The 141193-nt window shown below is 32.2% G+C and overlaps 17 protein-coding genes and 1 non-coding gene across 27 annotated transcripts in view; 9 read left to right on the top strand and 9 right to left on the bottom strand.

Moving 5' to 3' along the window:
• LOC118047448 (polyubiquitin) overlaps positions 1-446 on the bottom strand; it is a 2112-nt gene extending 1666 nt beyond the window's left edge. The window contains exon 1 of the mRNA XM_035056744.2: positions 287-446. The gene's annotated coding sequence lies outside the window, so the exon portion shown is untranslated. The remainder of the gene's footprint in view (positions 1-286) is intronic.
• Positions 447-7807: 7361 nt separating this feature from the next.
• Positions 7808-9429, top strand: LOC118047449 (gibberellin 2-beta-dioxygenase 8-like). The gene is made up of 3 exons (XM_035056745.2): positions 7808-8415; positions 8501-8822; positions 9049-9429. Exons 1-3 carry the CDS (start codon positions 7970-7972, stop codon positions 9280-9282), a joined length of 1002 nt encoding a protein of 333 aa, XP_034912636.1. The 5' UTR covers positions 7808-7969; the 3' UTR covers positions 9283-9429.
• Positions 9430-11882: 2453 nt separating this feature from the next.
• Positions 11883-15268, top strand: LOC118047480 (gibberellin 2-beta-dioxygenase 8-like). Its single transcript, XM_035056788.1, has 3 exons — positions 11883-12322; positions 14640-14964; positions 15038-15268. Exons 1-3 carry the CDS (start codon positions 11883-11885, stop codon positions 15266-15268), a joined length of 996 nt encoding a protein of 331 aa, XP_034912679.1.
• Positions 15269-18774: 3506 nt separating this feature from the next.
• On the top strand, positions 18775-19670 carry LOC118047450 (protein NDR1). The gene has a single exon (XM_035056746.2). It carries the CDS (start codon positions 18882-18884, stop codon positions 19506-19508), a length of 627 nt encoding a protein of 208 aa, XP_034912637.1. The 5' UTR covers positions 18775-18881; the 3' UTR covers positions 19509-19670.
• A 9841-nt stretch (positions 19671-29511) lies between these two features.
• LOC140956189 (uncharacterized) lies at positions 29512-31790 on the top strand. The gene is made up of 3 exons (XM_073412801.1): positions 29512-30182; positions 30364-30896; positions 31011-31790. Exons 1-3 carry the CDS (start codon positions 29588-29590, stop codon positions 31614-31616), a joined length of 1734 nt encoding a protein of 577 aa, XP_073268902.1. The 5' UTR covers positions 29512-29587; the 3' UTR covers positions 31617-31790.
• A 3272-nt stretch (positions 31791-35062) lies between these two features.
• LOC118047481 (uncharacterized) lies at positions 35063-37266 on the top strand. Its single transcript, XM_035056789.2, has 3 exons — positions 35063-35813; positions 35995-36527; positions 36642-37266. The coding sequence occupies exons 1-3, from the start codon at positions 35219-35221 to the stop codon at positions 37260-37262; spliced, it is 1749 nt and encodes a 582-aa protein (XP_034912680.2). The 5' UTR covers positions 35063-35218; the 3' UTR covers positions 37263-37266.
• Positions 37267-38307: 1041 nt separating this feature from the next.
• LOC118047453 (pentatricopeptide repeat-containing protein At4g21880, mitochondrial) lies at positions 38308-50631 on the top strand. Of its 6 annotated transcripts, XR_004687324.2 has the most exons (13): positions 38308-38669; positions 38763-38825; positions 39280-39906; positions 41762-41941; positions 42426-42490; positions 43496-43603; positions 43818-43931; positions 44354-44449; positions 44608-44706; positions 45537-45656; positions 46287-46707; positions 49897-50150; positions 50252-50631. XR_004687324.2 is itself a non-coding variant. In XM_035056749.2 (11 exons), the coding sequence occupies exons 1-11, from the start codon at positions 38426-38428 to the stop codon at positions 46299-46301; spliced, it is 1731 nt and encodes a 576-aa protein (XP_034912640.1). In that variant the 5' UTR covers positions 38308-38425; the 3' UTR covers positions 46302-46898. The 6 variants fall into 6 exon arrangements, 5 of the variants coding, with proteins under 5 accessions (XP_034912640.1, XP_034912641.1, XP_034912644.1 ...); XM_035056749.2 differs by lacking the exons at positions 49897-50150; positions 50252-50631 and having other exon boundaries at positions 46287-46898; XM_035056750.2 differs by lacking the exons at positions 38763-38825; positions 49897-50150; positions 50252-50631 and having other exon boundaries at positions 46287-46898.
• On the bottom strand, positions 47886-48682 carry LOC118047454 (protein CHLORORESPIRATORY REDUCTION 41, chloroplastic). The gene has a single exon (XM_035056755.2). It carries the CDS (start codon positions 48611-48613, stop codon positions 47936-47938), a length of 678 nt encoding a protein of 225 aa, XP_034912646.1. The 5' UTR covers positions 48614-48682; the 3' UTR covers positions 47886-47935.
• A 146-nt stretch (positions 50632-50777) lies between the features above and the next one.
• LOC118047452 (uncharacterized) lies at positions 50778-60010 on the bottom strand. Of its 3 annotated transcripts, XM_035056747.2 has the most exons (20): positions 59639-60010; positions 59360-59448; positions 59105-59214; positions 58955-59009; positions 58014-58102; positions 57662-57728; positions 57516-57578; positions 57137-57307; positions 56897-56990; positions 56733-56812; positions 56550-56625; positions 56163-56206; positions 55399-55466; positions 54563-54648; positions 54317-54474; positions 52900-54235; positions 52518-52789; positions 51775-51972; positions 51533-51689; positions 50778-51247 (listed from the first exon to the last, which is right to left on the bottom strand). In XM_035056747.2, the coding sequence occupies exons 1-20, from the start codon at positions 59748-59750 to the stop codon at positions 50946-50948; spliced, it is 3627 nt and encodes a 1208-aa protein (XP_034912638.1). In that variant the 5' UTR covers positions 59751-60010; the 3' UTR covers positions 50778-50945. The 3 variants fall into 3 exon arrangements, with proteins under 3 accessions (XP_034912638.1, XP_073268735.1, XP_034912639.1); XM_073412634.1 differs by lacking the exons at positions 59105-59214; positions 59360-59448; positions 59639-60010 and having other exon boundaries at positions 58014-58164; positions 58955-58981; XM_035056748.2 differs by lacking the exons at positions 58014-58102; positions 58955-59009; positions 59105-59214; positions 59360-59448; positions 59639-60010 and having other exon boundaries at positions 57137-57242; positions 57662-57720.
• A 10177-nt stretch (positions 60011-70187) lies between these two features.
• LOC118047455 (autophagy-related protein 18f) lies at positions 70188-76556 on the top strand. Its single transcript, XM_035056756.2, has 8 exons — positions 70188-71034; positions 72289-72732; positions 72818-73249; positions 73638-73865; positions 73970-74800; positions 74875-75041; positions 75840-76205; positions 76337-76556. Exons 1-7 carry the CDS (start codon positions 70807-70809, stop codon positions 76201-76203), a joined length of 2694 nt encoding a protein of 897 aa, XP_034912647.1. The 5' UTR covers positions 70188-70806; the 3' UTR covers positions 76204-76205; positions 76337-76556.
• Positions 76557-84305: 7749 nt separating this feature from the next.
• Positions 84306-89311, top strand: LOC118047456 (probable galacturonosyltransferase 12). Its single transcript, XM_035056757.2, has 7 exons — positions 84306-84952; positions 85144-86207; positions 87305-87360; positions 87453-87608; positions 87694-88284; positions 88363-88665; positions 88759-89311. The coding sequence occupies exons 2-7, from the start codon at positions 85997-85999 to the stop codon at positions 89041-89043; spliced, it is 1602 nt and encodes a 533-aa protein (XP_034912648.1). The 5' UTR covers positions 84306-84952; positions 85144-85996; the 3' UTR covers positions 89044-89311.
• Positions 89312-91495: 2184 nt separating this feature from the next.
• On the bottom strand, positions 91496-92740 carry LOC118047457 (uncharacterized). The gene has a single exon (XM_035056758.2). It carries the CDS (start codon positions 92625-92627, stop codon positions 91587-91589), a length of 1041 nt encoding a protein of 346 aa, XP_034912649.1. The 5' UTR covers positions 92628-92740; the 3' UTR covers positions 91496-91586.
• Positions 92741-94412: 1672 nt separating this feature from the next.
• LOC118047458 (transcription factor ILR3) lies at positions 94413-97673 on the bottom strand. The gene is made up of 5 exons (XM_035056759.2): positions 97276-97673; positions 96205-96267; positions 95371-95448; positions 95117-95279; positions 94413-94959 (listed from the first exon to the last, which is right to left on the bottom strand). The coding sequence occupies exons 1-5, from the start codon at positions 97458-97460 to the stop codon at positions 94693-94695; spliced, it is 756 nt and encodes a 251-aa protein (XP_034912650.1). The 5' UTR covers positions 97461-97673; the 3' UTR covers positions 94413-94692.
• Positions 97674-99656: 1983 nt separating this feature from the next.
• Positions 99657-100885, bottom strand: LOC140956089 (eukaryotic translation initiation factor 5B-like). Its single transcript, XM_073412275.1, has 5 exons — positions 100478-100885; positions 100285-100392; positions 100131-100195; positions 99943-100011; positions 99657-99711 (listed from the first exon to the last, which is right to left on the bottom strand). The coding sequence occupies exons 1-5, from the start codon at positions 100883-100885 to the stop codon at positions 99657-99659; spliced, it is 705 nt and encodes a 234-aa protein (XP_073268376.1).
• Positions 100886-112449: 11564 nt separating this feature from the next.
• LOC118047484 (photosynthetic NDH subunit of lumenal location 3, chloroplastic) lies at positions 112450-113126 on the top strand. The gene is made up of 3 exons (XM_035056791.2): positions 112450-112492; positions 112579-112859; positions 112980-113126. Exons 1-3 carry the CDS (start codon positions 112450-112452, stop codon positions 113124-113126), a joined length of 471 nt encoding a protein of 156 aa, XP_034912682.1.
• A 147-nt stretch (positions 113127-113273) lies between these two features.
• LOC118047459 (kinesin-like protein KIN-14N) lies at positions 113274-120143 on the bottom strand. 3 transcript variants are annotated; one of them, XM_073412355.1, is made up of 18 exons: positions 119990-120105; positions 119840-119910; positions 119457-119707; positions 119212-119356; positions 119011-119120; positions 118806-118925; positions 118512-118715; positions 116742-116918; positions 116593-116667; positions 116338-116484; positions 116122-116260; positions 115893-116002; positions 115264-115425; positions 114987-115192; positions 114544-114625; positions 114349-114453; positions 114155-114259; positions 113274-113645 (listed from the first exon to the last, which is right to left on the bottom strand). In XM_073412355.1, the coding sequence occupies exons 3-18, from the start codon at positions 119646-119648 to the stop codon at positions 113466-113468; spliced, it is 2259 nt and encodes a 752-aa protein (XP_073268456.1). In that variant the 5' UTR covers positions 119649-119707; positions 119840-119910; positions 119990-120105; the 3' UTR covers positions 113274-113465. The 3 variants fall into 3 exon arrangements, with proteins under 3 accessions (XP_073268456.1, XP_034912653.1, XP_034912652.1); XM_035056762.2 differs by lacking the exon at positions 119840-119910 and having other exon boundaries at positions 119990-120143; XM_035056761.2 differs by lacking the exon at positions 119840-119910 and having other exon boundaries at positions 119964-120127.
• A 14199-nt stretch (positions 120144-134342) lies between these two features.
• Positions 134343-134415, bottom strand: TRNAA-AGC (transfer RNA alanine (anticodon AGC)). The gene has a single exon. It is a non-coding gene; the product is annotated as a tRNA-Ala (tRNA).
• A 323-nt stretch (positions 134416-134738) lies between these two features.
• On the bottom strand, positions 134739-136652 carry LOC118047460 (21.7 kDa class VI heat shock protein). The gene is made up of 2 exons (XM_035056764.2): positions 136293-136652; positions 134739-135935 (listed from the first exon to the last, which is right to left on the bottom strand). Exons 1-2 carry the CDS (start codon positions 136597-136599, stop codon positions 135634-135636), a joined length of 609 nt encoding a protein of 202 aa, XP_034912655.1. The 5' UTR covers positions 136600-136652; the 3' UTR covers positions 134739-135633.
• Positions 136653-141193: the final 4541 nt, after the last annotated feature.

Genomic DNA, 141193 nt, shown 5'->3' with positions numbered 1-141193 from the left:
GTTATCCATAGAGCACTAACAGATCTTAGCAGAAAAAATCAATTGATCAAAATTTGAAAAAAAAAGAAAGAAAAGGGCCCTCAATTACCCCCATCAAACGAGATCTAAACAATAGAATCAGTAACAACGTCGTAAAATCCAGATAAAAATAAAATAAAACAGATTAATGTCATCAATAAACGATTATCAAGGACTGATCCATAAAACACTAACAGATCTTATAAGAGTTATTTATTAAAAAATAAAATTTTTAAAAAAACTAGAAAATCGGACACGAGAGGCATACCTTGAAAGAGAGCTGTTTAGAGATTTTGATAGAGAAGAAATAATCACAACTGTGAGGAGAAGAGAGCTGGAGCGTCTCAATATATCACAGAAATTTGATGGTGAAATTACGGGAATACCCGGTTGCAGGATCCAATTATGAAACGCCACGTCTTAGGATGATCCTTCCGGAAGACTTCTTGTTGTTTTTCCTTTTATCTGTGGCGTCTAGTGGAGGCGGAAATTGCTAGGAAACCGAGAGTGAGAGCAAAGGACCACGCTCTTCGAGTACGCGTGTGTTATGCGGTATTTGAACTTTCCTGTTTGTTTGTAAGGAAAAAAAAAACGTTTCTGCTGGATTTACGTCATTATATTGCTATGAAAAAATAATTTAATTTTTAATTTAAAAAATTAATTAGGCACTAGAACCTTATTTTGTTTTTATCTACTGTTAAATTTAAATATTTTTTTTATTTAAAGTATTTTTATTACTAGTTGATCTCTGGTTATCAAACTAAATAAAATTACAAATATTTATTAATTTGTATAATTTTGAGGTTTAATTTAAATATTTAGTTAAAATTATTTAATTTAAACAAGAGTAAATAAATAAAATAAAAATATATATGTATATATATAAAGTCAAAATAAAATATTTTCCACGCTTAAAATATGAAATTCCCTTAACAATTGGTTGTATTTTATCAGTATTAAATTTGAAAATGACATCAAAGTAAAAAAAAAAAAATAAAAATAAAGAGAGAAGTTGTTGTTGGGATTTATGAATAATAATTGAATATATAAAAAAAAAATTTCTCAAGGGAAAATATTTTTTCAATGCATTTACATTTTTACATGGTAGAAATTTATCCAACAACAAAATAAAAAAAAAAAAAAAAGTGTTTGCATATAAAAACCAAAATTAAGTAATTGAGGCAGTGTAGTCCACGCACATTGAATGATTAGTTTATATCTTTCTTATTTGGAGTGTTGCGGAGTTCGAAGGGAAAGGAGCGAGTAAACGGTGGGTAGGCCGTCTGCTTACGCCTATAATATGGATCACACAACTGGCAAAAGGGGTTTGGTTTTGGTGGACACCTCCGTCACCATCCATTTATGATAAAATAAAAAACAAAATAAATTAAAGAATTATAAAAAAATAATATTTTTTTATATTAAAGAAAAGCTAAAAGAGGTGAGATTCGGCCATCCGCGATAGATTTAAATTACTAGTAATTTGTTTTAAATCTTTTGATATGTTTGGTTTAACTAGATGAATTTTGCATACAAATGAAGAGTAAGAAACCCTCAGTTTGTTAGTTTTGTAAACTTAACAAAGTATAAAATAATTTATAGATAAATTACAAATAGATTGTTGATGTTATTAAAGAATTGTATATATTTTTACGTTTTAAAAACGTTTTAGAAAAAATTTAAATTTTTTTTTTTTTTTATTTACTTTAAATTAATATTTTTTTGGTGTTTTCAAATTATTTTTATGTGTTGATATAAAAAATAATTAACATTATTTTAATATATTTCCAAGTAAAAAACACTTTGAAAAACAACTATAACCACATTTCTACATATAATATTTCAAACAAAATGTTATGCATATGTACTGACTTTTTGAAGCATTTAGATGACATGAAAGATGTAAAAGTATATTTGTCATTGATATCTTATTATTATTTATCACGTGGTGTAAGTAAATAGATTGAATGCATTTAACCTCTTAAAAATCCAACATCATTATCTTAATTAGTTTTACTATTAATTAAGGTCTACAAACATAGAAAAATAGGCTGATAAATATCTTTTAAAAAAAATCTAAACTTTAGAATGATTGAAAAAAAAAAACCAAGTAAAAAATATTGAAAAATAACAGAGAAAGAGCATAAAAGCCATTGCTTGATGTACTGAACACTTCCATTAATCTCTTTTTACAATTATTTTTGAAATTAAAATTGATGTAAAAATAATTATTATAATTAATTCTCATTGTATTGCTTGAATTACCCACCACAGACAAAGATTTTGACAAATTTTTTGTTGCCTTAAAATAAAATGTTTTCCCATTGAAAATAAATTGTTTAGATAAAGAATGGTTACACAATTTAATCTTGGGTTGGCAAATAATAATTCTTTTGGACTAACAAATTATTTTATCCAGCCTAAACTTCGGGGCCAAGCTTAGCAAGTCTTTGTGACTAAAGCCCACAACTTATCACTTAGCCTTGCGCATATTCTCTCTCAAGATTTTGATGCATGAACTAAATTTTAAATCTTTAATTTTTTATTATATAAGCTACAATAAAATCTTATAATTTTTTAATGTGAGATTGTGTGTTTTGAATTTGTAAAAACATGTGAACTAAGAGATTTGTAATATAATTTTTTCAATTATAATCGATTTTAAACATTTTAATGCTCCAAGTTAAAGAATTTTTATTGAAGAGTAATTTTTTAAAAAATTTGCCACCTAATTCCTTTAAAAATCAAGATGTTATCCAAGATATCAATAAGGAAGAATATCAAATAGCTTCGATTGAACAACGATTTCAAAATTAAAATATTCCTAAAAAATCAAAGAAATATATATATATATATATATATATATATATATATCAAATACAATTTTTTGACAGATGAATGAATGAATTATTCAATAGAAACTACTTACAAACATTACACGTGAATTTTCAAGTAGAAAGCGTGTTTGGTGAGAGGGAAAGTGAGAGTAAAAAAGAAGCTTGGATATCAATCTTGTTGCCGATACGTAAGAGGCACGTGATGGAGCGAGCAAAGGTTTCTAAGACTACCTAATTAGAAGAATATAGATTAAATTAAAAGAATAAAAAAATGGGATTAAATTGAAGTTTGCCAGATCCAAAATTAAAAAACTCTAATTTATAGGGTTTAAGATATATGACGTCATTAAGCTATAACGCACCTTCTTCTTCAGCAATTTTGGCTGATCGAGTAAACACTTTCAGGTAAGTAATGTGATGTTGCTAATCATCTTGGAGGTTGTAACCACCACTATTCAACTGAGAAACACTCCCTCTACAACCCCATTTCCATGAATTCAAACATTTACACCTCATTTTCTCTAATGATCTCACCAACATCTTGTCTACGATTAATCGCCCTCACGTTTTCAGATTCTATGTTGATCGGGTTGACACTTTCAAATAAATAAATGTGTAACTATCGATATCTAAATTAAGAAAGATTGGATCCAACATAAAGGTATGCACCCCTCTACCATGATCAAGTTGTCTCAAGAAACGTTGACGTCGGTGTTACTTAGACAAAGCTAAAAAAATAACCAACCCAGTCAGCCTTAATTGAGACACCCATTTGCATAAAACCACCAAACTCTTTCACGTGTTCACACTTAAAAACTTCAAGATAGTTCTTATCAAGGGTTTAAAACTTTTCTTTCAAGATCAAAAGGCTAGAAACACTTTATTTTGGCCTTCAAGTTTGTTACAAAACCACCTAAATCCAAAATCATTGATCTTGTGGTGAAACCAACCTAGTTTTAGTTTGTTAAAATCCTAACAAATTCATCTAGAAATTTTAAATCCGCTTATAAAAAAAAGAGATAATCAAAGAAGTGGAAAAAAAAAGGAGAAAAACAAAAAGGAAAGAAATTTTGGTGAAAGTTTAAGCAATCCTCTCAAGTTTGTGATTTCAATGATTTAGTTTGTTTTTGTTAGGTCTAGAGAGAAGGAAAAAAAAAAAGGCAGCATTAGAAATCCATTCTAATTGGAAAATTCAAGCTTAGAAGGTATATCCTTGCAAACCTTGAAATAGAGTCCATGAGGTCTGCTGGATTGATTTTTGTTATTTAAATGCAATGTGTTGAATGTGATAACATGTTGATGATTGCTTTAACACATTATGTTTGCATATGAGTTTGATTTGAAATTTTCCAAATATGTTAGCAAGGTTTATCTTCTTTTGTTCTTATATGTTAATTTTTAGGTTTTTGAGTTTTTTTTTGTTCATGTTAAAGGTTTAGGAAGACATTTTAAATCCAAATTGCATAAATATGTAGGCTGATTTAGGTTGACAATTTTGAAGCTTGGAATTTTTTGCATATTTATTATAATTTGTTGTTTTTATTACTTCTTTTTTATTCAAGTATGTTTGGTTATGATAATTTGGGTTGCCAAGGTCAAAAGAGTCTTGTTTGGAGGTTTAAAATGTGTTTTTTAGGTTTAATAACATGATGAGTTTTCTAGGCAAATTTGGGTTCATGTTCTTCGTGTTCATCCAATGAACGTTGTCTTAGATACTAGTTTTAAGTCTCGTTTTATTTCAATTCTGGTTTTTGTAAGTTTGTATATTATTGTTAGTAAGTAATCTAAGGTTTTAGGATTAATAACATGTTTTTGTAGATTTTAATTTTAGGGTTTTGGTTTTGAATTAAAACCTATTTTTGATAAAATTGTGCTATTTGAGGAATAATTGAAGTAAACTGACATTCTATTCTTGATCTATACTTGATTGCAATCAAAACCTTGCTTTTTATTACTTGAAATCTGATTTGCTTAGATGTTTATGTTGCTGGATTTGAGTTTGAGTGTTGTTCATACTTTTCCATGTTTGATCCATCTTTCTTGCAAAATTTTTAGTTTTTATGTTTTTACTTATATTGAATTTGTTTTGAGTTTGGGTCTTTATTTCGGTTTGTTTCTAGGTTAACTTGGTCGGGTCAACCCATTTGGGTCAAAACTAGGTCAATTAATAGGCCCTGTTTGAATTGCTATTTTTTTTTTTTTTGTTAAGGTTTCTTTGGTTTAAGGATGTGTTCGACAAACACCCTTTAGGTTTGTTTTGGGTAGTTTTTATTTCAAGAAAAAATGGGTTTTTTTTGCCAAACATGACCTTACTAAAAAATATATAATAGAAAATATCTTTTTGCATGTTGCATACGATCAAGTCTATTAAAAAAAAAATGATGCTTCTATTTAAAATATAGATATATAAAAATACATGTTTTGTTTTAGCATTTTTTTTTTACAGAATATATATTAGCATGCATATCAAATCTAATAATCAATTGATTGGATCCATGAGAACTTGACCAATATTTCAATAACCCCTATAAATTTTAATACATCGAATTAATGGTCAATATTCTGGTATAAATATTGGATCTACAAAAAGGTTGGTATTTAAATGTCAGAGGTTGACTAGAAAATTCTCATAATTATTTTAAATATTCACCAATTTTAATTGAAAATATTTTTTATTGCAATATAGGAATTGGAGAAAAACCTTTCTATAAGAATTCATTTGAGCACACGAGTTCACAATAAATTTCAAAACACCAGATTTATTCACACGAATGAATCTTTATCCTAAACCATAGACAGACTATCGGTTAAAAACCCATCAAAACCTTTAAACCATATTTAGACTACACAATGCAATTTACATCAAGTAGGGAGCGACATGGGTGCTAATACTTTTCCTAGTCACAATTAGTCATTTACCTTTAAAATCTCTAATAAGACCAACATACCAAGATTTTCTAATGATAAAAAACCAAACAACTAAATAGTGATTTCTTGACTTATCAACACCGTGCATCCATGTGTGACATTGTTTCTTAGGCTTCCTTGCCTAACAAATCTATTGTACATATATAGTAGTTGGAGTATGCTAAAGTGAATTAGATCAATATCTAAAATTCTATTCAAAAGTAAATAAGGAGAGACATATTAACTAATACTCTAAAAGGTGTGGGGAAAGTACTGTAGTTTTCCCCATGCCACAAGCTCTTTTTTTCTTTTTTTTCTATTTGTTTTTTTTTGTTTTGTTGTCTTTTTTTTTTTTTTTTGCTTTTTTCCCCTACATTTTTTTTTTTCATTTCCCCTTTTTTTTTAGGTTTTACATGGTTTTTTTCCCCCCAAGATTGTCTTCTTCTTCTTTTTTTATTCTTTTTTGTTTTTGTGTCTTTTTTTTAAATTATATTTGTTGATTTTTTTAATATTAAACTGGTTGAAAATTTAGTTCTGTAGTTTTTTTTTCTTTAAAACATTATGGATTACTACAATGTTTTTTACATGAGTTTTTTTTTTAATTTTTTTTTTATGAATTTTTTTTCTTTTTTTTTTCAAAATGATCTTTGTCGATTTTGCTTCGTAGTTTTTTCTTTAAAACACTGTGGATTGTTACAATGTTTCCATACATGGTTTTTATTTTGCTACCATGTTTCCCCACATGTTTTTTTTTTCAAAATTATCTTTGTTAATTTTTTTTTGAAATATTAAGCTGGTTGAGAATTCAGCTTTAACTTTCCCCATATGTTTTTTTTTCTATTTTTTTCCATTTTTTTGCTCTTTTTTTTCTCCAAAATTGTCTTCTTCTTTTGTTTTTCATTTTTTTTTGTTTTTTTTTTTCAAAATTTTTTTTGTTGATTTTTTTTTTAATATGGAGCTGGTTGAAAAATTTAGCTTTGTAGTTTTTTTAAAAAAAACATTGTGGATTGCTATAGTGTTTCCTTACATGGTTTTTTTTTCCTTTTTTATGATTTGTTTTTTGTTTTTTTTTTCAAAATTATTTTTGTCGATTTTTTTTTTTTATATTGAGCAGGTTGAGAATTTAGCTTCTTAGTTTTTTCCTTTAAAACACTGTAGATTGCTACAATGTTTCCCCACATAATTTTTTTTTGTTATGATTTTTTTCAAAATTATCTTTATCGATTTTATATTTTTAATATTAAGCTGGTTAAGAATTACAACTATAGATTTTCTCATAAAACACCATAATTTGCTACAGTATTTCCCTGCATGGTTTTTTTTCTTTCAATTTTTTTTGTTATAATTTTTTTCAAAATTTTCTTTGTTCATTTTATTTTTTAAATTTAAATCTGGTTAAGAATTTAGCTTTATAGTTTTTTCCTTGAAAATATTGTGTATTATAACAGTTTTTCTTCATATAATTTTTTTTTTCACAAGCCCATGACAATGTCCAAGTATGCTACAAGCCTGTGAATATCGCGCGACATATGACATCTAGTGGATTACTAAAATAGATAGGATTGGGTTGACATCTCTTATATTTAATCATATCTATAATCAGTATAGCGTAGTTGGAGTATGGTAAGATGAATCTCGTGCATAATCAATGTCTATAATTCTATTTGAAAGTAAATAAGGAAAGACGTAAGGAATATTGAAGAAGATAGGATTGGATTGACATCTCTTATGTCTAGTCTATCTGAAATAGTTTCCTTTCTTTTCCGAAACGATTTTTTTGTCCAAAATAGGTGTAGTATGTCGGTCTGTTTATTTTTTTATTTTAAATTAATATTTTTATATCATTTTGATGTCTTTATAACAAAAATAATTATTTTTAAAAAAACGAAAAATATATATTATTTTAATATATTTTTAAATAAAAAATATATTAAAAAGTAACTGTAACCAGGGAACCGTTATAGAACAGATGAATCGAGACGCAGAAGTGTCCGGTCACACAAAATGCCACAGCGGGTGCATGTAAGCGGCTCCCACCCACCCAAGGAAATACGCGCTTGCATGACATTACCAAGTTTGTATTAGACTGCACTCCCAAGTTTCCTTGCTTTATATAAACTGAAGAATTACTCATTTTACTTTCAAAATCTGAGAAACATCACATTCTTTCCTTCACCGTCGTTCGCCCCTCTCCCCTTAATAACACCATGGATCCTCCGTTTGAAGAGAAATACAAATCCCTCTTAACCAATGGTACTCTACTATCAAAAGACAAGGATGATGTTATAATGAGCGATTACGAGGAGCATGAGCTGCCTATCATAGATCTTCACCGTTTGACTCTCTCCTCCTCGGAGAGAGAGCACTGTGTAAAAGAGATAAGGCAGGCTGCGCGTGAATGGGGCTTCTTTCAAGTGGTGAATCATGGGATTCCTCAGGAGATTTTGGAGCGCATTCAACTCGAGCAAAGGAAGCTTTTCCATCATCCATTCAGCAAAAAGGCTGAAGAAAACATTTTGAATTTGTCTGAAAATAATGGTTACAGATGGGGTAACCATACAGCCACTTGTTTGGGGCAGATATCATGGTCAGAAGCCTTCCACATACCTCTCACAGATATTTCAAAAATCGGTGGTGAATACAAGAGTCTCAGGTGCTGTTAAATTTGGTTATACATGTATTGTTTTTTATTGAACTTGTTTCTAATCTTTCCACCATTGCTCCATCTTAATTTACAGAGAGAGCATTGAAGCTTACGCAGCAACTGCTGAGAAATTGGCTAAAGAGATGACAGAGATTCTAGCTGAGAATCTGGATGTTTCCTCCACTTACTTTCAAGAGAATTGTCTGCCGGAAACTAATTATCTTCGAATGAACAGATATCCTCCATGTCCATTCTATTCTGAGGTGTTTGGCATACTGCCGCATACCGATAGCTGTTTCGTCAATGTATTAATTCAAGACCAGATTGGAGGATTGCAACTTTGGGTAAATGGAGAATGGATTAGCGTTAAACCTCATCCGGAAGCTCTACTAATTAATCTCGGTGACTTGTTTCAGGTATGTTCCTATGAGCTTGTGAAGATTGTTATTAGAGTCTAAATTATTTTTAGGCATGTTCCGATAGCTGCAAGACTTTTAAATCCTCTTTTATATATAATCCAAACTACACCATGGAATTTAAAATTATTTATAAATTTCCAATATTTTTGTACATAAGTATTAAAAATTGAACTTTTAATATCCGTTCCATAATTAATTCATGCTTGTGTTTGATGAAATGCAGGCACTGAGCAATGATGTTTACAAAAGCATAAGGCATCGGGTAGTTCTTGCCTCCAAACAAGTCGAAAGGCTTTCTCTGGCATATTTATATTGCCCCAGAAATGATGCTGTCATAGAGAGTGGAAAGAAGCCATCAATTTATAGAAAGTTCACATTCGAAGAGTTGATGAAGCAAAACTCAAGGGATATTGAAGAAACAGGCCACAAACTCGGGATCTCAAGGTTTCTCATGTGAATATGAGCATATTAGTGCTGCTAAAAATATTTATCTGTCATGAAACAAGAATTAGTGAATAAAGGTGGGAATGAGTCGTCTTATGAACAACTGTAACTTGATTGAACATTTCAATTTCTATAATATATGAATAAAAATATTTCGCAAGCTCTTTTTTTTTTTTTTTTTTTCTGATAGGGAAACATTCTGATCTGAAATAGTAAATTGTGGAACACCAAGTATGTTTGTTTCTCAATTGGAGCAGGAAGTGGAGTTTCTAGACCTCTTACGAACATGGACCTTAGTGATATTCGACCTTACAAGCATTTCTTAATTTTCCCAATCCAGCTAGTTTGCCTACACCTAGTGTGCACGATGGATTTAAATGGCTAGTTATTTGTTTTGAGTCTTTTTGAAATGTTTAGCTAACTATATGTAATTTGCATAAAAAATAAAAACTAAAGAACCATGATTTAGTTAGTTATGTAAACTTAACAAAGTACAAAACAATCTAAAGATAAATTACTCGTGGTTGGTTGATGTTATTAGAGAGCTATAGCCTTGTAAACAAAGCATGTATGAAATATTTGTACACGAAAACCTCAAACAAAATGTTAAGTACACTCGTTAAATAACTTAGATTGTATGAAAGATGGAGATCACCTTACTATCAAGTAATATATCCTTTGTTTTTAATGTTTTATTCCTCATTACTTGCAAAATTTCAATAGCACAACATTGATTTGTTGTACTACTAATCAAGGTTACAAACTCTTAAAAATAGAATAAAAAATCTATCTACAAAAAACTTGAATTTAAGTTGTAGAATCATATATTGAAGAAAAACTAAAAAACGAACACAATGTTTAGCGAGGATAAAAACTAGCATTTCAAGCCGTAAAGTTATAACTTTAACGATGTAGATGAATAAAGAACATCTTTGATATCTTATAAAATGTTTAATTAATAATAAAAACACTAACTATTTATATAGAAGTCCTAAAAAACTGACTTAACTAAAGAATCCAAAGTTAAGCAGGAAAATTAATTAAATATGAAATTAACTAAGAAAATAACTAAAATGAGGAAAAAGCAATTCTTAAATCTTATTTAAGAAATCCAAAAGCACCTGGCCAAACAAAAGAATACCAAGTGCACTTATGTTTTGTATGCTAAGCCCAAGAGCTTGAAATTGCTTTTTTTTCTTAGGAGTGGACCAATTTAGGGTTGTTTCTAGTTGAAAGATTAATTTATTAAGGTTTTTAGGGTAATTTTTAAATGTTTTGTGTCAAAATGGAATAAATAAAAAAAGAATTTTAAACTAAAAAACATCCTAGCTTGATTTTCCAACCACCCCTAGATATTTAATCATATTAATATTTAATGTTAAAGAGTTTTTATTAAAAAATAATTTCCAATAAGATTTTTACCTTAAAAGTGAGTGGATCATGCTTTTAATTTATCATTAACAATATTTTTAAAACAAATTTTCTAACATGGTTATCTTAATCTAAAATCATATCTAAAATCAGTTATTTATCATATAAAAGTGAGATAGGATTAGATTGACATCTCTTATATCATATCTAAAATTAGTACATAGTAGTTGGAGTATGGTACATTGAATTTGATGCATAATCAATAACTATAATTCTTAATTATATATGGATAAATAAGGAAAGAAGTATGGAATATTGAAGAAGATAGGATTGGATTGAATTCTATTATGTTTGATCATATCTGAAATAGTTTCCTTTCTTTCAACAGGAATTTTCTTCCAAAATAAATATAAATAGAAAATAGAAAAAATTAAAGGATAAGGAAAATTTACTATTCGTATAGAAAGAATTTTATTATTCATTGCGATAATATAATTATTATTTTTCCCTTCCTACAAAATATCAATAGCCTTGATGCAGGGGTATTTAAGCCATATTGCACCACTCATTAATTATTAAAGGATTGATTGAGGATATATATATATTTTTTTAAGATTTTTAAACAAAACAAAATAATTCAATTATTCTCCAAATAAAAAATTTTAAAACTGACAAACAAGTATATCTTTATTTTTTCACTTTTTAAACACAGTAAAATAATAATTTTATCCTGAACAAAAATAAATAACACAGGTGTCTAGAAGCCTTTTTTATTCTTTTTACACAGACTAAACATTCATTGAATGGAAAAAGATGCTATCACATGGAAGGAAGGTACTTAATTTTTAAAAATATATTGATATTTCATATTAAAATACTAATATTAATCATTGCTTTTTACCAAAAATATGAGTGGACTTGACGTTTATAATTTAACTTAAAAATATATATTATTTTAATATATTTTTAAATAAAAATATATTTAAAAATTAACCGTTACCAATACTGGAGAACCGTTACAGAACAGATGAATCGAGACGCAGAAGTGTCCGGCATGTAAGCGGCTCCCACCCTCCCAAGGAAATACGCGTTTTGCATGACATTACCAAGTTTGTATTAGACTGCACTCCCAAGTTTCCTTGCTTTATATAAACTGAAGAATTACTCATTTTACTTTCAAAATCTGAGAAACATCACATTCTTTCCTTCACCGTCGTTCGCCCCTCTCCCCTTCATAACACCATGGATCCTCCGTTTGAAGAGAAATACAAATCCCTCTTAACCAATGATGCTACTCTACTTTCAAAAGACAAGGATGATGTTATAATGAGTGATTACGAGGAGCATGAGCTCCCTATCATAGATCTTCACCGTTTGACTCTCTCCTCCTCGGAGAGAGAGCAGTGTGTAAAAGAGATGAGGCAGGCTGCTTGTGAATGGGGCTTCTTTCAGGTCGTGAATCATGGGATTCCTCAGGAGATTTTGGAGCGCATTCAGCTCGAGCAGAGGAAGCTTTTCCGTCGTCCATTCAGCGAAAAGGCTGAAGAAAACATCCTGAATCTGTCTTGTTACACATGGGGTAACCCTTCAGCCACTTGCTTGAGGCAGCTCCCATGGTTTGAAGTCTTCCACATACCTCTCACAGATATTTCAAAAATCAGTGGTGAATACAAGAGTCTCAGGTACTGTTCAAATTTCCTACTATAGCTAAATTATGCAGCAAATGCAAGGTGAAATTAAACTTTAGGTTACCTGGATAAGTTCGCAAATGCAAGGTGTCTCTAATGGTTTGTTAACTACCTTAGCTTAGGTGATTATTTGGTGAAAATAAAAACCAACTATAAACTCCCAAAATAATTTATATTTGATAATATCTTTTTAAAATATTAATATGATGGTATATTAAATGTCATTTTAAAAAAATATTAGGATTGTGACATGTTGAATTAGCATGGATTAACTTATCTACAACTCAAGTCATAAGATCACGATAACCTGAAAAAACAAGTCAAAATAAATTATAAAGATTAATTCTTGATCATCTTAATATATTGAAAGATAAAATATAAAAAAAAACTAAAACGAAACTATTTGATTTAACTTGGATTAACATGTCAAACCCGCAACTTGAGTAATGAGATCAGGAAAAACTCATAAAAAGCAATTAAAAAAAATTATGAAGCCTAATTTCCAAGTAACTTAGATAAAAAAAATCTATTAGAAAAAAAATAAAAAAATAATTTGAGTCAACTGGAGTTAATCTATTAAACCTACGATTTAGGTTATGAGATCGGAATAAATTAATACAAAGAAAATAAAAAAAAATTATGAATCCCAACTTCAAATAGATTTAATGTTAAAAATTAAAATTGAGAAAAAAATTAAATCAATAAAACCAGTATATAATCCAATATAAAAAAAATACAAATCACAATTCTTAAAACAACCTACTATTAAAGAATAAAATTAAAAATAATATCTAGAAAAAAGAAGATTGTGTTCTTTAAAGGTTATATTGAAAAAACAAAGAAAAAAAAACATTCATATGCAAATTTAGTTGACAAATAGTGTTTTTTTTTTTCAAATTCAAAACTTTTCATAAGAAAATATAAAAAAACTAAAAAAAATATAGTGTATGCATATAATTTGATTTACTTTATTCACATAGAAAGGTTATAATATCACATGATGACCAAATTAATTTTATAATAAAGGAGGGAGTAACACATTACTTACATGGAAGAGATTCTTTAATCTTAAAGAAAATATCGAGAAATCATTGTGGCCGGCACACAAAGTTTTTAATATATATATATAAAACTCTCTTTTCTTATATAAGCATTTCATTTATGTATTTCCTTTTTTCAAACCCATTGTTGGCTTGGATAATTTTGGATTGTTGGAGGTGGCTCCATGAAATAGAAAATCAGGGTACAAAGTTTTGTGCTCCAAAAACTCAAATTTTAACATTTTCATGAAATAAAGCATCCTATCAATCTCTATAATCCAATTTCCAACCATAAAATAAATTTAAATAGGTCTAAAATCTCAAAATCAAATCTAATAAAAAACACTTTGAGCTTTAATCTATTTTGGTGTCACTAAAAGTAAAAACCACTTTTATATAATATCTCTTTTAAAAAAGAATTTATAGAGACCAAAATTAAAATTATTGATGGTTAGAATTTGGTCATCCAAAACTCTCTCTCAAATCCAAATTAGATAAATTTTTATGACTAAAATGTAAAATTAAAAACTGCAAGGATCAATGTGTAGAATATATCATGTCATTTGAACTATACAAATGGAGAAGTTTTTTCTTTTTTGTCAAATCCTTATTCTTTCAATTTTTTTCACTTGAACCTATAATTATATTTGGTAATATCAGTCAATCTTTAATGCAATGTTGAAATACTTTTTTGTCACATAAATTTCATTGGTGAAAAAATAACAATAACAAATCTATAAATCTATGGGTAAGTAGTTATTATAAATTAAGAGAAAATACAACACATAAAACTATGACAACATAACCTGAAGAAACTAAAATAAAAAGAAATAAAATTTAGTAAATAAAGTGAAAATAAAAAGAAAACAAAACCCAACACATAAAACTAAAATATAAAGAAATAAAGTTTAGTAAAAAAAAAACACTTTTGGGATTTAAAAGGAAAAATAGTATGAACATAATGTAAGAATGAACAGTATTACTGCAGTAAAAAGGCCATCCTATTTTAATTTATAGTTAATCACCATACATTTCATTTTAATAATTTTTATTTTGATATTCAAAAAAGTTATTCCCGAGAGCCTGTACATTTCTACCTGGCTATATTCAATTCTTCATTTCAAGGCAAGCTTATGTATGTTAATATGGAGAGCCTCCTACTGCAAATAGTCATTGCAACCTAATTGTAAACATATATTTGGGTATACAAGCATTGTTTTTTATTGAACTTGTTTCTAATCTTTCCACCATTGCTCCATCTTCGTTTCCAGAGAGAGCATTGAAGCTTATACAGCAACTGCTGAGAAATTGGCTAAAGACCTGTCAGAAATTCTAGCTGAGATTAATCTGGGTGTTTCCTCCACTTTCTTTCAAGAGAATTGTCAGCCAGAAACTAGTTATCTTCGAATGAACAGATACCCTCCATGCCCATTCTCTTCTGAGGTGTTGGGCGCGCTGCCCCATACCGATAGCTGTTTCGTCAATGTATTACATCAAGATCAGATTGGAGGATTGCAGCTATGGATGAATGGAAAATGGATTAGCGTTAAACCTAATCCAGAAGCTCTAATAATTAATATCGGTGACTTATTTCAGGTATGTTCCGATGAACTTGTGATCGTTGTTAGCGATCATTACAATTTACTTGCATATCTAATGATCGATGCAGGTAGCGAGCAACGATGTTTACAAAAGCATAAGGCATCGGGTGCTTGCCTCCAAACAAGCTGAAAGGTTTTCCTTGGCATATTTATATTGCCCCAGAAAAGATGCTGTCATAGAGAGTGGAATGAAGCCATCAATGTACCGGAAGTTCACATTCGGAGAGTTGACGGAGCAGAATGCAAGGGATGTTAGGGAAACCGGCAACAAAGGCGGGATCCCAAGGTTTCTCATGTGATTGAGCATATTGTGCTGGAACGTTTCATCGATCAGGACTGAATAAAACTTTGTTATTAGTGTATTAATCTCACATGGAATAATAAAGTTAATGTTTGTTTTTCGATTATCAAATTTCAATAAGTATATTTGGTTATTTAAATTGTAATTTAATTGAACATTTCAGCTTCTATAATATATGAATTCAAATATTTCACAGAGTATAAAAATAAAGACCAAAGAAGCCTCATTATGTTAGTTTTGTAAACTTAACAGAGTATAAAATAATTTAAAGATTAATTACAAATTAGTGGTTGATGTTTTTAAAGAATTGTATACAGAATATCTCAAATAGAATGCTATGTACAGTTATTTTTTTGAAGCATTTGGATTGGCTAAATGATGTTTTTCTCGAGGATTATATCATTTGTTTTTAAAGTATTTCTGTTCATCTTTTGGTGTAAACGAATTGAATGCTTCTTGTCTTTCTTGTATCGTTTTAGTTTGTAGTTATTGGTTTCAGAGCTAGATGGTTTCTAATAATTTTTATTGTATATATTGAAACACTTTGATCAGAGGTTGCAGAGGATATATATCAACCCAATAATTTTTTTTAATTTGTTGTTGTGTGTTTTTATTAGATCATTTATTTAAATTTAAATAAATATTATATTTATCTCAGTTCTAATAAAGATAATATTTATTTATTTATTTTTAAATTCAAAAATGAAAATAATTTTTTTTTAAATTAATAAAATTATATCTGTCATTTTTTTAAGAAGTTGCAGATATTATATACCACTCGAAAGTTATAAATATTATATGTAACTCTAAAAACTATGTTATTTTTTTTTATTAAATTTTTAATTGTGCTATTTCCCCTACAATACCGGTAAAAAAACAACTCTCTGTCAGCTTGTTTGTAATGCTTTGGTTTTAGAACATTGTCGGCTTGGCAAGTGACGCCAAGCCCCGGCTCGGCTTGGCATAAGGCCGTTTCAGATTCCCTGGGACGTTAGGTCTGCTGAATTATATTATGGACTGATTTTTGTCCAAATCCAGAGAATGTTAACTATGGTAAAAGGAAGCAGCTTTGAAATCCAAGAACAACATGGGCTTCTTGATGGGCTCATAGCTTCATTATTGGATTTTCATCTAAGAGTTTGCTAGTCCAATAAACTTCAACCGGCCAAAAATCTTATGTGATAGAGGAACGTGGATCCTAATATCCCATCAAGAATCAATAGCCTGGGTGATGGGCTTAAGGGCCCATTAGTAAAATGGCATATAAACAGAACAGGAGAAGCTTTAAGCATTATCAACATAACGGTAGCTTAAACCCCCTCAAATGGTCCCTAAGATATTTCATGATATTCAATTTGATCATTCATTACAAAGTTCTTTTCAAATAGGGTCAATATTTCATATATATATATATATGCGCATGCACTTCAAATGAATCCTCACTTTCATGATATTATTATTATTATTATTTTTTTTTTTTATCATTGTTGTAGTAGTTTGTTCATTGTTCTAGATTGTGTTTATTAGTTGCGAACATAGAAATTTAATTTATAGCTTTACAACCTAAATGTTGCATCACTCTAACCTTAATCAAGTGAAAGATTATAGGGTTAATTTTAATTATTTAATTTAATAATTTATTAAATTGCAAATTTTATTAATAATAGCATCATTATTGAAAACAAACAAAAAAAAATATAATAACATTATATAATAACAATAATATTTTAAAATCATCATGTTAGTGATGGTATAAGAAAAGTAAAATGGAAAAGAATGGTGATGGGACTATTAATAGAAGAGTGTTGGTATAATGGTTGGAGTAATATATTAGAAAAAGTATTATTACCGTTACCACTAATAATAATAATAATGACATTTATAATTATCTAGTAAGTGGTTTGGTGGTAAAAATTTAGGATAAAGAGATTTGTTTTTCCTGTGGTTTCTGGTTCGAGCCATATAGTTGCTAATATTGATGATCACTAAAGGTTTATATGATCGTTAACTTTAAAACTAGTGTAATTAGTCAAGGTACACGCAAGCTGATCCGAACACCTATATTAATATAAAAAAATGATATTTATAATGATTGAAATGATGATCGTGATATAAATAATTTATATATATTGAATAAAAATAATATATTTAAATAAAATATCGTTCACATGTGTTATTTTTATTCCCACATCCTTTGGTTAAAATGAAACTATATTTAATGTTAATTCAATTCTTTGTTATCAAACAACACTTGAAAAAAAGAAGAAGTTAGAAATCTAGCTTAAAATAGAATATACAAGGAAAAAGGTGGCATCACTAAATCTCTCTCTCTCTCTCTCTCTCTCTCTCTCTCTCACACACACACACACACTTACTTCATTATTAATCTCTGAAAAACTATACAACTTGAGCATTCAGAAGGCTTCATCGATGGCTCACCTCCAATCTAACTTTGTGGGTCAAGATACAAGTCTAATCTTATCTTAAGCTCTCGTTCATAACCAACAAGACACGTGGATTGCACATCATTTTGAAGATATTGATCCATTTTGAAAAATAATGGTCAAATACTATGATTTTCTTGATATGTATTGGATACCATATAAAATCCACTTTAGCTGTCCAATAATATCAAGTTTACTCTAAGAAATTTATAAAATCATGGAAGAACATTCCTAAACTATTGATAACTCACTTCTTAGGACATTAATAAATATTTTAATCATTATAAAGTATAATGGTTATCGTATAACATATTATTGAAATAATAAATATTAGTGGAAGATTTAAATCATTGGTAATGAACATGGATGAAAATTTTCCCGTCTAGTTTATAATCAACTCATTATCTCTTCAATATGGTTATTTCTAAATAAATAATGATATTACGAAGAATAAATAGAATCAAGAAACTCATTCTATTTATTTTATAAGTAATAAGAAGTATGGAAATAGTAAACATAAACCACCGGTGATAAATAATTTTTCCATCCAAGTTTGCAATAAAAAGTGTAAAATTAATGGGTGTATTTACGTGGAAAATATAGATGATTTTAAAAGTATTGTCTGAGATGTAAGGCATAGTTAGAAAAAAAAGAAGAAAAAGTAAACCAATTATTTTTATATATTTTGAATCAAATTTAAATTATATTTCTTATAATTCTTGATGGATTGATTGATATTCTAACTTTTTAAATTTATGTATATTGGCATTAAAATATTTTTTAAAAAAAAATATTATAAAAAATAACAGGTAACTGAGATTTATCACTGGTGAGGAGCAGGAACAATCTACTCACCAGCAGTGTACGTACTCCCCCCACTGCCTTACAACATCATTGGTCTAAATAGTTAAACACCTCCATTTCTCTCACCAACCTTAGATCCTATTGGCCAGAATTTATAACCAAAACAACTGCATGTACATTAGCACATCTCTAAACAAACAAAGAAAGCAATAACGTGCATTTTGTCCCCACTCTTGTCCTTTATGAAAGGAGAGATAAACAAAGACCATTACTTCAATTAGTCTCTCCCCAAAACCTATCTCTCTCCCTTCTTGTTCTCCTCCATCATAGCCCTTTTACGGTTCACCGGGAAACCACCCCATCATGTCGGATTCCGGTGGTGGTTGCTGTAAGTGCTGTTTTAACTTCATATTCACTTTAGGGCTAACAGCTCTTTTTATGTGGCTCAGCTTGCGTACTTCATCACCCGATTGTCTACTTAGCAAATTTTACCTTCCTCTTGACCAAACCTCAAACTCTTCAAACCCTACATCCCTTGAGTTTGAACTTAGACTTAAAAACACCAACAAAGACAAGGGTGTGTACTATGATCCAATAAATGTCACATTTTACACTCCAAATAAGTCCCACGTCATTGGGAATTTCACTATAACAAAGTTTTATCAGGGGCATAAAAAGAATGCTAGAAAGAATGGTACCATACCAATTATTGACCAGGATGTGGTTTCCCGGGCAGCTCCTCCGGCAAATGGGTCGACGGCGCCTTTCCGGGTGGATTTGGTTACTTCAGTGAGGTACAAGATTCTTATGTTCAAGACTAAGAGGCATACGATAAGGGTGGGGGCTAATGTGGACGTCAATGGTACCCTTTTTAAAGTCAACCACAAAGACATAAAGCTCAAGTCTAATGCAGATAAGATTAGGAGCTATTGTGGGCAAATGGGATTTTTTTTTGCTAACCTTTTGGTTTTAGGTTTGCTTATTTTTTGATGAATATAGATGGCATTGTTTCTTGTAGTATGTCTGAATTTTGGAATGTTTGATTTTAGTATCTTTTTTTTCTGGAAAATTCTTGCTCTTTTTACTAACAGATTGTATCTGAAGTTTATACATGGAATTTACGATATATATATATTTTCTTCTTTTAGAGAATTGAAATTGCTTTGACCATTCTGTGATGGATTTGCTGTTGATGTGTAGAGGTTCAATTAATTTATTGAAGTATTCAAATTTCTTTTCTGGTATGGAAATATTACTGGTTTGTTCTGCTGCCGGATGCAAAGGAGAGCCAATAAATGGCACCACCAGTTTTCTTCCATAACGGTCATTTTTTTTATGAGTTGATTGACTGAGTGTATGCTTTAACTCGTGGACTGAAGTCCCCTTCAAATTGAATGTTAAGGTGATGATTGCATGAGAGGGATTTTTCACAGATTAGAATGAAGAAGATCTGCAATTTGCTAAGCTCTATTTAAGACAATTTGGTTTGCTTTCCCCGAAGACAAGTTTTTTAGACAACCTGCTGCTTGTTGGGAAGAACATCGGCTACCCAGAAATGGTGGCTGCTTCTATTTCTGAACAGAGCATTTCCTTTCTATTCTGGAAATGTTGAGCTCAAGTCACCTTTTAGCTTCACCAAAACCAGTGTTATTACTGCCTTTTCACCAAACTGTTGGATGCTCAATTTCGGCAAAGCTTTGGCAGCCCCATTATCAGTATTCTCGTCCACTAAAATTCATTTCATTTGGAGAAATTGTCACCTGACTGAGTCCTAGTTGTGGGAGTTCTGAGAGAGGGTTACTCTGAGTAGTAATGGAGTTTTGCCCTCATTTTCTTGCTCTTTTAAGGCAATGAAATGGTAATTTTGGAAAGAGACAGGAGCTGTGTTTCTTGCATTAGATTCCCCTTGCTTCATTAGAGCTAAGATGTGGAAATTATTACTTTGTTTTTTCAACGAAAGATGCTAGCTTTTGGACAAAATGGTGATGACAAGGAGAAAAGGTCTTAACAAGCAATTAGCCAGGAATTTATGAAGATGTTTGGCAACAGAAAGCGCTATCGAAAGTAAAAGCACGAAAATTCTGTGCATGGCTCTCCGACTGGTAAAACATGAGAGCAATGAACATTTCAACAACTGGATTGCTTTTTTATTTTAAAAGTTATTTTTAAAAAAATTATTTTTGTATTTTTTATTTGTTTTAAATTAATATTTTTTTAATATAATATTTTTAGTATTCTCAGATTATTTTAATATATTAATATAAAAAATAAAATTTAAAAACTAAAAAAAATATTTTTTTAATTTTTTTTAAAACAAAAATAATTTTAAAAATATCTATTAATACAATCTTAAACTCTCTTTATTTTCTAATGATTACAGTGAACCTTGCGAAATGTTACCTATATTTATTAGCAAGAACAGGACACTGAGACGACAGTGTTTGTGTTTAACTAGATGTCATGCCAGTGAGATGCCGTAGGTTTATGCCCGTGAGATGCTATAGGCTTGTAGCGTGTTTATACGTTATAGTGAGTTTATGAAAAAAAAAAAAAAAAAAATATTGTGAGAAATTATTGTAATACACAATATTTTCAAAAAAAAAATTATAAAGTTAAAATTTTAATCAGATTAATATTTAAAAAGTAAAACAAACAAATAAAATTCTGGAAAAAAATCATAACAAAAAAAATCATGCAGGGAAGTATTGTAGCTCTACAGTGTTTCATGAGGAAATCTACTGCTGTAATTCTCAACCAGCTCAATATTAAAAATAATAAAATCAATAAAGATAATTTTTTTAAAAAATCATAATAAAAAAAATATAATGTGAAGGAACACTATAGTAGTCCACAATGTTTTAAAGAAAAAAACTACGAATACAGAACACGAAAAAAAAAAACAATTTTGGAAAAAAAAAGCAAAAAACAAAAAGAAAAAAAACATGTGGTGAAAGTTAAAGCTGAATTTTTAACCAGCTCAATATTTTAAAAAAAATCGACAAAGATAATTCTGAAAAAAAACATGTGGGGAAACACTATAGCAAAAAAAAACCACGTGGAGAAATATTGTAACAATTCACAGTATTTTAAAGAAAAAAACTACAAAGCAAAATCGACAAAGATCATTTAAAAAAAAATTATAAAAAAAAGAAAAAAAAGCGATGTAGAGACACATTGTAGTAATCCATAATGTTTTAAAGAAAAAAAACTACAGATTTAAATTTTTAACCAGTTTAATATTTAAAAAAAATGACAAAAATAATTAAAAAAAATACAAAAAAAGAAAAGAAAAAGAAGACAATCTTGAAAAAAAAAACATCCAAAAAAACAAAAAAATAATTGTGAAAAAAAAAAAACATAGCATGGAAAGCTACAATAGTTTCCCACACCTTTTAGAGTTATTGATAATAAAGAAGTGTTTTTGTTCTAAAAAGGCCACACGTCATAGAATAGTAAACTTGTACAACTGGTTTTTCAAAGTGTTTGAAAATTAAACTTGTGTTACTGAATTTCAAAGTATTTGAAAGTTATGAAGTGATTGTTTTTAAAATATTTTTTATTTATAAATATATTAAAATAAAAATAATTGATTTGAAATAAAAAAAATAAAAATTTTCAATTTTTTTAAATATTTTTAAAACACAAAAATAAATAGGATTTAATCTAGAATTTGCTTTTGATTATTACAAGAAATTTTATTAATTTAAATAAAAAGAGGATGGCCTGATGGATAGGGGTATGCTTCTTAATGAAAATAATAAGGTTTCATAATTATAAGAAATCTTGAGGCAGATTATATGATAATATTCATGTTTTTTAATTAAAAATATTTTTTATAAAAAATTTTTACATTGACATATTAAAATTATAAAAAGAATACTTAAAAAAAATCAACTTAATATTTTTTTTTAAAAAAAAAATTTAAAAATAAATTAAACCGGATTACAAAACACATCCGGATTGCTTTAGTTATTGTGCTAACAAACATGGCTTAAAAAAAATGATGGAAGATGCGAAAACAAAAGGGAAAAAAGAAAAAAGAAAAAAGAAAAAAGGATTTATGGACATTGTCACGTGACTGAGCTTCGTTCTGATAGGTGAAAAGACGATTTTGATCGATCGATTGATTGATTGAAGAAAGCAGGAAAACAGGACGATGTTTCCATGGATTAAAGATCGACAGAGGAAGACACCTACCATTTTCCTTGCAATTTCACCAGAAATCATAATCCTTTTCCTTGTAGTGCCACGCGCTTGCGTTCAGGAATCGCGATGCACGAAATTTCTGAGTCCGTGCCGTTGATTTTGGTGAAAACTTTTTAAGTATAAAGCTTGTCATGACTTTATTACCCTACTGTCCTAATGGAGTAGCTAATGTAGCTTCACTGTTCACTTCTTTTCCTTTTCAATTCAGCCAGACTTTTTAAACCAGTCAGCCGACTCGTCTCGAGTCATAGTTCTTGTCCGGATTACCGGATTCTAATCGGATTATTTTTTTTATAAATCAAAATAATATTATTTTAATTAAAAAAATAGTCAATGCAACTGAATTTTTAAATTCTTTTATTTTTTTTAAACACATCCCAGTTCCAGCCCTAGATTAGCCAAGTCCCGGGTCGACCTGTCAGATAAGATTGGATTTTAAAACTATAAACCCTTTTTATTTATTTATTCCCCTCTTTATTTTTTTTATAGTCAATTTTATAATAATACTTTCTTTTTAATAATCATTCCAAATATCTTTCAGCATATTAAGTTGATTGTAACAATAGCTTTTACATAACTTAGAAAATGTTTGGAACACGGTTGGAATACCATTCCTATAAAATTTTAATTTTTTTTGCTAAAATTTAATACAGTTTGTATGTTTTGGATCGTTTTAATGTGTTTATATCAAAAATAATTTTTTAAAAATAAAAAAATATTATTAACATGTATTTCGGCACGAAAAGTTATTTAAAAAGTAATCGCTATCACATTGTTAAATATACTCTTAATTTTAAACTTAAACAAGGTAAGAAGTTGGGTTGCGAGTTTTTTTTGGTTACTTTTATTTATTTTTTATTCTCATTTTCTCCTCAAAATTTATTTATCTGTCAGCTGTGTTGCTTTTAGATAGACTAAGTCAAATACATCACGTTAAAGCAACTCTCTTGAGATTTAGATTTAAACCTATACTATGACAGGAATTTAGTGAAGATAATTTTTTTTTGTCAATTTCATCAAAAAATTATTTTTAATTTCATTCTTATATTATTTTTATGGATTGGATAAATTTTTTTGAACCGGTTAAGTTGAATTTAATATAAAGTTAGGCAAAAAAATAATAATTAGATCAATAGATTTTTAAAATTAATTTGCTGGAAAGAGTTTAACAACACTCGAATATAATTCTTGTCGTTGGATTCAACTCACAAAGTAGAGCGAGTCCGTAAACTATTACATGCAGGAGTTTCTTGGCATTGCAGCTCATTCTTTGTTCAAGGGGAAATGATTCATATATTTAATCAATCCCTAAAATAGGTCAGCTTTATTTGAAATATACGACGATCTCTAACTATGTTTTTTTGTTTTTAATTAATCCCTAAAATATATACAAGATAAAATACAGAACAAATACAAGATCTATTTAAATTTGTATAGAAAACTTACAAAAATCTGAAAATCGTTCCTCTGCATAATAATTTGGACTAGTAATCTTGTAAGAAAATATTTGCCAATGTAATTTTAGAGGAATTTTGATGGGAACAGAGAAGACAACGTATTCCAACTTCGACTCTCAAACGTAAAACCAAGTTATTTATAGAAGTAGATGGATTAGTCACCCTTCAAATTCTCTGTGAAAAAGATAATAATAAATTACAACAGAATCTATTCTGCTTCAATGATAAGAGGAGCTTCCGCTTTGTAGTTCTGTCAGAGAATAGGAAGCTCCACCGCGACCTAATGCTATGAGTTCTTTGTGTGAGCCTTGTTCTACGACCTTTCCATTCTTGATAACCGCAACATGTTCTGCCAACCATCATCTTCTTCAACTAAGCTCTCTGACACACTGTCAAGTGCACTGGTTGCCTCATCCAACAGCAGGATTGATGGATCCTTCAGTATCGCACGAGCAAGTGCTATCCTTCGTTTTTGACCTCCTGATAGCTGAACTCCTCTTTCTCCACAGTAGGTATCATACCCATCTTTCATTCCACTGCAAAAACGCAGAAATCAAATCAAACACAAGAGATCTATAGCTATCGTTTGCAGCTTCTCAAGAAAAACCAGGTAAAGGATTTTTGTCCTGTAAACCATTACATTCACTCATATGAATATATCTGAGTATATTTGATTAAATATTTCTTATACCTGATGAATTAATGTGCATTGGCAACAACTGCAGCCTTTTGTATCTCAGATTCTCTTGCATCCTCTTTGCCACAGGCAATATTTTCGCGGATAGTGCCAGCAAACAGTGTTGGTTCTTGACTGACTAGTGCAATATGAGATCTCAGTATTCTCAAATTGAAGCTCTTTATGTCCTGTCTGTTGATAAAAACTGCTTGTTTCATGGGATCGTAAAACCTCTCGAAAAGTCCAAAGATGGTAGCTTTTCCAGAACTACTTGGCCCCGCCAGGGCCATTGTCTTCTCTGCATCAATTTTGAGGTTCAAGCCTTTGAAGATCATTTGATCTGTTCTTGTTGGATATGCAAAGAAGACATTGTTGAGCTCAACTTAGCCATTTAACCTTTTCTTGATGTCCAGTGTACCCCACAAGTTACTTGGGTCAATCTCGCTTTTCCTATCTAGGATTGCGAACACTGATCCAATGTCATTCCCTCCTTTTGATAAATCATTGGTCATACTTCCAGCTTCTGCAATGACATAAGCAGTATAAAAAACGCTTGGAAAAGTTTCTCTTGGATATTAACTCTTCCATCAAAAGCCTCTCACCATGCTAGAAAGCTAGTGCGGTAGAAGCTGTGTTAAGAAATTGTGAGCTAAACAGGCTAAAATCTTTGAATTAACGAAATGAATGTGGACTTTCCGGAGCCCCTGCCTCCTACAAGACCACCTGTCTTACTAGCTGGAATCCTGAGATTCAACCCTTGCAAGATAGGGGTGTCAGGTCTTGATGGATAGCTAGAATGTATGTCCTGAAAATCAATTTCTCCTCTTACATATGATAAAGCCTTCCCCTTCTTATCTTCCGAGTCTATACTAGGAGTTCGATCAATCGTTTGAAAAATACGAGTAGAAGCACCCATTGCCTCTGTGATAGAAGTTAGATGTGGGAGAGCACCTAAAACACTAGTGCAATTGCAGAATAAAAACTATGATCCCTTGAACTCAAACTAGATCAGGTAGTATGCTGCAAAGCAATATTCAAAAATTGGGATAGAAACTGGTAGTTTTTTTTGGAAATTTATAGCTCTAATTCTTGCAAAAATACCAAAGGATTTCGTGATAGCATAACAAAACTGATGCTTTTATTATTGACCAAACAAATGTGTGAAAACACCGAGGGAATAAGAGAGAAGTGTTGAAGATCCTACAAACTAGAAAGTTGTCACAAACAGAATCCTATATCCATGTAAGACAGCTAAGTACATTAATTTGAATATACAATCTGATATGAATAAGTCGAGAACTGATTCTCTTTAATATGCACCCTCAAGATACAGAGAGAGGGAGAGAGAGAGGTCCAATCTTGTACTTGAGGAAAACATTGGCGGAAGAGGCTTTGTAAGTGCATCAAGTAAATCTTTAGAAGAAAAATGAGCCATACGAAGAGCATCATTTTGAACTTGATCCTGAACAAAGTAAAAATCTATAGCAACATGCTTCATTCAGGAATGAAAACATGCTTCATTCTCTAAAAGGTGGCCTTGAAGAACAATTCGAACAACTGGACAGCATGTGTCTTGGTAATCTATTCCCGGGTGTTGGTGGAAGCTTTTTGCAACCAAATGGGCCTTAAACATGTCAACATAACCATCAGATTTTCATTTAGTTCTAAAAATTCATTTACATCCAACTAGGGATGAGCAAAAAAAACCAAAAAACCAATTAAATCAAGAAAAAAAAACCGAAAAAACCGAACCGTGAAAAAAACTGATTAGAATTTTTAAAAAACCAACCGATTCGGTTCGGTTCTGGTTTTATAAGCCTAAAACCGAAAAAACCAAACCGAACCCAAACTGGAAAAAAACCAAGCCAAATAAAAAAAAAATGGTTTTGTTCTAAAATAACCAAACCGAAACCGGTCGATTTGAACCAATTTCAGTTTTTTTAAAAAAACTGATTTGATTATTTTTTTTATAAAAACCGAACCAAACTGAAAATAATCACCTCTCCATCCAACTAAATTGTGACTTGTATTCAGGGGAACTAGCTCCCATGTGCCATTCTTTACTAAGGCATCATACTCTTCAAATATGGCTAGACATCATTTATGATCTTTGAGATCTTGTGTCAGGATGATTGGTTTAAGATTGCTATCTTTGATTACTTGGGTGTGTAGATTCATTTTGGTGATAGGTTTGCGTATCTTAAGTAGGCTGTATATGTTAACTAAAAATAACAACTTTATGTACTCTCGTGACATGTGCTTTACTTGTGTAAAAAAAAAAAAATACAACAATTTTTTTTTTCTCTCATGTATCTTTTTCCTCTCTTTTTTTTCACCATAAGGAATGTTCATTATGCACACATGAACATGTTTTTAAATTCTTGATTAATAAAAATATGGTGTCATGCATCACCCAAACACATGATATTTTTTATAATTTGCTGAAATATTTTCTTTAAGCACAAACTTTTATGCAAGTTAGTATCATATTTTATAGCCAATGGTCAATAGTACAAACACACATCATATCCTATACAGTTAGGTACCTCTTTTCTCGACCAATGAATATTTAGCTAACATTCACCAATCATTTTACCAATAACACCGTAGACACTAAATTCAATGATAGACACCAATATTTTCACTAATTAATTTTCTTGCAACTCTCAAGATGAACTGAAGTGATCAAGATCTATAAATAATTAGAGTCACCAGGCAAACACAACAATTCACAACCTTTTAGCCTAAACTCGACCAATGAATATTTCTAGCTAACATTTCACTAACATTCACCAATCATTTTACCAATAAAACCGCAGCCACTAAATTCAATGATAGACACCAATATTTTCACTAATTAATTTAATGCAACTCTTAAGATGAGCTGAAGTGATTAAGATCTACAAATAATTAGGGTCACCAGATAAACACAACAATTCATAACTTTTTAGCCTAAGCATTTCAAACACAATATATTTTCTATCCATTATTTCATACATTATTGTATCCTTTTACACCTATTGACTAAAGAATAAAGAGACACTTTTTTTCAAGAATACTTAAGCCTAGACACAAGATTAAAGCCCATATTAAAAAGCCTACATGTCTTGGCCTAGGATCGCAGTCCATGAAAAGCCTATAGATGCCACCTATCTTTATGGCAACTAGAGGCCTTAAGTAGCTTTCAAAGCGCTAGATAAAGGGATTGTTATATAATAGAAAAAATTGTTATTATTTTTTATATCTCATCTAAAGTAAGTTATATTCTTCTTGCTTGTAATGATAAAAATACATATTATTCTCTTGTAAAAGTTTTCCTTAAATAATAAAGATATATTTATGATAAAAGACTATTAATATCCTAATACAATGATTTATGATATGTATCCAACAAGTAAACTCAATCCTTACTTTAAAAATATGAAAGTTAGATCTAAGATGATGAAAAATGATTAGAGACAAACTTTCTTAATTATGTTCAAAATAGATCTTAAAATCACCACTCGGACTCAATGAATTATTATGGGTCATATTGACCCAACCTAAATGATAAAGTAAGGCAAATGGTATGACTACAGTAGTAATTTAGAGTCGTTTGAGAACGCGGTTGAACTCGTGTTTCTAAATAATTTAATTTTTTTAAATTTAAAATTAATATTTTTTAGTGTTTTTAGATTGTTTTAAAGCACTAATGTTAAAAAAATATAAAAAATAAAAAAATAATTATTTTAATGAATTTATATATTAAAAGCAACCGCTATCACGCTTCTACATACATTTTTAATCTCATTTTCAACACGCAAATGCGTATAAACGAATCAGTTTTTAAATATCAACAATACCTTATGAGCTTACCTCGTGAAAAAGAATAATTGTTTTCTCTTTCAAATGATCTCAAAATAAGAGTCAGTGATTGTGATGCTTTGTTGTTTCATTAGTGGAAAATACATGCAGACACACATGTTGGAAGGGAATAGCCATTGACAAGTTGAGGGAGGTAGTTACTGGCGATAAAGATAGCGCCCGTACTTACAATTCATCCATGAACATTGGAGAGGAGAGCACGACGTCATACTGATTTTCTTTGAAAAAATAACTTTGTCTTGTAATGTGTACTAATCGTTGAGCTTTCTAGAAATTCACGCTTGACCGCCATACGGCAAGCCAAAGAATTTTATTTTTGGGGGCACCATCAAATTGTAATACTAATTACCAACAGAAACTTGCTTTCTATCTTCATAAATAGCTAATTACTAACATAAATATGCTTTTTGCCTTCAGACATATATAACATCATAAAATGTCTTGAATATGAACAAAAAATATGCTAATTGTCCATCTTGGAATTGTAATTTTAAGTTCTCTGCTTTTTATTTAATACATTATGATATCATTTATGTTGAAATGGTTTTCAGTCATAAATTAATTAATTAAATGCTCATTCAAGCATCATATGATCTTTCAAATTTGGTGCTTTGATATTTGATCCAGTCAATGTTGATTTTGATACTGACTTTGAGCTTTGAACAAATATTTAGTGACTAGACATAACTAATAAATATTCTCTTGACTAATAATTTACAGACATACCTCAAAGGCGGTCGGAATTTTGAATGTTGATTGTCCTATATGTTCTTGGTCAAGATGTTCAAGTGGACGCCCGAAACCACATCGTCGTTAGAATAAAATGCCCACATAGAGTGGTGATAGTTGTTTGCCAGTAGGATTTCATGGATTCAAGGCTATACAGAGTTGTAAAATCAGGAAATGTTTATATTCTCCTTCAACTTCTCAACGAAAATCCAAGGCTACTTACTAAACTTACTCCACAAGGGAATACACCTCTCCATATTGCTGTGCAATTTGGACATAAAGGAGTTGTCGTTGAAATCTATAATCGATGCAGGTCTCTTCTTACAAGGCCGAATTCGAGTGGAGACAGTCCTCTACATGTTGCTGCAAGGTGTGGACACTTGTCTATTGTTGATTTTCTGGTGAAAGAAGTTCTGTCTGCAAAAAGGATAAGCACTGAAAATGGAAAAACTGGCAGGTTTGACATCCTGAGGCAGGGAAACAAGGAGAATAATACAGTTCTACACGAGGCTGTTAGGAACGGTAATATGAGTGTCGTAAAGTTGTTGCTGAGGGTTGATACTAAGTTGGCCTGTTTTGAAAATTATGCCGGCGAGTCGCCGTTGTTTCTTGCTGCTAGAGAAGGGAAGAAGGATGTTTTGAGTCAGATTCTGATATCAACTCCAGCTTCAGCTCATGGGGGATCAGAGGGCCAAACTGCTTTGCATGCTGCTGTGATAGAGAGACATTCAGGTACTGTCCTCTGCTTGGACAATCCTTTCTTTTTACCTCTCCACATCAAATGGCTCATGGCTGTCAATTGAATCTTTTAAGCTCACATCCTCATCTTTTAAACTTGAAATGACTCGTACTTAGTAGAATTCAAGCTCTTGAATTATTTGAAGATCCTAACTCGTTTTCTGTGTGATGTCAGATATCATGGAGATCCTTCTGAGAGCAAAACCACACCTCATCACAGAAGCTGACCATCATGGCAGGACCGCACTCCATTATGCTGCATCCCTCGGAGACCGCAGGGCGGTTGAAAGATTGCTGGAATTTGACGAGTGTACTGCGTATGTATTGGATAAAAATGGCCATTCACCCCTTCATGTTGCAGCCAGGAATGGTCATGCCGATGTAATAGAAAGAATTATCCACTACTGCCCAGATTCTGGAGAGCTTCTGGACCTGAACGGTAGGAGTGTTCTTCATTTTGCCGTTCTTAGTGGAAAAGTGAATGTGGTCAGATGTGTGGTGGAAATAGCAGAGTTACAATGGCTCATAAATCAAGCAGATAATGGCGGGAACACACCTTTGCATTTGGCTGCTATTGAAAGACAAACTCGGATTCTGCGGTGCTTGATATGGGATGAAAGAGTGGACCACAGAGCCAGAAATGAAACTGGCCAATCAGTTTTTGATATTGATGGATCTATCAGAGAATCATGCTTTATATATCGTTGTGTAAGTATGATTTCATAGCTTTCAGAAGTAATTGCTGTTAGGTGCATTTCGTATTATGAAAAACAACATATAAAAGCTTGACATTGTATTCACCATACTCTTCTAACACTGCAGAATATAATCAAATGCGTATGGAGGAAACTTATCCCTGTATCTAATCGAATCATCGGGAAAAAGAATCCCCCATGTACAGACCAAGAAGCTATTGCCAGGATTCAAACTTACAAGCGAATGGGAAATACCCTCTTAATGGTAGCAACACTAATCGCAACAGTAACGTTTGCAGCAGCTTTCACACTTCCTGGAGGCTTTAACAATGATCTTGGCCGCAAGCAAGGCGTAGCATTACTGGAGTCAAGCAAAAATCTGAGATGGTTTGTTTACTCGGACGCCATTGCCATGACCAGCTCCATAATTGCAGCATGCATAATATTTTGGGGAGCTATTAGTAACGATGAGTCCTATGTTTACTACCTGGCAAGTGCGACCTTGCTAACTTGTATAGCGCTACAATCAGCAGCGATTGCATTCCTATCAGGAATTGTTGCTGTTTTGCCTGATCAACCCTTTGTTGACAGTGTAAGTTATATTGTGGGGATTGCTTTCCATGCTAGTAACTTCTTGTTTCTGCTCCAGTTGGTGCGGATTTTTCTTGTTTCTGAAATCTGCCAGTTCTTGATTTTTTGTTTCTGGAAGATGAAGTCCAGAATCAATAAATGAGATCACCAAGGAAGTCTTCTGCCATCTGCTTCAAAATGTTATGACAACGTTTTTGGACAGCTTCTGTTAAGGTATCCAAAGCATTTGGTTTGTGCGTTTGATGAGCCTTTGGAATCGAATTCCATAGATAGAAAATGTATAAACAAATTACAAAACGTGATTACTTTTATCCATTGTCCGATTAATTCCATTGAATTCACATCAAAACAAACTCATGCTTCTGATGAAACCAAGTTGGATGCAACGTAAAACAAGCAAACAAATCCAAAATCAGGTAATTTGTAGTAAGTTTCTTGATTCTGTGCAGTAAAAACAGTAAATTTATCTACTAAGTAGATGTTGGGGATTCCGACCGGTGATGTACTGATCTTTACTCAACGGAGGGCAAGCACACTAACACAATATTTAACGTGGTTCGGCAAAACCGCCTATATCCACGGGAGAGATCCATTTTATTTAGAGATAGAGAAAGGATTACAATAAATACATAGAGTAGGATTACATCCACTCAACTCTCAGCTCACACACTCTGCTGCATATGACAGCAGCTCCTCTTCCTCTCTATTGCACTCTCACACTCTCACATTTAGCTCTCAACACATGCCTCTTTTATAGGCAAATGGTGGCTTCTCCTTTTCTTTCAACTGCACATGCTGCATTTGTCAATGGTGGGTGCAACCACCATTGACAAATGGTCATCCCATATCTTAGGTTAGGTTGCCCATTAATGGCAAATCCTAACAGTAGATACTGATGCTGTGGTAGTACATGAAGTTTCTAATCTTGTCAAACTAAAACTGCTTGAAATGATATTTGGAGTTCTTTTTTCGTAGTCATGATACGCTTCAAAATTTCAAGTTATGATTTCCCTCTGGAGATCTCAGGTTTAAGCCATGAGAAGCTTTAATATGGCAGCATTTTGCCTTTACTCTCTTTGATGATTCAAAGAAAGTAAACCAATAAGCTTTAGTCATACCAACTGCAAAGAAAAAGAAAAATTTCTAAACATTAACCCTGTTTCTGACCGGTCCTTAATCCTTATCAAGTTGTAAGTTGGTTCATAGATATAGGCAAGGAGCTGCTAAGATTAATGTGACAAAGGACTCAACATGGCTAAAGGGTGGATATACGATTAATTAAGATTTTATCGATAATCCTTATATATCTTTTCTTAAAATATACCGGATCAAGAAAACACGCTTCTACAAAAGCGTGCTAGGTTTGACGCTAAGAGCCCATTTGGCATTGAGGTTCAACATGTTTTTTGAAAAATTTCAAACTTTTTTTTTTTTTTGCCAAAATTGAATGCGGTTTGTACTTTTTAGATTGTTTTGATGTGCTGATATCAAAAATGATTTTTAAAAAATAAAAAAACATTATTGGCATGCTTTTTGGCATGAAAAACTATTTGAAAAGCAACCACTACCACACTCCCAAACTCCCTCTAAATATATCCAGGTGTTGTTGGATTTGGGTATGGATGAGCTTGGTAGTACTCTAGGTCAAAACATACTTGGGACTAGTGTATGCTAAACTCAGGCATTATCTGGGTCTGACATGTGTCAAGCCCAATAGCTTGCCTAGGATGCGCTAGATCCAGCTAAACCAATGAGGTGGGTCTGTTGTGCATTATCTGAGGATGTCGAGCTTGAGGATTTTTTTCATTGGACCTTGGGTATGGCCGGGGTCGGGTTCGCTGCACTCTTGAATTCAAATATAATACATGAATCTAATACTATTAATTCTATAAATTTTTATATAAAATCTTAGAGGATTTATTTCTCAACAAATAAGTTTAATTAAAAAAGTGTATACTCCATCAACTTTATTAGGTGTATGAAAGTTTTTCATGACCTACCATGTCTCTATTTTTTTGTTGAATAAAACAAGTGGAATACAACTTAAAATATCATAAAGGTGGAGTTAAACTTCAGCCACTTCTCTTCACAAAATGATTAGACTTTTGGGTTATAAATATATAATGAATCTTTTAAAATAAAAGTTCACAATCTTCATTGTCTACTCTATATATATTTGAGAGTATCTTTTTCCAAGTTATCATTAATTTTTTTTATTTGATTTATTTGTTGTCATTAATTATAGCTTTATCATCTAATTAAAATAAAATCAACTTAATTAACTCAATCAAGTATTTTTCATCCTTCTTTCAAACAATCTCACGAAGGTTAAACATTATTTCTTATAAAAATATAATAATAATAATAATTCATCCTAGCGATGTAGTGGTAGCCCACAGATCTATTGATTTTCTATTAGTTTGCTCGCCTTCAGAGCACTCAGAGAGTTTAATGCAGCATCCATTATCTCAGTAATGAGAGCAGACAGTGAACTGGATTAGGAGGACAATTTCTATCTTAAATGGAGCTTGTAAAATCCATGAACTACGATGATGAGTCTTTTTATTCTCTACAGTGTTTATGATTTGTTTGAAAATATGATGTAAATTATGTTTTTTTAATTTTTTAATTTTTTATTTAAAATAATTTTTTTATGTTTTCGGATTGTTTTATTAATATTAAAAATACTTTTTAAAAATTAAAAAAAAAATTATTTTAATACATATTTTAAACAATCATTACTATTACAATTTCACAGTACAACTAAGCCTGAGCAGTAGTTTGAAGACCTAACTTAACCGTTCCAGAAACATCCAGTGTGTTTGAAAGTTGTTGTTCACCTAAATTCTCTAAATTGGTGTCTTCACAACCCTATTTTTATGCATACCATGCCTCAGGGCATTAAAAAATTTTGATTTATTTTTATTTCAAATTAATATTTTTAATGGTTTTAGATAATTTTAATGTTTTATTTTAAAAATTATTTTTTAATAAAATAAAAAAATATATTATTTTAATGGATTTTTAAGTAATATAAAATCAATCAAAAGAATGAAGACAAAATATAATCAACAAATAACAATATAATTTTGAATTTTTCATAACTTCTAGAAAATATTTTCTATTAAAAAATAAAAAATATACTTTTCCCTCAACCAAGCAAAAAACATTTTTAATTAAAAATGTTTTTTTTTAATAACTTTTTTTTAATGGTAAAAAAATATAAAAAAAAATCAGAAGAAAACAACTTTTCATTAAATAAGGGGCTTATTCATACTTTGGAGAAAGAAAGAAAGAAATTTGTGAGGTTTTTACGTCTTCTAAATTCGTCTCTGGCAAGTTCCCCTCCCTGTCCGGTCTCCATCGATATAAATGTCACATTTGATGACGATTTACAGCTATCTACTACATCTTTGAAATGGTCCCAAGTCATAAATTAATTAACTTTTTATTCAAACATAAAATGATCTTTCAAATTTGGTGGTTAGATATTTGATCTAGTCAATGTTGATTTTTGATACCACCTTATATTCAGTGCCTTAAAATACTGCAACTTCGATAGCTTTCATTGACCCATTAACAGTTCTCTTGACTAATAATGGACATCATACCTCAAAGTCAGTCGGAATTTTGATTTGCCTATATGTTCTTGGTCAAGATGTTCACATGGAAGCCTGGAACCACATCGTCGTTACAACGCAATGCCCAGATAGAGTGGTGATAGTTGTTTGCCAGTAGGATTTCATGGATTCAAGGCTATACAGAGTTGCAAAAACAGGAAATGTTTATATTCTCCTTCAACTTCTCAACGAAAATCCAAGGCTACTTACTAAACTTACTCCACAAGGGAATACACCTCTCCATATTGCCGTGAAATTTGGACATAAAGGAGTCGTCGTTGAAATCTATAATCGATGCAGGTCTCTGCTTACGAGGTCGAATTCGAGTGGAGACAGTCCTCTACATGTTGCTGCAAGGTGTGGACACTTCTCTATTGTTGATTTTCTGGTTAAAGAAGTTCTGTCTGCAAAAAGGATAAGCACTGAAAATGGAAAAACTGGCAAGTTTGACATCCTGAGGCAGGGAAACAAGGAGAATAATACAGTTCTACACGAGGCTGTTAGGAATGGTAATATGAGTGTCGTAAAGTTGTTGCTACGGGTTGATACTAAGTTGGCCTGTTTTGAAAATTATGCTGGCGAGTCTCCGTTGTTTCTTGCTGCTAGAGAAGGGAAGAAGGATGTTTTGAGTCAGATTCTGATATCAACTCCAGCTTCAGCTCATGGGGGATCAGAGGGCCAAACTGCTTTGCATGCTGCTGTGATAGAGAGACATTCAGGTACTGTCCTGTGCTTGGACAATCCTTTCTTTTTACTTCTCCACATCAAATGGCTCATGGCTGTCAATTGAATCTTTTAAGCTCACATCCTCATCTTTTAAACTTGAAATGACTCGTACTAAGTAGAATTCAAGCTCTTGAATTATTTGAAGATCCTAACTCGTTTTCTGTGTGATGTCAGATATCATGGAGATCCTTCTGAGAGCAAAACCACACCTCATCACAGAAGCTGACCATCATGGCAGGACCGCACTCCATTATGCTGCATCCCTTGGAGACCGCAGGGCGGTTGAAAGATTGCTGGAAGTTGACGAGTGTACTGCATATGTATTGGATAAAAATGGCCATTCACCCCTTCATGTTGCAGCCAGGAATGGTCATGCCGATGTAATAGAAAGAATTATCCACTACTGCCCAGATTCTGGAGAGCTTCTGGACCTGAACGGTAGGAGTGTTCTTCATTTTGCCGTTCTCAGTGGAAAAATGAATGTGGTCAGATGTGTGGTGGAAATAGCAGAGTTACAATGGCTCATAAATCAAGCAGATAATGGCGGGAACACACCTTTGCATTTGGCTGCTATTGAAAGACAAACTCGGATTCTGCGGTGCTTGATATGGGATGAAAGAGTGGACCACAGAGCCAGAAATGAAAATGGCCAATCAGTCTTTGATATTGATGGATCTATCAGAGAATCATGCTTTATATATCGTTGTGTAAGTATGATTTCATAGCTTTCAGAAGTAATTGCTGTTAGGTGCATTTCGTATTATGAAAAACAACATATAAAAGCTTGACATTGTATTCACCATACTCTTCTAACACTGCAGAATATAATCAAATGCGTATGGAGGAAACTTATCACTGTATCTAATCGAATCACCGGGAAAAAGAATCCCCCATGTGCAGACCAAGAAGCTGTTGCCAGGATTCAAACTTACAAGCGAATGGGAAATACCCTCTTAATGGTAGCAACACTAATCGCAACAGTAACGTTTGCAGCAGCTTTCACACTTCCTGGAGGCTTTAACAATGATCTTGGCCCCAAGCAAGGCGTTGCATTACTGGAATCTAGCAATCATCTGAGATGGTTTGTTTTCTCAGACGCCATTGCCATGACCAGCTCCATAATTGCAGCATGCATAATATTTTGGGGAGCTGTTAGTAACGATGAGTCCTATGTTTACTACCTGGCAAGTGCGACCGTGCTAACTTGTATAGCGCTACAATCAGCAGGGATTGCATTCCTATCAGGAATTGTTGCTGCTTTGCCTGATCAACCCTTTGTTGACAGTGTAATTTATATTGTGGGGATTGCTTTCCATGTTAGCAACTTCTTGTTTCTGCTCCAGCTGGTGCGGATTTTTCTTGTTTCTGAAATCTGCCAGTTCTTGATTTTTTGTTTCTGGAAGATGAAGTCCAAGATCAATAAAAGAAATCACCATTATTGACAAACAGACCCTCTGCATTCCGCTTCAAAACGCTGTTAGCAAAGTTTTTGGACAACTGCTGTTAAGGTTTCCAAAGCATTTGGTTTGTGCTTTTGATGAGCCTTTGGAGATGATCAAATTTCATAGAAAGTGTAGAAACAAATTGGAAAATGTTCCATTATCCGATTAATTACATTTAATTCACATGAAATATGCTCACGCTTCTGATAAAACCGAGTTCGATGCATTGCAAAACAAGTGAACAAATCCAAAATCAGGTAATTTTGTTGTAATTGTCTTGATTTTTTTTGCAGTAAAAAACAACATATTTATCTAGCATGTAGATACTGATGTTGTGGTAGTACATGAAGTTTCTAATGTTGTCAAACAAAAACTGGAGTTTCTAATGAAATGTTGTCTCCTCAAAACTGCTTCAAATGATATTTGGAGGTCTTTTTTTTTTTTTTTTTTCATATTCATGACATATTTACTTTAAATACACTTATATTTTGAATTTAAATATAAGATAAATTACAATCTAAGTATAAAATTACATGTATCTTTGTTATAAAATTCGAACCAACCATAGGTTGATTTAAGACTCCGCTCATTCAGGGTGTAGATTAATTTGGATTCCAAAAAAACAAGTTAAGAAATTGATGTAGTTTGATTTAGTCAAAAATCCAAATTAATTTGTGATTTGGGATAAAATCTTTTCAAAACTTGTTGATTTTATTTTAAAAAAGCAACAAACTTGCTCGAATTAGATTTTATAACAATGATTTGGATTACATGACATAACTATTTTTATTCCTTCATAATAAATGATGAGTGATCCTAAAAACATTTTATGTGAAAAAGGGACGTGTGTGATAGTTTGTTAAATATAGAGGGGTTTCTCTCAAGGTTATCATTTTTTTGGGGGTGAAACTTGAAATTTCCAACGTAAGAAAAATCCTAGGATGAAAATGAAAATTAAAAGATGAAATTGAAAAAAGCAGTAAGGGTTAAATTGAAATCAAAACTTGGTGAAGGTCCATTAAGTTTCCCTATTATATACGGTAATTATGCTTGCTTGTTGAAACAAAAAGAAAATAAAATATTAAAAGGAAAAAGGGTTTTGTAATTTTCCAGAGAAACCACCCAAAAACCCCCCTACGCCCTGCTGCTTAATCCACCACCAAATGCCCAAATTCAAGATCCTAAGCAATCTCGTCCGTGTAGCCATCAAAACCACCACTGCCTCCACCACCACCGCCAGTGACACGACTTTCAAAAGCCTCGTCAGCCATTTCGAATCCATAACACCCCCCAAACCAGAAACTTCTTCCAAGTCCAAAAAACAACCTGAAACTAAACCTCAGTCTCCTCCGTCACCCGCAGTTAAGTCTAGCCCTGGTGCTCTCGGAATAGAAGACTTTTATTCTGGTACGCCATTTTTTGTTTTTCTTAAAAAAAGAAAAGAAAGAAATTTTTTGTTACAATTGATTTTTTTTTAATGTCTTCTTTTGTGTGATTCAGAAACAATCCCGACAGCAAAAGGCATGGCAAAGACAGCAAAAGTCATAGAAAAGATTATAAATGGTACACTGCATTAATAAAAAAAAACTGGGTGCTTTTTGTGTATTTTTACTGCATTAGTAAAAAACTGGGTGCTTTTTTTTTTTTATGTAATTTGTCATTTGGAGCTAATCCTTCTTATATTTAGATGCAAAAGAACTGCGGGTTGTTATTAATTTTTTGTGATGTAATCTGATGTTATTTTGTAGCCAAAAGGAAGAAAATTGGATGTTAAAGAATTGATTTTTGTAATGTAATGTAACGTTATTGTTAGCCAAAAAAGAAAAAGAATAGAGTATTTAAGTTATAGTTCTAGTTTGGATATCTGGGTTCATGCAAGATAAAGGGGTTTGATCATTTTCTGCAAATTGGTGCTTTCTGGGTTGTTGTTGTTGTTGCTGTTGTTTTTTTGTTAGATGTGGTTTTGATTATTATTTTGAATTTGTGTTTATTGTTTTTTCCCTTGTTCTTTTTGTAGATGTTTTGAAAATTAAATCGCTAGGTTTGGAAAAAGCAGATGGTGAGAAAGTTGTAGAAAACGTTTTCAAGACACCATGGCTTTCAAATTGGAAGAAAAACAATATAGGTATACAGCGGAAACAGATATCTTATGAAAGGAAACAAAAATGGATTTTCAAAAATAGTCAGGTCTACCCTTTTGACCGATTAGTTGACACACGTGCCTTCAAGCTGGGGACAGATGCTACAATGGATGTGTTTGGAATGTTGGGAAGGGAAACAGGTTTGAAAGAGTTCAATGCATTGATGAAGATGTGCATTGAGCAATGTAGGGAAACTGATGATGAGAATGTTGCGAAGGAACAGATTTCTCAAGTTCTTGAACATTTTATATCAATGAAGGAGCAAGGTTTCCCAATAGAGGAGGAAACTTATGGTCCATTTCTGATGCTTTTAATTGATAAGGGTATGTTGGAAGAATTTTATTTCTTCTATGGCATTATCAAAGATACAAATCCTAGCGAAATTGCACGCTTAGGCTATTATGATATGCGTTTATTAATCAGAGTCAATGATGAAAAGAAGATTCAGGAACTTTGCAATTGTATTTGTACTGATTATGGGGACGGGAATATCAGTTTACGAGGTATGTACCTTTTGCTTGATCTACCTTAGAAAATACTATTGTAACACCTTAAAAACGCATTTGCTATAGTTTGTGAATGTATCATGACTTATACAAGTACTAAGGTGTAAATAAATTAAATAAAGCAAAAATACATGAGAAGATAGCTAAATGTCAAAGAAAGTTAGGGGACAAAAACTAAAGTAAGGCTCAAACTGAAATTATCCAACCCAAGTAGGTGAAGTAGGATGATTTTGCATGATAAAGTAGGTGAAGTGGGAAAAGTTTTTCTTTGTCATGCTTGTGAGATGTTAAGATGAAAGGAGGGACATGCTTCTCCTTCACCATCTTTCATTATACACCATTCCTACAAAGAAGTAAACTGGAGCTTGAATACAATAGAATTGGTAGAAGGTAAATCAAGGGCAGATTGTATGGGGTTAAGAAGTAAACAAAGAGAGTAAAAAGGGCTAGAGTTTAAGGTGAGTGATTAAACCAATAAATATGTATAAATTCATTTGCTAATATGTTTTTATATCAAGAATTTCCTTAAATGCATGATAAATTTGTAGAAGATATTGAATCCTTTTTGAATGGAAACTTCACATGATAATTATTAATTAAGATTGTGATTATGAAAGATTAAACCGTGATTCATTCCATTAAAGTGAATGGTGTGTTTTGGCACAAATGTTGTGTTGAGATAATTGCACATGATATGTGAAAAGGGGACAACTTGCTTTACATGAAATTGTGGCCACCTACATGCTACATATGCTACTATTGAAATAGCATATGGATATGGGAAATGAATATTGAATTGTCGTTCATGTTGTTCTTGTACAATTTGATGTAAATATGATAGCGGGGCCCAAATGTTGAAAACTTGTGGAAGTTTTCCATGCTTATCATGTTAATCATTCACTGAGCTATACTCATTGGTATTTAATAAATTATTTTCAGAGGACCCAAGCGAGAATGAAAGAGAGCTTGGGTTGGGTAGTAGGTTCCCAACCAAAGTGATGGGAGAGTGCTAGCTTGAAGTGTGACTTGAGTTGTGTTGTTGTATCTCTCCATTTGGAAGTTTTTGGTATGGGTCATTAAACATGTAAATGCATATGTAAACATATCATGTATAAACTTTTTTGGTATGTAATTGATAAATAGGACAACAATGTACAAAGATGCAAAAAATAGGACAGGTTGTGTGTGCATATAAGTGCATGATTGGTCGGTGAATTTGATTGATAAGGCAGCAATAAGAAGTAATGAATGATGTTGGTTTAACCAAAGACCATGTTTCTAAAATGATAAAATTAATGCTACGGGCTAAGATGCATCACAATAGAAATAAAAGAGGGGTTTAATTATAATTGAGAAGTGGAAGATGAAGATAATGATAATGATAAATGGTGAAGGAGAAACATGTCCGTCCCTTACTCTAAGCATCTCACAAGCATGACAGCAAAAATTGCCCTACATCGTCATGCTAAAATTGTCCCACTTGACCTACTTAATCATGCAAAAATTATCCTGCTTAAACCTACTCAGGTTGGGTAATTGCATTTTGAGCCTTCCTTTTCTGTGATTTAGTTTTTGTCTCCTAACTTTCTTTTAACTCTACATTATTTGACATTTAGCTAACTTCTCATGTATTTTTGCATCATTTAATCTATTTACACCTTACTATTTGTATAAATAATGGTACTTTCACAAATTATAGCAAATGTGTTTTTAGGGTGTTACAACTATTTTCTAGTGTGTGTATATATATATAAATGGAAAATTATTTTCTTTTGTGACCCTTTATGACACAATCAACTTTTGTGCATTGGCCATTAGTGATACCTTCAAGAAGATCTTCCTCCTGTTGCAGAAAATTATTTACTGGCACTCTGTGAAAGTGACCAGAAGAATTACCTGTTGCAGCTGTTAGAGACTGTGGATATCACAAAACTTTCATCGTTGGGCAATGCAGTCAGTATCTTTAAATCCTTAGGGAGGCTATCATTGGAGTCCTATGGAGAGAAGTTCCTTTTGGTGCTAAAAAATTGTGGTATGTTCATTATACAATGTTTTTTTAGTATTGAGATTCCTGTACTTATTGTTTATTGAAGGCCATGAATTGCTATTGAAAGCTGGGAACTGATTTCCTTTCCTAAATCAAAATGAAAAGTTTTGGTATCTTCATCTTTTTCTAAGACGTCTTTTTTAAAATTATTATTTCCTAATTGTAGCTGCATTTTTCATTCTAGCTTCTTTGAAAAACTATCACTTCTAAGAAATGAAATCAATTGGATTGTCTACACCAACCGTATTGTAGCACCTATATTTTTATGCGCAGGCTTCTGGTATATGATCTCTAGAAGTTTTTTTCACCTTTTCCCCCCCTTCTAAATGCAAATTTGAAACGAGGCTGTAGTTCTGGTATTTGAAAGAGACTGAGAATGTATGAGATTTGATGGAAGACAAAGCATGCATTTCTTCTTGATAGCTCCTGGCTTGTATGCTTTGTGATATAGTACTGTGATAAAGTGCAGATTATGGAGCGGAGGATATTTCAACTCTCATCTTTAGTTATGCTACTAGCATTCCAAATTTAGCGGTGAGAAACTACTCATGAATGCTGCTGGTAACGTCCTCGAGGCCATTATGCAATGAGGAACAACTGCTTAACACATCTAGTTTGCTTCTTTGAAACAAACTCATTCTGAGTGAACCTGGGGAGAATTGAATGTTGCTTGCATTAATAATTAGTCTACAGTAGTAGGTTGCTTCTGATTGATTCAGTCATACTAGCAATATTCTGATCTTTCAAGATTTCTATTTTCTTTATGCTCATTTATTCATTGCCTATTTGGGTTACTGAGGTGGTGTTAACAAGCCAACTTTGCTTTTAGATTGATGAAGAATTGGGAAACCAATGGGTATGAAAATAATTCGCGTATGGTAACAGCAAGGTTTGTAAAAAATGACTTTGTCTGCTCATTACATAATAGGAATTGATCTAGTTTCAGTGAAATCTAATTTTAATGTCACTTTTGATGAAATTTTTCATTCTGTTAAATGGATGGGAAGACATTTCATTCTGTTCAATGGATAGGAAGGCATTTGTAGTCATTGAATGGGATGCAAACAGATTGGTGTCAGGGCAAGCATGTAAATGTCAAGATTTATTGACACTCTATATCATTCAGACTGGTGCTATATATTAGGGCTCCTTAGCAGGATTACGTCATATCAATTATTTTGATGTTAATTCTCACTGTTGCTATAAGTATGTGCAATTTGTTGATTGCAAGTGGTTGTTTTCCTCACACCATCACTCTTTTGTCATTACTTTTCACTTCTCCTTTCTGAAGGCATGATATTGATTTCTCTCGTTTGCAATACCGTGACAGTTATTGGAAATGTTAATAGCCAAAATTACCATATTAACTGTTTTATAACCGTATGTCTTAAATCCTCTAACAAATCCATATGAACTCAGTTATTTTAAGTGTTTGCACTATGAAAAACCCATTTCAATGTCTTTATGCATGAGAATTCTTGAAATGGTTGATTTTAATTTGGCTTACAAACACATTGAATGTGATTTTTCTTGTTGTAGGTTGAGGATGTTGTTTCAAAATTCAAAACCTTACACAGAGTAATGGAGATGAGTCCTTCTTCAACTTCATATGAGAGGCTCATTGTATACAGTTGCAATTCACTTAAGGTATGACCTTATCTTTTTTACTTAAAGGGAAACATATATTCAAGGTTCTACCTTCTTCAGGTTGTAATTCATTTGAAAAGTTGAAGATGGGAATTCTCTTCTTGTTCAGGGATTTAACTACTTAAGAAGCCACATCAAACTTTTTAAAATACTAGTTTGTTTCCATATAACCTATATATTGATCAATGTCTATTGTCTATTCATCTGAATGCAGGTGCATCATGCTATTGATATGGTAGACGAACTGTGTGACGAGGGTTTCACCATATCCATAAACACAATACATTCTATGTTGAATGCTAGTGAGGCTAGCCTTGATTTTAATTTGGTATGGTGTTCACTCTACATGTCTTTGCATTAAATATATGTTGTATTGGTCATTTTGGATACAATAGTTCTGTTTCAAGTCAATTATAGAATTCAAACATATTAAATTTGAATCTCTTGATTCTACTTGTGTCTTGAAGTCTGATCTTAACCCGCCTGAGCTTGATTATGTTAGATTAGTTTCATTTATGCTAACATGTGTATTTTAATAGCCTCAAATGCAGTTACAAAATAACAGTATACTTCTTCACAGCAGTTCAGTTCTCTTGATTCAACAAGCAAGACGCCCTTTGCTTTCATGTATTGATTAATCCCATGAATTATCTTTGCTGTTTTAATTCTTTTCAGCTTTATTCTACTATTGTCTGTTCTTCTGAACTGATTTTTTTTGTACTCATCTGTTCTCACCTTGATGATGTCTAGGTTCAGCGAATCTATTCATTGATTTATCACCTGGACTTGACACCAACTAATGAGACATTTAGGACAATGATAGGTTTGAGTGTGAAAATGAAAGATGTAAGTTGCTAGTAGCTCTCTCTCTTGCTTGCTCTCCATGTGTCTCTACTGTCCTGTGTACTTGCTTTTGCTTTCATTTCCGATGCTATCTTTTGCAAAATAATATTCTCATAAGCCATGGCTATTTATTTTTCTCGGTCTCTTCCTATTCAATGCAGTTTGATGGTGCAATTGGTCTGCTCAATGATTTGAAGAAATTGAATATGACACCGACAGCTGGCATGTATAATGCTATAATGGATGGATATTTTCAAGAGGTAACTTAACATGTCAAGTTATTCTTCCTGGTCCATCTCGTGTGTTTTAATTTTTTTACTGCAAGTTGGTTTTTGACTCATTGGACAACTTGTGACATTTTCTGCAGCTGTTTTTTTATGTAGTACCTATTACATTTTCTGCAAATATACTTTATGCAGTCTTGACCTGTACATGGGATAACTGCTAGTAGGCAATGTGTTCAACACTCGAGAAGGGGGGGGGGGGGGGGTCTACCTATTGGGGAAGGTCAAGGTAGTTAATCATATGTGGTGCTTTTGAGTGACTGGATTTGAGACAAGGGAAACACTCAAACGCAAAAATATAGATTAAAGGCCGAGAGTGATACAGCTCAAGGTACTGCCATGGAAACAAATCTTTCTTTTTATACCATTTTATTTCTTCAAGTCCCAATATGGGTTGTAATGACCTTAGTACAGATTCCTGAAGAAGCTAGGAGCTAGATATGTTTAGGACTGCATTTTTTTCAGTAAATTCATTCATTCACAAATTGATTATATGGAAAATTAGGATTCATGTAATGATTTCACTTTGGTGGGATGGGCACTTTTATACATCTCTATTAGTTCACGTTTCTTCTTTACCCTGTAGTTGTTGGTCCCTGACTTGCAATTACATGAATGTTATGATTGTGTAAAGTTAGCTTTATGTTTTAGCTCTTACATGTTCCTGCAATATTTCCTATATTCTTGATGCCACAGATATGATATTCAACATGCACAAAACTGCTTAGTTACACTCTGTATTTTGTGATTCTTCTTAACCTCTCATACTTTTTAACGGTCTTCCTCTTATGCTGAATGGTCTTCAGAAAAACATGAGTGGTGCATTAATGGTTCTGGAGCAAATGAAACTTGCAGATGTGAAACCAGATTCTGCAACTTACAGTTGTTTAATAAGCAATTGCGACAATGAAGATCAAATTACCAAGGTAATTTATTTTTAACAAAAAAAAAAAAAAAAATAACATCTATTTAACAAAAATGTTTGACCTGAAAACCTAATGATCTAGGTCCAACTATAAATCCATTGTGATGCTCTCTCCCTTTTCAAGGGAAACTAAGGGTGGGTGTGGTTTAACAGTTTGTTCAACTTGTTTTTAAAAGTTTTTTTAAAATTATTTTTCGTCTTAAAAAGTATGAAGTTAATTATTTTTTAGGTGTTTATTTTATATGTTTAATGTGCTGATAAAAAAAAATAAAAAAATTGTTCTGATACATTTTCAATTAAAGAATGTATTTGCAAAAGCATCGTGAACTGAATTACTAAACATACTAAATAAGATTGGCCTCAATACTTTGTAAAGCATGTCATATAGTAATAACGTGTAATTCAATAATAATTTTGCTAGAAATAATGAATTAACTGCTGACCACATTATATAGAACAGTATTTTTATAAAATCAATAGAATTGAGAGAGATGTCTTTTATATTTCCTCTGTTATTTTAAAAAAAAAAAAAAACATGTTTAGTAGATAACTAGATAAGTGCTATGCCTTAGATAACCTTTTAGCAAAGTACTGCACCTATGGTTAAGCAGACGATTAATGTGGCCAGCAGGCAAAGCAAGGCTAAAGAGTCTGGATTTGTATGCACAAGATTCATCGGCAACAACCCAGCAAAAGGGTGGGTAAGTTACGGTGTCCAAAAAGCAACAATGGCAGGTTAAACAGAGCAATGAAGGCAACATCTAAATCAATTATGAAAGTGCATAGAGTCTGCTCAATTTTCTCTGCAGGTGATTTGCTCAAGCTTGCTGACAACATCTCTAAACGCAACAAAGGGTGAAAAGCTAGCAATCCTGCAACCAAGGAAAAATGAAAGATCGAGGAAGAGATCCAAAGATGTATCTCATGAAACAAGTGATTAATATACGACAAAAACCCGCAAGCAAGATGGGAAAAGCTTGTGTGAACAAGCGGTGAAAGCATAGAGTGACAGTGTATAAGCAGTGTTGCAAATGGAAAAGCATTTCCCTTCTGTAAGTTTTTTTAATGGCATGCTCATTATAATCCTGTTATCTTGGTATCAAATGTGAGAAACGTTTGCGCATTAATTCGAAAGTGGATAGAACACACATTCATTGACTGGAAAGGACAGCAAAAACTACAAATGAAAGGCTGCAAGGGCAGTAGCAAATGCAAATAATAGCCCTAGCTTTTCATGGTTAAACTATCAGAAAGCTCCTTAGTAACCAAGTCTAGTTACGCAATTTCTCATAAAAGTTCCTGAAAACAGAGATAACGATGCCATGTTATTGATTGACAATTAAAAACTGTGTTTACTCTTACTTGACCAAATTGGTCTGAAACATTTCCAAGCAAGCAAGAGTTTAAGAGCAGATTGGCATCTAGTAACCCAATAATTGAGTGGTTAGCTTCATTTATATAAAAATACTCTTAATTCGATCAAGCTAGTACACGAATAATCTCTTCAAATACATGTGAATAGTAAAACTTAGTTTTTCTGACAACTCTAATATTATTAGAAGTCCAAAGATTTGCACAAGAAAAGTACTTGATGCTGTACATTTTCAGCACGTGCTTTTAATTTTTGCCTCCATAGTATCTCCAATAGAATTTCCCGCGTTTGAGTTGGTGGTCAAACCAACCATGTTATTTTTTATTTTTTTTGTTTTAGATTAAAATTTTTAATATTTTTGAATTATTTTAATATATTAATGTGAAAATAAATTTTAATAAATAAAAAGTATTTTTTAAACAAAACATATATTAAAATACAATTTTTATCACTATCTCATACTGACTTTTAAATGAATTTGTGCTCCAAATATAGGTACCTTTTCCCTTTCAATGTACATCATAATGTTGCCTAATCTAGAGAAATATAACCTACTAAGCTTCTCCAATTAAATAATTTATACATGGTAAATCAAATCAAGTAATGAAATACAAGCTAACATAAATATAATCAAAAGAAAATAAATCTTAATATTAAAAAAAATTTAGATCTTCAATTTGTTTTTCAATAATTACGTATATAATTTTTTTAAAACTACTAAAAATTTATATTGTTTTTAATTCCAGATTACATGGAATTAATCACCATATACACAAATTAACCTAAATAACCTAGATTTATAAAAAAAAAATCTCTATCCCCTAGTCAAAGGCAAGAAAAGAGAAGAAAATGCATGGATTTCCAAGAATAATTAACCTTATATTATTTATTTATCTATTTCATGACCATCAAAAAGAATTAGCGACAAGTATTGCTTGTCTACACCTTGCCTTAGCCTGCTCAAGCCTCTCATTCAAAGTCTCTTCTTTAACAGCTGCTTTAACCATTGCCAAATCCATCTCCATCAACTTCAAAACTCTGAACAACTCCGTCACCATTCTATCCTCCACTTTCCCTTCATCTCTCAAGACTTCAGCTTCTTCCCTCGCTCTCTCCGCCACTATTTCACCAACCTTAGCCAAAAGCGCAGTTGAACCAAACTCTTTATCCATCAGCTCCACCAACTTGTCCAAAAAATCCATTATCACGTACCCTACTGGCTTCTCAAGCTTTATCTCCTTCGTTCTCTTCCACCCCACTTCATAGTTTGGAGGCTCACCTTTCACAAGGTCTGTTTTGGCCTTTCTGTCTCGGATTATTTGAGATCTTCTTCGCTTTTCGATAGGGTAGTCTGAGTTGTTTAGGGTTGTGGAAACTGGAGGCGGGAATGGGGACTCATTGTCATCAGGTTCTGTTAATGGAGCTGAGTTTGACGATGTGCATTTGATGGAGAAGAAGTGAGAGTGTTGGTCTTTCTTAAATGGTGATGTTGATGGGATTGTAGGGGTTTGGCTTTGGCTTTGGTAGAGTTGATTTAGGCAAAGTGGGTTTGGAAATGAGAGAGAGTGAAGGAGAGTGGAAGCCATAGGTGCTCTGAAGCAAAAGTGAACGGAAGAAGATAAGGTCAGCTATTAGTATTTTGTTGGATAAATTAATTATGTGAGCAATAAAAGAAAGATATTTGCAAAATATCCGGAAATACAACAGTTTTTTTTTTTTTTTTTAACTGTTATTAAACTCGAATTTGACTTTTATCCTAGATTTAGCCAATCCACTCCTGACCTAGACTATGTATTAAAAAAAAGTAACCTAAAATTATTTTAGTCGACCTAATGAATTAATACAAGAGCTCATCATAACTCAATTTGATATTTAAAAAAAAAAAAAAGTAAAACAATTTTATTTTAACTTAAATAATTGAACGATGTTATTTAAATTTAAACAACAATTTATAACCTATGCTTTAAGCTAAATAATAATAAGTCAAGCTGGATTTAATTATTATGTTTTTTTTATTGCAAGCTTTTGTAATTCACACTAGAAACTTTTTTGTTTAACCTTACTCTATTTTAAGAGTAATTTTACTTTCTTTTTTCACTTATGTCTTTGTGAGTATATATTTTTTCCCCATACAATATGGTTTTCGATGGCAATTATTTATAAGAAGTTAAGGAAATAGTTTTGAGAAGGTGAAAAGAAATATATATGAAAACTTTATTTCCTTGTTGAATTGTGATAATAACTTATAACACTTAAATTTTTTAGGGAAAAAACGCAAAGAAAACTATTTTTTCTCAAGAAAAAAATTTAGTTTTATGATATTAATTATTCTAAATTTTCCAACAAGTTATAAAAAATATATTAAATTTAATTTTATCAACGCTTCATTTTTAGAATAATTATATTTGTTTCTGCGTTTAAAAAATAATTTTAAAATTTTTTGAAAATATTTTTAAAAAAATTAAATTTTTTTTAATTTTAGATCATTTTAATACGTTGATATTAAAAATAAATTTTAAATAATAAAAAAATATTATTTCAATATATTTTTAAATAAAAAACATTTTAAAAAATCACTACTACTATAATTCCAACCCCTACCCTGCTATAAAGCAAACAACATAACAAGGTTTCATGCCATGATATCATATGGAGAATAAAATAAAAATTAGGAAATATGTTCTTGACATGTTGATATTATCAATTTGGACTCCCGGCAAGATGCATTAAGCAAGGGCTGCATTCCAACAACATATTCAAAGATTGGCATTCCCTAGACACAGCATTTTTCTTAATTTCTTTATTTGTTATCATTATTTTATTTTTATTTTTTCTCCTTAAACCACCTTCATTCTGGGTTTATCTATAGAAGAAAAGTCCCCACTCTTGCCATTCAGCTTCGCGGAGTAAGCCTTTCTCTTGGGCCAGGACTGTCGCATCCTAGTTGTGCGGGGCTTATCTTTTGAGCAGCTGCCAAGCCCACATAGAAGAATTCGGATACATCCCATCACGAACAACATTCATGTTTGTTTAGAATTCGAACAGAGTTTCACGTCTACAGGACAGAAAGTTTTTTGCAAGAAATGTACAGCCTTTCATGTCTGCTTCATTGCAACACTCACTGTACATACCTAAACGACACAATTTAACTCAGTTTTACACATGAATTTCATCACTTGACCTTTGCATATTTTCGAGCTTCTAACTGAATTTCTCATCGCCAGCTACATGGCAGGCATATTTTGGCTTGGATAGCTTGCTAGTTCATTTTTTTCTGCTCGGTATCAGAGCATGGTTTACATCTTCAGTGAAAGTTAATGAAGAACAACAGTTTTTTGCTTCCCAATAGATGTGGGATGGAAGCATAACCACGAGCCGAACCAGGAAGTAAACAAACAGAAGTCGTCTGAGCAAGCTTACAGCAATCGTAAATAGGAGCGAAGATTAGCGAAGATTGTATCCCATAGAAGTTTTTACCCATCATTAAGAACACAAATTCTAGCTTTATTTGCTGATCGAAGACCATTGCAGAGTGAAAAACACTGAAATTCAGACCAAACTAGTGTACATTTTAGCAACCCTGATGGCAGATGAGCACTCCAGATTTCCGCAGGAGTCACCTTCTAAAAAGTAAACCGGCTAAATGCTTCTATCAGTTCTCCAAACCATTAGGGTTACGCTGTCAAGATATAAACTTGTCATGGCAGAAAAACCCACCAGAAATGATTGTGAAGTGAAGCACAAAACATGTTTATTTAAACTTTGAAACCATAACTTATATGGTAACTTTCAACTATTAGGATACAAAATTTTTTACAACAAATGAAAAATTTTCCATTTTGCCTCATTGCAATACTCACCATGCATCCATACCTATAATATATACATGAAAGAATCGCTATACTAATAGGAGATGGTTTAAATTCTGGTCCGTAATTGCATCACCAAACTCTGAATGCTTTCAAGCTTCTGGCCGAGTTGTTTAATATCAGCAAGATGCTGTGTGGAGGATTCTGAACTAGATAAATCAGTAAAAAGGGCAGCCAATTTGGCCTGTGAGTCCAAAACTGCTTCCTCAAGTGAAGCTACTGTTGATTCCACGGTTGTTCTTCGGGGGCTTTCATTAATAATATGTGGTGATGGAGAGAAAGGGGTACTGGCAGGACTAGTACCCTTTCTGAACTTGTCCGGGGTGAAAATCTTGTCGAAGCCCTCACTTCCTGCAAGCATAATAAATTGATAAATTCCAAGCCTCACAAAAAGATGAAATAAGCAAATATCTAAGCCACAAACAGAAGAGAAGTTCAACTCAAGGAAGTTTAATCATAAATTCCTCTAGTGGAACTCAATGAAAAAGGATAGGGGCAATTAGGTTGTGATTGAAAAAAAAATGATGCAAGTCTACACACATTACCTGTTTCAGGTACACAGCTTATTATCGGACAGTACTTTAAAAAAAGTGCGTGGCAGTATTGACAAGTTCATTAAAAACAATCAAACTGTACCAAGGTTGCTAAGTTGGTCTATGGCTGCCTGGCCAATGGACCCTTCAAGCTTGAGTAGCTTCAGGACACCAGCAGCTATCCGACCCATCGCATCAACTTCAGACTTGCACAACAAAGCAAGGTGCTGGAGCTCATCTTTGGTCACAACAGCCTCAATCTACAAGGAATGAAGTATGAAATGTCATGTTTCATTTATGGTAAGAGCCGCTGATCAAATATTATAAAAGTTTCTATTTCATTACCGGTTGCTTGACAGAAAATTTCAAGTTTTCCATGGCCCAATTGGCCATCTCATCATCAATGTTTTCCTCCGATGCCACCATACAAACTTCAAGATTTACTCCTCCAGATGTCTCCACAACTTCCTTTATCCCATTTGCAGGCATAGACACACCCTTTTTTCCCTGTGGTTTCAATGTCTGCAAGCCTTCCACCCCAACCTACAAGCACCATCCCACCGTGTTAAAAAATACCAAGGTAGAGAAATAAGATCCACATAAACTGAAAACCAATCCACACATACAGCCTAATCAGCCCCAGATATCTAAGAACCATAGAAAGCATAAGACACATCATCCACTTCTTAATCTGAGTCTCAACCCTCAATCCTACATGCTTTTTAAACCTAGGACGTGAGCAGTGCTGCATTTAAGCAAAAGCCTAAATTTACAAAATAGCCAAAAGTAAATCACTACTCTCAGCTGGGGACCAAGTATCGCTAACCAAAATCTTATAAATCCTCTAAAAGAGACCTGCTAAAAATGAAGCTACATGACAGCAGATATGTGTCTAGGCAATAGCATGCAGGGATAACCCAGAGTACTAGCAAGTCTCTATAATATAGGTAAAAGCTGACAGAATTAGCAAGCATGTAAACTAAGTTATACAAAGGAGTAAAACCACACTAGATAAGTAAAGCTATTTGCAGCTTTGCAAGACTAAAATTATCATTAGATACGTGGGGGGGGGGGGGCGAGTTCCTTACCGTAACTAATTCCACGGGATATTTCAGTTTTCCTTTTCCATTTCGCTCTTTCTTCGGACCACTTTTAGCTTTTACCAGCAAACTTTGGAAAGATGTGTGCCAACACCTCTCTTCTCTCCCCACATCTTCATGATTGTAAAAACACCACCTATCTGCCATCTCCTGTGCACCTTCAAGAGCAAATAACCAGTCTTTGAATTCTATGCACACATCCACATCATCAGGTATTCCTAGGTGTACGACTCCATCTTTTCCATCTACTGGACTTGCATCTGTAGAATAGATGAAGAGATAAGATAGAAGCAAACACAGTAGAAACTGGAACAGAACCTAAGCAGTACTGCATGGTAATGACCAAACAATTATAAATGTTGTGACATACCTTCTTTTAGATTATCAATAAGAGGCGACCCTTTAAAAAGTTTAGACAGTGGCCCAGTCGATAAATTTTCTAATCCTTTAGAAAGCCCCTCACCTGGACCACCATCAGGCCCCAATACTCCAAACCGATGGAGAAGAGCTTCAGCATAGTTCATTCCTCCACCCAGGCGAACACCAGATATACAGGCAGAAACACTTAAACTGTGGCACTCTCGATCCAATTCGCTTAATGGAATCACATGCACCATGCTTGTGTCTAGAAACGGGATTGTGCGAGTAATACCGTTTGCTTGATATTTGTGTCCATTATGCACCCAAAACACAGCTCTTAGTTGAGGATAACCATTTGCAGCTACAAGACATCCATTTTCAACAGAACTTGTTTGTGTGCCATTTTCATATGCCAAGCTTCCCTCGGTCTCTACACAGTCCACCTCAACACTCTGCCAGCATATAGAGGATGAGATGGCAATGGCACCGCCGAGGGTTCTATGAGCAACTTTTATGAAAAGATCTTCCCCAATAAATTGAACCAGAGGCATTCCCTCAATATCTGAGGCGGAAGATTCTAAAAATCGAAGTCGTAGTTCCTTCACTGCTAAGCTTACTGCAGTGTCACAGGGAACCTTATCCATTAGCCTAACACCTGAAGATTCATTCCTATTTATCTTCTGTCTCCTATTCTTACCAACTGAGGCAATCGTTTCACTAACTCTGCCAAGGTGTGCATAAAGATCAAGGACGAAGAATAACTGCTCAACAGAAGTGTTGGAAAAATATTGTTGACAAGCAACACCAACTCTGACAGTACCGCCGGGGGGAGGAACATTTGTTAATGGACCCCCATCAGCTGATATCATGGCAACCTCCACAGAAGCATCTTGTAGCTCAACACATCTCCATAAGCCAGAGGTCATCCCATTCAAATTCAGCGTCCCATTTAAGCTGGAAGATGTTTCCAGAGATAGAGTAAGATGCGATGCTCCAGTAGTCCATTTCTTCTGGCTAGCATCAATTGGTTGACCATCCCAAAGACAAAAGCAAGCAGGATCTTTCTCAAGGTTCAGTAGTCTGAGTTTTAGTTTTGGCGACTCTGAGAAGAACAAATTTTCAATATGAAGCCTTGCTCCAGCAAAGGCATTGTGGACAGTATAGTTCCCATTGTCAGCTGGATTGTGTGAATGACTCACATCCAATGGAACAATAACATCTAATTCCTTGAGAACAAATACCACGGAATTTACTGAAAAATCAGGTAAAATATCCCCAGGATTGACAGCAATGCCATCAGCTAAGAAGGAAGTTATCCTCAAACACGATTCTTCCTGAAGGTGAATCTAAGCAAAATAGAGAAACAATTATTAGAAGAGAGTATAAAAGGAAGAAAAACATCAAATACTGAGATTATCAATGCATACCATAAGAGGCTGGCAAGCAATAACTGTTTGCGAAGCAAAACATGGTGGGACTGGAGAGGGCTTGAGCTGAAGAGAGTGGAGACATATCAAAGGAATACCAACATTTGTCTTCCACTGGTGGTCTCCCAGAGGATATATAGGAGGGCAAAAATTCTTTGCTGTGAAGACAATTGAATAGGCAAGATCAACTTTAATTACTTTATCTTCAGTCCTAACTAGAAATGCATTCATTTGATTGAATAGTACCAAAGTCAGGAATCTGCCCATCATTTTCTTTGATGGCCTGCATGGATGGTTGCACTAAAGTGCAAGGAGGACGTGAGAAGGTATCCCTACATTCCAGCAATTTACAAGTCATTAAATCTCAGTTACGAATGATAAAATCAACTCAAAATCAAGTCCTTGTTGCCCAAAGAAGGCCATTTTTTTATCTAATCTAAAATTAATCGTGCGAAAGAATTTAGAAAAAAGAAAAAGGGCATGAGGAAATAAAAACTAGTTGCACTGGCCATTCTTCAACAACTATAAATCTGAATCTCATGGCATCCCACATCAGATTATTACTTGTCAGTAACAATATTTTCATATGTCCTATCAAGTGTGAGAATTCATATATTTGTGTACAAATCTTGGCTGTTAACGACAACCCATGATAATCATATTGACTAAACCAAGATTCAATCCCAACTGGTCAGGGTGTGATCCATTCCACCACTGCATCATAATGTAAAGATGGCCAATCATACAGAAACTACTCTCTGACTAGTCAAATTGAAAAGGAGAAGGTCTATAAAAACAATTTTTATACAGGATATTAATCCAAAATGACATCACAAGTACAAGTGAGATGACACATCTCTAGTTTGTAAGATTTTTTTGTATGATATGTGTATGCTGTTATGTGTAGTGAAACACAACAAAGGAATGCCACCGGCATAAATGCTAATACTTCGAACAACAGCATACAACAAAATAAAAGGCCAGACCAGAGTGCTATTCAAAGCAAGAACAGATTATTTGAATGAGAATTAACAAGTTATTTACCGGTGTCAAACTATGACAAAGAAGAGTATGAACTTTACCTCAAGAACATTCCACCAAGCATAACCTTAGTCAGATTACTGGCAATTTTTCCATCAGAAACTGTGGCCTGGAAAATCAATCCCAGTATGAGATCTCAGAATGCTAAATCATGTCACCATGCATGGAAAATCCATCCCAGCATGAGATCTCAGAATGCTAAATCATTTCAATGCATGGAAAATCCATCCCAGCATGAGATCTCAGAATGCTAAATTTGTAACAGAAATACATGGAAGCACAGAGAACACAAAATGCTCAAGAATCTAAGACTCGTAGCTTCTAAAATAGGTAATGCCAAATAGAATAATATCATTAGAACTCACTATTACTTGTCAAATAGAATAGCTCCAGTCCATGTCACAGCAGAGTCTTATTTAAAGTTTTTGCCTTTTTAAGACAAAATTTCAAAAGAATAGTGTCTTTCAAAATAAAATATTAGGCTCACCTTATTTCCAGCTACATCATTTGATAGTTTTGAGAGTTAAAAATCACATGCTCATGCACAATCAGATATAAGTTATTCTTAGGTTACTTGAGAAGCAAAATAGATAATACTCAGTTCTAGAAGGCTGAAGTTCTATCCTAACACTACTTATGATTGGAGTAAAACCATATGCATGGAACTCTGCAACTAAGTTATTCTTAAGTATACTCACAGTTTTACGTTCCTACATGATAGATGAATACTCACAAGAAAATGGGACCAACAAAAGAACAAAATGTTCTTTCAAAGTTCACGTTTTAAAAAGGAATGAGATAATACCCGAGAAAACAGAAGAGATTGCATCAAAAGTTCGAGCTGGAACTCTGCAAGTAAACTAGAAACATTAGCAAATTTCTAGTGGTGGAAAACACAAGCTAAGAAAGAGAACTATCTTGTATTTCTGGCTACATATCCCCTCCTCTACACATACTCTGGGCCACAAATGGAGCCCACATGTGGATGCAAGGCTAAAAGATAAGTACCCATAAGATACGCTACTTTACTTAAGAAAGAAAATGTCATGTATTGTACCCGGACAATGCAAAAGAAAATCAAATTCACAATTCAGACATATTTTAAGAACAAAATGTAAAAATTTGCTACTTGATTTTTTATAGAAGAACACAACTAAATATTAACACTAGCAAAAAAGAAAAGAACACAAACCAGCATCTTTGATGCAGAGAAATATGTGGTCCACAACAATTGAGACTAGAGAACGCCCTGCTGCTTCTGTAGATCGCTGCAGGGATTCAGAGAGGAAAATAAAGCACTTAGTTTTAACTCATCTATGTTATGTTAACCTTTAAAATGCTAGGGAATGGAGCAAAAAAAGGGACAACTAAAAACCTGCTGAGACTGTAGATCCACATCTCCTCTATTAAGACAAACATATAACCCTGTCATGAAGCGGAGAAGAGCACGTAGTCCTGCTCACACAGTACTATGTTACCAACTTGAAGCATTTATTCTGTATATAAGAAATGGATGGGTGGTAAACATTTAAAATATACCTGGTTCACTCAATGCAGGACAGATGGCTTCTGGAATGTGTAATTGAACCTCAAGCCCGAGTGGACTGTTTTGTTCAGTTCTCTGCATTGTGATCTGGTAAAAATTAAGAAGTTAGGAAATATATTTGACCAGTCACTGCACAAGCACAGGTGAAACTGGAAAATGCTCAATAACAATGCCCTACTATCTAGAGCAAAGAACTCATAAAAAGTTACTTAAAAACTTATGATTCACATTACATAGGCCTCTCCAGATATTCCTTCCAGAAAACGTTCTCCACCAAAGAAAACTCGCTTTGCCCCATCATCATCTCTCCGGGAGGCTCCCTCCTGAGCACATGCTAAACTGGCATCGGCGAACATATCAGGATGAGGCAGGAGATCAATAGACAAAGATTCCCATTCAAGTTTCTATCAAGGAAAGAATTCATCATTGATCAGATGCTTCGTATACAGCAAGCAGAAGACACATATATCTCCTACGGTCCTACCTCCCACACTATAAAAGTAAATAAGGCACATTACAGACCCCACCCCGACACAAACAGTAGAAAAGCCCTTGAGATACACAATAACAAAATGATGTGCATCTCTGTATTGTCAAAAGTTTGTATATTACCTTGAATACATATATGAACTTTTTGTTATTGGAGAAGTCGCGTGCTTCCTTTAGGTTTACTACCTGTAATATATGCCAAACCACAATAAGGGTGCAACTAAAGAAAGTGGTCAAAGTTTGAAGCTAAGAGGCTAAGGCAAAATTACCTGCCAGTTTTCATTTGTTGTATATAATAAAAGGTTGCGTATAGTAATTGATGCCAGTGGTGAAGCCCTGGAGATGGACAAGATATAGATAAGTATCCATCAAAGTTTTTTAAACAAAAGGAACAACATACTGTATCATTTTAGGTTTCGGTAAATTATCAAGCGTTCTGCTAAGGTTAATTCAAACAAAAACCTGATCCCTATGTAAACATCAATAAACAGCTAGTATTTTACATTGAATACGGTGTAAGGCTTACAGCAGTTATGAACAAAGAGAAAAGCAGTACATGTACACAAACAGAAAAGTTAATTCCCAAATGTCTGTATAAAGTGGGAGAAGCCAACAACTTACCAAGTAGCCCCTCCCCCATGTTGAGCACCCCCACGTGTTTCAAGTAGAAGATTAACAGTGGAAACCTGGATGGTCATTCCATCCGCGATCTGGTAATGATAAAAGTAAACTGTTGAATCCAAATTTCTACACGGCTTTTGCGAGGAATTAACTACAATACAAATAGATGAAAAATTGTTGGGTTGTCATGGTGCATAGCCACTTTCACCCAAACTCATAGACATAGATTCTGAAATATGGTTGATAGCAATACAAATTACATGTGTGCATACAACTCAGAAAGTATTGGCAGAGCAAGAGATACATGACTTGTACTGGTCATGTCAAATTAAAACTGAATTCATTAATTGTCAGATTCAAAATAATTGAAGGCAGCTAGATCAATCCAATATGTTCTTTTACATGTTGGAATTTGAGTCAGTTACTACAATATACTTCAAAAGTCCATGTTTATCAAGGAAGTTGGTATTGCTCCTTTTTTACTAATCCTTCATTTTAACTACACATAAAACATTTTTTTACCAGAAGGAAAGACTGTCTGAGTGTGCACGCTCTGATACAGGAAACACTGGTTTGAAGTTAAGGAATTAGTATATACCAACTCACTTTCTTCATACCCCTTTCTTTGGCATGATTTAAACATATCTTGTTCATTAGCTGCCTTACTAGGTTATTTCATAGTTGAATTCACCCAAGAAAAGTTTCAGCTTCAAAACAGTCTTGTATTTAAGAGATTAGTTTCCACAATATATCTCCTCTCACTCCTTCAAACCACAAAGACTCTTTTGCACATCCTTTTTCAATTTCACTACATACTAACCATTAACAGGCTTTTCATATAGAAAATTAAGGGCTAACTAGGGCTTGGAGAAAAATTAGATTTCCAAAATACAGGCCGTGGTCGAATAAAATGCAATTCAACCCAAGATGTCGCCCCTAACCTTATCAGCAAATCCATATCCGCTACCTTTGCTAGAACTGCTAGACGAATGCACACTGCAAAATTGAAAAGCAAATGAAAACAATCTTTAACTTCGAACCAACAGCATTACCATCACTTCATAAATTAAACGCGCAGAAAATCACACTACCTGTTCGGACCGCTGCTTGCATCTGATTCACTATTCTCCTCTAAAACCAAATCCAGCTTATCAATCTGGATTACAATCGGTTCTACTTGTACATTACTTACATACGGAAGCTGAGATAAAAAGGGGGGGAGGAGCGAAATGTAGTTAAGCCCATAGAAATTAACATTTTCAATTCTTTTAACCACTAAGATTAACTGCTAATCAAAAAATAATCACAAAATTTAATTAGATTAACAAGTAAGAAAAATTACTTACAATTATCTCGAATTTGCCTACTTTCGCCTTTGTTACATTCAGCGCCGGCGGCAATCCCATACTCGCGTGCAAAGCGTCTCCATTTAATTCTAACCAAATGAAATTAAAAAAAAAAAAATCAAATTCAAAAATTTATCTCTTGAAGTCTTCACCAGACTAAAAACTTGTAATTCCAGATTTAATCTTGCTAAAAAAATGGAAGCATAACAGCTAGCGATTGCTCTCTAAATAAATAAAAAAACACTAAACTTCCCAGAATTAATACGATTAAGAAGTTACCTAAATTGGAAAGTTGTACGGTCCTTCCATGAAGCTTAAACTGATCTCTAGAGAAAGATTTGAGCCAGTACTTGAGCGTGTACTCTAACGCACGTGCCAGTATCGACTCCATTGATTGACGCTTCTGCTGATGATGGTGGTGGAGGCGTCAACTACGAAATGAAAGATTTAGATCTAAGAGTCAGGTTAACATGAAGGAGAAGCGATTTTTGAGAAATCGAACCAAAAAGAAATGTGAAGCTGAGGGAGGGATTCTGTTGATCAATCGATTTATTGGTTCCTTTGGCTTACTGTAGCTTTGGAGGAATCTGTGGAAGAGTGAAGGCGAGGGTGGGGGTTGGCAACTGGCACGTGCGAGGGAATATTGGCTGGCACGTGCGGAGAGGTGCGGCACGTGCGGAGAGCTATGAGGTGGCAAGGAAAGCGCATCGGATCGCGGGGGTATGTCAGAGAGGGTCTGGCGTTAGGCGTCAGAGGTGGATTTGTCGGTGTGTCTTCGTGTTTGGGAAAAGTAACCGTTTTTGTGTAAGAACTAAGACAGGGGGGTCAAGGCTAGATTTTGAAATAAAGATATTGCCTAGGTACTTACAGTAATTTACATGCGCTGGTGGATTAATTTTTTATTATTCCTTATATTATTATTATATATCAATTTGTATAGGAAAATAATTATTTTAGACACCTAAATTTCAAAAATTTATTAATTGTTGCTATTTTCATTTTTATATATAATTCACCAAAATTATAATTTGAATAGGATCTTCAAAAATCCATTTGCTCTAGTGGTTTAGCATCTGTTCAAAAAACAAAAAAAATGACTTTTTAACTTTTCCCGCCATTTATAATTCGGGAGCTAACGTTTTCTATTTAAAATACTTACTTAATAAAAAGGGTTTAATTTTTCATATTAAATTAATCATTTTTCTGTTTTATTAGGAGGAATCGGTAATATTAAACTTAACCTAATAAATCAACTTAATAATATGTTAAAATTCAATTAATTCAATAAGTTAAATCATGACTCAATTAATCTGATTAAAATTTATTTTGATTTTTTAAAATAAATTAAAAGTACATCATTTTATTTTATTTTTAAATTGAAACGAAATTTAAATTACCTTAACCCATTTTGTAATTCAAACCTTAAATCAGGTACAGAATATGCCGGATTTAATAATATGATAGGAAGTGAAATAATGTGATGTTAATAATGCTGGCAAGTGATCCAGCTAATTTCTTGGCATTCCCAAATGTGACCACAGGGCAAGAAGCCAAGAAGTCTATGCTTTACAGGGTGAAGAAAAGCCGCCTTTAAGTCACCTTCAATCAAGATGGCTTCCACGTTCCAAAAAAGAAATTTTGTTCAATCTTTTATACAATCGAGCATCCTTCAGCATTAAAATATTTGCCAAAAGCTTGCTGATGCAATCAAATTTATGAGTACGAAGAATAAAGTTGTCTCCAATAAAAAATTGATATCCTAATGTAATTTTATTAGCCCTTGAGGATGTGTTCTGCCGTGCCAATAATCAAATATTTACTGCCGTCACCTCCGCCGTCACCCCCGTCACCATCACCATCATCTCGCCGTTGTCAAACTGAATTTCTCCAAAGAGACTCGGTTGTTTCGACCAACCCACCCCCAACGTAATTTGTCTTCAACCCATTGTCCATCGACGACTACCAATGCTTAGTTACAGCTAGCATCTCTTTATTGATCAAGTCTGGTTTTAGTATTTCTTTTTGAATTTTAAAATATTTAAAGATAATTAAATTTTTATTTTATTTTTTTAAAATTAAATATTTTTAATTTTTTGAGATTATTTTTAAAAAAATTTTAAAAAATAAATTATTTTAATATATTTTCAAATAAAAATATTTTAAAAAACAATTATTATTCTCTTTACGTATTTTATAATTAGACGCGTTCAAAGTTTACTGTCTGTTTTATATGTGGGCTACCAATATGGACTTTGAGCTTGTGTGGATGGAGGATCAGCTGGGGGCTAAGACCAAGCAAGTACATTTTATAATATGGACTTTCATATTTAATTTTATTAGGCAGTTGTTGTTTTTGGATGGTTTGAAATAACGATAAAAAATATATTAAAAATATTTTTTAAAATTAATTTTTAGCATTAATCTATCATAACATCCAAAAATATTTAAAAAATTAATTTAAAAAAATAAAAATTTTCAAAAAGCGAGATTGAACCGCTCCGGACATTATTTTCTTCCCTTTTAACGAATTCATGGCAGCTGTATAGAAAGTGGACTCAATCTCCCATACATGAATTTATATATATATATATATATATATATATATATATATATATATATAAGTAAAAGACATCGAGGGTTGATTAATGGTTTTACTTCGTGTATGTCCTTAAAAATTATTGTCGTCAAGCCGTTTAAAATGTTTAAACATTTATCACATAAATTTTGAATTTGACATTAATAAGTATAGTAATTAATTAGAAAGCTACATAAATACAACACTTCAAAATTAGCTTGGAAGGTAACGAGCATAATCTTTGTCCATAGGCAAAAATACAAGGTGGATGATATTTAATGAGGTGAAAAATATCGATTTAGATTGATAATAATTGAATGGCTATTTTTGTCAACACATATCCATTTAAATATAAATCTCCTAAATGTGATCGTATTTTTATTTTCCTATTTCCAATCTAAGTATTTTCGTATATGTTTTATTTTTTTTTAATTCTCAATCCTAAATTTTAGAAACGCAAACCATGATAATTATTTTCGGTTCGATTTGGTTTTTATAAAAAAAAAATAACCAAACTAAAATCTTAAAAAAAAAAAAAAAAAAACGAATTGAAACCGGGTCAAACTGATCACTTTTGATTTTTTAAGGAAAAAACTGGTTGAAACTTATTTGACTTGGTTTTTCAAGTTTTGGCTCTGGTTTTTTCGGTTTGACTCAGTTTTTTCCAGTTTAGCTTGGTTTTTCCAGTTTGGTTCGGTTTTTTACTTGTAAAACTGAAACCGAACCAAACCGACCATTTTTTTTTAAATTTTAATCGGTTTAATCTTTTTTTTTTTTTCGATTTGGTTTTTTTATTTTTTATTTTCTTATTTTCTCAATTTAATTAATTTTTTTATTTTTTTACTCAATCCTAACACAAATCGTGTTTCCAAACATTATTTTACCGGTAATTAATATCGAGTGCCTGTCGTTTCAATATCAACCATGCTTGTGGGAGTAAAATCGGCCATCCCTCATGCCTTAATTATATACGACATGTCACCTGTCAACTTACTAACAGGCCACTTGTCAATTCCCTCTTGGTCAATTACTCAGACGTATCCCGTGCTATGTTTATTCTGAGTATCGATAAAAATATAATAAAATCAGAAAAATATTTTCATGTAAAATATTTTAACCAAAATTAAGGGCCCGAACACAAATATTATTATGTTTTTCCATTTGAGGCGAGGCAAATCGAGTTACTTGTAGTTTTGTTGCCCTGTTAACAAAAAATAAAAATAAAATAAAAATGTTAGCACAAGTCCAGGGTGATATAACGCAATATTATTATGTTTAATAAATTTATTTTATTTTTATGTTTAAGTTTTAACGGAAATGTGTCTTCCCACGAGTTTTCCTTCACGGTGAAGAAGACGTTTCTCCAACATCAAGCCTTCGATTGGCCACCACCCCAGCCTACCACGACATGGACCAGAATGATTTTTTGTATTAACATGTTAATTTTTGTTTTGTTAGATATTATATTTTTATAATTATTTTTGTTGTTGTTCTTTTTTTTTTTAGTTTAACGTGGGTGTCCGGGCCAGCTTGCACGTACCTCGACTAATCCCACGGGCCCTGAAGTTAACGACAATGTAAGCCTCCAATGACCATCATATGAATTTTTGTTGTTGTTCTTGTTCTTATTGTAAGTGTGATGTATTTTTATAAATTGTTTTTAATGATGTAATTAATTCTATAGAGTGTCAAATAACCATTTCAACCTAAAAGTTTAAGATGTTAGGTGAGGTCCTAGGATATGATTTATATTATTCTCTAACACACCCCTTCAAGCAAAAGCCCTTTGGTCTTGAAACTTGCACAAGCCTACATTACCTTGTGCTTAATTTTTATCAAATAAATAGGGATTGTGAGATTCGAACTCGTGACCGCTTGGTTATAAGGCTCTGATACCATGTCAAAGAACTATTGCAACCTAAAAGCTTAAGCTATTAGGTGAGGTCTCAGGATATGATTTATATTATTCTCTAACATGGAGTTCATCTTCAAGGTTTTAATTAAATTTTTAACATGTGTAAATTAGTTTATTTACTTTATTAATATTTTTTCTTGTCATGGGTGTAATATTTTTCTAATTTTTTAGTGGTGCAATTAATTCCATAAATACCATTCTCAATATTTGTATGTTTTTTTTTTTAATTTGTCAATAAAATAATTATTAGTTGCATATCATGTAATTCATTGCACTAACGGATCCATTTTACATGGTAAAACTATAATATTTTTCTTGAATGTGTCGAAAGTGAACATCTCATTTATTTTTATTTTTTAATATATGTCAAGCATATAATTTTCTATTCTCTTTTTTTTTTCATATAAGATTCTCAAAATGGATGCATTCAAAGTGGTGTAATAGTATTTAGATTGCCGATGTATTAATATATTTAAGTTTTAACTAATAATGTCTTGACATCTACTAAAACAAATTATATATATGTAAGAGGTCCATCTTGTCATGTAGGCATATCAAAAAAAAAAAAAATCAAATTATTGATACCAAGTTGAATGAAGAAAAATATTATGAGAATTTCCCAACTAAATACTTAGAATCATTATTTTTAACACAATTTTGTTACAAATTCTTTTTTCTTTAACCGTTTGAAAAATCATACCATAAACTTTAGCTTAAGATTATAGTGAATACTTTTTGGTAAGATGTAAAAATAGAAAAGTTCAGAAATCTATTTTGTATGATAGATCAACTCATATCATGCACTTCAAGTTGTTTAACAATTTATCATTATATAGGAGTTAATTTCTACGTTATTTGATTTTCATTTTTATTAATTAAGCCACTTTTCTTAATAAATCATAATATAAAATGATACAAAAAATATTTTTTAAAAAATAATTCAAAATTTAAACTTGATATGGATCGAGAAAATTAAATACACTATATGGTTTTCTTAAAACAAATTATAACCTTTTTATTTTAGTTTTAGGATATGGGTTTTTCTAAATTCAAGTTCAACCAATAAAAGAAACTTTAAAGATTGATAACAAGTTGGAAAAAAAATTAAATTCCATGAAAATTAATTTGATAGGTAAATGTTCTATTAGTATTTTTTTCAAATACACACAAATCTAATTACCATGATAACACACTAACAAGATTATAATAATATAAACAAATACTAAATAATTGATTATGTATGAATAATTAAATTTATATTATCCCTGTAATGCAGTCCAAACAACAAGGTGTTCTAACAAAACTCTTTCAATTTAAAGTTGAGTTCATATCCTATATTAGTTTAATTGTGTACAAAATTATTTTATTTAAAAACTTAAACGGTTACCTCAAATCTTAAAATATAATTTATATTATTTTTAAAGTATTTTATTAAATAAAAAATTTTTAGACTTAAAACTTATATATAGTTATACTATTTTATGTTTAGTTTTTATTAATTAGATTGAAAGTGGTAAAATCTAAACTCGTGACCATTTGACTTTTCACTTTTCAAGTTTGAAATTTACACGAATCTATACTACCTTGTGTTTTTAATTAAAAGAGAGAATGAATGTGATAAAATTCAAACTAATAACTATTTAAATTCTAATATCATATTAAAAAATAACTTATTAAAAATTTTAAATTATATAATTTATATTATTTCATAATTTAAAGTCACATCTTTACTTCCTGAGGCACAATCATGACACAATCTTAAGCTTAAACCCTTGTATATATTGATGAAGATCCCTGGAAAATATTCTGAGTGAAAGATGTATTTCTTTTTCATTATAATTATTTTTTAAAATGTTTTTTTATATTAAAATATATCAAAATAATATATTTTTTATTTTTTAAAAATTATTTTTAAAATCAGTATATCAAAACGATTCAAAACATTTAAAAAAATTAATTTTAATAAAAAAAAATTTTTTTATAGAATGCGTTCCCAAACATTCTCATTAATGTTGTTTATTGTGTGTGAGATAGTGTATTTGTACATTAAAAACTGTTAAAAAATATATATATCATGTAACTCATTATGGGTGAATATGATCGTGGTGAATTTTTAATCCTGTGCTTCGTCGCCTAATTGAGTTGCAAATTGTTCACTATTATTATTGATTCTCAAGATAGGTAACGTAACGAAATGGTAAAGAATTTAAAATTTTTACAGTAGATTTTGAGCTCGAGTTAAAGTGTGTATTTTTGATAAGAGTCTGGGACAGTCAAAATTTTAGTCACTCACCTATACCTATAAAATGTGCTTTATAGAGGGTGAGATTTTCTCAAATAAAAAAAATAAATAAATTCTCACTGCATGCTTTAACCTCTCTGCGTATATATTTATACATCTTCACTGTTCTTATAAATCTTGCTTCAACTCACACAATCCCATTTGTATTTCTTTCCTTGGAAGGTACGTAAAATTAAATTGAAACATTCTTGTTTATCATATCCTTTTTTATATTTTTCTTAATAAAATCTAAATGTCTTGTCATGTATAACTTTAGATAATGTGAAATAAAATAGTTTGATGTGTGTCATGGTTTCAAAACATAATATATAAAATTATCATAGATGAAAAATGTGATATATATCAAACTCTATATATTATTTGTTAAATTTTCTTAAACTATGTTATTCTACCAATTTCTTTTATGAATAGTGTTGATTTAAAAAAAATAATGGGACAATAAAAACAATATTTTTTCTTTCTTTAATGTTTTTAAAATAAAAATATAGATGATATTAAAACCTTTTATAAAGAATATATTATTCTAGATTGGCTTTAATATAGACTACTTTTTTTTTTTCAAGTGCCAAGAAAATAAAAAGAATTATCCACCTTTATCAATGAGGATAAAAAATCCAACCTTAGAAAATGGGGCTAAATTAATAGTTAATCATTCACTAATTTAATTAGGAGGATTAATTGCCCAATGATTTGGGTTTTCAGGAAAATTCATTGAAACTGTGTAGCTATAACATATCATGTAGTAAACTGTATCTACATCCTCTAGCCTTTGATATTGAATTGAAGCTAAATTTATGTTAAATCTGTGAAATGTTGGAATATACATCGAAAGCGAATTCGGGAACTGTAAGTTTAATCCAACAAGTATAACTATGGAACTTAAAATCATAAATAAAAAAGAAATCATTGAACTTTAATTATACCACAGACGATGCTTTTCATTTTCAGGAATAACACATAATAGATATTATGTCAAAGTTATTCTATATCTTAAACTGTTAGATAAGGTATCAGGATATGATTTTATATTATTCTCTAACACATTCCCTCAAATGAAAGTCATTTGACCTTAAAACGTGTACATATCCATGTTATCTTGTGCTTGATTTTTATTAAATAAATAGAGATAATAATATTCAAACTTATGATCGCTTGATCATTAAGACTCCGATATCATATAAAAAATTATTTTAACTTAATAACTTAAACTATTAGAGAAGATCCTAGAATATAATTTTATATTATTCTCTAACAATTATTATATACATGATTTACTCCAAGTTATTATACAAATTTATTATTCTCTACAATGAACTTGATATGAAACGGGTAGTGGATGATGACCAAATTCAAAAACTTATCTTTTGACTCCCAATCTTTCACAAGGTTATGTTTGGACACCAAGTCTTGACTAGAATATTGAATAATTGCCCAAGCTGTCGGCTGCTGAACTGCACTGAACAGCCTATGTGGTGTTTAGGATTGGTTGTGTTTTTGAAAAAGATTAAATATTTTTTCCGAGCGTTGAATAGATTATTTATTTATTTTTGGATTATTTTAGGTATGTTGATATTAAAAATAAATTTTAAAAAATAAAAAAATAATATTTTTCTAAGCAAAAAACACTTTAAAAAACAATTTATACTAGACTCTAAAACAAGTATCAAAACTTGTTTGGAAGTATAATAGTTGTTATTTTTTGTTTGGAAATATATTAAATAGTATTTTAAAAAAATATATATTTTTGATATTAACATATCAAAATGATTTAAAAATATAAAAAAAATATTAATTTGAAGTAAAAAAATAAAAAACTTTTAAATATTTTTAAAATATAAAAATAAATAAATTCTACGGGAATGAAAGGGAATGCTGGAATATACAATGAAAGGGAATTCAGGAAATACAGTAAGTTTAATCCAACAAGTATAACTACGGAACTTAAAATCATAATTATAAAAGAAATCATTGAACTTTAATTATACCACAGAAGATCAATAAGATTTTAAACCCACATGTTTCAATTTTCAAAACCAGAAGATTAATTCAAGAATAACCCATAATATCATATATAGAAAATCATTGTATTATTAATTATTCTGTACGTGATTTACTCCAAGTTATTATACAAATTTATTATTCTCTACAATGAACTTGAAATGAAACCGGTAGTGGATGACGAACCAAATTCAAAAACCTATCCTTTGATTCCCAATCTTCACAAGCTTAAGTTTGGACACCAAGTCTTGACTAGAATATTGAATAATCGCCCAAGCTGTTGAGTGTTGAACTGAGCAGCCTATGGTGTTTAGAATTGTGTTTTAGCTTTGAATAGATTTTATTTTATATTTTTGAATGTTTTATATACTGATGTTAAAAATAAATTTTAAAAAATAAAAAATAATATATTTTCAAGCAAAAAAATACTTTAAAAACAACTTATACTAGACTCTGAAACAAGTATCGAAATTAAAAGGGTGTTTGAGAGTGTAACAATTGTTTTTTTTTTTTTAAAGTATTTTTTACTCGGAAATGTATTAAAATAATATATATTTTTTAAAAAATTTATTTTTGACATCAACATATCAAAATGACATGAAAACATAAAACATATTAATTTAAAATTAAAAAAAATAAAAATATTTTTAAAATTCAAAAATAAATAAACCCTTAACATAACTATAAAGAGAATACGGGAACAAGGGGATGAATGAATGTTGTTTGCTTGCCACTCAAGAAAACTTAGCTTTTCAAGCAAACCATTCAAGCCAGGAAATCCTCATGTTTCATGCTCGATCCCTTAAATATCCTACATTCTATATAAGATCCTCTACGGAGCCCATTGATCCTGAGATATGCACCGTTAGATCACAATCTCTATGATCATCACTTTGGCAAACTCAACATTGATGCCAAGAATACAAGAAATACACACCACAGTGCAGGAAAACCTAACCAAACATATCCAAAGCATTCTCGAACCCGTAGCTTCAAGAGGAAGAAAAAAAAAAAAAAGACAAATGTTTTTTTTTTAAAATCCAATAAGAATAATTATTTACTTTTATGGTAGAAAATAATAATAGGATATTGAGAGATGTCAACCTTTTCTAGCTCCATCTATGAACTCACTACTTACCTACTGATGGTTGGACAGCTCTTATTGTTTGATTAATCCGCTTAGTAAGGTATTGAATAATACGGTAACGTTTATTTTTAGTTGTTTTTTTAAAAATATATTTATTTTTTAAAAAATATTAAATTAATATTTTTAATGTGTTTTTATGATTTAAATCTACTGAATTCAAAAATATTATTTTGAATCTATTTTAAATTGAAACACTTTTAAAAAAATATTTTATACCATAATATCAAACATGCATTAAAGCTCCAATTCATCTAATTTGTCTTTTTATGTCCCTATAAAAAATTATAATTTTTAAATTTAATCTGGTAATCAATTCAATCCAAGACTAGGATGATGAATTTTGACTGAATTATTGATTTTTAATTATTTTTTTATAAAATAAAACTATATTATTTTTATTAAAAAATAAATATTTAACATGTTATACCAGGTTTTTAATATGATGAACTATATTTTTAATTTTTGTTATTTTTTATTAAACTTGTCCCAAAGTCGATCTGGTGTAATCCTGCATCAGCCCACGGATAAAGCAAGTTTTAAAACTATTCGGAAAAAAAAAAAAAAACTCCACGGTTTCTTCTATTTATCTAGAATTACTTTTTATTAAAAATTAACATATTTATGAAAATATTTTTGAAAGTTAACGGCGTGATTTAAGGACTAAATAATTATTTTGCATTTAGTTTAAACTTCTCATAAATAATTAAATATACACCTCCATGATTGGTTTATTTAAAAAAGAAAAAAAAAAGTGAAAATGGAGAAGGTGAAAATTAATTGACCTCATTTAATTAAAGGCAAGAGCAACCAGACGTCCATCTTTTTATCGTGTTTTTTTTTTTATATTTTCTTTTATATATATATATATAAAGAAAGGAAAACACGATAAAACTGGATGCGGAGAGAGACAGAGACGTGAACGGAGACACGTTTCCTCTATTTTCTCTTTCACCACGCTAAATCCTTCCTCTTCCCATTATCCTTTTCTCTTTCAAATTCCTCTAAAAAAAACCCTTCAAAAAATATATCAAATTAATCACCTAAATCAAATTCTCTGTACCATAAAATTAATTAATTTTTTAGGCAATCAAAAATATTTATTCATCTCTTTGTATATTCCTCCATTTCTCTTAATCATTCTCTTAATTGGGTTTTCTTTAGATCTTTTTTTGCCTCAAAACACCCCCAAAAAAAAAACATTTTTTTTGAAGTTGAATTGGTGGTTTTAATATATATATTTTTATTTTTGCCTTTGGTTTAGCTGCTTTTTTTCATATAAATAAAATTGAAAGTCATGGATGCACTTGTAAACTAAAAGATTCATTTTTTTTTTTTAATTTTGGGTTGAGTTCAGGGTTTTTTTCCCCTGTTCGATTTCTACTATGGTTTTTTGATTCTTCAAAAAAGGAGCAGTCTTTTGCTATGCTAAAAAGGGAAATTGGAGAATCAGAGGTTATAGCAAATTGGGTATTTGTTACCTTTGTTTTTTTTGGCTTTTGTTGCTACTATTATGAGGAATAGTAGTATTAACAGTGATGTTCAACAACAGCAGCAGAAGAATTTGCAAGGGAGAGTTAATGGTAATAATATTAATAATAATGGATTTTTGCCGAGCTCGTTTCGGGCGATTTCGAGTTATTTGAGGATTGTTTCGTCCGGTGCATCAACGGTTGCGAGGTCTGCTGCGTCGGTTGCACAGTCTATTGTGGATAGGGATGATGATGCCAATCATGATCAGGTAAAAAAGAAAAAAATTTAAACTTTTTTTATAACTTTTTTGTCTATGTTGTGTAAGATTGTAGAGGAGCGAAGATGTTAGATTGTTGATTTATGGTTAAAGATTGAATGTGCAATCTAGTTAGGCTATATGGTTTTTGTTTCTGGTATTTTAGAGTGGGCCATGTTGAATTTTTAATTGAAAGTATTGTTCTTTTTAAGAGGTTTGTGTGCATGTGTGTGAAGGTGTGAATCTAAATTGCTCAAGTTGAGATTGGGAATAAGTGGGATTTTTGAAGCATAAGCAGCTCATATATGGTGTGTGATTTATTTTGGAAATTAAATGATGTTGGTGTTAAATTTGCGATCCAAGTCAAGATTATGGAGTTTGAATGTGCAAAATAGCTCATTTATGGTGTTTTGATCCTATTTAAATGTGTTCTTTATTAGTTGGAGGTGGTTTAATTCGGATTAGGCAGGGAAAATTTGGAACTGGCATGTTATTTTTGAGTGAAAGAGGGAATGGTGGATGGATAGTGAGGGATGGAAGAGTAGGAAACGTACTGCCTTACATGACTGAGTGGATTATGTACCTTCTTGAACCTATCTGTTCCTTTGATTCTGATATATTTTCAAGTGTACAAAGTTGAAATGATTTAGAGAGAAGGCATGAATGGAGTTGGTTTTTGCTTTCTTATCCTTCATCTAGATACTCTTTTATTAGTCAAATCAAACAAGAGAAGTTTGGGTTCAAAGTTTGATTTCTTTCCTTGCTTCTCAAATAACTGGAGAGATGGATTACTTTTTCTTCCTTTATTTTAGTTCTAAGCCAATTCATCCCTTCCCTAACCAAATAAACTTTTCATGTGAAAGATATGGTGAACTGTGGTGCTAGCCATTTCAAACTTGTTGAATAAATTGATGTTTGGGGACTTCAAATATATCTTTCAATTGATTTAGGGGACATTGATATAAATACAAGTCTTCTGTAATTTTATTTTGGATGATAAGGCTGATATTCTCTGCTGCAATTTGGAGAGTGAAAATTCTAGCATGCTCATTTGTACTTATCTTGCAAGTTAAATCACAGCGATTTGGACTGTTGATTTTATAATCCACTATAAATTGAATGGGATACTAGTGTATGACTTCTGGTCACAATGGAGAGAAGTTGAAATACTGGGTACACAGCGATTTGGACTGTTGATTTGGAGTTCTTGAAATCAAGATCTGAAAGGAGATAGCTCTGATCCTTTATCATTTGTATAATATGCAGGTCCGCTGGGCTGGGTTTGACAAGTTAGAGGGTGATGATGATGTCATTCGTCAAGTCCTCTTATTGGGATATCAATCTGGTTTCCAGGTTTGGGATGTTGAAGAAGCAAATAATGTCCGCGACCTTGTTTCCAGACATGATGGTCCCGTGTCATTCTTACAAATGCTACCAAAACCAATAACATCAAAGAAATCAGAAGACAAGTTTGCTTACAGCCGACCTCTTTTGGTGGTTTGTGCTGAAGGTGAACAAGATGGGCCAGCTACTTCAATGAATGGGAATGTTTCTAATAACCATGACCCTGTTAATGGTAGCACTGTGTCAACTGTTGTCCGGTTTTATTCTCTTAGATCTCAGTCTTATGTACACGTGCTCAAGTTCAGATCAGCTGTTTATTCTGTAAGGTGCAGCTCTCGAATTGTGGCTATTTCTCAATTGTCTCAGGTTTGTTTGCTTGTGCAAATTTGTCTTTTTTCAAGCACCTTTTTTTTTTTTTCCAGCATGTGATAGTTAGGCTTTTCTGCTGCAGGTACACTGTTTTAATGCCACAACATTGCAGCGGGAATATACTATTCTTACAAACCCTATGGTCATGGGTTCTCCTGGTTCTGGGGGTATAGGCTATGGGCCTCTAGCAGTTGGTCCCAGGTGGCTGGCTTATAGTGGAAGTCCAGTTGTGGTTTCCAATTCTGGTCGTGTGAGCCCGCAACATCTAACACCTTCTTTGAGTTTTTCTGGCTTCACTTCAAATGGGAGTTTGGTTGCTCATTATGCAAAAGAATCAAGCAAGCAACTTGCAGCTGGAATTGTGACCCTTGGAGACATGGGATATAAGAGGCTGTCCAGGTATTGTTCGGAGCTCTTACCTGATTCCCATGGTTCCCTCCAATCAGGGAGTCCTAGCTGGAAAAGCAATGGAACTGTTAATGGCTATTTTCCAGATGCAGATAACATTGGAATGGTGTGTATTGTGCTTCCCCTTTTGTTTTGTTCCAAGTGCTACTAGAACCTTTCTTTTCAACACCGTTTCTGTTTACCCTTATGTTAATTCTAAAGTAAATGTGTCTTGTTCGCTTTAATGAGTTTTTTCTGGAGAAATGCATGATATTACTTTATAACAATGGCACGTTAATCGTATTAACTGGCACCCTTATGCGAGTAATGTTCATTTGTTCCGAGGGATGAATTTCCGCCCAGGAATGTTATGTTAGGAAGTAGTTATGGGATGATGCTATTGTGTTTCATCTGCATCTGTCTTTTCTGCCTCGATTTGGATTTTCTTTAATGAGCTGGTACAAGTATGATTGCTCTTGTAGAATCCCCCCTCTTATGTACTCTTTGTTTTTCAGGTTGTTGTGAGGGATATCGTCAGTAAACTTGCTATTGCCCAGTTTAGAGCACACAAGAGTCCTATCTCTGCTTTGTGCTTTGATTCTAGTGGGACGCTTTTAGTGACTGCCTCTGTCCAGGGTCATAACATTAATGTTTTCAAAATAATGCCTGGACTCCAAGGAAGCTCCTCTGCTGGTGCATCTCATATACACCTGTACAGGCTGCAACGTGGATTTACAAATGCAGTAAGACCAGAACAGATGTTCCTATATTTTGTTTTGGATTATTGCATCATGAGCAGTTAGATTTGATCTTTGTTTATCTTGTTTCTTCTGGTTTTATTTCTCAGGTTATACAGGACATCAGTTTCAGTGATGACAGCTACTGGATTATGATAAGTTCATCAAGGGGAACAAGCCATTTGTTTGCTATTAATCCCTTGGGAGGATCAATGAACTTTCAATCTTCTGAATCTGGTCACGTCATGAAAAATAGTGGATTGGGAGTAATGACTAAGCCGACTGTTCGTTACTTGCCCAGTTTAGGTTTACAAATGCATAGTCAACAGAGCCTTTGTGCATCTGGCCCCCCAGTCACACTATCTGCTGTCAGCAGAATAAGAAATGGAAATAATGGCTGGAGAGGCACTGTAACTGGAGCTGCAGCAGCTGCTTCAGGAAGACAGGGTTACCTTTCCGGTGCTATAGCTTCATCTTTTCACAAATGCAAAGGCAGTAATGATATGTATGTGGATGGAGCCTCTTTCAAGTCAAAGTACCATCTTTTAGTTTTCTCTCCTTCTGGTTCTATGATACAATATGCATTGAGGATATCAGCTGGTGTAGATTCAATGGCAATTGCATCTGGACTTAATGCAACTTATGAATCAGCTGCGGAAAATGATGGAAGGTTAGTAGTTGAGGCAATGCAGAAGTGGAATATATGTCAGAAACAAAATCGAAGAGATCGAGAGGATAATGCTGATATATATGGTGAGAATGGGAATTCTGATAGCAACAAGATACATCCTGAAGGCATAAAGAAAGGAAATAGTATATATCCTGAAGATAGTGCAGTCACAAATGCAAAGATCAGCTCTGAGGAAAAGCATTATTTATATATTTCCGAAGCTGAACTGCACATGCATCAACCTCGTTTCCCATTATGGGCAAAACCTGAGGTATTTTAAAAAACTGTCCATAAAAAACATGCACATTTTAATTCGTGTCTGAAATGCTGTCAATTGCTTGCCAGATATACTTCCAATCAATGATGATTGAGGGGATAGAAGTGGATGATGCAGATGCATTGCAAGGGGAAATTGAGATTGAAAGAATTCCAACTCGCATGATCGAAGCAAGGTCAAAGGACCTGGTCCCACATTTTGATCATCTTCAAACACCAAAATTTCTACATACAAGGTAGGCATAAAAGTTTTGTATCCATTTACTTTTCTGATTATGTTGAAGTCTTCAACTTTATTGAATAAAATTCGTTAGCCACTCCAAAATGGAAAAATCCCTCAGGTTTAAAAAGCGTCAAAAGAATTTGGCCTTTTACAGATTGGAGTTCAATTTTGTATGCAGAAGGCTCTTGTTTCCTAACAAAATATATTTTTTTCTCAGCAGAAAATTTTATATTTTTGCTGATATCAATGTTCTCCTATTTTTACTAAGTATAGTTTGTTCTGAAATGATCTTACCTAATGTGACTTAATCTGTAGAAAGAAAAAAAATTGTTACTGTGCTGATCAAGTGTTTTTTTATTAATTTTTTTTTCCCACCTGATTACACTCTTTATTTAATTCCTCAGAAGATGGCCTCAAAGTTGATCAAAGGTGATTTTAGATTCCTAATGTAGATGTATATTCTATTTTATGGTCAAACAAATTCATTTCCTCAAATGCTATTAAGTTTATTAGTCTTTGGATAAAAACATTTTGATTTTAGGCAGCATATATTTTTGTGGGCTGATCAGATTGGAGCATTTATTGAGGGATGATTGAATCATGAAATCCGTGACTAAGGAAAAATTTGTTTAATTTTTTGAGTACTGCAAGTGGCCAGGTTTTAGAAGTTGCAGGTTTACTGAAACATTTTTATTGGAGTCCACATCGTTGATTTATATTTTATTTCCTGTTTTTCCTTTCATAATTTTTTATGTGCAACAATGAGAACCCATATTTATTATCATGCCAATATAATTTCTATCACTTACAGGGTTCCTTCCTTAGATAGCAATAGTAATGGGCGGCTGCAGCATCAGAGTTACGGGCTGTCTGAAAATGGCAGGCTTTCTTGCAGGAGCAGCTCCGGCTCCCTTGACTCCATGATTGAGAATGGTGCTGCAGTGGCTGAACTTCACAATGGTGTTGAAGAAACTGGGTGGAATGGTTCTAGGATGCCAGTAGAAACGAGGGGCATTGTAAATAGCAACGGCAGCCCTAAAACTAATACCCGGCTTGAGGTTGTAAATAATAGAGAGAGCTCAAGAACAGAGGCGCTGCTCAAGTTTGTAAATAATAACAATGAAGGTCTGAAAATGGAGAACCAATTTGAAAATGAAGGTGATGAATTTGATTAGAGGTAATTTTCTACCCTTGAAATCTTTTTAGTTCATCAAAACGAGTGCCTTGAGATTGATCACCTCTTCTGGAGCATCATCGAATTGTCAGACACTAACATGCAAATTTCCTTCTCTTATTTTTTCCTTTCAGGCGTGCAGTTATTCTTTTATTATGTAGAAGGTTCATTAACCATGTTAAATATTGTGGACAAGAGTGAGGCTTAGGTGGTTTGACTGCGAAGCAGAATTGTGGATTACTGCTACTATGTTATTGGGGTTTCGTACTTTTGATCACCTTGTAAATAACTGACGAATATTCCCACCAATCCGTTGGGATATGTAAATAATAGCTTAACTTTTAGTTCCTTGAACAGGTTGCTTGCCACGCTACGCCTCAGGTTCGACCCTAATAGGAATTTTTTTTAATATATATTATCATTAAACTCAATATAATAGGTTGAATCTGAAAATTAATAATAGGTATATAATATGATTTTTATAAATATATATGCTTGTTTAGTTTGAATTTTAAATTAAAGTTTTGTAGACCTAAAAAGATATAAAACTATAAAAGAAGAAATAGTTTAGGGGACTATGAAATCTAAAATATTTTAGTATTTATTAGCTGTTCAAAGTCTTATATATATTTTTTCCTTTCTTGTTCTTATGTTTAGACATGCAAGCTTGTTATATATTATGAAGGTAGAATGTTTCAGTGCTACCTTTCTTTAAATAAACCCTGGAAATATAGTATTCTCCAGGTTTGCCATATTCCTCAAGAGTTATGGTGCCTGTATGCATGCACGTATTGGGATATAAATGATCTAAATCAATTGCCTATTGCACATAATCTAGAATGAGAAATTATGATAAAAAATTGTTTTTTAAAGTGTTTTTTTCTTGTAAATAAAATAAAATATTATTTTATTTTTAAAAATTATTTTTAATATTAACATATTAAAATGATTTAAATATAAAAAAATTATTAATTTGAAATAATTTTTTAAAAAAAATGAAGTTCGTACGGAAAAGAACACTGTTTTCTGTGCTTGCTTGGTGATCGGAAACCACCATGCTTGTCTACCTCCTTGAGCATTTTCTCAACTTTCTTGCCAAGTTTGTACTGCCTTATGCGTGTGCAAACATCTTTATTATTTTGCTACCATACCTTCCGGCATTGAATTTACTTCAAGGAGTGTCTTTCGCGGCCACTCTGTACTTGTTTTGCGGGTAACTTTTCGTCTCTATCATCCAATTCAAGTTCATGATTCATTCTGTTCATCTGATGTAGTAGATTCTCCATTTCTTTCTCCAAGGCTTTCAACCTTTGATCAGAATCTAACAGTATTGTTGATATTAGAGTAGACAGAGTCACAAAGAAGGCGGCCATTCTCCTACAGTAGTGAACTCACAATGGAAGCCACAAAATCCATACAAACACAGCATCCGCTATCATATATTCAGTTCCTGCTGTATAATATTTAACCCTTCTTCAGTCACCTACTCTAATCTTTTCAAAGATTTTCAAATGTCGAAGAAAAGAAAAGGATATCAGCTGGCTCTCTTCTAAGGTCCTTAACATGCTGAGGCAGCCTCTTTTAGGGACGATTCCTTCCAAATTAGCAGATATATTTTTCAAACGACTGAGTTTCAAATGCTCAACATTAGGTAACAAGCTTCTCAGGATAGTCTCCTCGTTTATCGAACTTGTAACGAAATTACAGCTTGATATTTTCGGAGACTTTTAAGCCTGATAGGCCACACAGATTATTCTTGACAGCTACTTCAGATAAATTATGCATTCCCCCACAAGTCACAAGGTCCAGCGCACTTCCTTCAAGCCCTCCTCTCATCAGGTCAATCCCTCTTTGAATGACCCTCTTATCATCATCTCGAGCAGGCAGATAATTTGAATCACAGCTCCTTGGACACCAATCCTTACATGGAACTTCCTCAACCGTTTCAACCAGCCATCTTCTATGGAAAGGCAATCGATTGCATCCAGCCTTACATGAAGAACTGAAAGGTTTGTTGCAGTCTTGTATCCAGACTGCTGTTTCTCGTGGCGCCGCTGCAACTGGGATTGTTGTCGTCTCAGTTGCTGCTACTTTTTTGCTTGATCTGCTACTATGTTTTGCATCCACTACTATTGGCGAAGGTGTTGTTTGCTGCCGCTGGTATATTCTATTGATTATCTTCTGTTAGTTTATCTCGCCTGATTTACGAGACATGCTCGATCCATTGATGTTGGATGTGCATCTCAAACTGGTTCTATAAAGTATAAACTCAGCAATTCAACCTGGTGTGACTAGTAAAAAAAACTCGGGTTAATTCACAATTTGGAAAAACTCGGTAAAAACCTGTGGATTTTTTTCGTTTTTTTTTAATAAAAATATTATTTTTGCAATACGGTGAAAAGACTTTCCCTAGATTGATCTTGTAAATCGAATAAGAAGAGATTGAATCTGCAAAGTTATATTTTATTGAACCTTTGGAGAGAAATATATACAGATGATTACATGAGTAACTGTTAAAAATAATAAAGCTATTCAATGCTACAATAATGCAGAATTCTAAGAGATTTGATTTACATTTAATGAATCATAAAAGGAAATAAATACATGAACAATAACTGTTAAACATATTGCAGCAGATTAACCTTCCAACACTCCCCCTCAAGTTGGAGAGTGGATGTCTTGCAATCCCAACTTGCGGACCATAGGAATGAAGAATTCCTTTCCCAATGGCTTAGTCAAAATGTCGGCTAGCTGATTTTCAGAACTCACAAATCTTGTTTCTACAGAACCATCTTGAATCTTATCCCTTATAAAATGACAGTCCATTTCTATATGTCTCGTCCGTTCATGAAAAATAGGATTCGCTGCAATGTGTATCGCGGCCTTATTATCACAATACAATAATGCTGATTGTTGATGCAACACACCCAAATCTTTAAGTAAGCAACGAAGCCACGTTAATTCGCAACAAGCTCCTGTCATAGCACGATATTCTGCTTCAGCCGAAGATAGAGACACTGTCTTTTGTCGTTTTGATCGCCATGAAATCAGTGAGGGACCTAGGAATACGCAGTATCCTGTGGTCGATCTTCTCGTAAGTGGGCATCCTGCCCAATCAGAATCAGAGTAAGCTCGCAGTCTGAGATCACTGGTTGCGGAGAAGAAGAGGCCTTGACCAGGAGCAGATTTCAGATATCTCACCACCCGTAAAGCTGATTCCCAATGATCCTTTCGGGGTTGGTGCATGAACCTGCTTAATATGTGAACAGAATATGTAATATCTGGCCTTGAAACCGTGAGGTATATCAACCTCCCAACCAATCGCCTATATCGCTCTGGATTTTTGAGTAACTCACTTTTATCAGACAATTTTAGGTTGCGTTCCATAGGAGTATTGATGGGAGCTGCTCCCAGCAAACCTGCATCCTTAATAATTTCCAATGCGTATTTTCGTTGAGAGATAAAAGTACCAGCTTTGGATGTGGAAATCTCAATACCAAGGAAATATCTCAGTTTACCAAGATCTTTAAGATGAAATTTTCTATGCAGGAATTTCTTGATATCAGCTATGCTCACGGGATCATTACCAGTAATTAAGATATCGTCTACATATATCAAAAGAACAGTAAATGACTTGCCTTGCTTTCTGATGAAGAGAGAATAATCGGCTTTTGACTGTTCATAACCAGCTGATTGTATGGCCTCGGAGAATTTGGCAAACCATTGCCGTGATGCCTGCTTCAACCCATACAATGATTTGTGTAGACGGCAGAATAAGTGTTCCTCCCCCTGTCTTCGAAGCCCAGGCGGTGGAGACATGTAAATTTCTTCGTGAAGATCACCGTGGAGAAATGCATTATTGACGTCAAGTTGATGAAGATTCCATCCACGGGCAGCAGCCAGAGCTAATAGACACCGAACTGAGATGATCTTGGCCGTTGGGAGAAAGTATCCTGATAATCAATGCCAGCTAATTGTGTGAAACCCTTCGCCACAAGCCGTGCCTTGAACCGTTCAATTGACCCGTCTGAGTTATGCTTGACCTTGAAAACCCAACGACAACCAATCGGGGTCTTACCAACTGGGAGAGGGGTGAGTGACCAAGTGCCATTGGCTTGGAGGGCTTGTAGTTCGGTTTGCATGGCTTGTTGCCATTCGGGATGAACAGCGGCCTCAGAGTATGATTTTGGTTCCGTGACAGTTTCAATTTTAGCCACAAAAGAGTGATAAGCAGGATTATATCTGTGGTATGAAACGAAATTGGACAGTGGGTATCGTGTACCTTTGATCGGAGCTGGAACGTGGGAGGTCGATTGATCGGAGTAAGCAGCGGAGCAGAAGTAATCGGCGAGTTTAATTGGAGGAACAATTTGGCGGCTGGAGCGACGTGGGGCTGCTGGAGGTGAAGTTGTAGGTACTGGAGAGGTGTGGGTTGGGTCAGGTTCAGGCGAGATGAGGGATCGGAGGGGTATTGGTTCAAGCGGTGGAGACGAAGATTGTGGAATTGGATTTGGGGAAGTTTGTGTGGATGACAGGTCGTTGGCTGGAGAGGGCGTGGACTCGGTTTGGATAAGTGGAGAGGGGCTGGGCTGAAGGTGATGATGTAATGGATCGGGAGTTTGAGCTGAGGTGAGGGTTTCTGGGCTGGGCCGAAATTGAGGCTCAAAGGGATCATGGGGCGGGGCTGGAAGCGGGAGGGGTCCAGATTTGTGGGTTGATGAGTTTTGGGCAGAATAATGGGGCACATGGGAAGGGTTGACCGTGGCATATGGAAAAATATTTTCATGAAATTTTACATCCCGGCTAGTAAAGACCTTTTTTGTTGATAAATCAAATAACTTGTATGCCTTTTGACCGATTGGATATCCAATGAAAATAGAAGGAATGGCGCGTTGGTCAAATTTATGAGAAGTGTGAACATTAGTGGCATAAGTGAGACAACCAAAAACGCGAAGATGAGAGTATGAGGGTGGTTTGGAATAGAGAAGTTCAAAAGGTGTTTTGAAAGAGATAACCGGTGAAGGTAGCCGATTAATTATATGGACAGCCGTGAGGGCACATTCTCCCCAAAATTGTGAAGGGAGTTGAGCATGGAATTTTAAAGCACGGGCAACTTGTAAGATGTGTCGGTGTTTGCGTTCCACTACCCCATTTTGTTGAGGAGTGTAAACACAAGAAGTTTGAAAAATGACACCTTTATCTTGAAAAAAAGATCGAAGTGAGATAAATTCTCCACCATTGTCACTTCGAAAAATTTTAATGCGAGATTCAAATTGAGTGAAAATATAACTGAAGAAATGTTGTAAAATTGATTGTGCTTCAGTTTTGTGACGCATTAAAAATATCCACGTAAAACGTGTATAATCATCAACAATGGTGAGAAAATAATTAGCGCCAGAAATAGATGAATGTCGATAACGACCCCAAATGTCACAATGTATAATATCAAAAGGCTTGGTAGATGAAATAGTACTAGTACCAAAAGATAGACGACTTTGCTTAGCCAAAGGACATATGTGGCAAGCATTTTTTGACTCAACGGAAAAATTCAAAAAAAATTTAGCGAGAAAACTTAAACGGGAAGGTGAGACATGTCCTAGACGATTATGCCACAGGTCGGTAGAGGAGAGGGTAAGGTAGCATGCAGGATGATTTGTGGTTGAGGAAGGTTTGGTAAGGTTCTTTTTTGTCGCTAGTGCCACCAAATAGTATAGGCCGTTTCGCTGTTTACCCAAACCAATCGTCCTCCTCGTAGCCAGATCCTGCAAAATACACCAATAAGGGAGAAAAGTCACTGAACAGTTCAAACTCCTTGTCAAACGACTTACTGACATCAAGTCGACTTTGAATGTAGGCACAGATAAAACATCATGCAGATAATAGACTGAATTTAAGGGTAAAGACCCTTTTGCAATAATATCTGCTTTGTCTCCACTAGGTAACAGTACAGGTGGTAGTGAGCAGTCCTTATTTTCATTCAATAATTCAGATGAAGATGTGATATGGTCGGTAGCCCCACTATCAATAATCCAGTTATGGTTATCAAGTTCAGACAAACCTGGCTTTGTTACTGCATTGGCTTTTGAGCTAGAACTGTCCTCATGATTATTTAGGAGTGACAAAAGTTGCTTGAGTTGAGTTTTCTGACAACGAAACCGTGGGCCTTACCTCATCTTTGTGGGACATTTCAGATACCTGGTTAGCTAAGGGAAAACCATTGTGTTGATTTCCAATTGAGTGCTGATTTCCAATCGTGCTTTGATTTCCAATCGGGTACCCATTCATCCTCGCTTTAGGGTGTCTCGGTGGATACCCATTTAACTGGAAACACTTTTGCACCCAATGCCCCATTTCTCCACAATGGGTGCACTGGGGTCGTCCCCTTCCTGACCCAAAACGGCGCCGATCCTGGTCAAAACGGCGTTCTCCTTGTGGTCGAGTATCACGAGGCTGAGAGAGGCGATTCACGGAGTGTTGTGGGCGATCTGTTTCTGAGATAAAATTTCTTTTTCCTTGATTATTATAACGTACTGCCATGGCAGTACTCCCACCCATCTCCGTTTGTGCAACGCTGAGAAATCGTTGCTTTTCTTCTTGACATACCGAAGAATAAGCTTGGCGAATGGATGGCAGAGGATTCATCAGCAAGATTTGGCCTCGAATTGCAGAGTAAGTGTCATTTAAACCCATTAAGAACTGCATTAATCTTTGTTGGTCTGCCTGCGTTCCATGTGTTGTGTCTGTGTATGAAGCCAATTCATCCCACAAACCTTTTAATTTCGTGTAATATGAGGAGATGGAGAGCTGCTCCTGTCGAAGATATGCAATGTCCCTCTGAATTTCAAATATGCGAGGCGCATTGCTCTGTGAAAAACGTTCCTGTAAATCTTCCCAGACTTCATGTGCGGTGGGATAATAGATTACACTATCTGCAATTTCCGGGTTCAATGTATTGATGATCCAGGAATGGACCATATCATTACATCGTGACCAGGTAGCATAGCCTTCAGGATCAGTCTGTTCTGAAGGAATTTCAATTGAGCGATTGATAAAACCGAGTTTGTTCTTGGAGTTTAGGGCGAGAGTCATAGCCCTTTTCCACCCAGAATAATTATCTCCATTCAGTGATTTGGAGACAAGGATGAGGCCTGGATGATCCGAGTGATGGGTGAAATATGGGTTTGAGATGTCAGATTTGCAGAAGTTTGATGCAAGGTCTGATTTGGACGAATCAGATGGAGCAGCGATGGTGCTGGGACTTGATAGATTGATTTCTTGATTGGCCATGACAGTGAAGGCAAAATTTCGTGAGAATGTTTATGAAGGATTTTGAATGCAGAATTTTGATTTTAGAATTTCAATTTACGTGGGCTCTGATACCATGTAAATCGAATAAGAAGAGATTGAATCTGCAAAGTTATATTTTATTGAACCTTTGGAGAGAAATATATACAGATGATTACATGAGTAACTGTTAAAAATAATAAAGCTATTCAATGCTACAATAATGCAGAATTCTAAGAGATTTGATTTACATTTAATGAATCATAAAAGGAAATAAATACATGAACAATAACTGTTAAACATATTGCAGCAGATTAACCTTCCAACAGATCTCAAATCAGGTTTAAAAATACGGTGAAAAGAAAGTGACTATAGCGTCTTCATGTTCATCCATTACAGTAACAGTAGAAAAAATAGGTAAAATGTCACCAAGTGTGCTAACTACTTCTGTTCCAGATTTTAAACTATTTGAACCTTTAGGTGGTCGTGCTTTCATCTTTACTAAAATATTCTTTAGGAGTGAATTTTAAATTTTTTTAATTAAAATTTTAATTTTTTAATTTTAAAATATTTTTGAACCATTTTAATGTTCTGATATTAAAAATAAATTTTAAAAAATAAAAAAAATATTATTTTAATATTTTTTCAAATAAAAAATAATTTAAAAATCAATCTTTACCACACTCTTAATTTTCCTCTAAATCTTTAAAACAATTTGGCTGAATCATTAAACCTTGTGCTTCAGATCTTATGATCCAACTATTCTTTTCAATTCATAATTATCTCATATTGATATATAATGCCAATGGTGTATCTACTTTAGTTGATTTGACTGCTATTTTATCACTGTAACAAACACTATTAGTTCCAACCTTATCCAATAATCTTATTTTAATGCCTCGCATAACCGAGGAACCAAATTGTTTAGAATTAATGTATCCATGTTTCTGCCTTTTTTTGAAATCTTAACAGTTAAAAAGAGGGACTATATTATTTTAATGGCATCTTTCCAGGAAAGTGTTTGCCTACCATATGCATGCTTCTCATCATCATCTTGAAAGCAGACATGGTTGTGGCATCGTTGTTTTGGGACATGCATGTATTTATGATCTGTTTCTAGTCGTGTGCTTACCTTCAAAACATCATTGGGTTGTCTCTCTTCTTATATACTACAGCCTCGTCATCTGATATTATTGCCTCGAGCTTTTGGTTGTGTTGTCTTTGTTCACTTTCCAAATTTATTAGCGTACTGAGCTTGATCCATGTGCATTAAAGTGTTTTTTTGTTGCCTATGTATTTCTTCAAAAGGGGTATAGGATGTTTTTTTGTCACAGAAAATACGCTATGGACTTGTTAAAAGAAGCTGAGATGCTATGGTGTCAATCTTCAAGTATGGCTATTGAACAAAACCATGACTTGAAAGAACTTGCAGATCAAGTACCTACTGATAAGGGAAGATATCAAAGGTTGGTTGGTCGATTAATCTATTTTTCACATATAAGACACACCATAATTAAAGGAATAATATATCAGAAAATACTATACTCTAATTTACTTGTATATTGTTAATTTTTTAGCTATAAAATAAAGAAATCATTGTGAACTTCATAACAACATGTTTATATTCTTACATGGGTTTTTATTCTTATCCGAGCAGAACACAAGCAAAAAGATTGTACAGACATGGTCTTTGTTCTCTCAGGTTCTCCAAGGATAGAGGACCAACCTGGATGCATGTTCTGTTTGCGTTTTGCAGGCATATCTGGCGAATTTCCTGCTTGCTGGTCATATCAGAGATTGGTCATCAGCTTGCTAGTTCATAAATCGATTATATAGTAAATATATCAGATCAATCACGCCTTAAGTAATCTGATTGCTATTCCCTGCAATACTGATCAGCTTGATTTGTTACTGGAGAAGAATAGTTTCCTCTTCTTACACACCAAATACGGTCCAAAACGAGGAGTCGTTTTCCATTTAGAAGCCCTGTGATGTCGAAGTCCAAACTCCCTTCAACATGCCACAGAGCAAAAAAACTTCATTTGTTGGCAAAGTTAAGTGGCACCAAACAACAAACCTTCTAGTTAAATATATATATTTTATCAAACCCTTCCTCTCAACTTCCCTCCTTCAGTGCCAAGCCAAAGTACTCCAAACCCTTCAAAGCCTCTTCTAAGTCCCATGTCTCTTTCTCCTTAACAACCCTCTTCGATCTTTCTCATGTATATTAAAACATCCAAAAAACAAGTCTAAAAACACCTGTCTAGCCCAATTGCTAAGCAAGTTTAATTAGGTGACAGATAGAAACCTCCTTAAATTAACTCCTACCAAATCCTTCCTCTTACAGCCGAGTTCTTGCAATTCTACTCATCAGTTCTTCTTTGAGTGCGACTGCAAAATGATGAAATAACCAACCAAGAAAAGACAACAGGAAACTGCTCTACTTTTGGGGTTGATATTGCTTCTTGTTTCTTGGTTTTGCTGTATTTAGGTGTTTGGTTTGAGATAAAATGCAGCTTCTTATATCACCAAGTTTGAGGCATGTAACAGTTCTTCCAGGAAATGGTGTTAGAGAATTTATCAAAGTGAAGGTTAGAGCAAGAAGGGTTTCGTATCGAATGCTCTTCTACTCTCTCTTGTTCTTCACATTTCTTCTTCGGTTTGTGTTCCTTGTGTCCACCGCTGACACCATTGATGCGGAAACCAAGTGCTCTTCACTAGGTACATTTTCAATATTAGTGTATTGCATTAATTTCTTTTCGGTTCTTCTTGTCATGTCTTTTAGTATATTGCATTAATTTCCAAAATGCAGATTGCTTGCGTTGATTCATGATATAGTCAAGGATTTTAAGAATAATGTTTCTCCAAAGCTAGAGATTAATGAATCTTAAGATATAACTTCAAATTATGAACAAATTTTTTGTTAAGATTGATACAGAAGAACCAATGACTGGCCTGTTATGTATAGAATAGGAGGCAATGGCGTTTTAATTTTAGTTTATTTAATAATAGCTTTGAATCAAAATGTCATTGGGAATTGATTTGGCTATCGAAGAAAACACACACACACACATATTTTATCCAAAAGAAATTAAGGATCAAGAATCATGGAATGAATTAGATCCAAAAAAAAAAAAAAAAAAATACAAGGATAAACTTGGAAGTGAATTAAATTAAAGAAAGGCTGATGAGAAAATATATTACTTTTTGGGGGCCAAATGCATGGCTATTATGAAAAAAATAGAAACTTAAGGACCAAATTAGAAGATATTAATCCTTTGGGGCCCCAAAGCATAAGGTAGCTCTGAACCTGTCAAGCACCCTTACCCCAACATCAGGCTATTTCATTGACAATTATCATTAATAAAACAACCATTTATAGCTAGTGAATTGGCACATTCAAATAATTAATTAACACATCAACGTATCTTAAAAAGGAAAGATTCAACCATTTGATACACTCACCGTGAAACCACCCTCTGCCCTTAGAGAGGCTGCCTTAATATTTATTATGTGTTTCGTGTTGTTGTTGTAGTTTCTGCGGTTATGATTTGCAAAATTAAATTAAGAAAAAAGTTATAAATTATAGTTTTTGTTTTAAATAAGGTTTTCAGTGAGAGTTTTCAGCAATATCTATTTAAAGCTATAATATGTGTTGATTAATTAAATACTCTTAAAACTATAATTGGGGCAATATGCCTTAATCCTAATATTGATTAAGATGAGGATGATAATATTATTAGTACTTCCTAATGCAATATAATTTGGTATTTAACAGCTTAATGATCTAGCCTTAATATTTAATCCAATACTGATAGGTTGCCTGGGGAAAAGACTAAGACCAGGAATATTGGGGAGAAGGCTTGAGTCTGCTGTAAGCTCTTTAACCCTTGAATTTGATTTTGTGTATCAAACTTTCTATAATGTTAATTGCTAATGATTGGATTCATTGTTTGGTGTCTAAAGGTACCAGAGGTGATATATCAAGTACTAGAACAACCACTCGGCAATGATGAACTAAAGGGAAGAGATGATATTCCTCAGACATTGGAGGAATTTATGGATGAAGTGAAAAACAGCATATTTGATGCAAAAGCTTTTGCTCTCAAGCTCAGAGAAATGGTATCTTATGGTTTATATCTGCTGTTTGATGTCAATACTAACTGGTGGGAATTCTCATTGTCAATTAACAATCGATATTTTTCAGGTCACTCTACTTGAACAGAGGACTAGAAATGCCAAAATCCAAGAATATCTGTACAGGCATGTCGCTTCAAGTAGCATACCTAAACAGCTCCTTTGCCTTGCCTTGAGGTTAGCCCATGAACACTCCACCAATGCAGCTGCTCGACGCCAGCTCCCATTGCCGGAACTCGTCCCTGCGCTTGTCGACAATTCTTATTTTCACTTTGTCCTAGCTTCAGACAATGTGCTTGCTGCTTCTGTAGTCGCCAATTCACTTGTCCGAAATGCTTTGCGCCCCGAAAAGTTTGTTCTGCACATAATAACAGACAGGAAAACGTATTCGCCTATGCAAGCATGGTTCTCATTGCACCCTCTATCTCCTGCAATAATTGAGGTCAAGGCATTGCATCATTTTGATTGGTTCGCAAAGGGGAAAGTCCCAGTTTTAGAAGCAATGGAAAAGGATCTAAGGGTGAGGTCACGGTTTAGAGGGGGCTCGTCTGCAATCGTGGAAAGTAACACTGATAAGCCTCATATTATCGCAGCAAAGCTGCAAACACTTGGTCCCAAATACAATTCAGTGATGAATCACATTCGAATTCATCTACCTGAGGTAATAACGTTTCAGCAGTGTTACATGAGCTTTATTCAATCCTCGTAATGCTTAGTGTCAATGTTCCTGCTTTTGCAGTTGTTCCCAAGTCTAAACAAGGTTGTGTTCCTAGACGATGACATCGTGGTGCAGACCGATCTTTCACCTCTTTGGGACATTGACATGAATGGAAAGGTAAATGGCGCAGTAGAAACCTGTCGAGGACAAGACAAGTTTGTCATGTCGAAGCGGTTAAAGAACTACTTGAACTTCTCTCATCCTTCGATAGCAAAAAATTTCAACCCTAACGAATGTGCTTGGGCTTATGGCATGAATATCTTCGATTTAGAGGCTTGGAGGAAAACCAACATAAGCATAACATATCATCACTGGGTTGAAGAGGTAATCACCGATATAAATCACTCTGTTTCCAAGCAAGATTTGACGATCCTCTGCATTCAGTAATCGAAAATTGTTCTCATTTTCTCCTTGCAGAACCTGAAATCAGGCCTGAGTTTGTGGCAGCTAGGAACATTACCTCCAGGTCTTATAGCTTTCCATGGTCACGTCCATGTTATTGATCCATTTTGGCATATGTTGGGGCTAGGCTACCAAGAAACTACTAGTTTGGCCGACGCTGAGACTGCCGGCGTCATCCATTTCAATGGTCGAGCAAAGCCTTGGCTAGATATAGCATTCCCTCAACTCCGGCCCCTGTGGGCCAAGTACATCGACTCTTCTGACAAGTTCATTACGGGCTGTCATATTAGGACATCTTAACTTGAATTTTGAGAGGATAACGTTGACCGCAATGGTGGGGGAAAGGAAAGAGGGGAGAATTCTTCACAAATTCAAGGTCTTGACTTCAGAATGTAAAGATATATACAACCACAGGCATTTGTTTGATTGATTTTTTTAGAACTCTTCCTCTGTGGGTGAAAATTCTTCCCCTGCCTTCCCTTTTTTCTTCAATTCTCCATTCAATTTTAATGAGAAAATCATGTTTATGGATTTTCAACCATCAATAATATCATAGATATTAAACTTAGTCTTTGTTAAAGAATAATATAAATTATTTCTTAGATCTCACCTAACAGCTTAAGCTATTAGATTAAGATTGTTCTTTTACATGGTATCAGAACCTTATGACCAAGCAGTCACAAGTTTGAATCTTACAATTTCTATTTATTTGATAAAAAAATCAAGTATAAGATAATATAGACCTATGCAAATTTCAAGTTCAAATGACTTTCACTTGAAAAGATGTGTTAAAAAATAATATAAATCATATCTTGGAGTTCCAAATCTCCACAAGTCAACCACAACCCCAGCTGATATCTTTTTCAAACAAAATTAGAGGCTTGAGTTATTGGAATAGACTAAGTTTGGTAACCATGATAAATATTTATATTATTGAGAATTTTCCTTTCCCAAAGATAATAAAACATTTTGACTTTAGGATTGATGAAAATGATTCTGGAAGGAAAAAAATAAAATTAGCAAGACAATTTCCTTTACATTACATTATACCAAACATATGTGGTTCATTATAACGATCATCTAATGACATTACCACGCAAAATAGAACATCTGCACGCAGCAGACAAAGGAACAAGAAATCATTTAGTTGGATTCATAGGATTGGCCCTCTAACAAATTTAAATCAAATTTTATCAAGAAAGGAAATCCGGATTAAATGGAAAACGGCCTAAATCAAAATTGAATTAATTAAAGTATAAATAATATTAATATGGATTAGGTTTGAATTCATAACATTGTATAAATGTGTCTGACTAATCAATGCACCATGGAAATAAATGCACAACAATTAATGCCACATCATTTATATAAATTATAACAATTAATGCTACATCATTAATACATATTTATGCCCCCTTTTATTGTATATATATTATTATTATATTATATACATATATTAAATAGCAACATGCAGTCTGCAAGTAGTAAGTGGCTGTTTTTTCCTTCTTTAAGGTCTTAGGGTCGATTCTCATCAGACAATCAAAAACTTTTCCTATCATTAAACACATCATATACGCTTAGCAAAAGCCAAGCAACAATCCAGTAGTAAAGGCCTAATTAATTCAATCAAATTCGCCGCGAGGGGATCAGATGTGTGATAATATTTTGTAAAATATTTTTTTATTTAAAAATATATTAAAATATTATTTTTTAAAAAAATTATTTTTAATATTAACAAATTAAAAACGATTGAAAAATAATGATAAAATTTAAATTTTGACCTCTATTAAGTTTGCTTTCTTTCTTTCTTTCTTTGATTTTGTTGCTTCATCATGTTCTTTTATATTGTGTTTTCTTGGTTTTTTTGTTATGTTTTTATTGTTTTGAAGCTGGTAGTCTTCCTCTAGTGTTTTTATAAAAAGGATGCTCAAAATAAAGGGAAAAAAAAAACAGAAGGCAAACATGGTTATCTGAACCATGACTAAGCGCTACAAAATGGTGATAATTGTGGTTAATTAAGCAATTAAAGATTAATAATTGGGGGAAAATCACTAAGTAAATTCGTAAATTATATCTGACTCTCTTCTGGTTGCATTTGACACTAAAACTTTGAAAAACTTAGCATACTTGGTAATTACTGGCTATTGTAGCCAAACATCGAAGGAGCATACTGTGAAATCTATTGTCTTAATTAGTTCTAACTCGAGGTTGAGTCTTCTACTACTACTAGTGGAAAGAAATGACATGGAAAACCTATCCAAGGATGTTCTTGGACCAGCTAGATAGGTAAAAGCCTTAGAAGATGACTTGGAAGGAAAAACTTGAGTTGTTGCTTTAACAACCATAGGTTTTGACTTGAGTGCCTGATTAATACAAATCTTATCGATCTAGAAAGGTTATTCGGAGTCCGATATCGTAGCGGTGAGCATGGAGCTATTACCGGCCACTTGTTTACCAGTATTAGAAAATAGTTCAAAACTATTCATAAAAAAAAAATGTTTTTATGAGAAAAGAATAAAATATAATTTTAAAATTAAAAACTTAATCCAAAATGCGTACTTTACATTGAGAAGTTCTTATAAAAATTGGCAAAGAAAATTACATTATAAAAAGATTGATTTTTAATCCTAGAAAGAGAAAAGTTGGACTTCTCTTACAGTGTTTAAGATTCTTCGTTGTTTACAAGTGGAGTTCAAGTTGGAGCAGGAGAGGAAATGTTCGTTTCATATATAACTTATGGAGGTAAGTGTGATGGAGCGAACACAAGTATAACATTAGAAGATTCAAGCGAATTACAAAACTTCATTGACGCAAAATCCAGAGCATACATTCTCAAATAATATTCACTTTCTTCCTGTTACATTTGACACCAAATCCTTGAAAAACCTAGCAGACTTGGTAATTGGCGAATTGATAGCCATCAGATTGTACAAAACATTCTCTACTTCACCGATGGATGGTCGGGCCTTGAACCTTGAAACAACCTTCAATTCTCCTCCTTCTTCTTCAACAAGAACAGTCCATTTCTCACCACTCACAACCCCATCTCTGACACACTTGAAAATCACTCCTTTTCGCTTGCTCAAAATACCTCTAACCTCCAACCCCATGAATGAATACACCACTTCAAAGGATCCCACAAAGCCACTCAAATCACCAAACTCGTTCTCCTCTCCAAACCCCCATTTGGGGTTGAATATGACTACTGGCCTTGGGTACAAAATATCAGTAACAGTTTTGATATCAGGCAACTGTGAAGTCTCTGGCCCCAGAAACACTGCCACTTCGGCAGAACTCAAAATTCTGTTGTCTGTTTTTCTGACTGAAGAAACGTCGACGTGCTCAACATTTTTTGATGAATTGTAAGACTGAAATGCTTCCATGCCTCTGTTCTTCAATGTGGGACTCGGCCAGAGGATTAAAATCTTGACCGGTGTCCCTCTTCTCTTAATGGGCAGGTCTTTGAAAACATCAGAGGCAAGCTGAGAGAGAGAAGTTGGCGAGTCATCTATGACTGGGATTTCTACCTGGAATCTAGGTTGCTTCAGTTTCTTGAGTTTGCCAGCTAGTTTTGGGTTGTTTAGGGGCTTCTCTAGGCTGGTTGAGAGACAGGTTTTGGCTTGAACAATGGCTTCTTCTTTGGAGGTAGGAGGGGAGCTGGAGGAAGACAAGGAGTGGATAGAAAGAGCGGGACTTCTGGATTGGTAAAGGAGAGGTGAGGGGAAGGAAACACGGGAATGGACAAGGTGGTGGTGGTGGTGGTGGTGGTGGTGGTTTTGTGGGAAAGCAATATGTGGAAAGAGAGTTTCATGTTGAAGAAATTGTGTAGAACGATTTGTAGTTTTGAATGATTGGATGTGAAATTTGAGGAGATTGGAAGCCATGGGAGTTTTTGTAAACAGGATAGCAAGATTTGGAAACCAAGACGGTACACGAGCTGGAAGTAGATAGAAGAGATATCATGGCAAATTGGCAACCGCACATAATGATGGCCCACGGATGGAGGTTTATATATTTTACCTTCACTACTCTTTACATTTTAATTAAATCTTAATTAAAATAGTTATTTTTACTAATTAATTAAAAAATATTGACATATCATACTATCTAAGATATAGAATCATGAATATTATATTATTAAAGCATACAAGATTGTGAATCAAGATTGACTACCAGCATGAAATTAAAACAATGTTAAGAATAAAAATTGACCATTTAGAGAAAAGCACCTTTAAATCATACTAAAAGAAAGGGTGTTTGGAAATGTGATTATACCTGTATTTCTAATAAGTTTTAATTTTTTTTGTTAAAAATTAAATTTATTTTTTAATATTTTGGATCGTTTTGATATACTGATCTTAAAAATAATTTTTTAAAAATAAAAATATATCATTTTAATATATTTCGACATAAAAAGTATTTTAAAAAGCAATTACAATCACATTCTCAAACAAACAAATTACTTATTTGATTGCATAGTGTATGATCACATGCCTAAAAAATACAAACAAATCATCATTAAGAGTGCATTGAGTTATGGTGGAGATTGTTTTTTAAAATGTTTTTATTTTAATATATTAAAATAATAATTTTTTATTTTTTAAATTTATTTTTGATATTAGTATATTAAAACCATAAAAAATTTAAAAAATTAATTTAAAAAAATATATTAATTTTTTTAAAAAAATTGTAACTATTGAAATCTAAACTTTATCAAAGAGACAAGTTTTCTTTGTCAAACATCATACCAACCTTCTACTGTAACTCGTTTGTTTACGTAATCTAATTATGCTTTTAAAAAGAATTTAAGATTTTTTTAAAATGATTTTTACTATTATTAAAAAATAATAAAAACAACGGTAAATCATAATCCAGTTTTACTCAATTCTAGTCAAACAAAGAATTAACACTACAGAAACACGAACTTCTCCAATCTACCACTTCAAAAGGGCACCAAACACAAAATGATCAATGTAGACCAATAAAAAAACCCACCCAAAAAAATCAAATTAAACAACACAAAATTGAAAAATCAACAAAACCCAAAAAAATTTCTATCTTAAACAGAAAAAACCAGTTCAATTATTCAATCAACAGAAACTAGAAACACCCATAATTCAAATAACAAAAAGCTCAACACTTTACCTTAATTTCTTCCAATTTCTCTGCGTTTTATCAACAAACAGAGAGCTGGCATGCATAAAATCAAAGTGGATTCTCGAAATGGATTTTATATTTCAAGGCTTTTAATTATTATAGAGAGAAGAGATCGAAAGAGGATCAGAAATAAGAAACGAGTGTACCAGGTACCTCCTCTTACATTCTCCACCCCCATTTGGTCTGCAAGGTACCCTGGAACTAAGCCTTCATTTTCCCAATCAACACAGCATGAAAGCATTGTATGGGACAGATTTGGGCTGGATGAGGATATTCCAGTCAGGGTTGTATGGTTGATAATTGGGTATAGATATTCGGGTTGACCCAGACTCAACTTACTGCCATCCCTGACTACAAAGAACAAGGCACAAGCATGCCTAATTCCTCAGCCATTGAGGACAAGAGATGAGTGCTCAACAAGTGTTAAAATTTTATTTATTCAAATACTGTGCAGTGATCCCCTAGTTTGAAGAGTCCCACTGCCAGCAGAGATTAAGGGGAAGCCATAGACGTTACCAGTAACATATGAACTGGAAGAACCAGTCAACTTCTAAAGCTAAAGAAACCCCTACAAGCAGTCAAACCGAAGCATAGCTTGCCAGACTAAGCTTATTAAATTTACAAGTGAACACCAGCCACGATTCATATAAAGTCCAGATTGAAATACAATCAGTCAGCCACCAAATCCAGTGAGAAAACCTCAGCAAAAACTAATGCAGACAAAGCAATGGCAAAATAAATGCATTTTGTTTGGGTGCAAAATGCAAACCCAATTCATAGCAGGTCGCCAACTTAAGCAACTGGTGGGCGGAGCACATGATCTTGCGATGTGTCCACTGCAGCGGGTGGCATGAACTGCCACATGGCAACCCCTGGATAACTAATGAAGGGCATTAATTTGTTGCCAGGTGCTTGGCCTTGAGTAGTGAATGCTGCAGGGATTGCAGGAGGGGCAGGCATGAAGCTGGGTTGTGAGTTCATGGTTTTCAGCTGCTGCTCCAACTTCTCCTTCTCTGCCTTCAGCCTCTGCTTCTCATCGCGAAGCTCATTCTTCTCAGCCTATGCAAGACAAAGGAAAGTTTAAAAGAATTGCAGCAGTTGTATTAGGTGGCAGGATATTATGCAAAGGGAAGAAATCAAACACAAATAAATAGCTAGAGCCCAGAAGTCCATCACAATAAAAAATAGAATCGGAAGCGCATAAATGTCAATAGACCTTCAACTCTTTAATCTTCTCTTGAAGACTTGAATTTGAGTCCTTCAACTTCTGGGCTTCACCTCGCAACTGAGTCACAATGCGGACAGCATCAACCAAAATAGCAGCCTTGTCCGTTTTGGGAGCTCTCCCAGGATCCAAGATAGAGCCCAATTCCATAAACCTTGTAGACATTCCAAATACAGAGTGTGAGTGCCTAGGAGAGGCACACAGAGAACAGAGACAAAAAGGGATGCAAGAGAATATGAGAGTACTTGTCATTTAGCCTATCCCTTCGCAACTTTTCCCTGCATGCTTTGGAGCTAGACGCACTACACGATTCAGATCTACTCCTGCAGCAAGGAAACATGTGTGAGAGAGAGGTGGGATGACATCACTCCACAACATGCTCACTCCAATCCACTTATTTAAAATGTAAAACAGACAAACAAATAATTCATGCATGTATCACACTTTTGTACATGTAAAACAGATTAACATAGTACCATGTTAAAAATTATTCCATAAACTGCATAAAGAATAGAAGACATGATAACTCTACAATAGCGCTACTAAATGTAATATCATCTTCATGATGCTTGTTTAGAAACACCTCCACCATGTATGGGTCTTACTGTGGGACTGGTAGCAATAGTTATCATATAGTAGTAAAAAGACAAATTCAACGATCGTAATTGGAATGGTTATCTGATTCAAATATATTGGCATAATATCTTTCAGAATTTCACTTCAAAGACAAACATTACCAGCAAGCATGATTGCAAGAGACTTAACAGTAAAGGACAATCTGGTTTATTTTTCCTCAATTATGGCATCCAAAAAACAACATAAGTATCTACGCTCTGAAACCAGGTCTATGCTGTTCTGTCTCAGCATAAAGGCATCAAAAGGTGGGCACACGAATTCTCAATTCCAACTCCCAAACTTTCCAAGGAAAACACACATATGGGGAATAAAGTTGAATCAGCTCAACAATATCAATAACCACATAATCATTACAGGGAATTCAACACCCAACCCCAACCCCAACCCCAACCCCTTCCTTTTTAACGGGATTGGAGCGGAAAAAGACAAAAGAAGTAGTGTACCTCTTCTTGGAGTTTGGTTCCTTCTGCACATCACAATCCCCAAACGATCCATCGATTTCCACACTATACATGCAATCACACATGCACTGATGGAGTTAGAAGATCAAGTGAATAACCACAAAACAACAAGAAAGATGACATTCAAATCCAATTTAAGTACCTGTTACAAGTATGTAATTTATATATCCAAAACAAGAAGAGTAAATGTCACAAAAGATAAAAAAGAAGGTGAGCGGGAAAAAAACAAAAAAAACTAACAAGGAACTTAGAACGGAAAATACAAAAATGCCCTTCAAGTGAGAAGAGTTGTTATCTCACTCTCATTAATGGAAACATGAAACACTAACTACGAAGCAAAAGTCAAAAGCTGCCCATTTCAAACTATTATAACAGAAAGAAAGTAAACCCTTGCTGCCCATTTCAAACTATTATAACAGAAAGAAAGTACACCCTCCCTGTTTGCAAGTTCCTACTTCTTAAAGAAAATCCATGTGCCATTCTTGCCACTTACACAGGGTCTCAATAAGTACTACCCTCTTGTCCACTTGCTTATACAGTGAGCACTGCTCTCATTATACAATATAGCTATACTATTCGTCTGTGTGTAAATGATGCAAATCAAACTTCCACTACTTAAAACTGAAGCTCATGTCACATAAAAAAAAAAAAAAAAAAAGAGTAAAAGCAAATTGGCCTCTAACTACAAGATTATTCAAGGTAAATACGCCCCATCGTAACCACCCTTCAAATTTCGGCCAAGACCCACCGCAATTCATCTTGTAATCAACCTACTAGTTAAATCAAATCATGCATCAACCGCCAAATTCTCAAAGGAATAATCCAAAAGTCAATCATGCCTTGAACAATTACATAACTCATTCGAAACTCACTTAACTACTAGCATTAACAAGCACAAAACAACCAAAAAACATAGAATCTCACTATTCTTAACAAACCCTAATCGCTAAAACCCCTAAATCAGCCAAAACAAAAATAAATCCCTGCTTTTTTATATTAATATGATCTAAAGCAACGAAAATTCAAGGGAAATTGGGAAATTTAAAATCCTACCCGAAATTAGGAGACGAAGCAGTAACAACAGGAGCAAAAGCGTCTAGGGTTTGATGGTGCTGTTGTTGTTGAACCGGGGGCGAAGGAGATGGCCAGGAGAAACCAGAGAAATTGGGATCATGAACTGTAATATCATCCATAAAATACGAATCACTCACCCAACCGGCGTTTCCCGTTGACGCCATTTCTTCCCTTTCCACTCAATCAGCAATTGATTTCCCAGAAATAATTTATGGGTGTGTGTTTTTTCTGTTCGAATTTTCCTGGAAAACAAACAGGAGAGAGGGGAAAGGGGTTATATATTGGTGTTGGTGTTTCGGGGTTGTGTTTTTTTTTTTTTTTTTTTTTCCCTTTTGGGGGGGGAGCAGAAGAGGATTTGATTGGTGTAAGGTGGTGGTGGTGGTGGTGAAGATTCGTTCGTCATGCTGCACACCCACTCCCACCCCCCAGTATCCGCTTCTTTTGGGCTTTTCTCTGTGGGCTTTCTTTACCTAATGAATTTTGGTTTTGGGTATTGCGTTTTTTTTTTAATTATTATCTTTATCACAAATGCCGAGATTATTTGTGGAGATGATGTAAGAGTCGATTTAACTATAAATGTTTACAAGCTATGTTTATTAATTATGTTTTATCGAATTAATATTTTATTTAATTTAACTGATAACCTGACGTGAACTAAATTTTAAATTTTGAATTCAACTTGGTTACGTTGTTGTGATGATGCCACTTGTTCTTTTTTATATTTCAAGGGGAATTTGAGAACGATCACAACACAATTAACTAAAGGGAACCTTTATAATTTTTTTTGAATTTTGAATTAAACTTGGTTGTATTATTATTATTATTATTATTATAAGAAAACTAAAGGGTGTTGTTAAATTATTGTATCCACACTCATATAATACTATTTATTAAAATAATGTTTTGTGTTATGTGTTTTTGTTTTTCAATCTTATTATTTAAAAGTAGATTGTTCTAGAAATTGTATTTTAATTTATTTTATTAGATTATTTACCGGTCTCATGAATTTGATTTTTGATTTTTTTTTTCATTTGTAACCTTTAAATTTGTTGAAAGTGGAGCTTTAAAATTTTTTTTATTTGCTTTTTATAAACTTATCTCGATCTCATGACTCAGATCACATATTTCACAAGTTAGGCTGAGTTGACTCGAGTCATTTTTTTTTTCACTTTTTTTAATTGAATTTTGGTTAGTTTATCCTTCAATATTAGGTTAATTAAAAACTAGGCTTCATAATTTATTTTTTTATTTGCTTTTTATGTGGTTATCCTGATCGTATAACCCGAATTATAGGTTTGGCAAGTTGACCTGGATTTATTTTATTCATTTTTTCAAGTCCTTTTTTAATTGAATATTCTTTTTAATTAGATTTCGTAATTTTTTTATTGGCATTTTGTAGGATTACCATAATTTCATAACTTGGTCGTAAACTCAATCTTCTTTTTTTATTTAGTTTTTTTCTTTCTTTTCAATTCCATCCCTTAATATTTTATTGATTGAGACTTTTGCTTTGTTATTTTTTAGGATTTGCTTTCTATGGAGTTAGTCCTTGGCTTATTACTAGGATCACAAGTTTTGAAGGTTAGAACGGGTTAACTTTTATTTTTTTTTAGGTTCTTTTATAAAATTGATTTTTTTTAATTTTATCATTCAATATTTGATTGATTGGTAATTGATATTCATGCTCTCTTTTTTCACTTTTCTTTCTATGGGGTTATTTCAGTCTTATGACCATGGTCGCGATGTTAGAAAGTTAACACAGGTTAACTCGATTCTTATTTTTTTGTTGCTTTTTTTAAAAACAAATATTTTTTTCAATTTTTTTTTCTACATTAAGTCGTTTGATAATTAAAATTTTAATCCATTTGCTTTCAACCAAGTTACCCTAGTATCAATTTTTAATATCGAGGCATTAATATATCAGATCAATCTGGATTTCACGGCTTAACCCATCAAATTTGTAATTTGAGTGACAAACTAGTTGAACTTTGTTAATGGGTTTAAAAACTTAATTATTAGATTAAAATAAATCAAAATAAAATCAAGTACAAATCAAGTTTAAAATAAAATTTAAAATGATCAATTACATAAAAAACAAATCGAAATAATTTATGAATATAAATTTAAAATGAAATAAATTTTAGAGAATAAAATAAAATAAAAATAAATGCAAAATAAAAATAAAACCTCCTCTTCCTTTATTTTTCACGTTGCAACCCATGTTTTTTGGTATGGAAAGTAAAATTGTGATCAACTACATAAAATAAATCAGTTATTATTGGAGCAACAGAGCCTGAAAAAAAAAATAGTTAAAGCGAAGACAAAAGAAATCCCTCAGTGCTATAGATATTTACTGGACCCTAACACAAAACGACTCCATTTCCAGCCTTTGCAGTGCAAGCATCGTTGTAGTACCTGGAGAATCACAGAGCATCAAATAAAAATCAGAATAAAACAGAAACTACTAAGCAATGTTGCCAATTAATGGCACCCAAATGATTTGTTTCTTAGAACTACGAAGAAGATATTGAGGTTATTTGTTTTTTAAAATCGACATTATTGTTTTAATTTTTTTTTTAAAAAAAAAAACAAACGTGTTTTAACCGACTAAACAGGATCAAAAGAATCATACATTAGTGGAAAGACAGCTTCTCAGCCATGGTTTTCTGGATGTGATCATACAATGTCACCAGCAGATCAGCAACGCCTTCTCCACTGTAACAACACAGAAAATCAGAATATTACTAAATTTAAGTCTAAAAAGAGAGTGGATCTCATAGAGCAGATAGGAAAGCTTAGAAAAACAGAGGATCTAGGGAGGGACCAGGACATGCCTAACTGTGCTAGTAGGTAGAATCCTGACAGCTTCTACTCCTTCCTTCGTTAACGCGGTTTTAACCTGGGGTTGGAAGCCATAGATTATATAACAAGGATGAGAAAACGAATCGAGAAAACACTCCGTAAAAAGATGGTGAAAAGTGGACAAACCTGTTTGATCCTTGAAGATAACTCAGATTGCACCTCTGTCCTCTGCAGGGGTACTGCCCTTGAAATAGGAGTGTTGGGGCAATTTCTCCATCCTAAAAGCTTGTCCACCTGCATAATTTCGAGACAAAAAAAAAACAATTAGAGGATCAAGAATTAAAGCAAAGCCCTTTTTGCAGAAGAAGAAGAAGAAGACCTTATTCAATACAAGGACGAAATCCTTACGAAACAATCTCAAGAGCTTGACTAATTCAATTACTTCATGATCGACCCCAGCAGCAATGTCAAGAACTAAAACAGGAAGATCACATGAAAGCCAAGCCCGCAGACGCTTATTAGAATCTAAGTCAACAGCGGCGATATCAACGATGAGTAAACCAGGGAGATTGATTGATAAAGCACCATCCACTTCTCTCTCCTCTGCTGCTGCTGCTGCTGCTGCTCTCTCCTCTATGTACTTGGCTGGAAAGAAAGCGTCTCTCCTGCCACCATGATTCTGCTGCTTCTTTATATCATCATAGCTTCCCATATATTCCAACAATTTGGTTTTCCCACAGTCTGTTTGACCCAGAATACAGCAAACCGGAACCTTTTCCACAGACATTGTCGCTCCAATTGCCCTGATGACGTGATTGATGGCTTTAGTTCTATATATATATATAGAAGGAGGAAATTACGAAGTGAAAAAGGAAATATATAGAAAAGGAAACTTGGTATATATTTCCTTTTCCGAAGTGTTAAAGGAAGAGTCCCAAAACAAGAAGCGGTGTGCTTCCTGCGGCGGTGTCACAAGCCGGTTCGAGTCCTGTCCCTGTCTAAGAACGTCAAGATGCTGGATGTGCACTATTGCAGGACGTTTTTCAAGCTCATGATCACCGGAAATTAAATAAGAAAGGAGCTCTCTCTTCCATTATTCCCGGAGACCGTCAGCGTAACCAATTAATTCGTCATTATAAGACATATTTATATATTACCCCTATTGTTTTCTTTTTCTCTATCCATTTCTGAAGAGAAAAAGAAAAAAAACAATTTGTATTTAATTGTGTGTTTTTATTTTATAAATGATAAATATGTCATATTATGTTGCTCCAAACAATTTGAGAGCTTGTGCTAGTTATCAACAAAACTAGAAATACATAATCGAACACCATGAAACCATATCTACGATCAGGAAATTATCAAACACGTTCCTTGCATCAACTAGGCAACCTAATTCTCTGTGCAAACCAATGATCATTATGAAACCCACTTTTAATTATCCTTCCGTAAACCTTTGCACCAATACCCATGTCCCCAAAACCAGCACAAGCTCTCAAAACTAAGGAAATACAAGGTTCTAGAAATTAATTTTAAATATAATTAAACTTTAAATTTGATTATAATTAAATTAGATTGACCTATTAAAATTTAATTATATCCTTGAATTTAAGTTTGATACAAATTCATTGAATAATTATTTAATTTGATTTTAAATCTGTATTATTTCTCTAATATAGGTATAACGGGGTACGAGAAGGCTCCCGATTTCATCTAAAATTCCAGTTTAATTCTTCTATACGTTTGGAATTTTTCTTAGCCAACTTTTATCAAAACTTCAGTCTCCTCAGCCAAATCTATCAAAATTTAAAGGAATAACTCAAAAATAAGTTATGACAATTATATTGAATAGGATGACACAATGTTTGCCATGAGAAAAAAACATTTTCATCCGCTGTTACTTTTTTTTGCCAGCAAAAAAGAGTTTTAAACTTTAAAAATTTATTTTTCAACTTGTTTTCATTTGAAAACACTTGAAAATAGCACTAAAAACATTAAAAAAAAATCATTTTCAATACAAACATCATCTAATCACTTTAAAAACTAAATATTCAACAAAATAAAAAAAGGATCTCGATATGAGTTTTTTGGGCATGTTCAAACGGAACACCACCTCCATTGAACATTTTCTTTCCAAGATAAATTAAATGATACCAAAATCAATATTTTTATGGTCAAATTATGATCGGATGAGCACTCTCTCTCCTTTTCATTTTCCATAAAATTTATATATGTTATCTCAATATCTAGAGACCGAAACATGACAAAAAAAAAAAATTGAGGATTGAAACTAAAAGAATAAGAACCAAACATTCAAAAATTAAATAAAGGGATCAAATTAAATTTTTCCACTTTTTATTAATAGTACATATGAAAAAAAAAGTTTGGTTTTTTTTGTCTGTGTTAATTTTAATCCTTGCTCTTTTTTAAAGGGTAAGATATAAATCAAGAAAGGGAGACTCAAAAAGAGAAAAAAAAAAAAAAAAAAAGAAACCAACACTAAACTGAAGTTCAATAAGCTACATGAGCCGCCTAGGAAGGGAGGGTCCATTGAGATGATCTCGACCACATCAATGCCAACCGCCTTCGCTCATCGTGATTTGCCGCATGCGCCACCTAACCACTACGGGAGTGACAAATACGCTTATGCATGCAATGCATGCACCATCAACTTTTACTTTTAAAATTATATTTTATATTTATTAAAATATCAAATTGTTCATCAATCAACTTGGTTATAACTAAACAAACCATAATGAAAATGCGAAAAAAATCCCTAGATGCTAGTTAAAAAAACATTTTTTTATAAGGATAATTTAGTCATTTTACTATATTTTTAAAAAGTAAAAACTAAAAAAAAAAACACTAGAGCCAATTACATAATTTTTTTAAGGGTAATTTAATTATTATATTGTGCTTCAAAAAGTTGAAAAGACCAATCTTCTTCTAATCAATCTGATAATGGCTAAAAAAATCTTATGAAATGGCAGTATTACCCAAATTGACCATTGATTTTCTTTTTGAGTAAAATAATAAATTTTGTAACAGTAAAATTGTCTTGCCTTTCAATGTTTTTTTTTTTAATATTTAAAATAGTTTGAAAACATGGGTACAACCATACAATTGTATTTTCAAACACTAGTGATTATATTTTCAAAAAAAAATAATCAAGAAGCTGGTAAAAGCCTAGGGTAATTTGGGATTCCAGGCTTTAAAAATTAATTTTTTTAATCATCATACTTTTCTGCATCCAAATTTGACAGTGACACATAACTTCATCCTATCAACATCAAGTTATAAAGGTCTTGATTATAAACGGCATGTTTTAAGGATGTCGTTTATAACTCTCAGTGATAAATGAACCTAAATAATAAACACCAAAATTTAAAAATAAAGTACAGAGAGACATTAACCTTTTTTAGTTTTTCGAATTCGAAGTAAAAGAACTCAATTGATTTGTTGTGTGGTCCAGATTAGTAGGCTAATGATGTTTTTCCAAGATCATTAACTACTCAAAATGAATGGGTTTTGATCGAACAAGGATCGGCGCACAAATAACACGTGTAAATTCAATGTTTATTCCATGCTTACACAAAATTAATCAAAAAGAAAAAAAAAATCCAAATCAATGTCTCTGATTTTATTGCATTTAGGTCAGAAAAAAGCAAATTCCATTCATCTCATCAAAATTCCCTAGAATTCAGGTTATAGAAAGCCTGATACATGGCAAATTCCGGTACTATTATGCCCATGACATGGAAGAGAATTCAACTTGTAGGAGGATCAAAAGAGAGAAAGAACCCGTATACCCATGAACTAAATCCTTCAAAAACAAAATTGGATTTATGTCAGAAAAAACAAAATCCCATGCACCTCATCAAAAGTCCCAAGAATTCAGGTTATAGAACGCCTGAGGCATGGCAAATTCCGGTACTAGAACGCCTAAGAATCATAAGAAAGAGAAATCAACCAGTATCCTAACAGTAACAACGGTAGGGCGAAAGACACAAGAGAGAAAGCCACATACCCATGCACATTCCCATGAACTAAATTTCTTCCAAAACCCATAAAGCGATGAAACCCATGCCCTAAATTTCTTCCAAAACCCATAAAGCCATGAAACTCATTACTGTTACTACTGCCCAATACTACCGAGTTCAATGGCTCAATATCTTCTTCATGCACATCCCCTGCACTTTGTTCCAGATTTATCTCTTGTTCAACTTCCGCAACTTCATTGTTGCGATTATCATCCCCACCAGATTGCAAATCCGTCGCATGATCGCCCTCCTGAATTTCGGAGGAAGAACTTACAGGAGGAGGAACAATGTCACCAATGCCAACATCATCCATAACAACGCGATTAAACGGAGGGTCGATATGACATCTCTCCAAGGCCAATATTAATAGGTCAATGTCATTGTGGGGATTTTCGTTGCTATTCATGGTTGTCAAACGAAAGAAGTTCGCTTTCAATCAAGAAACAGGGGTTGCTGGGTTCCAAGAAACAGGGAACATAGGTTTTTTTGTGTGTCTGTCTTAAGGATTGTAATGTGAGTATCTTAATGGGAAAAAAAACAGGTTTTCTTGAGGGACGGGACAGCAATGTTCTGTTCGAAAATCAAAAGAAACAGAAGTGGAAAACAGAGGTATAGAATGTGGAGGCAGATAGAGAGAGAGTTGGGCACAGAAAAAGGCGTCTTTTTCAATAAGGAAACGAAAATGGAAGTTTGATTTTATTTGAAGGTGAAAGCAATGGGTTTTATCTAGTTCAGAGAGTTGGGCAGATAAAAAAATTGGTGGATTATTTCAATATGGAAATGAAAGCTCAGTTGAACCAAACTCTTTTTTGAGCGAGCTGGGAGAGAGCGCGAGAAATGTTATGTGTGGTGAAAACTAACTCACTAACTCACCAGTTTCTATACAATCTATACACTTAAGACAGATTTGTTTTCTTCGATCTTTTGCAAATGGTGCGAAAACTAACTCACTGATGGAGAAGAAGCAAATAATGGAAAGTGTAGAGGAAGTTTGGAGATGCCATGACTTGCAAATTTGAAGAAGAGCGATTTGTGTACATGGCGAAAGAAGAATCCGTTGAAAGGAAACTAAAATGGGTTTTCAAAAATAGTCAAGGTAACCGTTTTGACTAGTTAGTTGATCCACATGCATGCAAGCTGGGGACAGATGATAAGATGCATTGATGAAGGTGTGTGTCAAGTATATTGGTTAAATCTTATTGGTCGAATACAAGACAACAAAAGGAATAAACCTTTTAATCCTATCATTAGATCACCTTCCTAGATAGATAATTTTTAATAAGACTAGCCCGAGTAATTTGACTAGCATACTTTTAATTTTTTAATTATTTTTATTCACATTGTTTTAATAATGTGTGAACATTCTTGATGTAAAAAAAAACAATGTATGGTGGAAGAATCGCAATTTTTCACATTACCAAAGACACAAATCCTAGTAAAAATGCAAATATTAGGTTATTTCAAGGTGCTGCTGTTATCTATTGGAGTCAACAGTCAACAACGAAGAGAAGATTCGGTAGCATGGGAGAGAGTATACTTGTGTTAACGTTGGGGAAGAGAACTTACAAGGAATTGTAAGTGCCTTATATAAATAATATTATATATTATAGGTAAAAATAATTGAGATATATGAACCTTTTTTAAGGAAACAAAATATAGGGATAAAAAAATGAAAGTTTGTTTCCATCTTTGTCCTCGTAAACTTTATAATATTCCCATAACTGACCCTAAAAACAAAACCTTAAATCAAACGCCCAGCCTCTGCCATCTTCCTCAATTGTCTGCAAACGGCAACCCATCTTATGCGCATTATTGTAATATCTGAAAAATCACAGAGCATCAAATAAAAATCAGAATAAAACCGACACTACAATGTATATTTTGATCAAGGTGATTATTTTTTATTCAATTTAATTTTTATATAAAAAAAAATAACCAAATTATTTTTTTAAAAAAAATTAAAACCAGTTCAAACCAACCTGTTTTGGTTTGGTTTTTTTAGAAACAAAAACAGGTTCAAAACGATTGGTTCCGATTTGACTCGGTTTTTTCAGTTTGTCTTGATTTTTTCCGGTTTGACTTAGTTTTTTTTTGTTTTTTTTTTTTAGGTTCGGTTCGCTTTTTTCAGTTTCAAGGCTTAATCAAACCGAAACTGAACCAGATGGTTTTTAAAAATTCTAATCGGTTTTTTTCACTGTTCGATTTTTTCAGTTATTTTTTTTAATTTATTCAGTTTAATTGATTTTTCAGTTTTTTTTGCTCACCTTTAATTTTAGTACCCAATTAATTTTTTTTTTTACCCATATTTGTTTTTTCGAACGAAGAAGATGATATTTATTTTAAAAAAAAAATCTATATAATCGTTTTAATTTTTTAAAAAAAAAAAACTCCTAAATTTTGATAAATATATTGCAATCTTATTATTTGTTTGCATATGGTAGTGGTTTCCACAATATTTTACATTTTTTTTCTGATCCGATATTAGCTTATACACCAATCGAAATTGAAATTTTGTTTTAGCAATGTTAAGGATATATTTTTCACTTCAATCCGAGAATAAAAAAATGTATTGTTTATCGAATTTGGTTAAAAAAATTTAATAGCTTTCATGGGTCAAAGAAAAAGTCGGCCAAATAAAGGCTCTTAGTCCTTTCATGGCACAAACAACCTCTAATCTTTCCCCTCCGTTTCAGAATTGAAGATAGTTATTGAAGATGATCTGTTAAAAAATATATTTTTCAGATTAACTGAGTTAAATCAAATTAAATTCAAATTATAGGTCAACAATTTGTCCGCTTTCACGAGATGATTGATAATAAAAAAAAAAAAGGGTGAAAATAAAAAAATAAAATAATTAGAGAATAAATAAAAATTTTCAATTGAAGGGTTAAATTAAGTTGAAAATAGCTTTAACAAAAGAAAAAATTAATTAAAAGAATAAAAATCAAATTAAAAAAAAAAACAACAAAACATTTGATTGGAGGATAAAATTAAAAGTAAAAATTTTTTTTTAACAAAAGTACAAGGAAAAAAATAAAAATTAAAAAAATAAGGATCGAAAAAAATATATATATATATATATATGAGAAATTGTAATTGAAGAAATAAATTGAAAAAAAAAACTAATATATAAAAAAAATAAGAACGAAATAAGAAAATAAAAGAACGAAGACTTAATTGAAAAACTAAAAAAAAAAGGATAAGCATGCACTTTATTTTGTGGGAGAGAGAAAAGAAGGGAAAAAAACAACTACTAGCAATAATCCGATTATCATACGTCACCATGCACCACACTATGTGAAAGAGAATACGATGACGCATCCACTAAGATGGAAAATCAAGTTTGGCAACCGGGTAACATCACATGTGCTGTCTCAATGGCGCAGACACCATCCATTCACTAGCACGTGTTGAGCTTAAAAAGAATGATCATTTTTTTTTATTGAAAAAATAAAAAAGTTGACATGAAAATACCAAAACAGTCCACATGACTTTAGTAATGACTAAAAACCCGTGTGAAACTACAAAAATACCCAAAATGCAAAGCTTATTCTTTGTCTTTTCTAAGGCAAAAAAACATACTTTAATTATACATGAATAATGGAAAAAAAAATACCATGTCCAACAACCCAACAATTTTTTTTTTATCCTGGAGGTAATTTTTATTGTTTAGAATTTTATGAAAAGTTAAAACAGCATTTGGTGAATAACTCTAAATTTTGTTGACTCCAAGAGTATAAGCATATATTTACATTGCAAAAAAAATCCCTAGACAGCCGCGAATAATTTTTTAATGACCAATGGATCAATGAAATAGACCAAAGTCCCACCATCCTCAAGTCTCAGATAATTCACGGTAAATTATATATTATACTCATACTAGAGTGAAACTCCCATATACTTTAGAGTTTACTAGATGCCTTGTTCGCGTGATGCTGTAGGCTTGTGGCATGCTTGTGCGTTGTTGTGCGTTTCTCGAAAAAATAAAAAAAAATATATGAAAAAAAACTGTTGTAATCCATATTATTTTCAAGGAAAAAACTACAAAGCTAAATTTTTAACCAACTTAATATTAAAAAAATAAAATGAACAAAGAAAATTTTGGAAAAAATCTTAACAAAAAAAATCATGTGGTGGAACACTGTAGCAATCCACAGTGTTTTAAAGAAAAACATTACGAAGCTAAATTCTCAACCAGCTCAATATTAAAAATAATAAAATCGATAAAGATAATTTTAAAAAAAATCATAACAAAAACAAAAATCATGTGAGGGAATACTGTAGCAATCCACAGTGTTTTAAAAAAAAAAACTATGAAGCTAAATTCTCAACCAGTTCAATATAAAAAAAAATCGACAAAGACAATTCTAGAAAAAAAATTCATAAAAAAAAAAAAAAAACCATATGGAAAAATACTGTAGCAATCTACAGTGTTTTAAAGAAAAAAAAAACTACAAAGCTAAATTCTCAACCAGCTTCATATTAAAAAAAATAAAATCAACAAAAAAAAATTCTGAAAAAAAAGAAGAGAAGAAGACAATTTTGGAAAAAAAATGAAAAAAACATATGGGAAAAATTAAAGCTGAATTCTCAATCAGCTTAATATTTTAAAAAAAAAATTAACAAAGGTAATTTAAAAAAAAAACTTGTGGACAAACACTGTAGCAAAACAAAAATTATATGAAGGAAACATTATAACAATTCCATAGTGTTTTAAAGAAAAAAAAACTAAGAAGCAAAATTCTCAACCAGCTCGATATAAAAAAAAAATCAACAAAGACCATTTTAAAAAAAAAAATCATAAAAAAAAAGAAGTCATATAAGGTAAACATTGTAGTAATCCATAATGTTTTAAAGAAAAAAAAACTACATAACTAAATTTTTAAAAGGTTCAATATTAAAAAAAAATCAACTAAGATAATTTAAAAAAAATACAAAAAAAATTTTTTTTTTAAAAAGAAGATAATCTTGAAAAAAAAAACATGTAAATCAAAAAACAAAAAAACAATGTGGGGGAAAATAAAGGGAAAAAAAGACTAAACACTAAAAAAAAAAAAAAAAAAAGAATAAACAGTAATTTCCTCATATCTTTTACAGTATTAGTTAATGTTAATATTTTTTACTCATTAAAACCCTGAACTGGATGCAATCCACTACATGACCTAGGTCAAATATTTACCCGGATCAATAATTTTTTCAAAAAACCATCATCGTTCTACATTTGTTTTAATACGCCAGCTGGTTCTAGTTAAAAAAAGTTTAATACGTAGCATGGGTCAAACGAAAAGCCAGCCATTTAACAAGGCAAGTCATGCTGTTTTTAGAGGTTTTTGAAAAAATAGTTGTAATTAATTTTTAAAGTATTTTATATTTAGAAAAGTATTAAAATAATATTTTTTTATTTTTTAAAATTTATTTTTAATATTATCGTATTAACATGATATGAAAATACCTAAAAATATATATAAAAAAATTAAAACCAACAAGGCCAACTTATGCAAAGTTAATGGCTTAAAGCTTTATTCGCATTAAAATATTTTAAAAAAATCAACATTTCAAGTGATTAAGCTTGAACGTAGGTTGGAGCAACATGAAGACAGTTTGTGCTAAGTTCAAGAAAGAGAGCCCCCTGGCGCTACACGAACTCAGTGCTTTGGCAAAAATACTGACCAGCTGCTCTGTTTCCATCTTTCATGGCACAAACAACCTCTTATAGTCTTTCCCCTCCCTTTCAGCAAAACTTAAAACTCCATTTAATGCCTGAAAATTGCAAATAACATGTGAAGAAATGAAGATGGGTGGTAAAGATGATCTGTTAAGAAAATATGTTTTGCTGATTGATTAACTCTAATCAAATTAAACATTATTCGAATTATGCTGTTGTAAACCTCAAGTTTAACCAAAATGAACTTATCTAAAAGATTAAGCTCATGGAGAAAGGAGCGCAGCCCATTCACTAACTTCCTGACATGTTTTTGTTGGCACATTCTCTAGCAAATATTTCAGCTGTTGATTACCAGTTGAAATATTTTTGCAACTGCTGTTGATTACCAGCTGATAAGTGGACTGCTAGTACTACATTGATTTCCTTCGTGTATTGACCATCTCTGGTTTAAGATCGATGGTAAATATTACATATTTAGTGTGTTTACTTTAAGATTTTTGGATTGTCTAAATAGATATTTGCTTATTCTAAGAGCAATCTTTCCTTGATTCAAATAGGATCAACAGAATCATACATTAGTGAAAAGACAGCTTCTCAGCCATGGTTTTCTGGATGTGATCATACAATGTCACCAGCAGATCAGCAACGCCTTCTCCACTGTAACAACACAGAAAATCAGAATATTACTAAATTTGATCTTGGATTTCATAGAGCAGATAGGAAAGCTAAGAAAAACAAAGGATCTAGGGAGGGACCAGGACATGCCTAACTGTGCTAGTAGGTAGAATCCTGACAGCCTCTACTCCTTCCTTCGTTAACGCGGTTTTAACCTGGGGTTGGAAGCCATAGATTATATAACAAGGATGAGAAAACGAATCGAGAAAACACTCCGTAAAAAGATGGTGAAAAGTGGACAAACCTGTTTGATCCTTGAAGATAACTCAGATTGCACCTCTGTCCTCTGCAGGGGTACTGCCCTTGAAATAGGAGTGTTGGGGCAATTTCTCCATCCTAAAAGCTTGTCCACCTGCATAATTTCGAGACAAAAAAAAAACAATTAGAGGATCAAGAATTAAAGCAAAGCCCTTTTTGCAGAAGAAGAAGAAGAAGAAGAAGAAGACCTTATTCAATACAAGGACGAAATCCTTACGAAACAATCTCAAGAGCTTGACTAATTCAATTATTTCATGATCGACCCCAGCAGCAATGTCAAGAACTAAAACAGGAAGATCACATGAAAGCCAAGCCCGCAGACGCTTATTAGAATCTGACTCAACAGCGGAGATATCAACGATGAGTAAACCAGGGAGATTGATTGATAAAGAACCATCCACTTCTCTCTCCTCTGCTGCTGCTGCTGCTGCTGCTCTCTCCTCTATGTACTTGGCTGGAAAGAAAGCGTCTCTCCTGCCACCATGATTCTGCTGCTTCTTTATATCATCATAGCTTCCCATATATTCCAACAATTTGGTTTTCCCACAATCTGTTTGACCCAGAATACAGCAAACCGGAACCTTTTTCACAGACATTGTCGCTCCAATTGCCCTGATGACGTGATTGATGGCTTTAGTTCTATATATATATATATAGAAGAAGGAAATTACGAAGTGAAAAGGGAAATATATAGAAAAGGAAACTTGGTATATATTTCCTTTTCCGAAGTGTTAAAGGAAGAGTCCCAAAACAAGAAGCGGTGTGCTTCCTGCGGCTGTGTCACAAGCCGGTTCGAGTCCTGTCCCTGTCTAAGAACGTCAAGATGCTGGATGTGCACTATTGCAGGACGTTTTTCAAGCTCATGATCACCGGAAATTAAATAAGAAAGGAGCTCTATCGTCCATTATTCCCGGAGACCGTCAGCGTAACCAATTAATTCGTCATTATAAGACATATTTATATATTACCGTTATTGTTTTCTTTTTCCCTATCCATTTCTGAAGAGAAAAAGAAAAAAATAATAATTTGTAATTCTTAGGGTATAACTTAACTTGTCAAATTTTAAATTTGCTTCTAAATATCATCAATTCAAGTTTCACAAATTTCAGGGCAAATAGAGATTTATATAATCATTAATTTCAATGCTCGTATAATTAATCGAGATATGCACGAGCTGATCCAGACACCCACGTTAATAAAAATATATATATATTTCATTGTGTTTTTTTATTTTATAAATGATAAATATGTCATATTGTGTTGCTCCAAATAGATTGATTGGCTTTCTAATTCCGTTCATCTCAAAATTATTGTCTACTTGAAAATAATAAATGCAGATATTCTTAATTAATTCATATTTTTGTAACAGATCTACAATTACAAATGCAGTGTCTTCGAAAATTATGAATAGAAAATGGCATATCAATTAATGTCATTCATAATCCATAAAAAAAATCAAACATGACATTCACTTTTGAATGGAAAAAAATAAATGCATTTAAACTTTTTGATTCGATAAAATATTCATTCAAAAAACTATGCCATACTTGTTATAATCTCGCAGAGGACTCATTTCAAAGTTCAAACCACAAGAACGCTAGCTTTAGGCCCTTGCTTCAATAGCTCTTACTGGAAACTCCAGTACTGGCGTCTCTCTCGCAGAGGACAATTGGTGGACACGTGATATTTCCCTGCCTGTGCCTTCTGTGGAGAATGGAGAGCTCTGTTTCTTACAAGCATCACAACTTAATGCTTAGTTTCTCATTGTATAAAACAGAGTCGCTTGAGTGTAGAGTTCTGACGTGGTTGCTGCAACCATTCTTCATTGTTTATGCAATGCAGAACTTGCAAATGAGGAGACAGGCACCCGTTCTTTTCCGAAGAAGGGAATCTCAATAGCAAATGTTGGGTTACAAGGAAGCATGCGCAGGGTTAAGAGATATGCCTTTGATCGCCTGGCTCTGGAGGACTTGATAGGACCAGAAACCCTTAACCATGTCAGGAAGTACTTGAGAATCAAGTCCACCTTCTTGTACTACGATTTGGACAAGATTTTCTCCGCAGTTCCAGTCAATGATAAGCAACCTCTTACTGATAAGAGATTGTTTGACAATTTTGAAAAGGTAACCAATGGTTCCATGCACAGATATTTCTCCACTTAATTGCTGAAACTTCCTTTTATATGAACTTGAACTTCGAATGCTTTATTTGCACTAATTGTTCAGTTTCTGATTCATTGAGAGCTTGAAGTTGCATCAAGGAGGAAAAACCTGTCTGATACAGAATCAAGTTATCGAGACACAAAAGTACTTCTGCAAGATGTCATGCAACAGAATCCAATTGATCTGCAGAGTAAATTTACCTATTATCCGGATGGATTCAAAGTTTAGTCCAGCTTTTCCAGTGATGGAGAAATATATTCACATTACAGTGTACTTTCTATTGATTCCTAAATTGCAATTTAGCCTTCCCACTTTAATTTCAAAATTCTTGTTCATGTACTTTTAGGCAAATGACACAGATAATAAACTCTAATGTTAGGGGATAAAAGAAAATAGGAAGTAAGCTAGTACAATAGAGGAGAGCAAGTAATTACATTCTCAATTACAAAACAATAGAACGTAGTTCACTACACAAGTTACTATCAGCTCATGTTAGGATCACTCACACTTTCTCAATTTACCAATACCCGTGACAGAGATACATAATACTATCAACTCATGTTAGAATCAGCCCAAGCTCAAGCGAGACTCAAAAGACCGCATGTTGGCTTGACGTCGAGGAATACCTATCTCACAAGCATTAACCCTGGATGCAAATCGGAGTGAGCAAAGTGACTCACCCGATGAAGAGTGATCAGGAGATATGTTTACGAACATCAGTGTCTTTGAGTCTCCACCCAAACATGGCTGAAATAAGATGGAATTGAACACAAATATCTTAGATCACCAAGATAGACCAAAACAGTGGGAAAGCATGATGTGGAATGTTCGTGTTAGCCAGGATTTAATTTGAAATGCCACCTAATTACGTTTAACTTCCCAGAAAAAAACTATTCAAGTAATTTTCTTGGGATGCATGTAGGTAGGTCAAACATATAATTCTGGAGCACAAAAGCTCCAAGAAGATATTAATTTATATATAAAAACCTTTTGGCTCACATGATGGCTATGAGATCTTAATAAGATTGATGAAAATACTTGATGCGGCATGGAAGAAAAATAAATCTTCATGTAATAGTTTAGTGTGAAGATCTTCGAAGAAGAATTACCCTCACACCAAAGAAAGTTTCTTTCATTGTTGTGTATGAGATTTTGCTACTAGAATCATATAAATAAAAAAGACTTGGATCTATCAAAGATAATTCCATAGAAGTAGCAGCTTAAAATTCATCTTCTAAGTCCTTTAAGCTACTTACCTGCAGAAGATAAGTAAGCTTTGAGTGTCTAAACGGCACATGATCCTCCTTCTTTGCCAATGCAAATATAACATTGCTTAAAGATGATAAACTTTTATTGATGGCCTGATAAAAATTGCGCAAAGAAAGTAATTGATTACAAAGAGTGAATAAAACATAAAATACTATCAGATCATAATAGTTAATTCACATACTTGGGTTTCTCTCAATCTATCTCCAGTTGAGCCACTCTTAGAAAGACGCTCACTCCCAGCAAGATCAATAAGATTCAAAACACCTTGTACTTGTTGTTCTGTGTTCTAAGGGAAGCAAACAGACATTCAATTTAAAGAGGAGAAAAGAAAAGGAACAGCATAAAAGACCTTAAAAAAAACAAAGAGTATTCTTACCTCATTAACACCAGATATTCGCAATGTGAAAACAAAGTGACTTCTAGATGATTGCTCGTTCATTTGAGTCTTGCCAACAGACCTACAAGAAGCAAAATTTTAATTTGAGGTTCCATATCCCTGTATTTGAGGGAAAACAAATTTAAAACATACAACACATTGTAGTTGTGTGTGCATGTCAAACAATTTTCCTTTTTTAAGACAACTGAAATTAGATTGTTTTACTGCCAGTTTTTATCCAGAGTAGCAAGTATCAACAATAAGTAGAGTTGCCAATACAAGAGGAAATATGGAGATTCGTAAACATTGCAAACAAACACATATTGTATAAACATACTAGATGGTTAAAACATCTATTTCGGTCATACATAGCCATATTGTCGATATTAAAGTAAATGACTTGAGAAAGCTCAAGGAAAATTCATGTTCCAAACTGTACTCACCTACTATGAGATGCCTGGTCCAAAAGAAAAGAAACCTCTCTAGTACTGCAAACGTCCACAACAGTAAGATCGGAAACAAGGGTGTTCCCATTGGCATCATGTTTAATTGCATATTGCTTTCCATTACTACCATACTCTGTTCGTGATGAATCTTTTGTCGACAATAAATCTCGAATTGTTTCATTGTATATTTCCAACATTGACACCTGTTATTGTTGTATAAATAAAATTAAGTCATCGTTTCTAACAAAGAAAATCTAATGGCATTACTATTCACCTGCATTTCATATTTCCAGCCTTGGGACTGAAGAGATTGCCTAGTCTGGAATATTTGTTCTAATGACCTGGGAATCAACCCCTTCTGCTCCGGGTTTCCTGATTTGCCCATCATGGTATAAGTTTTACCTGAACCTGTTTGGCCATAGGCAAAGATGCAAACCTGGAAAAACAAAGCTAATCATCTCTTAATGCAAAAGAAAAGAAAAGTTCAAGATTTCTCTTTTCATCACTAACTAAATGAACAACTTAAGATAACTTTAGAGCCAAAATAACTGAAAAATTAAGAAGGAACAATGAGTTGAAACAATTGATTTAAAGTGGGAAAAGCTAATGAGAGCCCTTAGGGCACCCGTTCAGCATTATCTGAAAACATTTATTGGACTTGTTTATTTTTAAATCGTGTTAAAAAAAGGAGTAAAAATCAAATATTCAAATAAAAGTCAATGATATTAATTAAAAATATAAAATAATTGTTATGTTATATGTTCATGTTTTTAAGTGTTCACTTAAAGGGATTGGGAAAAAAGAAAACAATCAAATTAGCACATAAGTGCACACATGCAGTTGCTATTTCCCACATGTGCTCTTGAAATTGCAATAGAAAAGACTTGGTGTTGGATAAATCACCTTATAGCCATCAAGAGCACTTTGAACAAGCTGTGAAATCTCCACAAAAACATCCTCTTGTGATGCGTCGGGCATAAAAACTTTATCAAAAGTGAAAGAATATTTTTGCCCTGTTGAGAACGTAAGCATAACATTAGTTTGAAAGGTTCAAGATACATCAATTTGAACAAGAGAATAATATCGCAGACTAAAAAAAGTTCTGTCTAATATTAAGTTATTTCAAGCATACCATTTTGTGTCAATTCAACGGCTCGCCCTAGAGCTTCTGTCGTTGTGGGATAAGATACAACTTTCCCATCAGAACCAGGACTGTCCTCTGGTATCAGAGGACGCACTCGACAAAACACACGAATATTTCCCTTTAGTTCCTGCAGCATAGCAGAGCTTCATAAGATAAATGTACGTTGCACTCAAATAGAAAATAGTTAAGAGACTTTACGATTACCAATATTGTATTGTGTAGCTTTTTTCGAAACTTCTCTCCTTCAACAATTTTAAGTTCTGCATCTTCTAAGCGGTTCTGTAACTCGCTTATAAGTTTCTTTTGTGCTTCAAATTCAGTTTTTGTCTCAAATACAGATAAATCAGATACCTAAAAAGAGAATGACCCTAACCATAAAAATAAATCCAAATGACAATATAATATAGCAACAAATTAAACAAGAAAATGAAAAATCTCTTGAAAACTAGATAATAGTACCCTTAATTTATTTTGGGTAGCCTCTAGCTCATCCTGCAGAGTCTTCAACTGGTTACTCTGGGATAAACATTTTTCCTGTGCATAAATTTAACATGTAAGGAAATATAATTTTAAATGCATTGGAAGTCAAATCAAATTTTAAAACAAACCTTCAATTCATTAGATTTTTCAACGAGCTCTTCACAATTAACTACTTCAGCTGTTAAAGTCTGCACTTGCAATAGCAGACTATCACGATCCTCGCTCACCTGTTGCAACTCTGCCCTTAAAGATGCAACTTCATTCACCAGTGTGTCCTTTTGCTTTGCAACTTCATCCACAGATGCCTGATAGGATTATCCATCAATAATAGAGTCAGAATACTAAAAGAAGAGTAGAGAAAAAGTTTTTCAACTATGCTTAGACTAGGTAAAATATAGTTAGAAAACAATATAGGGATATTTTAGGGACCACATATAACTACCAAAATTAACATGCCCCCACTAAGATCTAATGCCATGATTTGACAACCTTTAACAAGGCTTTGCAAAGAGGTCTCAAGTTAAAACCTCTACTTTATAATCCAAAAAAAAAAAAAGGCTGTGCAAGAAAATAAGTTGGTACTAACTGAATATCCTTGGACTAGACAAAAAATCTTATCCAAATGATTTCATGGTCAGAGCACTCAACCTAATTAAAAATTTCTCTGTCTATGATGAGGTCCATTTTAATAGTTTACCCATCTTAAAACCCTTGGCAAAGGAATGTGGATTGTGGACCTTCCCCATCGAATATTGAGAACATTTTCCTATAGCAAGGGAATTTAAGTTAGATCACTGAACTGGGACAAGCTCACCAGATTTATTGTCACTATTTGCTTCTCTATGCAGATATCAATTCCTGTAATGCTAGGCTTTTTGTCTTCAAAAGTTAAATATAGGTGGACCCATACTTTCAGAACTGCCATCATCATCCTTCAAGATCAAGAACGTTGGCATTCAAATTTTAACTTCAATGTTAAATGAAAAGCATTTTTCAACCTTCCTTACATCCCACATTACAGATCTGTAAGTCAAGGTATCAATATTCCAAAGAGCTTAGAATTTTAGGTTGGATAGTTTTTCAATTTTGTATAGGAACACCATTTGAGATGAACTTATAACATTTTAGCAACTTAAGATATCACAATTAAACTGCTTAACATAAAGAAGCCTCTAGAGTGGAATGTAATTTCCCATGTTTTGGATACATTTTTTAGTAATGTATATATAATTTGAGGCTGGACTCTGTACATCTTTCCTTATGTAATTTCCCATGTTTTGGATACATTTTTTAGTAATGTATATATAATTTGAGGCTGGACTCTGTACATCTTTCCTTCTGAAACCAGTTATATTCACAACATTCTTAATCTTTTGGGAAGCCTTACATTTTGAACAGTTTTATTTCAAGAAAATGCTTCTATCCAAAATTTTCAAGTGTTCCTTAGTGAACACTAGATCTATAACAGAAGGTAAATATTGCCAGCCTACATTTTGAAAGCAATAGGTCCAACATATATGCCAAATGGTGCTTGAAGCCTAAGTGCATCAATACTCAATGGCAATCCTTATAACAGAGAGTTGGAACTACAAACTTGTAAGTGTTTTTCTCATGTGTGCAACAACAAATCCATTTAGTAGAATGCTTCTTTCTGTACTCTGAGCTACAAAAAATGGTCCTAACTACCTCATAGGTAATACTTACTAATAAAAGTTTTTCTCCTAACTACTGATCGCTTTCTACTTAACAAGTGTCTACTCTTGCAAGCACATTGAATTCAGCTTCCTGACTATTCATTAAGAATAACATTGCACCATGCAGTTAACTAGTGGATGTCACGGGAAATGATTCAACACTTCAACAAGAAGAAAAAATAAGGAAGACCAATAAAAGCTTACTTTGCATGAATTATATTGATCTTGCAATGACATGCATTGACCCCTTAAGGTGCTAAGATTCCCAACTATAGCAGCTTTCTCTTTTTCTCCGCGCTTTACATTTTCATGAGCTGTATCAAGATCTGTCTGAAGCTTGCTATTGTAGAGTTGTAAGCTTGAATTGTACTCCTGTAGTAACTTGTACATATCGCTTACTGATGTTATCTGCAGGATTCAACAAAGAATATAAGCACACAAGATAGGTCACTTCTATAAAATCATCAGGACTAATTCAAAAAACATTTATTATGTTACCCTTTGGTTAGCACTTTGAAGCTCTCCTTGAATCTTTCCTCGCTCTTCCAAGAGGGAAGCTTGTGACTTCTCAACAGTAAGTCTGGCCTCTTTCTCTCTGGCAAGAGAATCCAATGCAGCCTGGAGAATCAAGAAAAGAAGAAATCAATTCACAAATCAGTATTTTATCGGTGAAGCATGCTTAAGTTTTCATTCTCTTTCTTACCAACTTCTCAGATTCCTCTTTGGAAAGTTTTTCCTGCAGAGAAGCAAGGCTCTTTCTCAACTCCACGATAATCAAATTCAACTCTTCTTCCTTGTTTTTCAGCATCAAATCTAAAATGAACAAAAAGTTCCATTAGCAACCATATGCTTAGCTAGCATCCAATAAACACAGAAAAATAAGGGAAACAATAATCAAGCATACCCATTTCAGCACATTTACTCTCAGTAAAATCCAATGCATTTTGCAACTTCTCCTGCTCAAAGAGGTAACCTCCTTCTAGCTCTTGAAACCATTTGATACAAAGCCTTAACCTCTTTATATAATCCATCATGTTTTCACATCTTTCCTACATAACCCACCCAAAGCAGCCAATCTTAAAACACAATTGCCGATTAACTGTTTTAAAATTAACAGAAGAAAAAATAAAAACAAAAACTTTCACTAACCTTGTAATTGAACTTGTTTTTGTATTTCATTCTCTCATTCAACAAACCATAAACGTCTTCTCTTGTGAACTCAAACCCACCATACTCTGATCCAGCATTACTAGGGGGTACACTATTTAGACCAACCTCTTCCTCACCATTTACAACTGAAAATGCATGCCTCATTCTGCCATTATTTGCAGTCCCAACCATTTTTTCTCAAATCCAAGTTCTTGCCACTTATCTACACGCACCTCGTCACCAATATACTTCTAAGAAAATAACAAAAAGAAAACAGAAAAGAAAAAACCATTAGCCCAAAATAAAAAAACAAAAAACTAACTCCTCACATGGAGATGAGAACCCTGATTTTTAAACAGTAAAAAAAAAAAAAAAAGCTTTACATGTGAAGATCACAAAAAAACTTCTCTTTAAAGACGACGACAACAACAACAACAGAACAAAATATCATTATCTACAAAAAAGACCAGACCCATTAGTAAGAAGAGCATGAAGAAGAAAACCCACATTTTAGAAATTTAAAAGGAGCTCACTTGTGCAGAAGGATTAGTAGCAGTAGGAATGGATATGGTAGAGGAGTTGAGACTTAAGTGGAGGCTTGTTCTGATTCTTACAGGTCAGTTTGAAGCAGCAGGAAAAAGCCAGAGTTTGTGTTTTTTATTATTATTATTATATTTTTTTAAAGAAAGCTAGCAGTACTAGTGATATTTATTTATTTTGAGATATATATTAAAGAGAGAAGGGTAAGTTTGGTGGGGCCATTGATTGTATTCAAAGCTACCAATGAGAATCGCAAGCATTGCTTTTCAGAGCAGGAAGGAAATATTTATCTGCAGAGGGGAGGCATATAATTTGGGAAGGAACAGTGAAATTGGAGGGTTTTTTTCAACTTAGCACAGTAAAAATTTATTTATATATAAAATAACATGGGCAAAAATTATTTAAGGATCGATCATACTTGATGAAGTCACGGGTAGGAACTTGTCAAAAGTTATAAATGTCAATTGCAATATTTGAGTATGTGACATTTGACTCGTAGATATTATCTATGACTCCACTCCACTAAAAGACTTATCTTGGAATAATTTCTTCAATTATTAACTTTCTATTTAAAAAATCATAATTTACATAATTCAAATAAAATTTATATAACCAACACATAACATCTTCGATCATAAATAACAAAATTAGACTGACAATTAATATAACATAATATAATATTTTATTAAAATTATATATTTATTTATAATTCTCATAACATATAAAAACATGTAATTATATCTAATAATCATCCTACCTCATGAAAAGTCCTAAAGCACTTATGAACGTGTGTGGAGAATCACTTTAACTCGTTTAACTCAAGGACAAGTTTATAACATTCATATAACTATGAGGAGGATTAATATCATCACAACTCATAAATGGACCTGAGACACTCATGAACAGGCATGGACACTCATGGATGGGCCAACATTCTTAACATTCTCACAATAAACAATCTTATATTTTGTTAATGTCACTTCAAGACGTTCAGCCTCCCTAACCTCTTGAAATCAATTGTGACATAAATTAAGCGTAGTATTGGTCATAATATATTACATCTCATTGACACCTTCATGAATAATCATTGTTGTTTTCAAGCCTCTCGTATCAAGTAATGAATCTATATATATACATAAAAAAACTAATTTATAGTCATCATCCATGATAACATTAACATTATTTAATAAATGTTTGTATGTAAAACAACATTGCATACCAGTCAATTTTATCTTAAATATCAGGGCATATAATGTATTAGATTGCATGAACACCTCAGAAAATATGACCAGGTAAATATAATAAAACAATGTGTAATGGAAAAATATCATATCATATAATTATATACATTAGTCATCAGATGTCGCTCCTCAAAAACACGATCTTTCATAGCATCATCAACCAATTTCCTTTCTGCTTACCTTGATGGCTACTGTTATGCAACTCGTTATTGATATTAATATAATCTAGTATATGTTGAGATAGTTCAAATTATCGCATTATCCAATCTATGCAATGCATCTCAACAATATTGAAGCAGTACATCGAGTTTTGTGCTAACTAAAGGTCAGATTCATCGCGGCATATAGGCGAAGCTAAAGTATCAAGTCCTTTGTATATGGTATTGGTATAACCAATCAAAACATACTAAAGACTTATATTAGATAACAAATTGAAACTAAATATTTTTTATTCAAATAACAAAAAATACAATATATTTGTAACCATTACCTGATGTGGTTGATGTGTGTCCAACTCATCATAGCAGAACTCATAGACATGAGTGAAATTTGTCATGAAATGTCTAGTCTCGCACCTTCTGACATGACAAACCATAAATCTAGTATATATTTTGTATTCAATTTATATAAATAATATGTTAATTAAAATCAATTTTATTTTATTATTACCGAAAACAAATGGATAGTGACATTTGAACTACAATGTCAAACATATTATTACCCAAATTACTAGACATCCGATATGAGTGTGATCTTATGATCAAAGCTATATTAATCAACATTGATAATTTTAAGTTAGTATTTAAAATGTCATTAATTCTAACAATCAGAGAATTTAAAATAATTATACATGAAGAAATAATAGATACCCCAATAATTTATCTTTTTTTTAGACAAACTTTACGTAATTGTCAATATGGATATGCAAGCATGCCCCCGGTTGTCATTATAAATGACCTAAAAAGAACAAAAGTATTACATTCTAGTAGTACTCGTGAAAATAAAACCTTCAAACATATGTAATATGTATACTCGAGCATACATAATCAATTGGTCCTTTATCATATTTGTCGAAGGTCTTAAAATTTATATTCAACCATGTTAATTTAATGCATTTGCCCCTATAAACACTGGCCGGATGCACCCGTTCTAATAGATGATCACAAAAAGCATCTTTGTCAATTGACCCTTCTCTATCAAATAATACAACATAAACTTAGATTAAATGATAAAATTAAAAACCAATAAAACTTTAACAGAAAGGCTTAGGACTGAATTGAGAAAATAATAAATGATAAATTATAATTGAAGAACTAAATTGAAAACAAACAAGAATTTTAAAAAAGGGCCAACAATAATAATAAAAAAAAAAAGACTGAAATCGAAACATAAAAAACAAAGAGGATTGATGTATGCTTTTTTAGGGGGAAAAGAGAAAAGAAAAGGAAGAAAAAACAACCACTGGTGATAAACTGTCTATCCTCCATTATCATGCACCTCTCAAGAAGGAAAAGAATGTAGCTATGCTTTCAACGAAATGATGAAAAAACAGGTTTTGCCAATGGGAGGCACCACAAGCGTTGACTAAAAAGCATGCGTCAACAGTTTTTTGAATTTAAAAATCAATTATTCAATGTAAAAGGACTAGAATACCCTTTTATAAATATGGAAATAACAAAAGAAAAACCAAGTGAAATGATAAAAATTCCCCTGCATGAATGCCTTATTTTTTCTAGATTCCAAGGGTAAAAGACATCTCCTTATTGTATTTAAAAAGATAAAAAGACACAAACACGCTTGGGCGAAAAAAATAATTAAAAAAAGAGCTAAAAACACCATGTTTCAACCAACTTTGACTAGTGTAAGGGTCGTTATGCTCAAAATTTCAATAATTAATTTATTCATATATAGTTTGCCGCTGGAAATGGCATGTGAACCTTTTAAATGGGGATGGAGCGCTGTAATTGTTAGGAGCCAACAAGACTGAAATGCCCTTGGTTTTATTGGCATTTCCCAATATTTTTCTTACCAACCATTTCTGAAATTCCAACCTTGACTTTTGGTGTTACGGTGCGGTTAGCCAAACAAACAAAGGAATTTTATTATAGTTGATTACACAAACAAATTTAAAGAAACTAAGCCCGTGTGAAGAAATCATTGTAGCATACATTTTTTACTATTTATTTTTCATAAATTATTATGGATTGAAATTATATTTTTAATTTTTTTTTTTTAGTTTAATCCTTAATTGTTTTGTACAATTGAGCATTTTTAAACTTAGATTATCATCTACTTACCCTTTTTTTAGGAAACGTTGGATTGAAAATTAGGAGACCAAAGTAAAAATTTGTGAGTAAAATAGATGATAGCTTTAAATTTCATTTGAAAAGTTTATTTTGATTCCTTATCTTTTTTTGTTTATAGGTGATCGGTCCATTTAGTTTACATAATTTTGATATCAAAGTTCATTTACTTTATTTTTAGTCTTTTTTTTTTTATAAAAAAAAGAGGATTATTGAATTTCAACTTAGAAAGAAAATGTGATCGTTAAAAACAATTCAGACCACCAAAATGGTTGAAATCAATAATGTCAATGGATTATATATATTTCATGGAGATAGTTTCACTTGAGTATTTTTTTTATTTTCTTCTTCTTACTTGAGGAGGCAAATATGGCCGCGATGATGTTTTTGGATTTGGGTTAATTTTAGTTTTTGAGCTGTTTTTTTAAGTTATGAATAGATTTATCACAATGTTTAGAGTGTTTTCTAAGGTTTTTTGGATAAAAAATAATTTGAAAATGAGTTTTTAAGCTAAAAACACCAAGACCTTATTTTTTTAGCAATCTTTTTGGTCGCTAAATTATCAGAAAATAGATAGCGCATGATCTGTTATTTTTTAAAAAAAATAAAAATAGGGCCACCTTTTAAGAAATAAAAATAAATAAATACAAGCATCGGCATACAAGCTATGTTGGAAGGCTTATGTACTTGAGCTGTTTTTTTTTTAATGCTTAGGCATGTTGGGCCACTAGACCCACATACCTGGTTTTCTTTTAGTATTTTTTTTTTTTTGGTTTTGGCTATTTGATATTCAAGTAAAAAATTTTTATTGAACCTAATTAAATTTACAAGCCGAATCACAAGTTTAATCGGTTAAAATGCAGCATTCATGCTATTATTTGTTTTTTTAATGCTTTTTTCTACCCCTCAATTTAAAAAAAAAAACACAATTTTATTATTTGTTATCGATAATCTATTTTTTTAACTCAAATAATAATGCAATTTCACCCCTCTATATATATATATATATATATATATATATATATATATATATATATATATATATATATATCAATCATCAACTTTTGTAATCTTGACACCACATGTCTATCACAATTGTTTTTTTTTTTTTTTTACTTAAAAAAAAATACTTGATATCAAAAACTTATCATGCACTTTATTGTTATATAATTAAATGAAAAATAATCTTGGAAATAAAATTTTTTATTGAATTCAATGACATGCATAACTTGCAATGCAAGTTTGCTTAGTTGACTTAGTTTTATTTTAGTTTTTTTTAATTAAAAGTTATTTTTTACCGATTTTATCTTTTAATATTGAGTTAATTTAGAATTGAGCTTTCCAATTTATTTTGTTTAAAATTATTCCCGTGAATTTTACAAGTTAACTTAGATTAATCTAGATAAATCAAATATTTTCCATCTCAATATTATATAAAAATATCATTTAATTCATAATGAAAATCAGTTTTTTTTAGAATACATGCCATCAATGCCTAGATATTCTTTTGTATTTTTAAAAATCTTGATCTGATGCATTATAGAGTGCTGGCAAATGAACAAGTAGATACTGAATAAAGTGTTTTGGAGGGTTTTTTTTTTTTTTTTAAAAAAAAAAAAAGCTTGCAACATGAATAAAATTCATGGCATGTAACCATTCGTGAGATTTTGCATCGGTTTCCAACTCTGATAAAAAAAAAAGAAAAAAGAAAAAAAACAAAGCTCGTTTTATAGATTTGGATTGACCTCAGTTGGGGGCAGAAAGGATCAAAGGAAACTATACAGTTGGGGAAAATACCATGCGATATCAATTAAAAAAAAAAATTGAGTATTTTTTTCTCTCTCTTTTTTTTATATATATAATCTGTTCTACCTATCCCTACATAATACTATTTTTTCTATGTTTTTTTTTTAATTTAAATTTATTCTTCAATATAAGATTTATTAAAAATTAGATTTTATATTTTTTCAATTTATTTTTTATAAAATTATTTTAAACATATAATCTGGATCATAGGTTTAACATGTTAACTTGGTTGATTCAAGTTTTTTTTTTTCTAATTAACTCAGACTATATTTATATGGTTATTCAAATTATTTTTATACTATATAATTCATTAACAATATATAAATGTTTATATATATATTAAAAAAAAAAGTTAATCTCACCTGCAATATAGTTCAAGTACAAAACAATCATCTAGAATACTCTAAAGGGCTTCTTCAACACATGAAAGAAAAAAAAAAAGCTGACAGCTTTTACATGACAACACTTTTCCTAGAAGCAATCTCAATACTGATCTGTGCCTACCATTTTCCAACAAATTATTCGCACGAAAAACAAATAAGTGGCATAATCAACTATTCCATATACACACATCATAGTTATTAAAATCTTCTTGTTTTTTACGGGTCAACTCACCTGATGATGTGAAACCTGAATTTTATTTTAAACTATTTTGAATATCAAACTAATTAAATCCAGCTAAAAATCAATTGAATTAATTCTATTTTTTATTATTTTTTATTTAAATTAACACCAATAAAACTTTAACAGAAAGGCTTAGGACTGAATTGAGAAAATAATAAATGATAAATTATAATTGAAGAACTAAATTGAAAACAAACAAGAATTTTAAAAAAAGGGCCAACAATAATAATAAAAAAAAGGACTGAAATCGAAACATAAAAAACAAAGAGGATTGATGTATGCTTTTTTAGGGGGAAAAGAGAAAAGAAAAGGAAGAAAAAACAACCACTGGTGATAAACTGTCTATCCTCCATTATCATGCACCTCTCAAGAAGGAAAAGAATGTAGCTATGCTTTCAACGAAATGATGAAAAAACAGGTTTTGCCAATGGGAGGCACCACAAGCGTTGACTAAAAAGCATGCGTCAACAGTTTTTTGAATTTAAAAATCAATTATTCAATGTAAAAGGACTAGAATACCCTTTTATAAATATGGAAATAACAAAAGAAAAACCAAGTGAAATGATAAAAATTCCCCTGCATGAATGCCTTATTTTTTCTAGATTCCAAGGGTAAAGACATCTCCTTATTGTATTTAAAAAGATAAAAAGACACAAACACGCTTGGGCGAAAAAAATAATTAAAAAAAGAGCTAAAAACACCATGTTTCAACCAACTTTGACTAGTGTAAGGGTCGTTATGCTCAAAATTTCAATAATTAATTTATTCATATATAGTTTGCCGCTGGAAATGGCATGTGAACCTTTTAAATGGGGATGGAGCGCTGTAATTGTTAGGAGCCAACAAGACTGAAATGCCCTTGGTTTTATTGGCATTTCCCAATATTTTTCTTACCAACCATTTCTGAAATTCCAACCTTGACTTTTGGTGTTACGGTGCGGTTAGCCAAACAAACAAAGGAATTTTATTATAGTTGATTACACAAACAAATTTAAAGAAACTAAGCCCGTGTGAAGAAATCATTGTAGCATACATTTTTTACTATTTATTTTTCATAAATTATTATGGATTGAAATTATATTTTTAATTTTTTTTTTTAGTTTAATCCTTAATTGTTTTGTACAATTGAGCATTTTTAAACTTAGATTATCATCTACTTACCCTTTTTTTTAGGAAACGTTGGATTGAAAATTAGGAGACCAAAGTAAAAATTTGTGAGTAAAATAGATGATAGCTTTAAATTTCATTTGAAAAGTTTATTTTGATTCCTTATCTTTTTTTGTTTATAGGTGATCGGTCCATTTAGTTTACATAATTTTGATATCAAAGTTCATTTACTTTATTTTTAGTCTTTTTTTTTTTATAAAAAAAGAGGATTATTGAATTTCAACTTAGAAAGAAAATGTGATCGTTAAAAATAATTCAGACCACCAAAATGGTTGAAATCAATAATGTCAATGGATTATATATATTTCATGGAGATAGTTTCACTTGAGTATTTTTTTTATTTTCTTCTTCTTACTTGAGGAGGCAAATATGGCCGCGATGATGTTTTTGGATTTGGGTTAATTTTAGTTTTTGAGCTGTTTTTTTAAGTTATGAATAGATTTATCACAATGTTTAGAGTGTTTTCTAAGGTTTTTTGGATAAAAAATAATTTGAAAATGAGTTTTTAAGCTAAAAACACCAAGACCTTATTTTTTTAGCAATCTTTTTGGTCGCTAAATTATCAGAAAATAGATAGCGCATGATCTATTATTTTTTATAAAAAAAAAAAAATAGGGCCACCTTTTAAGAAATAAAAATAAATAAATACAAGCATCGGCATACAAGCTATGTTGGAAGGCTTATGTACTTGAGCTGTTTTTTTTTAATGCTTAGGCATGTTGGGCCACTAGACCCACATACCTGGTTTTCTTTTAGTATTTTTTTTTTTTTTTTTGGCTATTTGATATTCAAGTAAAAAAATTTTATTGAACCTAATTAAATTTACAAGCCGAATCACAAGTTTAATCGGTTAAAATGCAGCATTCATGCTATTATTTGTTTTTTTAATGCTTTTTCTACCCCTCAATTTAAAAAAAAAAACACAATTTTATTATTTATTATCGATAATCTATTTTTTTTAACTCAAATAATAATGCAATTTCACCCCTCTATATATATATATATATATATATATATATATATATATATATATATCAATCATCAACTTTTGTAATCTTGACACCACATGTCTATCACAATTGTTTTTTTTTTTTTTTACTTAAAAAAAAATACTTGATATCAAAAACTTATCATGCACTTTATTGTTATATAATTAAATGAAAAATAATCTTGGAAATAAAATTTTTTATTGAATTCAATGACATGCATAACTTGCAATGCAAGTTTGCTTAGTTGACTTAGTTTTATTTTAGTTTTTTTAATTAAAAGTTATTTTTACCGATTTTATCTTTTAATATTGAGTTAATTTAGAATTGAGCTTTCCAATTTATTTTGTTTAAAATTATTCCCGTGAATTTTACAAGTTAACTTAGATTAATCTAGATAAATCAAATATTTTCCATCTCAATATTATATAAAAATATCATTTAATTCATAATGAAAATCAGTTTTTTTTAGAATACATGCCATCAATGCCTAGATATTCTTTTGTATTTTTAAAAATCTTGATCTGATGCATTATAGAGTGCTGGCAAATGAACAAGTAGATACTGAATAAAGTGTTTTGGAGGGTTTTTTTTTTTTTTAAAAAAAAAAAAAAGCTTGCAACATGAATAAAATTCATGGCATGTAACCATTCGTGAGATTTTGCATCGGTTTCCAACTCTGATAAAAAAAAAAGAAAAAAGAAAAAAACAAAGCTCGTTTTATAGATTTGGATTGACCTCAGTTGGGGGCAGAAAGGATCAAAAGAAACTATACAGTTGGGGAAAATACCATGCAATATCAATTAAAAAAAAAAATTGAGTATTTTTTTCTCTCTCTTTTTTTATATATATAATCTGTTCTACCTATTCCTACATAATACTATTTTTTCTATGTTTTTTTTTAATTTAAATTTATTCTTCAATATAAGATTTATTAAAAATTAGATTTTATATTTTTTCAATTTATTTTTTATAAAATTATTTTAAACATATAATCTGGATCATAGGTTTAACATGTTAACTTGGTTGATTCAAGTTTTTTTTTTTCTAATTAACTCAGACTATATTTATATGGTTATTCAAATTATTTTTATACTATATAATTCATTAACAATATATAAATGTTTATATATATATTAAAAAAAAAGTTAATCTCACCTGCAATATAGTTCAAGTACAAAACAATCATCTAGAATACTCTAAAGGGCTTCTTCAACACATGAAAGAAAAAAAAAAGCTGACAGCTTTTACATGACAACACTTTTCCTAGAAGCAATCTCAATACTGATCTGTGCCTACCATTTTCCAACAAATTATTCGCACGAAAACAAATAAGTGGCATAATCAACTATTCCATATACACACATCATAGTTATTAAAATCTTCTTGTTTTTTACGGGTCAACTCACCTGATGATGTGAAACCTGAATTTTATTTTAAACTATTTTGAATATCAAACTAATTAAATCCAGCTAAAAATCAATTGAATTAATTCTATTTTTTTATTATTTTTTATTTAAATCAATACCATTTTAGTTTGGTTTTTTTTTTTATTTTTTATCCCAATTAACAAAGTTTTAGATTTTATGTAGGGGTGTCTAATAATTTACAGAATGATTAGTAATAATATAACTTAGAGTAATCTTATAACCCTTTAAACTTGATTGTATCTTAACCAAGTTTTATAACTATCATAAATATACTATTTTTATATATATAAAAAAAGGGATAACCTAATGTTAAGCTACTACTATTATGTAAATTAATTAGGTGGAAAATTGGGCAAGGTCCTAGCCATATAATAATATTGTTTATTAATCAAACACGAAAGTCACTTGCATTATAAAATTGTATTTATTTTTTTGTTTTAAAAATATTTTTGAAAAAATTAAAATTTTTTTTCTTTACTTCAAATTAATATTTTTTTATATTAATTTTTAAAAAATAAAAAAATATATTATTTTAATAAATTTTTAAATAAATAATATTTTAAAAAATATCTCCAATCACATTTCAAACGGTTGGCCAATGATTATGTAGGGTTGGCCAATGATTATGTAACGCGTGAATAAGTATTAGAAAAATAAGAAGTTGACTGGAAGAGGTAAAAAAATAGGAAAATATTTGCCTTTTTTATCATCAAAGCTAGCAGCTACACAATAAAAGAGGTAATAAATGCTTTGGAAACCGCGATGATTAATGTTTTCTCCCAAGATGAACATCTCCTCCACTGATTCTGGAATCACCATAATTTGCACACCTCCACTTCTATGATTCTATCTAGCTGTTGAGATTTTTATATGGAACAACTCTTTTATTTTTTATGTGTAAAATATATAGCAGAATTGGCTCTGATGGGTCAACAATTGGATTATTTATTTTTTATTAAAAAAAATTGGATATAGAAATCTCTATTTGAATATTCTTCTCGAGTTCAAGATGAATTCATGGCTATCATTTAAGAAATCGAAGAAGATATTTTTATTGTTTAATTTGTAAAGTTAAATGATGATGTTGATCCAAGCATGTTATATATAACTGACTTTTCAAGATGTATTTTTTTATATTTAAATTCATAATTTAAACATTGAATTCTGTCTTGAAAGGATTTTCTTTTAAAAAAAATTATATAATTAATAAAGAATCTGTTTGTTTTTATGATTATATCATGCTTTAAAAAAAAAATTTTATTCTTCAAATTAAATTTTTTAGTGTTATTAATTAAATTTTTTTATTTGTTGATGTAAGCAATAATCTTTATAGAGATTTACTACAATCTCTTTTGCCACAACTTAAGTGAGTGATTGAAAAAGTGCAATAATTTTTTGTTTTGGATATGTTTTAAAATTATATTTTAGTTGAAAAAAATATCAAATTAATATTTTTTAGTATTTTTTAATGATTTTGATATTCTAATAAAAAAAAACTTAGAAAAATCATTTTAATATATATTTAAATAAAAATTATTTTTACAAAATTATTGTGTATCATAATACCAAATACCTCTTAATAAAATTACCAAACTTGAGGTTATCTGATCAGTGATTTATACTATAAGAGTTTATTTGGAAGTGTAGTTATTTTTCAAAGTGTTTTTTACATAGAAATATATCAAAATAATATTTTTATTTTATTTTTAAAATTTTTTTTTGACATTAATATATTAAAATAATCTAAAAATACCAAAAAAAATATTAATTTGAAAAAAAAAAAAAAAAATTAATTTTCTCTTTGCGTTAAATGGGTGTGGAGAATTTTTCACTTTCTCTGTAATAAAAACTTCGTCATCACTCTCTCCTAGATGTGGCAACATATATAGATAAAAAAAGGAGCAAAAGTCCCCATCTCACATGGTGGAAGAAGTTGTTATATCCATTTTGGCTTTCGGTGCTCAGTTCCATTCATGTGATCCTTTTCATAGAGTAACAATCCCTCTATTTTTGGATGCTTCCTCTTTAGCCTTGCTTCTTAATATTAAAGAGTGTTACATGGAGACATGCTGAATTAATTATTTCCCAAGTTGAAAAAACAATCGAATCTTCTTATTTATACCTAATAAAACAATGTTTAGGCATCTTTCTTTTTTATGCTAATAGCTTCACTATCATTTTGGTCCAGGTTACAAGACTCTTTATTTTTATGTTTTAAATTAATATTTTTTGATGTTTTCGATCATTTTAATATACTAATATCAAAAATAATTTTAAAAAATTAAAAAAAATACTATTTTAATTGATTTTCAAGTAAAAAAATACTTTAAAAAGCAATCGCTACCATACCAAACATTTTTTTATGTATACAATGGACACGGGATCATTTAGGTTATCGCATGCTTAATGTCTTACAATAAAAAATAAATATAAAATGGATAAAAACATATTTAATTAAAGAAAAAATGAAAATACATAAAAACAAATATATTTTGGGGATAATTTTAAAATGAATTTCTATCATTTTGAATAAAATGGGTAGAAAAACATATTCTTTTTATCTTCATTTCTTTTATCGATCCCAATATGCATGTGGACATGCTAGCTAGTGCATGTGCATGTCTTGTGTCTTGTTGCTAGGGCACTTGGATTTGATATGATTTACTACGTGGACTAGTTTTGTTGCATGTTAAGAGCAATACTAAGAGATTGGTGGCATTTGTCTGAATGATAATTGCCTGTTTATCAAGCAAACGAGGTGAGATCTGCCTTGATTCAGCGTAAAGATGATACAAAACTTCCATCTTCAATCCAAGCTCTTTTATTTGGTGTCTTTGAATGCGTGATGAAGCATTCAAGAATGTTAAGTGGGAGAAATTCTAGAAACAAAAATGGATCCAGGACTAGGGTTCAATGAATATTATTATTTTTGGATTTGATGTTAGATTTTGATTCTCTATTTTACTTGTAAATTAAAGGAAACTATTCTTTTAACTTTTGAAGGTCTTTATAGTTGATTATCAATTAATTAATTTGTGAGTTTTTTCATAATTATTTTTTAAAGATTTTGAGCGTGATAAATTTTATTTTTTATAGGTTGTGTAAAAATTAGAAGGAGTTATATCACTTTTGTTTATTATATCTACTTTTGCTTATAATAATTAAAGGGGAAAAAAGCTATTACATAGATACTTTTAACTTAGACGGTTTTTGGAGTTGTGGCTGAAATATTATTTGTTTAAAATTTAATTTTTTATTATTTTTAAATTGTTTTAATATGTCAATGTTAAAAATAAATTTTTAAAAATAAAAAATAATAATATAATTTTGATCTATTTTTAAATAAAAAAATACTTTAAAAAATAATTATTACTGTAATATTAAACACTACATTAAAAATCATTTGGTATTGCAATAGCTTCCCTTTTTTTGTCCAATCACATAGAAAAAAATAATTTGGGTAGCAAAATAACTTGCAAATAATTGCGTCTCACAACGGTATTAATTGAACACAGTTTTTAAAACATCTTTTTATAAAACTACTGCTAATAGTATAATTTTAAAATGTAATAGTAAAAGTCGCCGCAATATAAAACATTCACTTAGTCAAAAAGCAAAACCATTTTAAAAAAAATTAAGAAAAAAAAGCAACTCCATTTTTCAAAAAATATTAAGAGAAAAAATGTACTTTTTAGTCAATTTAAGGTCATAGCAATCATAGCTTAGTCAATTTCACTCCTTTGGTTAATCCGTGAGATCAAAATAAAACTTGATACTCTAATTATGTTGTCTGTTGTTTGTGTCAATACAAAGGCTTAATAACCGAAACATTTGGCAGATTTGTTACTTTAACGCCGGAAGGTACCAGCTACTTCACCTCTCCAAAATGCCACGCCGGAGGGAAAGTTTATGAGATTTAGGCCCAATTGTTTTTGCATTTTATTTTTTTCTTTACTTTAAAATAATTATTTTTGATATTTTATACTAATATCAAAAATATATTTTTTAAAAATATTTTTTTAATTTATTTTTACACTTTAAAAAACAATATTTATCACACTCAAACACCTCATTAATGTCCCTGTTCAATTGCCACATGGCAGGCACTATTGCTTGCTTGTTGCCAATATATATATATATATATATATATATATATATATATATATATATATATATATATATATATATATATATATATAATAAAGGGCTAGCTTGTGTTGATTGATAGCATGAAGCTAAGTTCTAGTTAGCTTTTTATTTATTAATTTTGATTTTCAGAGAAGGAAACCGCGTGCATGTGTTTATTAATTCAGAGACAGATTTCTAATTTGTTTGTTAATTAAAGATGAAACAAGTTCTATAGTTTATAAAAGATAATTTTAAAAGGATAATTTAATTGTTAAGAAAATATATTTCTTTTTTTAACCTTTTAAATTCAGACCTTGAAAACCACGTGGAGAATACTTTATATACTCTGAACATTGCTCACGGAATGAATTTAATATGAATTAGCATACAAACTAATATAAAAATACTTTATAGAAGAGAGATTTAACGCACAATCTAAGGAAAAAAATTCGAATATAATTCGGGCTAATTAATAATGCCAAGTCAAAAATCAAAACGTGTTTTAGGGAGGGGTTTTTTACAAGTAAAAAATTAATGGGCCTTCTCAAACGGATCTAAGCGAGCTTTGATTGAATCCATAATCGTATCAAGGGCCCATTTCACGATCCATTAATTCATTGATTAGAATTTAGAAGAAATTGCTACAAGAGGAAATAACAAGTGGAGATGCGGGGTATCGATCCCCGTACCTCTCGCATGCTAAGCGAGCGCTCTACCATCTGAGCTACATCCCCTTGATGTTTTCCCATTTGAAGTACATATTATATATTAGTAAATATACCTCAGATTATCACATGTTTAAAGACTAATCATTGTCACATGCTTGGATGATGAAAGGTATGTGAAAGCAAGATCATGATCATGAGCATACAATTGGCTCACGGAAGCGTCTTCTTCAGATGGCAAATGGCTTCCCTGATTTGGATTCGAAAGCTATGACTCTATGTCGCTTTCGTTTTCCTTAAGACTACTCGTGCTCTGCAATGGACATAGACATGAACACCTGGACACTTCAAGTACATTGAAAGATGAAAGAAAATTTGAAAAAAAAGGCAAGTCAGATATGTATCAGTGTGTCGGATATAGGATCCCGAGTCCAAGCAACATTGCTATGTATATTATCCCTTCTCTGCTTATGTTTGGTTGCTTTACACTCTTGGCTATCAGTTTGCATGAAACACCTATGTTTTCTTTAAGCAAAGCTTGACCTATGATGTCAGAGACAATCATTGGATTATGCTGGGATCTTTCCTCAATATTCTTCATCAGCACTCTTGATGACAGTTATAGGAAATTTAAGAAAATAAAGGAGCTTGATTTGGCTTATGTTCGTTTCAACACAAGTATATATGTTACTGCTGAATCCAGTTGCTGATTTATTTTATCTGTTGATGTTCAGTTTTCATAGTTTTCCCTTCCAGGAATTACTCAAATGCATGACAATCCTTTTGAGACTCTGTTAATTAGTCTTAGTCTTAGCTTAGCACCTGCCAGGTGAACAGGAGGTAAAGATCTTTCAGGCTTAGGCTTTTGCCTATTGCCCAGTCTTAATGAACCTCTCCCTTTCTCTTGATTTTTGGCCCTTTTTTCTTTTTCTCTGTATGCTAGTAGTGAACTCTGCAGCTGGAAAGAAGATGAACTCTTTTTTGGTTATAATCCACTTCATGCCATCATGATCAGTCTCTTAATTCGTTGCTCGTTAGATCAGATGCTTGTAAGGTGGAAGCTGTCCAAGACCCATCATGTGAAAAGGAACCTTTGTTGCCTTAACAAGGGTTACTCAATAGTGTTTGCTCATGTTTCAAACATGATCCTTTGATGCGCATAAATTATATTCTTACGGGGTTCTTGTCATTTACACTAATGATGTAAGAGATTTCATTATGCTAGGAATTAGGAGTAACATTACCTTGTAAAGTTTAAATTCTTACATTCACAGACTCACTTAAAACTTACAGATGATCAGAAATTTTGGCCAGGATGCCTTTTCCTGGAGCTGGAGGAGTATCAGAAACCAGAGAGCTCTTGGGAATTCTTACTTCTAGAAACATGTCATTACTCACATACGCCTCGGTATCTTTCCAATCAGCATCTCCTGGAATCTCAAGCCTTCTAACATAACCATGCTCCCACCAGTTGCCACTTCTCCAGTCTTTCGTTTTCGACTGATCTCTTTTCGGTTTCCACTGACCACTAATTTCCATGATTTTCCCATTTTCGACAAAGAATTGCACGGTATTATTCTCCACTCCCGCTGTAACAAATCATAACATTTGAGAAAATTCAAAAGCATTCCTTAAAGGGAAAATTTGCTTCAGTTTAAACCTATGGAGTTTTGGCCTTATCTTCAAGTCTTCTGGTATAATCATATTTAAGCCTGTGACTCCTTAGGTTTTATTGTTTCCTTGGTTCATAATCATCATTTCAAGCAAAGTTCAGAAATTTTAAACATGTCCGCGAATTGCTAAGAACACTTATCTTCAAGTCTTCTGGTATAATCATACTTAAGCCTGTGACTCCTTAGGTTTTATTGTTTCCTTGGTTCATAATCATCATTTCAAGCAAAGTTCAGAAATTTTAAAGATGTTCGCGAATTGCTAAGAACACTTACCTGATAAATCAGCTTTTAGTACATAGGCATCATCTGTCTGAAACCAATCAATATTAGTCTTGCCAGAGCTCCGAAGATTAGATAACAAGACATCTGACTCAAACTCCCAAAGTGGAAAGGCATCTGAAGGATCGAAATATTTTCCAAACAATAATGGACTGAACAGTGATCCTTCACCAAAAATCTTATGCACTACTGGACATCCCAGCGAAAAAAATCTCTTGAACATGTCCTCACTTAATGAAACACTCCATTTGTGTGGAGTTTGATCTTCTGTGTGAACTTCTAGCTGTTTCCAACTTGCCATTACTTACTAGAGCTGAGAATTTTAAGAATTTTTCCTGGAGACAGTTTATACTTGATATGCTTTAATTTAGACTTCTTATAGTGTGAGAGCAACCCTTTGAGAAAGCAAAGAACAAATTCCTTGAAAAGATTTGGAGGGCTGTAAAGCAAGAAGGAATATATTCCTTTCACACCTTGTTCAACAGTAAGAAGTAATGGAAGAGCCATGCACCGATGCCATGTGGCAACCCACTGAAATAAGCATGCCAATAGATTATTTTGAAAGAACGGATCAGAGCTCATTTAGCCTTTAGAAGAGAATCTTCAATAGTTTTTCCAGGAACTATGCATACCCTTGCTGTCCACACAATCACAATGGCAGGACACTTCATCTGTTCTTTGTCTCTAGTACTTGTCACAATCTTGATGTGTTTAAGCGAATGAAAACACCTGGATTTGAAACTCAGACAGTTTCTAGAGTACTCTAGGTAAACAACTTTTTGGGTCAAACTGTCACACTGCTCAGTAATTTTGTATATTTTGAGCTATGGAGAAGAAGGAAAGTAACGCATAGATTAATGTTTTCCTTGGTCTACTAAGTTCATGATGCTTCAAGTCCAAGGCAAGGTGAAATAAATGCAGTCCATTGGAAGGATCCTGATTCCTGATCGCTGGTGAACTATTCCTAACCCTTATTTTGCAGCACCAGCCACTCTGGTATTGTTCTTCACAGACAGGGAAGAGAGCAAGAGTTCAAATATTGGTCTGCATACTGTTTACGTTTTAAGATCAGGCAAAAGAACAATAGTATGATTTGAATGTTAATTACGATTTGTATGCAAAACACTGTTTTAATTGCATTAACACAGAATTTACGTGGAAATCCTGCGATAATCATATGCAAAATTTGCTTGATCCCTTAAAGTTTGCTTCTTGATGCAATTGCGAACTTGGGGATGAAAAATGCTGATGTCAAAGGAATATTTTCTTTGTAATGTCACGCTGCACATTCTTCCTTGCATGCTTACAGTTTTCATATCTCTAATCTTTCTTGTTTCAGTACCCATAATTCTATTGACTACTGTATTTGAAGCTTTATGCATTGCAATGCATCTTCAATGGCATCCATGGGAGTTGCTTTTCTAAAAGCAGCATTAGTATCTGCTCTATAGATGCTTGAATTTCTAGTGATGAATAATGGGGCACAGGCAAAAAAGCTTGAACACAAATTACAGATGCAGTTATCTCTAAAGGCGAGGGCTAATCCTGTGTTGCCATTCTTAGACAAACTGAGAGAGGACAAGATGATCCTGATCGTCTAGGTGTGTCATCCTTGGCCTCTCGGTGTGGTTTCTTTCTTTAATCTTTTGGCAAATTTCTTACAGAACTGACATTGAAGTCAAAGATTAGCTCAAATTTATGGGAATTGAGAAGTTGGCCAGCAGCTGCCAATTAGGGAACAAAGCTTGTACTTCTATACCGTTTGTTTTTATATTTTAAAAAAATTTGAAATTTTTTTTATTTTTTTTTAAATTAATATGTTTTTGATGTTTTTAGATTATTTTAATATGCTGATATTTAAAATAATTTTTAAAAATTAAAAAAATATTATTTTAATAATTTCTAAGTAAAAATTACTTTAAAAAACAACTATAATTACAACTATAATTATATTTTTAAACATGTTTATTTTAAACAAAAATATTAATTAAGAAGCCGATATTGTAACTTGATTTGAAGGTGTACATGTTTAGTATGAAAAGCATTAAATTGATTAAATTTTTTAATATTTTTTGATGATTTTATTGTGGTGGCGTTAAATATTTTTTTTAAAAGTTTTTTGATATAATTTGAAGGAATAAACACTTTTCATCTAGAATATTAAACCTCAGTTTTCAAAGGAGAAGAAAATTCAACGGAGCTTAGAAACATGGTCTGTGGAATAGAAAATAGTCGGAGATTTCCATAAAAAAATATATATATATATATAAGAAAAAAATTTTTTTTATTAATATTAGTGTTCAAGTTTTTAGCTTATGTAGATTTTAACTAATTTTATTATTTACCCTAAAATTAATAATTATATAAAATCTTTTTCAACCTAAAAATTTCAAACTAATAATATTTAAAAAAAAAATTAAAATTTAAAGAATTAACCAACTTCCTTTAAAATTATCTTTTTTTATTATTATTTACATGAGTGTTCGGACCAGCTTACGTGCAACTAATTCTCACGGCTCACTGAACATCCTGCAAACCCAATAAACATGTAAAACATCCGTGGAGATGACATGTATGCACAGTAAAATTTGAACCCTAATGTATAGAGAAAGAAATAAACTCCTTCCATTACTAAACCAAATCTAAGTGATTTTTGATTTGTTTTGATTTGTCTAACCATATTTTTTTCTCTCAATTTTCTTGGTTTCGGTGTTAAGAAATGGAGAATACAAGGAACCCACTTGATTTGACAAACAATGTAACGTTTGAAGAATGACAATGACTTTCGTCCTTCTCTCTATTATACCATAAATTTGTAATAATCTATTTCTTTCTTTTTGCCCCCAGTAAAGTCATCCCACCGACCCCTTCGCAGACCCTTTTAATCTAGATTAGCGTGTTTATAATTATTTTTAAAAAATATTTTAAAATAATATTTTAAAAAAGTTTAATATAATTTAATTTTAAATTTATACTAGACAATAAAAAAAATTAAAAGATTTTTTTGTTAATTTTATCATTAGATAATTTTTATTTGTCAATCTAGTTATTTTTAAATTTATTAAATTAATAATATTATATGAAAATAATTTTTATATGGGTTGATTTTAAATTTATATTAAATAAAGAGTTTAATTAAGAAGTTTTAATTTTATTAATTTTATATACATATATTTTTAATTTTATTATTAAAGTTTTTATCGATTTAAATTATTTTTTAACTAGTTAAACTCACTGAATTATATATATCATGATAACTTCAGCGTAATAATGGAGTTACGTAACAGGTTAGGTGGTGACGTTTTTAAAGTTGACATACTAAACGGGTTTATATTTTAATTGAATTGTCACATCACTAAGCTTATAAAAATAAATGGAATCCATCAAATCAGTTTAAAACACTTGTAAGTTATTATATCAAAAACGAAAAGGAAGAAGAAGAAAAACCTTTCTTATTCAGATATGCCATTTAAACTTATGTAGAGTATAGGTTACGGAAGTATATTTATTTTTTAAAATATTTTTTATTTTTTTAAAATTAGTATATCAAAATGATTTGAAAATATTAAAAACTATTAATTTGATATAAATAAAAAATAATTTTTTTAAAATATTTTTAAAACATAGAAATAAACAGATTCTTAGTGTTATTCAGAAAAATTAAAACTGGTCAATCCTAGATTTTTAAGCATGTTAAGATTATGATTTAAAAAAGTATAGAGTTTCTTATTAATTTTGCGATGTTTTAATTTAATGGTTATAGTTATTTTTTAAAATACTTTTTACTTAAAAAAATATTAAAAAATATTTTTTTATTTTTAAAAAATTATTTTTGATATTGACACATCAAAATAATTTGAAAACATAAAAAAATATTAATTTAAAATAAATAAAAAAATAATAATTTTTTTAAAAGCATATTTTTAAAATGCAAAAATAAACATTACCGCTATTTATCAAAGAGCAAGGAGAGTAATTAATGAGCTACTCTTCTTGATTTTTTATTTTAAACAATGGAAAAACAATAATTCATGACTAAGTGAAAATAATAAATAAATCTATACATATCTAAAAAAAAATTTAAAAATATTATTAATTACTCATTAAATACCGTAAAAAATAATCCGAACTCACGATTCTTTAACTAATTAATAATTTTGGGTAGTGTTTCTCAAGATTCACTACCTAGAAAACTTGATCAACAATATATCTCACCAAGATATGCGATTACAAAATTTAAAATCCATGACCCGCAAGAAGATCAAAAAAGAGAGAAGAAAATGCTTGAGTTTCTAATTTCGTATCTAAAACTTGAACCAATCTCTTCCGTACAAGCGGTGGATAAGGGGAGCTATGCTTTATTTGAAAATATAAGCTAACTTGTGTTTTTAAAAAATTTAATTTTTTAGTTAAAATTTATTATTTTTTATATTTGTAGAATTATTTTCATGTACGATCTTAAAAATAATTTTTTAAAAAATAAAAAAAAAAATTATTTTAATATATTTCTAAATGAAAAGCACTTTAAACCATAATCATAGTCACACTCTCAAACAAGCTTTTAAGTTCATGAGTGGGGAAGGAGAAGAAGCATATGAAAGGGATCATTTGGGAATGTGGTCTAACCCGTGTTTTCAAAAATTATAATTTTTTTTTTAAAATTAATATTTTTTTAGTGTTTTGGATCGTTTTGATGTGGTAATATAAAAAATAATTTAAAAAATATATATTATTTTGATATAGTTCTAAGCAAAGAACATTTTAAAAAATAACCACAACTATACTCCAAACACACCCGAAAAAAATGAAGGCAGAATCCATGATATTGTTGTATACAAGAAGCAAGAATAACAACAAATCAACTAATCAGGTCTTAGATTTGCTCTTTAGAGATC

The sequence above is a fragment of the Populus alba genome, chromosome 11 (genome assembly GCF_005239225.2).
Source record: "Populus alba chromosome 11, ASM523922v2, whole genome shotgun sequence".
NCBI lineage: Eukaryota > Viridiplantae > Streptophyta > Magnoliopsida > Malpighiales > Salicaceae > Populus > Populus alba.
This window is presented reverse-complemented; position numbering and strand designations above follow the sequence as displayed.

Bases quoted from the DNA above. Each gene is read 5' to 3' on its own strand.
- LOC118047450 (XM_035056746.2), top strand. From the start codon at position 18,882: ATGTCGGATTCCGGTGGTGGTTGCTGTAAGTGCTGTTTTAACTTCATA.
- LOC118047456 (XM_035056757.2), top strand. From the start codon at position 85,997: ATGCAGCTTCTTATATCACCAAGTTTGAGGCATGTAACAGTTCTTCCA. The intron at 86,208-87,304 runs GTACATTTTCAA...CAATACTGATAG, and splicing joins AACCAAGTGCTCTTCACTAG to GTTGCCTGGGGAAAAGACTA. The intron at 87,609-87,693 runs GTATCTTATGGT...GATATTTTTCAG, and splicing joins CTCTCAAGCTCAGAGAAATG to GTCACTCTACTTGAACAGAG.
- LOC118047460 (XM_035056764.2), bottom strand. From the start codon at position 136,599: ATGGCAAGTTGGAAACAGCTAGAAGTTCACACAGAAGATCAAACTCCA. The intron at 135,936-136,292 runs GTAAGTGTTCTT...GATTTGTTACAG, and splicing joins ACTAAAAGCTGATTTATCAG to CGGGAGTGGAGAATAATACC.
- LOC118047458 (XM_035056759.2), bottom strand. From the start codon at position 97,460: ATGGCGTCAACGGGAAACGCCGGTTGGGTGAGTGATTCGTATTTTATG. The intron at 96,268-97,275 runs GTAGGATTTTAA...TTGCATGTATAG, and splicing joins GCTTCGTCTCCTAATTTCGG to TGTGGAAATCGATGGATCGT. The intron at 95,280-95,370 runs GTACTCTCATAT...AATGTCTACAAG, and splicing joins AGGGATAGGCTAAATGACAA to GTTTATGGAATTGGGCTCTA.
- LOC118047481 (XM_035056789.2), top strand. From the start codon at position 35,219: ATGGATTCAAGGCTATACAGAGTTGCAAAAACAGGAAATGTTTATATT. The intron at 35,814-35,994 runs GTACTGTCCTGT...GTGTGATGTCAG, and splicing joins TGTGATAGAGAGACATTCAG to ATATCATGGAGATCCTTCTG. The intron at 36,528-36,641 runs GTAAGTATGATT...CTAACACTGCAG, and splicing joins CATGCTTTATATATCGTTGT to AATATAATCAAATGCGTATG.
- LOC118047453 (XM_035056749.2), top strand. From the start codon at position 38,426: ATGCCCAAATTCAAGATCCTAAGCAATCTCGTCCGTGTAGCCATCAAA. The intron at 43,932-44,353 runs GTATGGTGTTCA...GATGATGTCTAG, and splicing joins CTAGCCTTGATTTTAATTTG to GTTCAGCGAATCTATTCATT. The intron at 44,450-44,607 runs GTAAGTTGCTAG...TATTCAATGCAG, and splicing joins TGAGTGTGAAAATGAAAGAT to TTTGATGGTGCAATTGGTCT.
- LOC118047457 (XM_035056758.2), bottom strand. From the start codon at position 92,627: ATGGCTTCCAATCTCCTCAAATTTCACATCCAATCATTCAAAACTACA.
- LOC118047449 (XM_035056745.2), top strand. From the start codon at position 7,970: ATGGATCCTCCGTTTGAAGAGAAATACAAATCCCTCTTAACCAATGGT. The intron at 8,416-8,500 runs GTGCTGTTAAAT...CTTAATTTACAG, and splicing joins GGTGAATACAAGAGTCTCAG to AGAGAGCATTGAAGCTTACG. The intron at 8,823-9,048 runs GTATGTTCCTAT...GATGAAATGCAG, and splicing joins ATCTCGGTGACTTGTTTCAG to GCACTGAGCAATGATGTTTA.
- LOC118047452 (XM_035056747.2), bottom strand. From the start codon at position 59,750: ATGGAGTCGATACTGGCACGTGCGTTAGAGTACACGCTCAAGTACTGG. The intron at 58,103-58,954 runs GTTAGGGGCGAC...TATCATTACCAG, and splicing joins GATATGGATTTGCTGATAAG to ATCGCGGATGGAATGACCAT. The intron at 55,467-56,162 runs GTATTATCTCAT...TTGATTTTCCAG, and splicing joins AATCTCTTCTGTTTTCTCGG to GCCACAGTTTCTGATGGAAA.
- LOC140956189 (XM_073412801.1), top strand. From the start codon at position 29,588: ATGGATTCAAGGCTATACAGAGTTGTAAAATCAGGAAATGTTTATATT. The intron at 30,183-30,363 runs GTACTGTCCTCT...GTGTGATGTCAG, and splicing joins TGTGATAGAGAGACATTCAG to ATATCATGGAGATCCTTCTG. The intron at 30,897-31,010 runs GTAAGTATGATT...CTAACACTGCAG, and splicing joins CATGCTTTATATATCGTTGT to AATATAATCAAATGCGTATG.
- LOC118047454 (XM_035056755.2), bottom strand. From the start codon at position 48,613: ATGGCTTCCACTCTCCTTCACTCTCTCTCATTTCCAAACCCACTTTGC.
- LOC118047480 (XM_035056788.1), top strand. From the start codon at position 11,883: ATGGATCCTCCGTTTGAAGAGAAATACAAATCCCTCTTAACCAATGAT. The intron at 12,323-14,639 runs GTACTGTTCAAA...CTTCGTTTCCAG, and splicing joins GGTGAATACAAGAGTCTCAG to AGAGAGCATTGAAGCTTATA. The intron at 14,965-15,037 runs GTATGTTCCGAT...TGATCGATGCAG, and splicing joins ATATCGGTGACTTATTTCAG to GTAGCGAGCAACGATGTTTA.
- LOC118047459 (XM_035056762.2), bottom strand. From the start codon at position 119,648: ATGGTTGGGACTGCAAATAATGGCAGAATGAGGCATGCATTTTCAGTT. The intron at 116,668-116,741 runs GTTTGTTTTAAA...ATTTATGCACAG, and splicing joins AAAAATCTAATGAATTGAAG to GAAAAATGTTTATCCCAGAG. The intron at 115,193-115,263 runs GTGAATAGTAAT...CAACAATAACAG, and splicing joins GCTGGAAATATGAAATGCAG to GTGTCAATGTTGGAAATATA.
- LOC118047455 (XM_035056756.2), top strand. From the start codon at position 70,807: ATGAGGAATAGTAGTATTAACAGTGATGTTCAACAACAGCAGCAGAAG. The intron at 71,035-72,288 runs GTAAAAAAGAAA...TATAATATGCAG, and splicing joins ATGATGCCAATCATGATCAG to GTCCGCTGGGCTGGGTTTGA. The intron at 73,250-73,637 runs GTGTGTATTGTG...TTTGTTTTTCAG, and splicing joins ATGCAGATAACATTGGAATG to GTTGTTGTGAGGGATATCGT.
- LOC140956089 (XM_073412275.1), bottom strand. From the start codon at position 100,885: ATGTCTGTGGAAAAGGTTCCGGTTTGCTGTATTCTGGGTCAAACAGAC. The intron at 100,196-100,284 runs GTTTGTCCACTT...TTCCAACCCCAG, and splicing joins TATCTTCAAGGATCAAACAG to GTTAAAACCGCGTTAACGAA. The intron at 99,712-99,942 runs GTCTTTCCACTA...GTGATTCTCCAG, and splicing joins AAAACCATGGCTGAGAAGCT to GTACTACAACGATGCTTGCA.
- LOC118047484 (XM_035056791.2), top strand. From the start codon at position 112,450: ATGGAGAGCTCTGTTTCTTACAAGCATCACAACTTAATGCTTA. The intron at 112,493-112,578 runs GTTTCTCATTGT...TATGCAATGCAG, and splicing joins GCATCACAACTTAATGCTTA to AACTTGCAAATGAGGAGACA. The intron at 112,860-112,979 runs GTAACCAATGGT...ATTCATTGAGAG, and splicing joins TGTTTGACAATTTTGAAAAG to CTTGAAGTTGCATCAAGGAG.